The 144,179-nt window shown below is 35.1% G+C and overlaps 4 protein-coding genes across 6 annotated transcripts in view; 2 read left to right on the top strand and 2 right to left on the bottom strand.

Moving 5' to 3' along the window:
- Positions 1-5,187: 5,187 nt before the first annotated feature.
- On the top strand, positions 5,188-6,057 carry MS3_00010757 (uncharacterized protein; the record flags this gene model as incomplete). The annotated part of the gene is made up of 1 exon (XM_051219153.1): positions 5,188-6,057. One exon carries the CDS (start codon positions 5,188-5,190, stop codon positions 5,692-5,694), a length of 507 nt encoding a protein of 168 aa, XP_051067543.1. The 3' UTR covers positions 5,695-6,057.
- Positions 6,058-51,083: 45,026 nt separating this feature from the next.
- Positions 51,084-111,328, bottom strand: SOS2 (Son of sevenless 2). Its single transcript, XM_051214380.1, has 19 exons — positions 111,050-111,328; positions 107,464-107,824; positions 104,857-104,937; positions 103,580-103,642; positions 100,777-100,874; positions 94,387-95,287; positions 91,964-92,371; positions 90,005-90,536; positions 88,085-88,471; positions 81,792-82,266; positions 79,811-79,885; positions 71,287-72,336; positions 70,231-70,558; positions 68,750-68,893; positions 61,462-61,644; positions 60,049-60,576; positions 58,173-58,310; positions 56,133-56,556; positions 51,084-54,108 (listed from the first exon to the last, which is right to left on the bottom strand). The coding sequence occupies exons 2-19, from the start codon at positions 107,503-107,505 to the stop codon at positions 53,441-53,443; spliced, it is 6,525 nt and encodes a 2,174-aa protein (XP_051067544.1). The 5' UTR covers positions 107,506-107,824; positions 111,050-111,328; the 3' UTR covers positions 51,084-53,440.
- Positions 111,329-123,514: 12,186 nt separating this feature from the next.
- MS3_00006256 (uncharacterized protein) lies at positions 123,515-140,380 on the top strand. 2 transcript variants are annotated; one of them, XM_051214381.1, is made up of 6 exons: positions 123,515-123,618; positions 133,628-133,886; positions 135,382-135,602; positions 136,390-136,505; positions 137,777-138,324; positions 139,890-140,380. In XM_051214381.1, the coding sequence occupies exons 2-6, from the start codon at positions 133,632-133,634 to the stop codon at positions 140,322-140,324; spliced, it is 1,575 nt and encodes a 524-aa protein (XP_051067545.1). In that variant the 5' UTR covers positions 123,515-123,618; positions 133,628-133,631; the 3' UTR covers positions 140,325-140,380. The 2 variants fall into 2 exon arrangements, with proteins under 2 accessions (XP_051067545.1, XP_051067546.1); XM_051214382.1 differs by lacking the exons at positions 136,390-136,505; positions 137,777-138,324; positions 139,890-140,380 and adding an exon at positions 135,658-135,859 and having other exon boundaries at positions 123,588-123,618.
- The window catches only part of SGF29_1 (SAGA HAT/Core module component), a 17,372-nt gene continuing 11,772 nt past the window's right edge, over positions 138,580-144,179 (bottom strand). Inside the window, exon 10 of one of the 2 annotated variants that reach the window (XM_051214384.1) lies at positions 138,580-138,833. The gene's annotated coding sequence lies outside the window, so the exon portion shown is untranslated. The remainder of the gene's footprint in view (positions 138,834-144,179) is intronic. The other variant, XM_051214383.1, reaches the window with a different exon arrangement.

Genomic DNA, 144,179 nt, shown 5'->3' on the forward strand with positions numbered 1-144,179 from the left:
TTCTACTGGATGGGGTTTCCGACTTCATGTCCAACCCTCCTCCTTTAAATGTGCTTTTGACATGCCGTAACCCTGGAAGTTCTACTAACGAATTTTCAATAATTATATTCAGACAAAAATAACTTAAAGATACGTAATGAATAGGGTTAGCAATCAACACACATACGATCATATAAAAACAGTCACGCTTAATAGGCAAATAAGTGACAAGGTCAAAATGTGGCTTGAGATGAATGAATAACTTGGTATATCCAGAAGCTAGAATAACGTTTGTAGTCTTGTTATAGTACTAGCCATTCCAGTGCGAGAAAATAAATTAACACTGTGAAAATAAAAATATTTCATCATTAAATACCGATATACAAATATATATACATCTATGTATGTACACCCAACTGACGAGTCCCAAATATGACAAAACGGGTACCATGGATTTCGCAGCTAGCCGCATCCCATCTTTTTATACTATATACATTTACATTTATATATAGTTACTGTATGTAAAGATAAGTCATTTAGCTTCGAAGCTAGCTTTCATTATAAGTTGAAATAAACTGGAAAGTTAGAGAAAATTAACAACCTAAGGACATGTACAAGATCATAATCAAGAGTTTGTATCGATGAATTCACAACAGAATCAGGTTCCTGATTCTCATGTCTCATTAAGAGCATTATAATTCTAAATCACTGACAAGTAATTCAGTGGTACATGTTTATCGTTAGTGTGGAATCATCCGATTTAATGAGTAAAAGATATGAATCCTCTTATTTCTAGGTTCAATAGTATATGGGCTTATCAGTGTACATTGTTAATGAATCAAAAACTTGAATAAAACATTTATCCACAATAATAGTAATAATAATATTCTTTATTCCACACTATAGTTTTGATTATAGTAGAGAATTCTCATTATGAAATAACTGATATTGCCTTATGATTTGTTAAACTTATGAATATTAAAATATTATTTACATCAGTGATTCTAACAATGGATGATTGTTGTCTATCTTTATTCTCAAACATCATCACTCACTTTTGCAGCTATGACAATATTTTTTTATAGTATTATATAGATTTAAAGCCTGAAATTCATTGAAATCTTAAATAATTTCTTCAAGTAGAGGAATATGCCGAATCGATTCCGTTTAAATTTTACAATATCTAACTTTTTCATAATCTGTAATTCATTTATAGGAGGTTGAAGGGTTCATAAACATAAAACAGAAAATCTGTGATAGTGTTTTCACAGTTGGAAAAATAGATGAATCAGAAAGTTGAGCTCATCCCTTATCTGTTTGTATCAATAACACTTTTCGTGTTATTAATTTTCTAGTTTATGTTGGCAGATGAAGAAAACTTTTCTCGCTATAGAAATGCTTCCATAAAATGTCTAATTAAACAATAACCCTACGTTCATTAGTGGCTCGCTGTAATATTAAACTCTTAATGATTTTATAATAAATATATTTTTTGTTGTTCTATCCCAATGATTAGAAAAAGTGCATTTCTGATGTTTTGTGACTTAATATAAGCCACCTCTTCAGAGTATATCTGGGCGAGACTCAAATTTATGGACGACCTTTCAACGAATTTTAAGTGACCTTGAGAATATTAGTCAATCAACGAACAGTAAATATAGAGTAAAAATGTATTATACAAAACCAAGGAAATAAAGTGGATACACTTCTCATACGTGGTTCAAAAACTTGTCAAGGTTAGAAAGAGGTTCAGACGTTCTAAAATCGTGATGCGTGCAGTAGAAGAAATCATCCATATGGCTACAGAATAGTCGACCTCTGGAGCCATGATAAAGTCTCAAAAACCCTTCCAGCCTCGACCACATAGCTCCAATATTGTTTATGTGCACTCCGGTTGTTGAGTACACAAAATGCCACCTATGGATAACGACACGATGCACATAACCAAGCCTATGTAGGAGTCTGTAGGCTCTCCAATCATCCTTATATATTGTAGTACCTGGCTGCAGCCAGTGTTACTGGTGCTTTTATTATCCAGTTCGCGATAATTGTCATAATTTGCCTCAGGAATTATATATGGGGTTTTCATCACTAACTGACATCAGTTATGATGCCAGAAATCTGTTTAACCAAATGGATGAAAGGCTTTCGTGCCCAAATCCGAGATCTGTTTTCTTATACCTGATTGATTCGTCCACAAATTATAGTCTCGCCATTTTATTTGTTATAGCCGCTCAATTATCACGTTTTGTACAAAATTCCTTGTGAATCCATCGTACGTTAGCAGTAAGCACTGAAGTTGGCGCCATAACCTTGAAATCCTTCAAACGCCTCTGATTGGCTCGCCCATAAATTAGAGTCTCGCCGTATATCTATTATTAACGTTCTATTCAATACTCAATTTATTTGAAACTAACAAGTTCAACATTGACATTGATACCTATAAACTTGATGATTCTGTTGAAGCTGTGATTTATTATTCTAAACAAGTTGAGAATAAAATAAAAATGAACCAATGATATTTGGGATAAAAGCCATATTGTATAAAAAATCTATTTTTTTCAACGATATCTTTTCATAGCTACATTATCATATCTATTACTAAAGTGTGCATGCTTAAACACACTTATTCATACAGTTTCAAAAAGAAGCTAATGAATATCAAGTCAGTTGTTATGAGTAAACCAGAAAAATATACAATATGAAATTTAAGAAGATTTAAGAACTATTTCCAGTTGATAATTATATAAACTAAATATCCATTTAATATATACAATGAATGATAAAGAAGTAAACTGAAAACTAGTCATAAAATAACTATGAAGAAATGAGAACCAATCAGGTTATATTATACAGAACCGGATATCAGACAGATAACTTTTACACTGTATTACGAAAGTTTATTATCTTCTTTATTCTATTTAAAGGTGATTTTCACTGGACATCATAAAATGTAAGTAATTATTTGTATTATCAGAAGAGATTTCGTGAAGATTTTAGTAATTTTACAGTTGAATTCATAAGTCAATTTAAGCTAGAAGTATTTCATGGAGTCCTAGTTAGAAGCAGTGATCAGTAGAGTTCGATCGGGTAGATTGAGAGATAGTAACTCACTGAAGACAATAGTGGACGGCGGCTCAATTTTATGGATTGGTTGAAGTTAGACATTAACACCATTGGATACCGGCTCAGTGGTCTAGCGGGTAAGCGTTTGCGCGCGAGACTGGTAGGTTATGAGTTGGAATCTCTCGAGGTGTAATCATGGATACGCACTGCTGAGGAGTCCTGTGATAGGACGAAACGGCCGTTCACTAATTTCAGGTTTTCCATGGTGGTCTAGCTTCAACTGACTCATGAATTCAACTATAAACTTATTTGTATCTAATTCTATAAAGACATTAATCATATAGAGAGAGCTGAATTGTCATGAGTTTTATAAAGTAACATATTAATATAAGAAAAGTAAATAATATCTCTTTAGTAATAACATAGTTTATATTATTATAAAGTCGAAGGAGAAAAACCAACTAAAAAGATAGATGTTGGATTTGAATATCATAGTGGGAACACAGAATAAACAATATACTTTTGAGTTTCATTACAAATGTCTATTCTACTACTCAATCAACAACTAAAAACATAGATGAATTCACATTATAAGTATTACCTTGTGAATAGTTTAGTAAGAAGTATTAAAGGAATTATCGACTAATCAAATTACTACGGCAAGAGCTCTTAATATGAATTTATAGCTGACAAAGTTTAGTCAGTATATGATTAAATGTTACGGTAAAAGATTTCATGCAATTTATACTTCATCAATTAAATTTCATAAACAACACACTCTGAAATAAAAGTACCGAAATATTTGAAAACGAGCTTCGATGAGCAAGATAATGATTGTCATATGAAAGTTTAAATAGTTATTTTACTTGTTTTGTAATTTTCAATTAGTATATAAATGGTTTATCTTATACATATCATTCATTATTTATTTATTCCTTACTGTTACAAAAACACTTGTATTAATCACTGATTTAAATAGGAGTATAAAAGATTTGTAAAGTTCATTCAATTCGAAATCTATTTACTCAGTACATTCATGTTAGATAACTAATAAAATACAAAATGAATAAAACAACTATGTCGTTCATGTATAATTCACATAAGTAATATGAACACATCACTTTGACAAGTAATTAATATAAGACCTTCAAACACTATAGCTAGGGTGTAGCGTTTTAACAAATAAGTAGTTATTCAATAGTTCACATATCCAATTTTTAATATCAAGACAAAAGAGTTATTCAATGTGATTCTTGATGTTCTATGGTTATCTACCTGAAATTTGTGCTGATGATATCGTTCAGAAGAACAATGAAAGCTCCACAACTAAACGATCCAGCTCAGAGAACAGAACTCTTTTAAAATATGGTTATCTACGTTTAGTTAGCCTATAGTTTAAACTGATATAGTTACTTAACTTCATGATATTTCCTTATCTATATTTATTTTAATAATTTTAAGAAACATACAAGTACTTAATATGATTTGTACTTTCTTATTCTTTTTCTAAAAATTAGTCCCAAAAGTGGATGGTGGCTAGCAGTTATCCAAGACCCGCATTTCATCCTGTTTGGGACTCGTCAGCTGAATGTACCTGCATTTCAGAGTTTATATTCACTCCGAGACTCGAAGCAAGTACCGTTCACTTCAAACGCCACTTATCTACTGAGTCCTGGTAGCCACCTGCTTGTGCAATGGGGTGAATTTTAAATTCACTTGATGTTGTTTTACTTGTATCTTCCCATTATTATTTAGGACTGCAATTGATCAGTCTCTTGTTGGCATATGTGCATTCGAGTCTTGGAATGAGCATCAAATCTAGGATACAAGTACATCCAGCTGACGAGTCTAAAATAGGACGAAACGCGCGTGTTGGATTCCACTGCTAGTCACTATCCATCAATGCTTACAAAAAGCTTGTGAGTTAAGACAATATCAAGGCAATACACACAGCATGCACATATGCCAATAAGAGACTGATCAATTGCAGTCCTTAAATAACAATGGGAAAATACAAGTAAAACAATATCAAATGAATTAGTCCGAAAAATTTAAAAATTTTTATTATTGGCTTATTATTAAGTTTTAATGAACCAGTGGAAAAAAACGAATTAAATCAACAACAACAACAATAGCAACAAAATGCGTAGGTGTTATTCATTAATGATAATTAAAAATATAAATATAATGTATATTGTTACATTTGATAAAGAAGATACTTTCAGTATCATTATTTATACTACTAACAATTATATACTACTGACTCATTACATCATTATGTTCACCGATATAAAATTATTATTATTCTATTTAATATTTCTATTATGTAAACCTAATATTAAATGTTATTATACGAATTTCAAAACAATTGATTGGTCTAATCCATTAACTTTATCAGAAGCTATACTAGCTGGACAAGCAGCTATTGAAGAATTGGATTCAAATTCACCATTATCATCATCATCATCATCATCATCATCATTATCAACATTATCAAGAAGAAAATTTATTCCATCAAATATTGACTATTATCCAACATGGTCTGAATCATATTTATATTTAAAACCACAAAGAAATATTGATGAAGAATTAAGACAATTAAAAGCGGAACCTCCAAGAGGATTACCTAATGTTATGAGATATGGTTAATTAGAATAAATAGAAGATTATGTAAACAATGAAATTTTTCGAAAAAAAAACAAAACGAGAAAAATACAACTATAATAATCATATAATTATTAGTAGTATAACAATAGATCAACATGTTTCTGTTGTGTAAACGTTTCAATCATATTATGATCATTATTGTTGCAAGGTAAAGAAGATAGATGAAATTTAATATTTACAAAGATTAGTTACCAAATACCTATATAATGTGTTATATACATATATATATATATTATTGAAAAAAGGTGACTAACTATCATCACTACTACTAATAATATATATTTACTACAAGAATAATTCTTATTAACTATTCGTAAATATTAAAATGTTAGATTATTTTTAAAATTACTCTTATATTTCTTTCTATTATTGGGGAATACATGTATCTATGCATGATAATATCGATAATGTACTGATATGGTTAGTTGAATTACAATGAATGCATTATGATGTAATATAATGAGTAATAAGATAGTAAAATACAACGACCTGATATTTTATGTTTGTTAACGCTAACTACAAGATGTAGGAGCATATATATATATTGACTTGGTGTTGTTTTACTTGTATCTTTCGATTGTTGTTTAGGATTGTAATTGATCCGTCTCTTGTTGGCACATAAGCATCTTGTTCGGATTGCTTCAATACATAGTTTTAAGTCACAACTTAGTAAATGGTTAATATTGTTTTATGGATAATAAGTAGTAAGTATAAAACTGAATTTATACATAAATATGTTCATTAAATTCAAAAGTTTGTTATTAGTATCTGAACTTCTTGTTTGTTTATTTATTTTTCAATGGTACGATATATTTTGTCGTGATATTAACTAAGTATATTCAATAAATAAATAGTATATTTATAATATCCCAATGTCATGTCATAACATTAATCTGTTCAGATCTGTTTTTGATTGTTCCGTTGTACTATTTCAACTTGGATTAATTTTAATTTGGTCATTTATTTTCTGAAGAAGTGACTTACACTAAGTCACGAAACGTCAGAAAATCTAATTTTTCCACTCATTGGGATATCACAAATATATTATTTATAGCAATCTACCCAATGCTCAATTTATTCGAAATTATCAAATCAAACCTTGGTAGTGATACCTACAGGTATATTCATGTCTATTTATTATGTAGATTTTTCAAACTACAAATATTAAAGTATAGTAGTGAATACCAAGTAACCTTTTTTTAATATTCTATTACACTACTAAGCTAAATTGGTTTTACTATGGTTTAAGCAGTTATGCTATTATATTTTATACAAGATATATATATATGTAAGAGGTACATAGACTATTCCATCAATTCTAGTATTTTTTCTCTCAACATGTTAATCAACAATATAGGACTTTTTTAATGAATATACTGGTATACATGTTTAGTTCAAAATAGTTTGAATATCTTGGTACAATTCAATAATGAATAAACTATAATGTTTAATTAATAAAACTATCTAATTAAAATAATATTTGTAGTGTATTATTCGCTATACTCCTATAATATTAAGTAAATACTAATTTCTAAAGTTATCCGCATCATTCCATGAACATTATTGATATTTCACAGATTGAAATCATGAGTCAATTGAAGCTAGGTAACCATGGAAAACCTGGAAGCACTGGAGTTCTAATGAGGATCCATTATCAGTGGAGTTCAACCAGGTCTGTCGTGAGATATCAGCTCACTGAAGACAATGGTATACGGTGGCGCAACTTCGTGGATTGGTTGAAGTTAGACATTAACACCGTTGAATACCGGCTCAGTGGTCTAGTTGGTTAAGCGCCTGGCGTAAGACTGGTAGGTCCTAGGTTCGAATCTCACGGGGTGCGGGATCGTGGATGGCCACAGCTGAGGAGTCCCATACCAGGACGAAACGGCCGTCCAGTGCTTCCAGGTTTTCCATGGTGGTCTAGCTTCAACCGACTCATGATTTCAATCTGTGAAATTTTTAAAATCTCCACAAAGCCCTTCTGATATTATTGATATTGTTAAAATAAAGATTACTTTATTATTATGTGCATTAGGTTTAACTATATTTACGTAATACATGTATTTAGCTACAAATACTTTAATAATATCGTTTATTAGTAAAGATTTGTTAAATATTTCATCATTATATAACAACATAATGATGGATTACAGTAAATAAACTTTTCATGGAATGCTCTTGCAAAGAAATGATTAGTTGATGAGTCTCATTGATATTATTCAGTGATTAGTTACAGAATTCTTATCTCTTTCAAATTATCCTGAAAACAAAAAAAGAACGATTCAATCAATCAATTTTTTACAACTGTTATATGAAATATCATATCTTCTAAAGAAAACAATGATTATGAAGTGGATAATAAGTACTACCATTCTGATGGAGTTTTGTTCCCTGAGCTAGATGGTTTGGTCATGGAGCTCTCATCGTTCTTCTGAACGATGAGTGGTGTACAGAACAAACTATGAAACGCATATGGAGAAATTCAAACACTTCACTTCTATCTGAAGTTTGTGCTGATGATGTCGTTCAGAGGAACAATGAAAGCTCCACGACCAAACCGTACAGCTCAGAGAACAAAACTCCATCAAAATCATCCATCTGAGCTACAAATCTTCTGTACCATCTCAAACATTACCATTCTTTTATGTATTCATCATAAACTAATGCAAAGAAACTTAGTATAACTTTTATAATGATTTAGAAAAAGTCACTTACAAAATTTCGAAGAATAAAACCAAACAAAAAAATAGCAACATTAAAATGAATAAAACTTAAGAGTAAAAAAGTTTCAAATGCAAAATAGTAGTTTTAAAAAATTCGATAATAATCAAATAAAAGTACAGAAAAAAACAGAAACATACCCATTGAGGAAATTAGAGCCAAGGAAGGATGAGAGGTTGGAAAAATCGTTTCTGCACGCAAAGTTCGGGCTTGAGTTCGTGAATTGCCAGTGCCTCAGCAGTGCATAGAATATTGGTTCGACACCCCTTCGATCCAATTCCTTTGACTCTGTAGATCACTTTAAAAGAAGAATATTTGGGAGCAGTGTGTCCGAAATTGACTAAATGCTCCTGTATAGAACTAGTGATTATCTTACTTTCTCCTTTTACAAGCCAAGCCGGATAGTGTTCTGAGATGCGTTTGGAAAGTGATCGCTTTGTTCGGCCTATATAACGAGTCCCACATGAGCACGTCAATTTATAAATACACATTGATGTGTTTCATTCAATCCTGAAGTGTTTGCGACATTCATTAATAAAAAAAGACGAAAATCTTACTAGTAACCTTCTTTACCGTTTTTTGTTGTTGTTGTTGATTTTTTACTAAAATAAACTTAAACAGCAGATAAATTTAATAGAGAAAAAAGAACCCCTCAATTCTTATAGTTACTTATGTCATTCTAATATAACTGAATAGATAAGTTTTACTAAATGAACATTTCATGCAGAGGAAATAAATAAACTGAGTGTTTTATTTATTGATATCCGAAATGTATTGAGTTTTTATACTTGAAACACTTTTTTGTAGTAATTTAATAATTAATTTCATGAATCAATTGAAATTAGAACATCATAGAAAACCTGGAAGCACTAAATGGCCGTTTCTTTGTAGTATGAGACTCTTCAGTAGTGCGCATCCACGATCTCGTCCGTGGGACTCGAATCCAGAACTTAATGGTCTCGCACGTCATAATATTCAGATTATAAATGGTATATAATGAACATTTTACAATAAATATTATCTTAACAAGTTAAAAATCCCCATCGACTATACAAATAATAACGAATATTTGAGCGAACAATAACTTTATCAACAATCTCTACAGTTATAAGTCCATAATTATTATGACAAATTACAAAGGCCAAAATAAGTCATGTATTAATGAATTTGATAATGTTATATGTTAAAAATAGTGAACGTTTTTACATCTTTTACGGCATAAACAACTTTAAAATTGTGTGATTTGTAAATTAGAAAGATCATTTAATAAAGGTCAGAATGATGTGAAGTAAGGTCAATCAAATCTCAATCAGTATAATAGTAATATAGCAAAAATGAAAATGAAAAACATCGTGTAAATAAAATGAATGGTAAAAGAATTTCTTCTTGTTAACTGAGGTAACAATGATAATAGCAATCGTTATAATAATATCGTTGTGTGGATATAATATGTAATAAGAAGGATGTTATCCAGGTAATTAAGATGAGAAGGAATCCATGTGCATTGGGAAAGATGGATGTCAGGATAGATCTAATAAAAAAATGAGAAAAAGGTGGGAGGTTTGTAATATTCAGTTTAGGCATCCGCTGATGCAGCCGTGGGCTAAAGTAAATATAGAGGCTGAATAGACATTTTGTGGACACATAAATTCGGTTCTCTGGAGTTGATCCAGATGGCTTCGGCTATGTAGAGTAGCCATAATCTAGCTCCTTGAGGTAGTGCTATGTTTGAGGACACTACGAGTTTACCTAATCAGTAAATGGGACGAGAACTCAGTGACGTAATGACCAAATCAGATAACTACTCCGATGCGTCCCAGTCTCGCTAACTACAGAGAGAAGTCCAGGTTCAAATAGGGAAATATATTCCACATGCAGCCAGAAGCACCAACAACAACAATAAACGCAACTCAGGCGTATGTATACAGAATATAAATTTCCTTGGGAAACGTTAAAAAATAGCATACTAAAAGAGACAGCGAACAAATAGCATTTAAGATCCTCCCAAGTAGGGAATATGATATGAAAGTGAAAATGAGTGTTTCGGCGTGAAAACAGGAATTCAAATTTTTAAAATAGAATTACAAAAATAAGGCATTTACCGAGTTTTGATGATCTAACATCCCCAACACGTAGATTCTTTGGAACTTGATATAAAACAGTGAAAGTTTTCTCTATTTCGATATGATGTTTACTCTCTAACAATTAAAATGTCATAATTATGAACATACAACTGTGGAACTTGATGATGAAGTTGGTGAAAACAGTTATTCACTCAAATACTTTTCATTTTTAAATATTATTTTGATAGGACATTTATGAAAATTATTTTGTTCAAGGATAGCTTACATATTAGATAACAATGAATGGTTATTGCTCTGTATGTAAATTAGAAATGATATTACGTTTCTAGAATATAGGATTTCGAGTTGTTGATCTAAACATAAAGTACATGTTACAAAACCTGGAGATTCTAGATTCGATCACTTTTAGGATTGTACATGTAAACATCTAATATGTTCCAATAATTATCATGTGAATTTTGATTTTCAATGATTATACGATCAAAGTTTATCCATGACGTAATTAGCCTTCAGGAAAATACTATGCAATCGTTACAAATTTTAATGACCAACTAACGAAAAAACTTTTTGTTACAATGTAATCCATAAGTTTTGTTATTCGAAACATGAAGTATGAAATTTATTAAATTAGCATCAATATTACGGTTAATTAGTAATGTATCACTATATACAGACTAGAGAAAATCTTAATAATGATTACTTATTAAACTTAAGTTTATTTCAATAGTTGAGATGATGAGTCACTTGAAGTTAGACCACTATGAAAAATTTTGAAGCAATAGACAGCTGTTTCGTCCTATTGTGGGACTCTTCAGAAATCTCCATAAAACCCTTCTGATTTACTTTTTAATTAAAAGAAAGAAAACTGTTAAAAGATAATTTAAAAAGTTCATTATATTATATGGAAGTTACATTACAAATGATTAAAAACTCAAGTAAATTGAACGTTCAACAAATTACATAAATGAATTACGAAATATGATTTACTAATTTCCATTTGTACTAGAATCAAAGAGTAAGCTTTTTTTAATAATGGAATTACACAAGTTTAACTTTTCATGGAGTTTGTTTGTGAAGCTTTCATTGTTCTTCTGAATGATATCAAACTTCAGTTAGAAGTCTTCATTAAAATCATCCACTTGAGCTATAAATCTTCCCTACCATCTTGTAAATTTAACTAATTATTATGTAAATGACAAATAAATCTTTATGTAAAGAAACAATTACATTAACATCTAGTCATAATCACTATCTAATAAGTAAAATTTAACTACTAATAAGTAGCCTAAATTCATAATTGTAAATTTTAAGTCGTAATCAGGTTTAAATAGTATCCACTAGTTGTGTAGGTGATGATGTTTATTTGAAGGACTTAATATTCAATTCATCATTTCAGTAAATTTTGCAACTGTAGTCATGTGCATAATTTTGGCTTTCATTATTATCATAATACCCCAATGTAATTTTCATTCTATTTCAAACTTTCCAAACAGATTCATTGTATTTACATTTGTTATGACACAACCGACAGTAATTTGTTGCTTATTGAATAGTCCACCAAAACAGTAGTATATTAACCAGTAATTTATAAAAACACAACTAATTTCAGTTTTACCTATCTCATTAAACGATGTTATTTTGGCATGAAATTTAAATTGAGTTAAAAAATAAATAAACAAATAAATAACACGCATTTCATTATTCATTAACTGGAAAATAACAAACTGTTAAAATATAAAATGTATGCCTTGCAATGTAACCCATCATAGTTTATCTACAATGTTGTTTTAATCAATCAGATGATGTATAAACACTTTGAAATGACTTTCATTTTTAATAGGAGAAAAAAATAAAAGGAACAACAACTGTACGTTTTAATTAAGTGAGCGTGAAATGTATTTGCCATAATAAAAATGTGACGTAATCGGGATAAAATTAGTCAATAGAATGTTGCCAAGATGAGAGACATATTCATTTTCTAGTTGTTCAACAGCCAATGAATCAACGCTTCTATAACTTCAATAGTTGAGATCATGAGTCCATTGAAGCTAGATCTGGAAGCACTGGATGGCCGTCTCGTCCTATTGTGGGACTCCTCAGCAGTGTGCATTTACGACCCTGCCTCGCGAGATTCGAACGCAGGATCTATTAGTCTCGCGTGCGAGCGCTTAACCACTAGACCACTGAGCTAGTCAGCATCCGATGGTGCTAATGTCTAACTTCAGCTAATCCACAAAATCGAGCGACACATCCACCGTTGTCATCAGTGAGTTACTATCTCACAACAGACCCGGTTGAACTCCACTGGTTTCTATAAATTATTGTATGGACTATTGTATAATAGGGCTAGTATGCTCAAATAATATTCTCAACCAAATCAATGTAATTCCTCATTTGGTGATTCTGCCATCAATCAAATTATACTTCCAATTGCAAAACATTTTCCTATTCTATGAATGAACAAATAACAGATCAAAATTTTATAGGATTGAAAAGCATTCATGATTTTCATTTGTAGACGTTGAATGCTGTTAGCTCATTATAAGTTAATGAATAATTAAATATTCATTCTGTTTAGTCTATAAGACAAGATAAACGTAAAAATTATTATTGTAAAGATATTAAAACTTTATTTTATTGTAGCAATAACCACATACTAAATACTTAATCAGTATTCACAAGCAATGCTACAAATGCGAAATATTTAATACAGATGATATTAGCATTATGATACCACTGTATATGATGAAGCCACAGATGCGTCTTTATTATTTAGTATGTAACTCCTCAAAACTGCACATCTTGATTATGGACGACATTGTACCAAGTATGTAATAAGACAATGTACGTCATTGTACAATTCATTTTGTACATTTATCTATCCGGTTATTAGTCTACGACTGTTTAGTGGAGACTGTAGAATGGTTTAAATAGCGAAATGATTTTGGCTAGACTATCACTAAAAACCAGAAAAAGCTGGATAACAGTTTCCTAACAGAATGGGACTCTTCACCAAAACTCATCCACGACCACAGAACAAGGGATTGGACCTATGACCTTGAGCCTCCCGTTTGAATGATTAATCTTTAGACCACGGTAGTGCACATGAGTCACTTCAATCAACTCGAAAACTCGCGCGATAATCTTTCATTGCTTTAGTTCAGTTATTTTACAGCCAGAATCTTTAAATATTCTTTGAAGTAATAAAGAATAAGAAAATTAAAATGATAGAGGACGGAGATGAGATTTTTGACTCAGAATATGGTAGGTCTATACTGATACATGATATTGATTGTTCCTTTCACAAAAATTGAAAATTTCCACTAATTTGCTATTTAGGTTGAATAAAGAACACTAACTAATAATCAGATATTATCACTGATTGGATTACATGCTGCAAGTAATACAATCACATTTCTAAACAAGAATATAAAAGCCCATATCATGTTTAGACTAAAATATTTATAGACGTATGTCATGACGATAATAATAATCAGCTGGTATAATATTAAATCTAATTAGGTAGAAAGAAATTGTTTATGGATGTCCTAATGTTAGGATAGTCGGAAAATATACCAATAATTATTGTGTTAAGTCTATGGTGGCCTTGGACCTTAAATGTACATTTCTTATTGGTCGATGTTTATTTCACTTGTTAAATATTGTACAAATGTTGTTTCCTATCTTATGGTACGATGTGGTTTGTTTGCTTGGTATATAAATAGAGTATGTTTGAAATACAATGATTCATAACTCAGAGGCTGTGACTTGTGTTCTTGACTCAACTGGCTGGGACAGACAGCGAAGCAGGGCCAATCAGGGCACTAGGTCGTCCTTACGTGTTCTCCGTGTCACTGTCACAGAAGCGATCGATAAATACGCTGCGTATCAAACCCTGCAGTCACACCCGTTACAACACCTAATAAATCAATACGATTCTAGTTATCATTTTTACAAATTTTTATGAACAATGACTGTAATTTGAAATGACACAATGAGAACTAATGTAAAAAATGTCAATTTACGTCTGAAACTGGTTTTCATTGAAAAACTGAAAACTCTGATTACTAGTGAAATTTGTCAAAATTTTCACAATTTCATAGCCTTTCACGAAGCAGATTACAGTAATATAAAGAAATCAGTCGAAAAGTTCTGATTGTCAAACTAAAAATATCAACCTCTCTTGATAATACTATGATACAATAACCACTAATTGATAAATGCTGGCTATATGTATGTATTCTGGTGGTTGACTGGACTATAAAGACTTCCCCATCTGAATGGAAGGACGGAATACAATGGATAGCTTGCATGCAACTATGCGACTTGAACTCTGCAGATCACGTATTTTAAAAAATTTAATTAAAACGGATCTAATCTGATAATTTATTAACAGCGGTACGTGTGTTTGTTGATAAGTTTTGGATATGAAATCCATTTTAATTAGATCTTTGACTATAAACAATATTCAGAGTTTGATAACGGTGGTCATACATGCCAGAAAAGACTGATTGAATACGGATCTAAATATGATCAATGACAAAACAATCAATTTTAACAATTTTTGTAAACATATATTGTTTTACGTACAAGCTTCATTCAAAAATGAAAAGTTATCCCGAAAATTTGTTGTCAATTTTTGTTGAAAAGTATTGTCTTGTAAATTTTTCTTAAACAATCTACATCTCTTTGACCATTTTGTGACAACACTGTTGAAATTCATACTATACCTACGTATTTACACCTGTTACCCCTCATGTAGGAGCGCAGGTCGCTCACCAGCATTCTCCATCCAACTTTGTCCTGGAAAATCCTTTCCAGCTGCCTTTCATCCTTTTCATATCTGCTTCCGATTCCCGACACAGTGTATTCTTTGACCTTCCTCTTTTTCGTTTCCCTTTAAGATCCTAAATTAGGACTTGCCTCATGATGCAGTTTGGTGATTTCCTCAATGTACATCCTATACACTTCCATCGTCTTTTCTTAATTTCTTCATCAGATGGAATCTGGTTTGTTCTCTCCCACAGTAGGCTAGTGCTGATAGTATCCAACTAACGGACACTGAGTATCTTAAGTGAACAGTTGTTTAGAAGTGCTTGTACATTTTTGATTATGGTTGTGATAGTTCTCCAAGTTTCAGCTCCATACAGTCGAACTGTGTTGACGTTCGTATTGAAGATTCTGACTTTGATATTGGTTGAAAGTTGTTTTGAGTTCCATATATTCTTAAACTGTAGGAATGCTTTCCTTCCTTTGCCAGTCCTCGCCTTTACGTCTGTATCAGATCCTCATTGTTCATCGATGATGTTGCTGTTCATACACGTGAATGTTTCCACTTCATTCAGAACTTGTCCATCACGTGTGATTGGGTTGGTGTTCTACGTATTGTATTTGAGGATCTTGTTTTTTCGCTTTTGTATTATAGTGCCCCAAGATCTGAGTCCGTATAGATCGTATGTTGATTGTCATTGAAAGATACATTCCTCCAAATTCTCGTATGAAATCATTGGATTAACTCGCGTTAGTGAATAACAGAATCAAGTAAGTCAAATGCGAGAATGGATTTCGAATACGTGTATTTCATACAGTCGTTGATTCCGATAAACGATCGAAGAAACCAAGCAAAGTGAAGAGAGCGAAGCGAAATGACGCACGATGGAGAAGGCGAGTGAGCCAACTCAATTTATAGTCAAACAAAAATAAGTTACAGACATGTGATGAGTAAGATAGTAAATGCACACACATACGCTTACATAAAACAGTCATGGTTGACAAGAAAGTAACTAACACGATCAAAATGTGACTCAAAAGGAATGAATAAATTGGCCTGTCCGGAAGTTAGAATAATTTGTTTGGGCTTAACATAGAAGCCGACACTACAGTATGTTGAGGCCAACTGATGTAGAGGCTGCTGCTACACTGTTTGTCTCAACCTGCATTTGTTGGTTTTAGGGATAGAAGGACTAGGTGATCTGCGGAGTTCAAGTCGCATAGTTGCATGTAAGCTATCCATTTTATTCCGTCCTTCCATTCAGATGGGGAAGTCTTTATAGTCCAGTCAACCACCAGAAGAAAGTTAACACATTTATAATACATTTAAAGAAGATACTTCTAAGTATAAATTCATTTTACAATGTAAAATTCAATGAATTTTGGATATTTTATTGAAGGAGTTGATAATTCTATTTATAAAGAACTCAAATCAAAACGACCACAATTACCTTATTATTATGACTTATTTAAAATACATTGATCAAATATATTGAACACCCAGTATTAATTATAATCAAGTAAGCTTACCACAAACTCACCTATTGATCGAGAGTGTTTCTAAGTAGTCAGTAAGAAACTGGCGTGCTGAATCTGAAGGATAGTTTCGAGTGTGCAAAAAAACCCAATAAATTAAAATTCCCCCATCAGTTTATGGTATTATTCAACGTTTGATCACTGTCCACAAAGTTTCTTTAAGGAGAAACGTATAGAATTATATGTCAGTATCCTGAACACCTTACTTCACCAATCACTGAATTCAAATAGCTCCTGTTAACGTGTACCAAAATGTACTATTTCAGTTCAACAATGCGTTTTCTAGCCAAATTGGTGATGCCACCATGGTTAATCCTTCGGGCTCATTTCTGGCTGATGTGCGTATGGCGAATCTGAAACAAAAAAGCTAGAACGCACGAATGATGAAACTATACTTAACTGCTGACATCCTTAAGGTATATTTCTTGTTTGTAAAAATCTGAAGTATTCTACACAACTACTTGGTCTTTTCAACAAAGCGCATGAATAAAAAGAGTCTACTATGTAGCAAAAAGATAGAAAAGAACTCCATTTCATTGGTCCTGAAACTCATATGGAAGCTAACAGAGATATATCTATCAAGTTTATATGAACTCTAGCATTCTCCGTCCAATAAGCCATAAAAAGACCGTTCTCATAAACTGTATACTATCAAAAGGTTGTAAGATGAACTAACAATCATTAAAAATTGTTCATGATAAAGTGCGTATCTACAGAAATTCATCGAGAATATTCTAAAGCTTAAAAACTTATTGAAAAAGGATACAGCTGAAAATGAAACTTGTTTCTTATGTTGTCCGTTCTCAGGAAATGTCATAAATGAAACTACTAATCACGAATGAAAAGCTGCAATGAAGAGTGCTTATCTAGTAACAAGGGTAATCACTTTATATAAAGAAAATCACTCCATAAAACAAATAGTAAACACCTACTTTTTTCTCAGTATCATCAACTACACTTATCAGTTTACATGTACGCACTAAAACACATATATTGGAGGAATCCAAATAGTATACATTCACATTTCCAAGCATAATTCAAAGGATTTAAGACTAAAAGATATAAGAGCTCTAGACAGTGCAATAACTCGGCACTTAGTTTACAGCAGGCATATTGTTGGAACTTGACAATTCTTCAAAACAATCAGCAGACAAAATAACTCAGCTTCTCTTCATTTGATCAAAGTAATAACAATGAAAAACCTTAAATGATAATTATGTATACAGAAAGAGACAATTATCAATTTATCATTACCTTGGTAAACTCACATTTCTGATCTATTATTTTACTGCTTTCATTTTGTTATGTAATATTCTTCAAGTCATAATTATCACATAGTTAATCTTATCAGTTTGCGAACTCCATGAAATTCGTCAATAGATTCAATTATCAGAAATTTTTTATTGTTTTTAATTTGAAAAGATTCGGTAAGTTTTTTTTTTACTTAGGATTAAATAACTGAGAACCAACAAACGTTTAAATTTCTATATTAGCCTGTAAAGATCTTTGAAATGTTGTTGAACAATGAGTGTGGTCTACTGTAAAATAAAACACGCTTATAAAATCAATAGACTATACTAAATGATGAAATGAGTATTTTTGAGATAGATTTAAATGAGATATTCGCTTTCAGGGAGTTGCTATTTCGATATATGATATTTTTAAGTTCTTTTTACCAATTTCAATTTGTCATGAAGTATTAACATAGCAAACGATAAGAGTCGAGTTTTAAATCTTACTAACTTCTAAACATTGAACAACTTGAATCGACGCACATATAGAGTGCTGGTGGGCGGCCTATGCTTCTCTACGAGGAGTAACAGGCGTAAGTAAGTAAGTAACTTCTAAACACTATTCATAAATTTTAATCAAAGATGGATAATGGCTAGCAGTGGAATCCATGACGCGCGTTTCATCCTATTTGGGACTCGTCAGCTGGATGTACCTGCATCTCACAGTTGATGTTCACCCCGGGACTCGAACCCAGTACCGTTCGCTCCAAACGCCATCGCGTTATCCACTCAACAATCTCTACAAATCCCCTTATTTCTATTATGGTTAATTGTCTAAGTTGATATGTAAAACATTTAGTACAACTTCTAAACAAAACCAAGAGAGGGAAAGTTAATGCTTGAAATGAAACACAATGTTTTTCGTTTAAAAAATCTTACTATCATCTTATGTACTTGTTATGAGAAACGACTACATAATAATTTTGTATTCAAATCTATGTACAATTCTAAATTATTTCAATAAACTTTATGAAATTCTCACTAGAGAAACTATAAAGTGGATGTTGTTGAATGTTATTGAAGCGTACATTACTGGGTTCCAGCCTCTAAATGAATATCGACTCTGGAATGAAGGTATATCCAGCTGACCAGTCCCGAATAGGATAAAACATGAGTTCTGGATTTCACTGCTAGCTAACGTCCATTACCGTTTATAATATTATGAATGTTATTCTAATTATTGATTGACCATCCGATTACAGAAGAAAATCTTATCATTATTGACTGATCTTTAATCATTAGTTTTACTTCGAATTTGTATAAGATTTTATGTTGGTCGGTAAGGCTATGTAGTTATAAAGATCATATTTTTTAAAACTTTAGTGCTGATTAAATCTTAATCTATTAAATTGCAATACGATCAATAATAAAAGTGACTCAAAATCACGCTCAGTAAGTTTGAATGTTGTTTAGTTGAAGTCAAACAATAGAAAACCATGAATCGAGGTTTTATGGTAGTCGATACTCCTTTTAAGGGTACTTATTTTCTTTGTATTGAGAGACCATGATTTTTAACGTTTTTAAATCCATACATGCTTTAGTCAACTAGTCAACTAACTTGAATACTTATTCAATAGAGTTTAAGAGAAGACAAACCGTTAAACATTTTCTAATAAGTCCGATCCTTTTTAATGCTTATTTTTCACTATAGTAAACTACGTTCTCTCAGTATTCATATACATCACATGCTCAGTAAATGTTCCTGAGGTTAACCGAGCATGATTTTATATCTCATCTTACTTTTTATACTCATTCAATAGATAAATGAAGCGTGTCAACTAATATTATTAACAACTTTATCACTCTAAGTAGCTTTCTATAAGATAATTCTGCTTTTCTTCGCACAATCGGACTGCGTTACACTTTTATACTGATTAGACAGTCATATTTCTCATTGGATTGATCGTAAGTTGGAGACGTTGTAGATTGTTGTATTCAAATAAGTTGGACGTATTTTTGTCAGTTTACAAAGTTTTGTGACCACAATTTAGTCTAATTAATTTATTTAAGCAAGATTTATGTCCAAACAAATGATCCATTAAATTAGGTAGTATTTAACAATCTTTAATTAACAATCCTGAATTCACGCGCTATAAATTTAAACGATACATTTTGACCTGAACCTGGTCGTTTTTAGGGTAATTTATTTGAATATATAATTGTATAACCTGAAGAGAATTTATCGAAAGAATATCCTTCGTTCTTATATTAGTCTTATAATATGATGGGGATTTTTAAACAAGACTAAATAATATGGCTACAAGTGTCGGGTAACGACATAAGTGTAGATATGTTGTATAAGTGGTTTAATATCAGTAAAAAGGGATTTATGTTTTTCTTCAACAAAAAGATACAGTTTATGCAACAAGTTTTACGGATGACAATTAAAATCTTTCCAGTATTTAGAAAGTAGTAATGAACAGCAGCTCTGTATACTGTGGATATAATCAATATATATTCGCTATGGTAATGGGTGTAGTCTGGAGATTACCCGTCTTAGTGTAGTGTCATCCACGGATATCGAAAAACGGCTACTAATAAAGATTTCAAGGGTTCGGTAAATATACTGTACATATTATTTTGATATAAATCCTTTCATTTCACTTTATAAAACCATATTCTCAATGTTTTGTCTTTTTCATTACCATCGTTACTGAAGTTATTTCTTATCCAGGTGATTTTATCTGGTCACTTGAGCTAAAGCATGCTTATTCCAAGCATCATTATAGATGTAGTTAACATCTTATATTACTATATGATGTACAGACTAAACAAAAGTTACGCATAAATTTACTAATTAAGATTCATTCCTTGTAACTTAATGAGTTTCATATATCCATATAAAACTAAGTATTTGTACTAATAATCATTCCTAATTAGATATACTTTCTATCCATTAATTAAGCATACTTAATTGTCTCACACAGTTGCTTTTACAATGAAATTCCACAGTCAAGTCTGTAACAAAAATTCATATTATGTAATCTTTTTAAATTTCATAGTATTAAGTACGTGATTGTAGAACATTTCGTACACTTTACATATACCGTATTGAATATTATAGATTTTGTAACATATTTCGTAATTTAACTGATTTCTGACTCTTTAGGTAAATAAACAGGTTCTGGGAATCGATTAAAAAGAAGATAGATATTAATTAACATTACTATCTACCATTAATATTACATAACAACTACCTAATTTTACTTTTATTTTCAGTAGTATGGATTAAGTGTCATGAAAATCGTGAGTCATTTAAAGGTCTACATAAGTACTCGAAAAGTAATATCAATTCATACACATTAGTATACCTCTGATAATAGAAAAACATTTAATTTAGTTATCAGTTATGTCTGTCCGGCCTCAAGTGACCTCCTGTAGAAGTGAGATGTATTTATCACTGGGTGGTGATGAATGTCATGAACTAGTAATGATGAGTAATTATTCACAGACAGATAAATAAATTTTGTTATAAAGGATTTCTTCATATTTAATAAATGAACTATTATAAATACAAAGTATAAGGTTAAATATGATTTCTAAGAATTATCACACAAAATTAATTCTTCCAGTTCAGTTTCCTTTTTTAAATTCGAAAAAATTCTAGTCAGATTAATAAGCTAATGACAAGGTGTGTATTACTGTCTACTTTGTTAGTTATATTATACAACGTGTTTTATTCCTTGTTCTTTTACTCTTGTAATATTACTTACTTACTTACACCTGTTACCCCTCTTGCAGGGACATAGGCCACCCACCAGTACTCTCCATCCAATTCAGCATTGGGCAATCCTTTATAATTGTTCCCAGTTGCTATCCATCTTTTTCATGTCTCCCTCCAATTCCCGATCTAGTGTGTTCTTCGACCTTCCGCTTTTCCGTTTCCTTTCAAAATTTCAAATTAAGGCTTCCCTCGTGATGCAGTTTGGTGATTTCCTCAATGTATGTCATATCCACTTTTCTTCATTTCCACTTCAACTGGAAGCTGGTTTGTCCTCTTTCATAGTAAGTTTCTGCTGATGCTGTTCGGTCAACGGACATTGAGTATATTGTGAAGAAAATTGTTTATAAATACTTGTACCTTATTGATGATAGTTATGATAGTTCCCTACGTTTCAGCCCCGTACAATAGAACTGTGTTGACGTTCATATTGAAGATTCTGAATTCGATATTGGTTGAAAGTTGTTTTGAGTTCCATATATTCTTAAACTGTAGGAATACTCTCCTTCCTTTACCAATCCTCGCCTTTACGTCTGTATCAGATCCTCCTTGTTCATCAATGATGCTCTTGTAATATATGAATGATTAATTAATGATCAATGTTATACGGTCTAATTCTTAACATCGACTAAACTCAATCAATTAACATTTTTTAAAAGTGGTTATTCACTTAAATATTTTGATATTTGTGATTTTCTTTGTTAAACATTGTCAAGATATACTGATACAATTTATCTACAATACTTGAACAACGCATTTATTGTAAGACTTGGAGATTGAAAGTAATTAAGTAGTAAAATCTAGAATCTTGAGGTGACTGGTTATCTCTGGTGGATTCGATCCCATGTCACCCAGCTTCCCAGTCAGAGACGTTACCACTGAGCCATCCGGACCGCACTGGTATGACCGAGAGTGGGGAGAGTCAGCTCTCCTTCTCGAAATGCTCTCACATGGCCACGCGTATATAGCCTCTGCCAGGGAAGTCCTACTCACTGCCTTCTCGTGGCATTACTGTTGTTTATGAAAATGGGAGGACGAAAAGCGGATGTCCGGCGCTTTAACCGGATTCCAAGCCAATGGTGCACATGGGCTCCAGTATCTTGAACGAACAAACGGCTTATGAACCAGTCTTTGGTCACCGGCTTCCATGGGACTGCATCTTCTTACGATGCTCCACTGCCTTGTGGATCAGACCTTCATGTCGAAGGCTCGGTTATGGCCCCCTAAGAAAACCACCTGCTTCGGTTTGGGCACCCGGGTAGTATCACAGCTCTCACACATATCAAATGAGATTTGTGTGGCGCATATGTATTTGGTGCCTCCTTGTACCAATATCTATGTGTTAAAACAAATAATTAAATAAAAATCTAGAATAATAAACGTTCTACTTATTGTTTATTACAGATTAACACAAATAATGTTTTATATACAATGTATTAATTTTAAAATAATCATAACTTTACCTGGATTCAACCTCAAAATGTCAACAACAACAAGAAAATTTTTCCCAGTCAGTATGATAATATTTGCAATAATCTGAATATAGATCCTAGATTTATAGGTTCAACATTGAGTTCATTCTAGTTGAACATTTCTTGTCAATCCATAAATTGGATATTCTAGTAAACAACTACAATATGTCAGATGCATTATTTTCCATTTTGACCCTAGTTTAACCTCTTAAATTCGATCGAACACATCGAGTTGTCAATAATCATTAAAAAAATCTCTACATCTCAACAACATTATTATTAAGCATTTTTTTCTATTAGTTGGAAAGCTAGTCAAGCCAAGTTGAAACTAAGTAGTTCTTTTAAATTCACCTATCCATTGTTATTTGTTTGTATCATAATCTATTTTATATCGCTTAACTTATATTTTATATTTTACATAAGTCTTTAGAATATCATTTTATGAACTATCCCAGTAGTATAAAAAGTTAATCTACTTGAGAATTTTTTTAACGTTTGATCTGAATTTTCAAAGTTCGATCCCGTGTAAAATAACGATTGGATATTCCCAAACCGTGTTCGAATAACAATCCAGTACTTTTTAATTTTTCATATTCTCCAGGTGATATCAGTCTATAATGAAGACTGTGTTAAAGTTGATCTTTATATCACAACACTTACTTACGCCTGTTACTCCTCGTGGAGGAGCATAGGCCGCCTACCAGCACTCTTCGTCCAACTCTGTCCTAAACAATCCTTTCCAATTCTTTCCAACTGTTATTCATCTTTTTCATATTTGCTTCTATTTTTCGACATAATATGTTCTTTGAACTTCGTCTTTTCCATCTCCCTTCGCAATTCCAAATTAGAGCTTGCCTCGTAATGCAATTTGATGATTTTCGTCATTTATATCCTATCCACTTCCATCATCTTTCCGTAATTTTCACAACATCTAAACAATAAATAACTCATATTATAAAACAAAACAAAAAATATTACTACTAGTTCGTATACTAATATCATCGTATATAATTCATTATATAAATCATCATCAATAAAACACACAAGATTGTATTCAACTGTCATTATATTTATTGACAATTGAACTAAAGAAGAGAACCCTAAACAATCTCGTAAACAAAAAAGTTTAAAAGGAAGAGAAAAAAAAGAGAAGAAAACACTTTCACGGATATAAACATTTTCCTTTTTAAAGTTTATAAAAAATCTTTCCGTTTTTTTTTTGTTTTTTAATATTTTTCAAATCTGATTAGTTAAACAGTGAGGTATTCCCTATAAGCATTTACATTTACATATATATAATGCACTAAAATGTAATTGTTAGAAATCAGCATAAATGAATGACATGTTATATGGAATAAAAAACACAACCTGATAGACTTCTTAAAAAGGGTTTTGTATCTCAGTGTGTTTGGAATTCTATATTACTCTCATAAAATTGAATTGAAAATATTTGGATAAACGTAATAAGAAAATGTAAATGGAATGACAAATAAACCTATTTCTTTTCAAGAATCTTTTTGTTTGAATGATCAATGATTCAAAAACAAAATAGTCATTTATGTGAACTGCTAAAGGGTTATTCAAAGTTGAAGAGAGTATACAAATGAAAAAACTGAAGTCAGTGTGACGATTAGACACTAACACCATTGGATACCGGTCCAATCGTCCAGTAGGTTAAGTTTTCGCGCGCGAGACTGAAGGCCCTGCGTTCGAATCCTGCGAGCAGGATCGTGAATGCGCACTGCTAAGGCGTCCCACAATAGAACGAAAAGGCAGTCTAATGATAATAGGTTTCCAACGGTGGTCTAACATCAATCGGTTCATGATCTCAATCAAAAACTTAATAATCTACACAACCTCTATACTGGTAACGATTACCATTTACTATTAATTTTAACTCATACTGATTAAGAACAAACTGACAATGTTCAGAATTGAACTATCGGATCTAGACTTCATGACCTACATAACTGATATAAATTATAAGTAGTGTAAATCTGGGGCTCGAGTCCATGTGTAAATACAAACGGCTGCAGATAAGAGGAACTACACTAGGATAACAAAACTAATGAATACTTCTTGATTTTCAAAGATTATTAATATTATTATTATTAGCTTTATTCAATATTATATTATTGGTACAATATAGAATTCGCAGCACAAAGTATTTCAACAAGTTTCCGTCTCTTTCTTCTTGGTCGGTCCTGGCGATAAATATTGAGTGATCGCCAGTTAGATGTTAGCAGTCCAGTAAATGAACATCTGAATAATATACATTCGTTTCGTTGTATACTGCCAGCAACCACATTCTCTCTTTTTGAGCTTTTTGTAACTTTGACAACGAAAGGTTGTAAACTTTTCAGAAACACAGCAGAATAGGTTATGCGATTAATAGACATAATGATATATATCAAAACAAACAAAAATAGATAACTTGTTGAAATATCTAGATGGCAGGAACAGATAGCCCAGATGCTCAAGCAGGCCGCCTTATCAGGGAATTGATATCGATTGTTCATAAAAATTGACAAGAAATGTTTATTTATATCAGAAGAGTTTTGGTGGATATTATAGTAAATTCAATGGTTGATATCATGAGTCAATTGAAGATAGACCACCATGGAAAACCTGGAGGCACTGAATGGCCGGTTCGTCCTATTGCGGGACTCCTTAGCTGTGCGTATCCACGATCCTGCTCCGCGAGAATCCAACTTAGGACCTATCAGCTAATTGAATATATATTGAATGATTTTAACTGACACTTTTTAAGTCACTTTTCAAAAATTCTTGAATTTACTTTATGTAACAGATACTTATGTGGTTATTAATCAAGTACAATATTAATCAATACAAGTGAGGGTTGGTTAAGTGTCCGTTTAAGAGGACTCAAAGAATTTGTACTTCTGACACGGTGGGAAAAGATGAAACTTTACTCACTGACACATTAATAGTAAATGGTTATCCACTAAAGTTTATTAATAGGTGCAAGAGTCAGTTAATGCCAAGACCTCTTGTTTATTCGATTCCAAAGAAAAAAGTTTATATCAATCTACCATATAGAGGTGAATCCAACAGAGATTGAAAGTAGCCATCGAGAAAACCTATTATGCTGCTCAATGGGTTGTGAATGAAAAGTCTAAGCCCATGATTCCAAATAGACCTAAACGATGCACTAATGATTACGTCAGATCCCATTGTATTTACCAATTTACATGTTTGTGTGGACTCACATACATAGGGAGGAGTAATCGAACAAGGCAATCAAGGGTCATTGAACGTGTGTCTAGATGGCTTCAAAATCAATGTTTCTCAAATGATCCGATCAACGTGGGAGTTAGGAAACCAGGTTCATCGATAGCGAAATATATAATTGAAACGGGGCACAAAATTGACATTAATACAACTTTTAGCATGTTGTATAGAAATTGTCAAAGATGAGTCCTCAAGTTTATTGAAGCCTTCACTATTCGTAAATTTAAACTCCCCTCATCTCTACAAAAATTTTTCGTAGCCTTCAATTTATCCCGGTAATACTTAACTCATTCTATGGCATAGGATAATGCGACAATTTCTTATTCTTTCTACATGATGTAAAATTGTTTCCCTCCCCTTTGTTACCTCTTTTTACCTGAACTTTCATTGAATTGGCCTTTATTAATTTTCATACAAAATGCCGTGACAAGTATATGTGTGAACAGATTGTTTGAAATATATACTGCAAATACATTACATTATTCAGATCAACTCCGTCTTCTCATAGTTCTATCGTAATTTATAAAAGGGACTAATGGCTTTGAAATAATTAGTAGTTGCCTACGTAATTTTAAAGATAAACATATTTGTTTTTAAAATTAACCAAAAGAAAACATTTAAAGATTGGATATATATATTTAGGAACTTTAATTAAACTAGGAGTAATAATATCTTTTTGACAATTAATGATACCTCATAGATTACTGATTTCTATTCTCACTTATGGTACACTAAATAGGTTTAATTTTATACGTCATAATATTAAGTGTACCAATTTAAAGATTAATGTTATCTAATAAGCTATGAAATTATTTACTATAATAACTTATACATGTTTTGCAGGCGTGACTCTAATTTATGGACGCGCCAATCAGAGGCGTTTTAGAGATTTCAAGGTTACGGTGCCGACTTCAGTGCTTACTGCTAACGTATGATCAGTTCACAGGGAATTTTGTACAAAACGTGATAATTGAGCGGTTATAACAAATAAAACGGCGGTACTATAATTTGTGGACGAATCAATCAGGTATAAGATAATAGATGTCGGGTTTTAACGCGAAAGCCTTTCATCCATTTGGTTAAACAGATTTCTGGCATTATAACTGATGTCAGTTAGTGATGAAAACCCCATATATAATTCCTGAGGCAAATTATGACAATTATCGCGAACTGGATAATAAAAGCACCAGTAACACTGGCTGCAGCCAGGTACTACAATATATAAGGATGATTGGAGAGCCTACAGACTCCTACATAGGCTTGGTTATGTGCATCGTGTCGTTATCCATAGGTGGCATTTTGTGTACTCAACAACCGGAGTGCACATAAACAATATTGGAGCTATGTGGTCGAGGCTGGAAGGGTTTTTGAGACTTTATCATGGCTCCAGAGGTCGACTATTCTGTAGCCATATGGATGATTTCTTCTACTGCACGCATCACGATTTTAGAACGTCTGAACCTCTTTCTAACCTTGACAAGTTTTTGAACCACGTATGAGAAGTGTATCCACTTTATTTCCTTGGTTTTGTATAATACATTTTTACTCTATATTTACTGTTCGTTGATTGGCTAACATTCTCAAGGTCACTTAAGATTCGTTGAAAGGTCGTTCATAAATTAGAGTCTCGCCGTTTTGCAAAAGAATAGCTTGAAGACGCAGTAGCATAAAGGATAATACTTTTAAGTTTGGAATAATTTGATGACGAATTATAGTTTTAATGGGGATTTATATAAAGGGAAAAGCACACATATGCTTTCACATGACGAGTTTTAGAATAGATCTGAAGTACTTCTTAAGTATTCAGTCCTCAACTAACTTTAAGATATGGTAAAAAGTGATTTTAACAATCGCTGTGTTATTGTATACGTATCAAATTTCGTATCCCTATAGAATATAAACAATGGAGCTTACTAAATTACCATTTATAAACTATTGAATTTCATAAACGCTTACAATCAAAACTAAATCAGCCTTTAATAAAATAAACATAGAACACAGGTATGATATAATTGCAATTTATTTTTAGAATCGTTCAAATAAATGATGGCATAAGACAACAAAATGATTACATCATATTATTGTAATCGGATTACATAAATTGGTGAATGTTACATTGAGTACAGTGTAACCAGGGTAACAATAAAAATGATATTTCAAGAGAATGGAGGAAAACTAACAGTTAAGTAATAAAAAACAATTAGATATACATAAACATGAAGAATAGTCTATAATCACTATACATAATGACAACAGTAGAACTAATCGGGTTCCAGTCATGCATTATTTAGTTATTTCAAATAAAGTTACCTTTTTCATAATTTTGTATACGGTATATAGGGTATAAATCAGCTGTTCATACTCTTTGAATTGTCATACCATTGGTTACACATTTAATAATAGGAAGTTCAATAAAGTGTTCTCTTTTCAATGAATTTAATATCAGGCTATACAATTGTTCATTTAAGAAATTTCAGGTATTGATTCTATCATTCCATGACAAACAACTTTTATCGAACCACGATAAACTGATTATAAATTTATTCAATTTATTTAACCACAAATAACTTTTTTGCTGATTAATTATTCTACATTCATTCATAACTACATATATGTCTGTTTATTAGTATAGGGTTGTGGATAACTGTCTCCACCCGACAAGGATTGGACTCCACTGATAGTGACTTCCCACTAGAAGTCAGAAACTTACTCCTCGAAGCTAATCACTAGTGAGCACATGATAATTATCACTATACAGTTGTGGGGATTGTTGAGTTTTAATTGAGATCATGAACTGTCTCATGAAGGTGTACCACAAGGAGCTGTTCTTTCACCTCTTCCTTTCTCTTTTTTTCTGCATGATCTGCCATCTTCCACAGAAAACGTTTTTGTGATATATGCGGATGATCTCACTGTATGTATGCCTATCTCTTCCTCTTTACATCCTACAGAAAAGAATGAGTTTTTGTCTCGTATTGATTGTTGGTCTGTTGGTAATGGTCTCATACTTAATCCGTCTAAATGTCAAGCTGTTAACTTTAGCATGAGATATGAACGGAATCTAAACACCATTTTGAGTTCCCATAATGCTTGTACCATTGGAGACTCTTTGATAAACACAGTGTCGAAGGTCAATTATCTTGGTGTTACCTTTTCCTCTGATCTCTCTTGGTCTTCTGATGTTTTATTGTTATCGAAGAAGGTTTTCCGTCTGACCTACTACATAAAGAGATTGCATGCTCTTGGGATTACTCGTCATTTACTCTTACAATTTGTCAATTCTTGCGTATTACCTATTATTCTTTACTGTTCTCCATCATTCTTTGCCGGGCTTTTGAGAAAAGACTTTGCTGTACTTTGGAGAATGCTGAAGGCAGTTAGCAAGGTGTGTGGTGAATCTTTCGAGATCATAATTAATATGGTTGTGGATAGACATATAAAGTCATGCAAACTCCTGGCAGGTGTTATCTTATAAGATATTAACCATCCCCTTCACTCTTATTTTTCTCCTTGTATATCTTCTGGTAGAACGAGACTTAATTACATTAAAATCCATGCACGCAAGCAAAAGTATAAAAGTTCTATAATACCTTACCTAGCAAATATACTCTGTGACGAACAGGTTGTTAGAGTTAACCTAGTCAATAACCTGCATTCTTAACATGTCCCTAATTTGAAAAGTTGTACAGTTTTTCAGATTTATTTAAACCTTTTTCCCTTTTTTGTCTTTGTTTCTGTTCTTTTTTGTGTAAGAAACTTGTTGAAATACCCTGTGATGAGAATTTCTAAATTGTACCAAAATATAATATTGAAAAAAGCCATTAATAATAATAACTGAATAATGCTAGATCATCACCGGCTCAATAGTTTTCGTGTTAAGCGTTCGCGCGCATGACCAAAGATCTTGGGTTCAAATACCGCGTGTGAGATCGTGGATGTGCACTGCTTAAGAGTTTCATACCAGGAAAAAACGGCCGTCCAGTGCTTCTAAGTTCTCAATGGTGGTCTTACGTTTATCGGTTCATGATCTCAATTCATTTATTTGTTTATTCACACTATCTGATCAACTTTGATATACATATAACTGGAAAAAAAGATACAATATAATGAATTTACTGTGCTCCATAGTGTACTTTTCTATTTCAAACGAATTTCTTTTAGAATAGTTGGATAGCTATTAATATTGTAATCCAGAATGTTCACTTCGTCCAACCTAGGATTAATCAGTCGGATGTACTAGCATTCTAGTATTCAATTGCATATTTAGACTCGGACACAGTACTTTCCCCTTTTTGAACTTGATACATTATTCACTGATCTACTAAGTCATCTGAACCATTGACTTATTCGATGAGTAAGAAGTGAAGGCTTAAGTTTCCAAAATATATGTCTTATATACCACTGCTATCTATAATTCAACTTTATGAAACCTTACAAGATTCAGACAATCCGTCCAATTATCACATATCTCAATAGTGACTAGAAATATCAAATAAACATCTTAATATTATAAATGCAAAATCTTAAACTCTTGCATGAATATAGAAAAACCCTTCATAAATGATTTTCTTTCAATATATTTATGTTAATTAGACTAACTCAATTATTAGTCACTTGCATAAAAATTTATTTTTTTCTGGTTAGCGTTTTTTTAGCGATTCTACTCCACCCCCTTTCTCTTTCTTCTGGTGGTCGACTGGATTATGAAGACCTCGACGTCCGAGGGAAAACACGGAATACAATGGACAGCTCAGAACCAATTAGACTATTTAGACATTGCAGATGACCCAGTCCTTCTACCTAATACACATCAACAAATGCAGATGAAGACAACTAGTGTAGCAGCAGCCTCTGAATCAGTAGGCTTCAACATACACAGGGGGAAAGCCAAGATCTTCAAATACAACCCGGATAAAACCAACAAAATCACACTTGATGGAGAAACTCTGAATGATATGGAATCCTTCACGTATCTCTGAAGCGTCATCGAAAAGCAAAGAGGATCGGATGCAGACGTAAAGGCGAGGATTGGTAAAGCAAGGGTCTCATTCCTAGAGTTGAAGAATATATGGAACTCAAAACAACTGTCAACCAATATCAAAGTCAGAATCTTCAATACGAACGTCAACACATTTCTACTGTAAGGAGCTGAAACTTGGAGAACTACTACAATAATCATCAAGAAGGTGCAAGTATTCATAAATAGTTGTCTTCACAGCATCCATTGGCCAGACACCATCAATAACACCCTACTGTGGGAGAGAACACACCAGCTTCCAGTCGAAGAGGAAATTAGGAAAAGACGATGGAAATGGATAGGACATACACTGAGGAAATCACCAAACTGCGTCACGAGGCAAGCCCTGCTTCGGAATCCTGAAAGGAAGCGAAAAAGGTAAAAGCCAAAGAACATATTACGTTGGGAAATCGAAGCAGATATAAAAAATAATGACTAACGACTGGAAAGAACTGGAAAGGATTGTTCAGGACAGAGTTGGATGAAGAGTGCTGATGGGCGGCCTATTCTCCTCTACGAGGAGTAACAGGCATAAGTAATTATATAAGTAAGTAAGTACATGCATAAAGAGGACTACATATTTGCGTTACAAAAAAAGATAACCGTTTATCTAAATATGATACTAATTTCTCCCATTTTTTAATATATATATCATGAGTTGTACAATGTTCAATTATGCTAATCTTTCTTTACTTATTTCAGGATCTGTACAAACACATTTTTAATTCCACATAAGTAAAACAAAGAATTATTTTCAAGTTGTTTAATCCAGAAAATCTTCTTATCATTATGATCATAAGTATTACTATTATTATTATTTTCATTATCATTCTTATCATTAGTAGTAGTAGTAGTAGTAGTAGTAGTAGTAGTAGTAATAGTAGTAGTATCATTATTATCATTCAAAAAAAGGAAATTGTAGACATGATTAAATAAATAAAACTATCTAATTGATAAATCTTTGTAAATGATGAACGAAAAAATTAAGAATTAAATCGAAATGTTTTTTTGTTTGTCTTTTCTTTTTGTTGTTTTTCTTTTGTTTTTTTTTTATCATGTTAACTAAATCATTCAACAACAAAATATGAAAACAAAAGAATTTTGCTTTTTTTTACTGTTTAATTCTATTCTACATTAGAAATGAATCGTTTATTGAATGAAAGAGATTTATAACTTAAGTGGATGATTTTGTATAGTCTTACCTTAGATGATAAAATAGATAAAACCTTAGACTTAGTAACAAGATGAGATTTAATTCTTTTTTTTTTATAAAAGATTTTCATAATTTTTTTTGTTCATTTTACAACTACTTACATTTTGAATTAAATTTTAAACGCGTTTATTTTTGAATTAAATTTTTTTGTATAAAATTGTATTAGATGGTGAATAGAGGTACGTTTCGTGCAACTTAGCACTCCTCATCAAGGTGTACCTGTAACTAGTGCTCCCTTATGGATTCGATCCTATATCACCCAGATTCATAGTCAGAGACGTTACCACTGAGCTATCCAGGACGCGACCGACCTTCAGTTGATTGATCACTGGGTGATGATCAATGTCATGTGTGTCAAGTCCTTATTAGTGCAGATCGAATGCTATCAATCAAAGTGTGTTAATTGTTAGTATAAAACTTTGTTTGTTGAGTTGATCTATTGTCTATTAATAGTAGTTTATTCAGTTTAATATTCATTGTGTTGTGTAGCATAATCTAATGTCTTAATCATCAAGTTCGGTTCATAGAAATACTTTATTTACACTAGACATGATGATAAAATATATTTTGATTCGAGTTTAAAACGTTAGCGTTGTAATACCATAATTTGAAGCAGATTAAAAACTTCAACCATTAATTATTTAGGTCTACGATGTGGAATCTCATAGTATATTGTAGTATATTGATATCTCATGTGAATATCAATTTTGAGTTACCAAACTTAGTCTTATATAGAAATCAGGTTTGTTCACTAGGATTTCAAGATGTTTTTCTAATCTTCAGCTACTTTTAGAATGTTGTGTAGAAATTGTCAAGGATGAATTCTCAAGTTTATTGAAGCCTTCACTATTCGTAAATTTAAACTCCCCTCATCTCTACAAAAACAATTTTTCGTAACCTTCAATTTATCCCAGTAATCCTTAACTCATTCTATGGCATAGGATAACGCGACAATTTCTTATTCTTTCTCTCCCCTTTGTTACCTCTTTTTACTTGAACTTTCATTGAATTGACCTTCATTAATTTTCATATAAAATGCCGTGACAAGTATATGTGTGACCAAATTGTTCGAAATGTATAGCGCTAATACATTACATTTTTCAGATCAACTCCGTCTTTTCATTGTTCTATGGAAATTTATAAAAGGGATTAATTGCCTTAATTATTTTACCAAACTATTTCATTTTTGATTAAAACTATACTCCCACCCACATTATTGTTTAATATTCAAGAAAGAAAATTTATTTTAAGAATAGAAAGATTCGTAAGATAAAAAAAAGAAAAAAGAAAAAGAAAAAAAAGGAAAATAGAATTTTCTTAAAATATAAAAGGGATTATTTACAAATAAATAGCTAAATATAAATATTGTAAATAAAATACAAAAAAAAACAAACAAAAAAGTGTGTTTTTTCCCTCTAATTTTTATATCCAAAACATAAAAGATGGAAGGACACTTAAATTAGTTGTATCTCTATGATAGAATAAGTCTGTAGGCAGGATTGACATAAAACATATACATATATATATATATTAGATGTATCCGTTTTGTATAAAATATCCTTCTACAAATGAAGTTGTAGAAGAGAAGTAAAAAAACAATTATTTTTTACTTATAAAATGTAGATATTTACCTACTATAAATGTGGGTTGATTAGTCAATTGACAATCTTTTAATATTTGTTCGTTTACATTTAGTTGTATTAATTTAGCAACCATGGTGATGAGATTAAACGGTAATCAACATAAGTATAACAATTAAGGTATAGGTTGATAGAAATACTAAAAATATGGTCAGAATTTTTTTTGTTTTGTTTAAAAGACAATATACAAAGTTAATGAAATTTGTTTACATTGATCAAGTTGAAATTATTCAGTATAGAATAAGTTAATTGGATCTGAATGTAGATCGATTGTAAATGTTCAAATGTACAAATTTCAAAGAAATTAACAAAACTGATTAATATATAAACTACTACTTGTTCAAGTGTCTTAATGGTTAAATAATTAAATTTCAATGATTAAATTGCTGGTTTGAATTTTCCTCCTCGGAAGACTTTTCCTGATATTGAGAGAAGAGTGCTACCCCTGTAGTTATCACACTTGCTAAGATCGTCTTTCTTTGATACTTTGATCAGAAGTCCTTCTTTCCAGTCTGTTGGTACTTGTTCCTCATCCCAAATCTTATTGAAGAGAATGTGGAGTATCCTTGCAATTGCCGCTACGTCTGCTTTCAGTGCCTCTGCTGGGATGTTGTCTGGTTTCTCTGCTTTGCCGCTCTTGATTTGTCTGATGGCCATGCTGATCTCTTCAATTGTTGGTGGGCCAACATTGATTGGGAGGTCCGTGGGTGCTACTTCGATGTTGGGTAGGTTCAATGGAGCTGGTCGATTCGAGAGTTCTTTGAAGTGTTCTACCCACCTGTTTCGTTGTTGTTCAATGTTAGTGATTACTTTGCACACCTACTTTTCACTGGTCGTTATGGTTTACGATATTTTCCAGTGAGTTTCTTTGTTGTGTCATACAACTGTCGCAACTTTCCTTCTTTTGCAGCCTTTTCCGCCATCATTGCTAAATCTTCCACATATTTAAGTTTCTCGGTTCTGATCATCCTCTTCACCTGCTTGTTTACTTCTGTGTAGTCAGTTTGTGCCTTGGCACCTAACTGCGTCACAAGGCAAGCCCTTACACAGAGTTCTCAAGGCAAAAGGAAAAGAGGAAGACCAAAGAACACATTACGTCGAGAAATAGAGATAGACATGAGAAAAATGAGCAAAAATTGGATAAAACTGGAAAGGAAGATCCAGGACAGAGTGGGTTGGGGAATACTGGTTGGCGGCCTATGCTCCATTGGGAATAACAGGCGTAAGTAAGTAAGTAAATGAGACAATTCGATACATTTTTATACATACACTTTGGATTACAAACAAGTATGAAAACAAGTTGGATTATTATTATTTATTCGAACAATAACTGATATTATAACAACTTTATAATAGATTAAATTCATATATAGATTTCATAAGTTGATATAATCAGTAACGGGGCACAAAGTTGACAGCTTTTAAAACGCTGTACAGAAACTGTCAGTCTTCAGTCTTCAGTAATAAGGATAGTAGGTTGATGAACCTGTATTAATCCTGACGCACTGCTTTCCAGTGAAGGTCCAGCTTTTCCTTGAAAGTATTCACTGATGAGGCTGATACCACTTGTTCGGGTAAGGCGTTCCAATGATTGACTACTCGATGAGAAAAACGGAACCCCACTTTAAGTTTATTAGATCTTGGTTTATGAACCTTCTTGCTATGACCGCGGAGATTATTAGTCCTGGAGAGAGCAAAAAGATAAGACATATTAACACCCAAATCATAATTAAAGATACGAAATGCCAGTATAAGGTCACCTCGTGTCCTACGATACGACAAGGGGAAAAGATTTAGGCTTTTTAAACGCTCATCGTAAGGGAGTCTAGAAAGACCCTTCACTAATTTCGTTCCCACACGCTGGACACGCTCAAGGGAGTTAGTATCCTTTACCAGACACGGGCTAGCTGCTTGAATACAGTACTCTAAGTGTGGTCTAACATATATGGGATATAAAATTCGAGACGTTTCCTCGTCAAAAGATTTGAACGCTCGGCAAAGTGACCATAACGCACGAAAACCTTTGACAGCGGTTGCTTTGCAATGCGTAGTTGTTTTTAAATCATGACTTAATACTACTCCTAAGTCTTTATGCTCTTGAACGCATGGAAGAGGTTTACCCTCAATAGTGTAACGGTAACTATTACCGTGACCGATGTGCATTAGTACACTCTTCCTAGCATTGATTTCTAAGCCCAACTCTCGAGCCCACCTAACTAAATCGTCTAAGTCAGCTTGAAGATCCACATGATCAGCCGCACTTTTTATTGTTCTCCAGATTTTTACATCATCCGCAAACAATAATGTCGACGACCTAAGTAACAGCGGTAACTCATTAACGTAGAGAAGGAAGAGCAGGGGGCCTAAGATGGTGCCTTGGGGTACACCACTTTTGACCGGCTTCCAATCGGATAGCGTTCCGTTAACCCTCACTCTCTGTCTGCGGTCACATAAGAAATTTCCTATCCACGCATGTACAGTACTTATTATTCCGAGGCTCGAGAGCTTCTGCATAAGACCTACGTGTGAAACCTTGTCAAATGCTTTGCTAAAATCTATGAATATCACATCGACCGACAGACCGTTATCTAGGGCTGCTGTCCAATCCTCCCTTGCAATAAGCAAGTTAGTCAAGCATGAACGCTTGTTACGAAATCCGTGTTGCTCTGGAGCTAACAGATTGTGTAAATCTATGTGGCTTAGCAACCTAACCCGAATTATCTTTTCAAGTAACTTAACGACTATACTAGTTAGACTGACAGGCCGGTAGTTAGATACTATATGTCTCTGACCGTCCTTGAATATAGGACTGACTATAGAGTCCTTCCAATCTCTAGGGAGTTGAGCGAGTGAAAGGGACATGTTGAAGAGTGTCGCGAGCGGTTTTGAAATAATGTCCGCAAGAGATGACAGCAACCGTGGATGTCACCCGTCAGGGCCCGGTGTCTTACCAGGTTTGAGGTTAGTTATCAACGGAAGGACAGTTTCCTCAGTCACCTGTACAGATTCCATGGTTGGTATCTCGGTGTGAGTGGGACAAGTATTTGTTACAATAAACGTGGAGAAGACTTCGCTAAAATAGTTTGAAAAAGTCTCAGCTTTTGCTCGATCTGATTCAGCTAGTAATTCTGAATTTCCGTGTAACAGTAACGGGGGAATACCATCACTACGTTTCGTCCACCGTTTAACATACGAAAACAATCGTTTCGGACAAGTACGGCTGTCATATACTAACTGTCGTTCGTAAGTGGTACGGGATTTGGCTATGGTTTTCTTACAGATATTACGGAATTTTTGGTACTCACGCCTGAATGGTTCATGACCCGTCAACAAGAATAAGTCCCAGAAATGTTTCCTACGCTTTAACAGCTTCCGGGTTTCCTTATTAATCCATGGAGGGCAATTTGATAGCTTACGTGCTGACCATGGGATAAACGGCGACGTTACGGACTCGAATGTAGCCTTAAACTTATTCCATTCATCTTCGATCAATCCATCCGCGTCGACCGACCAATCAGTCGACATAGCACAGTTTCTGATTTCCGGAATATTGGCTCGCCAAATATTGGGACAGGGTGGAGCAGATACGAATTGTATACCATGTGTCCTAAACTTAAAGTGAAGTACAACGTGATCACTGTTCACTAGTGAGGGAAGGTGCTGAATATCAAAACATCCTCAGAGTGGTGGGTGAGGGCGAGGTCCAGCAGTGACGGATCATGATTGAAATCAATATGTGTCGGTTTTGTGATACATTGTACAAGTGCACACTGAATAACGGTAGATAAAAGGTCGCTATCGAAACCACTACCTGGAGCTTTAAGCTCTATCCAGTTGATATGCGGTGCGTTGAAGTCCCCAATGATGAGACAACATTCTGCCATACTCCAAGAACAGATGTGTCTTAGGATAAAGTCGTCAACAAGACAAAACGGACTACGGTCAAGGATGAATTCTCAAGTTTATTGAAGCCTTCGCTATTCATGTGTACAAAAACAATTTTTCGTAACCTTCAATTTACCTTGGTAATCCTTAACTCATTCTATGGCATAGGATAATGCGACAATTTCTTATTCTTTCTATATGATGTAAAATTGTTTCCCTTCCCTTTGTTACCTCTTTTTACCTGAACTTTCATTGAATTGACCTTTATTAATTTTCATATAAAATGCCGTGACAAGTATATGTGTGACCAGATTGTTCGAAATGAATAGCGCAATTACATTACATTATTCAGATCAACTCCGTCTTCTCATTATTCTATCGAAATTTATATAAGGAACTAATTGGTTTATAATGAGTAAAATGAAAGTAGGATAATAATGATGATGATAATGATAATAATTTGTATAGACAAAGTCGACAAAATTATTCCATAATTATTTGATAAGCAAGATGAACCAAGAAATACGTTATAGGTTATCAGTGACTTGTTGGTAATAGATTAACTGGAAGCTAATTTCATAAACATATAACACGACAAATTCGCTGCTTTCTTAAATATCTTAAAATAGGAAGAGTGAAAATTTGTTAAAATATTTGAAGAAAATCTGATGAGACTATAATTTATGGACGACCTTTGAGCGACGCTAAAGTGACCTTGGATATGTCCACCTACTTAGGGCTAAATGAAGAATAAGAATTACGATTTACAGTTGATGGTTAGGGTTAGGAATTAGATTGATGGTTTTCATCACGAACTGACATTAGCTAAAATACCAGGACGCTATTTAAACAATTATGTGAGTGAATTTCGTGCCGAAATCCGAGAGCTGTCATCCTAAATCCGATTGGTTCATTCGAAAATTCCTATTACTCCGTTTATATCACTAAGTATACCAATATTTTTAGAAGGGAAATCCTTGTTTATCGAATGCTTATTAGTGTTTGATTTAAACTAACAATTTAAATTATTTGATTAAAGATACATACATACTACTAATCAATGTGAGTAGTTGTAAGGATTTTGAATCTATAAATAACATTATTTACTCATATTGTTCTGTTTTCATATACCTTTGATGGATTGATTCACAACACAGTTTATTCATTGTTTTTATTTATTTAAGTAATTGATAATTAACACTATTAATTATATGATCATTTGATGTAATCTGTGATGGTCAGTATTCGATGTAATTCTTTAACTTCGTATACTGATCGTCCCGATAACCGTTATTAGATAACGCCCAACGGTGTATAAATCAGAAGAAGAATGTAAAGCGTTGATTAAGTTAATTATTGCACCACACATAAATCACCAAAACCACAGGTACACGAAGAATGATATGTGAATGCCGAAGAGGAAGCGAGCGAGTGAGTGATTGAGCGGGTCAATGAACAAGATTAAAATGTACATATATAAATAGGAAAATGAATGAGTCATCAAATCATTTTAACGACTAACACTGACGTTATCAGGATTAATGTGTTTGTAGGCAGTAAGCAATGTTCAAGCATACATGTCCATTCATAAGGCAACAATAATAAAAGTACAATGGTATAGATAAGTTGTTGTTATACGAATGACTCTCTTGTAAATAAGTTAATAAAAGAGTTTAACCAAATTAAATGTGAACAAACTCAAATATATGTAAGCTGCTATTGGTCTTTTAATTCTATATTAGATCCAATAAATTACACTAAACATTCTTCACGATGGTTTGTAAACCAGGCTGATTATGATAATTAATTTATTAATGAAAATAATCTTAATGATATAAATATATGTTGTTTCAGTGAACATCAAGTGTTTACCTTCGTATTTTTGTAATGGATATCAAACTAAGTGTCTTAGGATAGGAATCAAGTTAGCTTACTTATCACACCATAAATTAATTTAAGTCATGAGTGAAAATCAAATGTTATAAAATTACTACTGATTCATCCTTACCAGAATTAGTTACATGAGGAATAACAGTGGTCTTGAGTGTTGTAAGGGGTATGAGGGTGGTTATCACTTCCCGGTTGCCCACACTGTGGAAGCGTTCTTCTGTAGGTGCCTGAAAATGGAATTGGATTAGAGGTGGTCCTAGTGACCTGGGAGCGTGACCGCAGTGCCCAAGGGACAACTGCGTGAGGTCGGTCACACACGAGCTTTTTATGGGTAATTTTTGTGTTAGCTCCGTACTTGTTGAGACCTTACCGCCGGAGACGGATATCCGTGGGATAAGGCGAGGTGTGGATTTTCAGGGTCGATCTTTTCTAACTCCACCCCTCCTTGTGGGAAGGCAGCATCGCTGTCATGCTAGTTGTCTGAAGGAAACACCTTACTGCTGTCACACCTCTGTACAGTCAGCAGTACGACTTCGCCTTCGGACCTTGGGTTTGTTGCTTTTAGTCTTACCGCTCTTCAACCGACCTGTCTGACATGGTAGGACCTTGAGGAACAGTTGTTCCAGCCAGTATAGCTCGGTTGATCCATCACGATAGACAAGCCCGACCACCACGTCAAGGTAGCAACAACGGTCGGGTGTAAGAATAAAGCAAATAACTTATAATCAATCACAAACTGTCGAATGAACATATTTTTTATTCATTTGATTCTGAAAATCTTTGTATACTTGATTGGTGTTTGAAGTTCTGAAACTAGTTAGGAAGCAAGTATCAAACCATTTCATTAGTTTTTAATTCCAGTTTTATCTAAAACACTGAGGACTTCCATATTACTTGCGAAGTTATATTTTCTGTTCAATGTTAGTATTAGTCTAATAACTTAATACAAGCTAGAGCAATCTGTTCTACTTGTGGTATTGTGTGTTCATTAACTATCTGCCTAGAAAAATTTTTATTGAAATAGTCATGTTTAAAAATACTTAGAATAATTGAATAACCATTTGTTTTGTTGTCGTCACGTCAGGAATATTTTCCATTCAACTTCTCAGTGTACTTATTATCAAATGTTCTAATCAACCTTAGGAATAACGTTTTATGTCGAATCTATTAGACGTGTTCAACTAATGTACTTTTATAGTTAAATGTCAGTCAAGAAAGTGAATAACTTCATTAACTCTTTAATTAATTAAATCTATATCATGTTAAAGATCAAATAAATAATACTGATGAATCTCCAGCCTAAACTAGCTGCGACAACTTTCAAATAAACAAAAATATAGTAGTTACATATAACAAAGAAATCCTTAACATGAATTTGAAATTGATTAAGAGAACTCTTTTACAGTTAAATTATAGATGATGTTACCAAATCTTTGATTGTATTTTTAATTAGTAACAAATCCGCTTTATTACTTATTTGCTTTTGTGTACATCTGTCAATTCATTTACTCTTATAGATCGAACTATACAATTCACAGCTAGTATTTCCTTCTTTAGTATGAACGGGAACAAGTTCCTGTATTGTATGAGAAAGATAGTAGGAAAGATGTTAATAATTTCTTTTCACAACATTTAATCATTCTTTTGTATCAAATAAATCACAAAATAAATTTGGAATTATTCTTAGAATCTGCTCAAATCATTCAACTTTTCTTTATTTTCAACTCTTCAAAACACTGAAGGAATTAGTATCAGAAGGGGTTTTGTGGTGATTGTAACAACTTCATTAGTTGAGATCATGAGTCAATTAAAGCTAGACCACCATGGAATACCTGGAAGCACTGGACGATCATTTTTCCTATTGTGGGACTACGACCCCGCCTCGCAGGGTACGAACCTAGGACCTATCAGTTTCGCGCGTGAGTGCTTAAACACTGGACCACTGAGCCGGTCAATAATTTTCTTTTTTTAAAAACACAATTTCCCTTCCATAAAATAACTTCTCATGGTTCTTTGGTCTTATTTCTGTTCCATTTCATTGAACAGTTGAATTCATGAGTTGATCTAAGCTAGACCATCATTAAAAACCTGGAATCATTGGACGGCCGTCTCATCCTAGTATAGGACTCCTCAGCAGTGCATATACACAATCCTGCAAGCAGGAATTGAACCTAACGTCCCTGTTCTCACACGCGAACGTATAGTCTCTAAACGACTGAGCCGTTCGGCATCCAACGGTAGTGATGTCTAACTCATGAATTACTACAATCTCCACAAACCCCATTCTGATCATTTTATTTAATCACAACTTATAAATTACAAAGAAAACTTCATTGCTTTTAACTACAATCTAATCCAGTGCATGGTTTATAGTCTAACATTATCTTGTCTTTGTTTTTCTAAATAAACATTATTCTGTAAACTATTTTAAATCACATGTAAAGGTAATTATTACCTTAGTATTTCAATGATTGTAATCATAATTATTTGTTATTTACATTATGCTTTAATATAGTTAAGCTTTCACAATTGATTGATCACTGGGTGGCGATCAATGTCATGCGTGTCTAGTCCTTATTAGTGCAGATCGAATGCTATCGATCATGTTGCAGTGTGGCCACCAGTCTGGGTGACTCGACACTGCGGGCACTATATATTGAGATTAGATGGTTGGTTGGTTGACTACCTCCAACCACCATCTAATCTCAAGAGTTAAGCTTTAGATTATTTTCAATATCATTGACGTAAGTGATTTCAATGAAAAGTAATACGTTTCTTTAAATATGTCATGTTATTCAATTAATACCTGTTTTATACAATACTTTAAATCATGTTATGTAGGTTATCTTAATATAAGAAGTTCTTAGCTGATTTAATAAATAGACAATATTGTACACTAGAAAATGGAATTTAGCATCAAATGAACTTACTATAGTTAGTAAATACTCTCAAAACTAAGCCATTAGATAAACTAACAATGGTGTTTAGTTGAGCGCTGTATGACAGCGTTAGAAATTTATATATGTGTCGATACCAGAATATATAAAAAACTTGTATCAATCCAGCTAGTACTTCCAAATGATCATTACAAGTATAGATTAATTATTTAGTGTAAGGTCTATAATCCATATAATCTTCACAACTGTGAAACTAACAATAATGTATGGGAAATTATGTTGGCGAATTCTGATTATATATATATATATGTCAATGAAACCAAGAGTTTCAGAAGAAATGAATGTGTTTAGTATACTTTACCTCCAAAGATATTACATGAATGTAATTATGATTGTGAGATAACAGTAAGGATGTACCGTAAATTGACTACTACGGTCGATTATAATTAGATTTAGCTGCCTAATGGTATTGAGCTTAGTTAGTGATATCTATAGGATACGGATTGAGCCTGTGGAGAGATCGTGGTTGTAAACTTTAAAAAAGTACCAGACTAAGATAAATCATATTCCCGATGTTCTTTGCTTTACAGCACTGCACCGATTCATAAAACCCAGTGGTGGAAATTAGAATGAAATCGCACAGTGAATAACTTGATCAGTGAAAATAATTTTCAAACCATGATATGGCCTGTTCAAGGGCAGTATTAACACGGAGTCAATAAGGTTTGTGATGTAAATTTGAAATGTCAGCAGGATTCGTATACACCTCCTGAGTTTATATACCATTGACATTATTAATCTATTACTCACCAGTGTTTTGCTGAAACTGTGGAGATTCAATCATCTATCCCTCTGGTACAGAGACCAATATGCGGGAAGATATGTTTCAGATCAATTTTTCCAGGAAAACTGAGTGCAAATGTTATGTTCAATGTGTAATATACTTCGTCGTTCACCTACAGATCATGATATTTATTTTGTATGATTTAGGCTACTTATAAGTAGTCAAAGAAATATGATAGAATAATACCAATAATCGGGAAGCTTGCAGATTTCTCAAGCTGTAAACTAGGCTCTCCATTTCACATCATTTCTTTCATATCCACAAACTATTCTATCACACATTGAACCACATTTAGTAGCATTTTCGGCGTTAACAGAGATCCCGTAGGCTCTGTTGTAGATAGATATCTTGCATTGCTTCCTTATAAGTTATTTCACCATATACAGAAAAATTAGAAGTGGAATATAATTGGTGAGATCACGAAGACACTCTTAGCCCCAGGTTTAAATTTCAATTTGTTCATCAATGTCGAAAACAGGTACATCTAGCTGACGAGTGCCAAATACTAAGGAAGGCACAAGATGGATTATACTGTTAGTGATAATGAGAATGTACTGCGGATTGTGAAGAAGATTACATCAAGGAAATGTTGCAATAATACACACAAATAACAACAGAGACTAATCAATTGTAGGTCTGAATCTCAGCAACGGGAAATTACAGATCATTACACACTATTGAATGCCGTCTCTGTTTCTTTTTCCATTACATAATTGCATTCTTTTCTAATTCATACCATTACGTTTCATAAATGACTAATTAAGGTCGTAATCTTAGTACCACACTCATAATTTATTCCAGAAAACATTGATGGTGAAATCTCAGCAAAGGACTAAACTTTCATCAATATAAATATAACTATATTAAACTATCCATAAATTAAAATGATCTAATCTGTACACAAGCATTGTTTGCTGAAAAACTTAATGATCTTTAGGAGATTACTCGCTTGATAATTAAGTATACTCTAATTTTAAATGTCTATTACTTGATTTTATGTTTATCAGGTAACTTAATTTGAAGAACAGTAGTTTGATAAAAATATTTATATTCAAAATTAATTTGCAGTGTAACAATTTGAACAACTGATAGAGGCACAAATGAACAAAACACCGTTAGCTGTTACATCTCCAAGTGGTGAACTTTGTGCTGTTTTCTTTTAAAATTCTACGTTAAGAAGAACACTCAACAGATGCTACATTAATGATACTAATTTCTTTTGAGAAAAAATTGACATCTCAATCTGAAGAGAGCACAAGGGTTTATGTAAACCTTAGGAAATATCATTTACTTCGGCCAAGTAAGTTACCACTTCATCACCTCTTCTTTTGGTTAAGCTACTTTATTAGTGATATATCGTACGAATGGAATAACGGAAATAATATCATGTACACTATTTATTCTTCAATAATATCAGTTTTACGTCCTCAGAAAACTATCTTGACATTTTCCCATTGATAAATTTGAATAAACTGCTATACTCGTTGTTCTGGCTTTATTGAAAGAAACACATCAGTATAATAAATTCCATTCTTCAATCTAAGATTTTACAACGTTAAAGGTTGAGAACAAACCTTTCTAACTATCTGAAACAAGCATATAACTGAAATTATGAAAAAATATTGTTACCAGTCTTCTTCAGATATTTTTTTATTGGGTACATTTTATTCAATGATAATGAGTCAATTAACAAGGAAGTTATGTTTAAAATAATGCTAATAGAATCAAACCAGTGCCAACGACTAGAATCTACTATAATACTCAATAAACTATTCGTGATGAATATGTTTAGTTATAATGCTGATAGAATTTAATTGAGTGGAATGTCAAAGACATAGAAAATGGACTCCATTTTCCAACCATTTATGATAATGAGTAACATATTAAGAAGGTATAGTCGTACTATATGTATCTATCGATCATAGACAGTAAGTTTTATGATGCCGTGTATTTGTGTTCAATAAGTAAATAAGTGATGAATTAATGTTAAGTAATAAGTATTTCAATGCATAAAAATCTGACCATTAATCTATGTAAATCATTGAAAATTTAATATATACAGTTATTCATTTCGGTCAATTTCAAATGTCAAATAAGTCCTTAAGCACACACTTTATGTTCTTATTAGTGTTGTACGATTAACAGAGTAAGTATCAGTTATCTGACATTATAACAACTGTCGATAGTCTTTGTAGAATAAAACCAATTGCATTTTTAAAAAAAATCTGTTTTAATCTTCTTATCTACACTATGAAATTTATTACAGTTTCCACTATTGATTACAACAGCAATGCTGTTAACATAAACCTTCTTCACAGTGTAGTTGGTTTGTGTTAAAAGCTATGTTAAGTCAGATAGTGTAATTTATTATCAGAAAAGGGATTTTATGGATGTTATAGTAATTTTAATTGTTGAATTCATGTGTCAATTAAAGCTAGGCCACTATGAAAAACTTGAAAGTATTGAATGGCCATTTCGTCCTGGTATAAGACTCCTCAGCAATGAGCATATACAATGTCACGGATGGGATGATGTATATGCTTAAGGATACATAGTGTTGAGGAGTCCCATACTAAGATGAAACAGTCGTTCAATGCTTCCATGTTTTCCATGGTGGTCTAGTTTTAATGGATTTATTCATCTAACTATTTGTTTATTAATAGTTCTGCGTGTCAAAACTTTCTAAAAACGATGTATACAGAATTCACATAGTCTAGGTGAAGCCAATATAGTTCCAGTTAAATTTTGACTAATTAACTAATATATAGGTCAAACTAAAAAAAAATCATAATTCAATTACGTTTATTCCATAAAAAAAGTCAAAAAAAAAATTAATATTTTGGTGTACATCACGTGTTATTTACCACCACCGATTTCAGTCAACCATTCTATACATTTATGGTGTAATCACGTAGTTTGTTTATGCAATTTTGATGGTATTTATTATTTCTGAAATAGTATCTACACTATCTAGGTTACATGGGTACGATCTATTTTTGCAGTCATTTTTCTCTATATAGAGTCTTAATATACCATCAGTATGTGTATAAATATGGCTAGGTGTATATATACCTATGGATCAAATAGCCATATAGGGACATACATTACATATATATATATACACACACACAAATATATATAGATATACATAAGTCCCCAGTTGGCCACATTTTACATATTACTAGTTTTTTACTTACTATTCATTATTGATTAAATTTCAATCGTCATATATTCATTGATAATCTAGGTCAGTTAATCAATAAGATTTTAGGTGGTAATAGCCTGGATTTACATTTCAAACCAAATTATGTCATATTCATGTATTTGTAAGCAAAGTAATTTCGATTAAAAATGGAAAGTTATAAAAAAACAAAAGAAGAGAAAAAAAAATACAGATCAGAAACGAATAGATCTATTATTAATTTCTATAATCGTTTGATTATATTATTCTACTGTATTAAATATGTAAGATGATTTTATATGATCATAACCTTGTTGAAATAGTTAATTTTAGTAATTAAATTTGAAAAAAAATGGGACTCCTCAGCAGTGCGCATCTACGATCCTGCAACCCGCGAGATTCGAATCTACAGCCTATCGGTCTCGTGCCAGGCGCTTAACCAACTAGGTCAGTGAGTCGGCATCTATACTAGGACGAAACGGCCGTCCAGTGCTTCCAGATTTTCCATAGTGGTCTAGCTTCAATTGAATAATGATTTCAATCTGTGAAATTTCTAAAATCTCCACAAACTCCTTCTAAAAAAAATGATTGAACAATACAAAGAAAATTTCTTTAAAGATCAACTTTGAATAGTCGATCGAATATTAAATATTATTATCCAATAACTAGTAAACTTTATAATATATATTTATTGCTGATACACCTTTCAAATTGTCTTCTATATTGGAATAAGTTAACAGAAATACTTATTAAGTAAGATAATAATAATAAGTAATGATAAGTAACTTGATAAAATGCATATAATACTCTCAAAAGAATCTGAAATAAAAAATAAGTTAGACATTAACACCGTTGGATGCCGGCTCAGTGGTCTAGTTGGTTAAGCGCCTGGCGCGAGACTCATAGGTCCTGTGTTCGAGTCCCGTGAGGTGGGGTCGTGGATGCGCACTGCTGAGGAGTCCCACAATAGGACGAAAAGGCTGTCCAGTGCTTACAAGTTTTCCATGGTGGTCTAGCTTTAATTGACTCATGATCTCAACTATTGAAATTACTACAATCTCCACAAAACCCCTTCTGATACTAAAAAATAAATGTTGAGTTTTGTTAATAGACAGATTTATATTGATAGTTGAATCCGTAAATCGATGTAAGCTAGACCATCATTGAAAAACTTGGAAACACTGAATGACCGTTTCATTCTAGTATGGAACTTTTCATCAATGCGCATACACGGTCTCATGCGGGACTTGAACCCAAGACATCTAATCTCACATGTGAACGGTTCACCTCTAAACCATTGAGCCGGTCGACATCTAATGGTGTTAATGTCTAACTTTAATAGATTCATGATCTTGCACAACTCTTCGTCCATTGTCTGAGGTGGGTAACCGTCTACACCCGACGAGAATTGGGCTACACTGATTATGGCTTCTCACTAGAACTCCAGAAAATCCATCCTGAAGCCAATTTATATTGATTCTATATTTTGTAGATCTAACTGAAGTGACCTTATTGAGAACTTGAATCAGTTGCATAATTCTGTAGTCAAAAAAACCCTGCAACTTTGAAACTTCATCCCTCTTCCAATGATTCATTTTTGCTTAGTTCTGTTTCGTTTTATTTAAAATTGTTCGGTTTATCCGGTTGTTGATATTCTTGATTGAGATTTGATCAGTTTTAGTTAGTATATGATCATCCGGTGTGAGTTGTCTCTATAGACTTTATGACACAAGTTGATATAAAATCGATGGGTCCGAGTTCCGGAGTGAGTATCAACTCTGGGATGCACGTACATCCAGATGGCGATATCCTGGATTCTACTGCTAGCTACTAACCATCCTTACCTAAAAATATCCCTTCAGTTAATTCGTAATCAATGAAAACAATTTGATAAAAATTAAATTCTAAAACTAAATGTTTATTTATTTAAAACATAGTTTTCGCGATGATTATTTGGTTTAATCATGACATAGAAAACTTATAAATAAAAGTTGGGTCGTGTCTAGTGATGGGATATAAGAATGGCATTTCTTTTTATTTAGGACCCGTCAGCTGAACGTTTTTGTTCACAATCAGAATCGAATCCAGTATCTGACTGCTTTAAATGTCAACGCATTATTCCGTAAAAGTACCAACGAAATGAAACTATGGACCCTAACAAATATTTCCCAGACTTTTCTTATTAAGTGAAAGCTGTTGGGATATTCAGAAAAATATCCCAAAAATTATCCTGCTAAGTCTAGTGCTATCCTTGGACTTGGAATGATGCCATCAATTTTTATTTCACGCGTCGTTTCCCTGCTGGTCAATATTTATTTAACGTGTCATTTTCCTGTTGGCCAAATATTGTACAAATGTTATTTTCTATTTTATGGTACGTTGTGGTCTGTCTGGTTGATATATAAACCGAGTATGTTTGAAATAAATGATTCATATCACAGAGGCTGAGACTTGTGTTCTGGACTTATTTGGCTGGGCTAGGCGGAAAGCAGGGCTAATCAGAACTCTAGACTGCTCGCACGTGTTTACGCGTCTTTGATCCAAACGATAAGTCACTGCTCTTTAATCGGTGGTCACAAGTTATAACAAAAGTTTACTTTCTTTATGATATAACCGGAAACAAAACATATTAAGCGACAGTAGAATTAGTTTATATCATGACTTACTGAAGAAAGTTAACAGTGAACTCTTGACTTTATTGGTGAAGTTTATCTCAGAGAACAAAAACCTGTTGGGATAAAGTTCTTTGTGACTGATTACAATCACATACCAGTAACGAATACAATCTATCTATGATATCGAATCATCTGCATGGTAGACAGCTAACAAGGGGTAAGAAAAAAACTTAAAATTCCGTTTGATTGCTCATTGTCTGATGAATCCGTTGGTGTATTTTACTTAACCATTAATCAAGCATATTTCACAGAAATTTTAGTTTTATATGGAATCTCTCTCCCAATTCATAAACTATTGTGATGTATGTTACAATTTAACTAAGAGTATGTTACTCAGGTTTTCGTCTAATTTACGTATACATTGTGATGGCTTCTGTACTGGTTTTCTACACGATTTATTAGTCTAAATAATAAAAGTACTCATTCCCACTCATTCAGTCTATTATGTTTAAATGAATCTGATGAGGGATTTATTGTTAGTTCGACAGAATCTCATCAACATTGAGATTTTACAATATAGCACTTAATTACTACCAACAAATTAACTCTTCAAGTATTCAATACAAAGCTACTAGGTCTTCCTAAGGTATCATAAATCATTCATGACATTGAACAATATTATTAATCCTGCCTTTACAATAAAAACTGGGATAAATGGCTAGAAAATATTGAGGTAAGAATACATGTTTTACAATTGATGGTTAGTTATAAACGATGAGATTGCATGATATTAATTTAATTCACTTTGGAGTAATACAACACATTAAAAATAAAGACATATTGCTGGTATATCCATACATCACGCGATAAACCAGATGTCATGAATCTGCTATCATGGCTGATTGTAAAGTACCGAATTATTGCAGTAATTATGATTAGAACAAGCAAACAAATAGCTTATGTACCAATCTATCTATGATGAGTAATCGAAAATCCACATTGAACATCATATTTTTGGTAGAGTTTAAAAAACCGAATCACTATAAGAATGTGGAAAATAAGAAAGTCACGCTATCAGTGAAGACTTATTAGTTGTATGCAATAATATAATAATGGTCTGAAGAGGTTACGAACTTCATCGATGCGACCGATTATCTTTAACAATATGTATGGAATTAATCAACTATGGATCGTTACAGAAAGGTACGTGTAGGATGATTGGAAATACATATTGCATGGAAAAATGAGAGATGACGTTAGTTGTTAACTATGTGACTGCCAACCTTTGGTTGCTATTAGGATTCATATAGTAACATGGGCAGATGTTTATTTGTTGATTCATGTTGTCATGAGGTTTGAATAATCCTACTGGGTTATTAATTCCGTTTATTGGACAAACTAACGTAGTAAAATTCTACAAGGTTAACTCAACAACCGAGCAAAGAATTATGTCCTAGCTATTAAATTACACTTTTCGTATGAGGGCTAGTGATACTAACCCGATTCTGAAATTGAAGAAAGGTTCAAACCGGAGGATCAACAATTGAAAGTCGACCGCTTTAACCATTAAGTAACTGTTCCATAAAGAAATACAATATTTAATTTTACCTAGAAGACATTGTTCATGAAATACAAAGCTCATACAGTAAAAAGACTGAAATAACGAATTCGTAAACACGTGCGTTGTATCCGTTGTTTAGTATTCATCAAAGAAAAAGATAACTGTCGCCAAGACAATCAGCGTGCCTACGTTATGTCTTTAGTATCTAAACGTTCAGTTTCCTGATGAAATTTCTCCATATTTGGTTTTTTCAAAAACAGTAATCGGTATATTTAATATATATAAGCATAGATTATACTAGTCAAATTACAGGTTTCTAGAAGTTATTACAAATTCAAATAACTTATACACCATAATAGTGAGATGTTTAAGTTAAGAGAAAAATTAAAATATTGGTTCTTTTCAAGAAACCAAAACAGGTCAGAATTAACTCTAAATCAGTAGACTGAATTGTCCATTTTAAACTTCTAGTTAGAGGAGAAATGAAGAGTGGTGAGAAAATCGGTATCTGTGTATTATGTATATGTAAAGCTTTTATATTATAGTTCACTTAGTAAATTGCAAATCAGAACAGATATAAAATATGAATATTACAGTTAGATTGTAAGCTGAACTTAGCTAAATATATATATGGGGACTTTGTTTTATTGGCAAACTGCAAAAAATTGTTCACAACCTCTATAAATCGGGATAAAAATTGCAAATGAAAAGTAAATAGACTACTAATAACTGACAAACACACATTCGTTTGACCGATAAACGTACAAAACGAAGATGAAAAAAGAATAATAAAAAGAAACAGATCGAAAAGGGAGAAAACAAAAAGCAAATCAAAGATTATTAGGAAATATAATTGAATAATAAGTAAAGAAAACAATAAGACAAGTATTTCAATTGTTCAGACAATAAAAGCATCATCATCATCAACATCATATACACATGTGTCTATTAGTTTTACAAATAAATAAACTTAAAAGTACGTATAACTCAATGACTTGATTTTTTTTGGACAACTCGAGTTGGTGCACATACAACATGCAATTCATAGAATAAAATGAAAATGCATTTATGTTAGAAATGAATCATCCACATTACAACACCGGTAGAAAAATGAAAATCGAAGTGAGTTACAAAATTGAAAAGCAGAGAAAACAATCATAAAGACAGCCAAAAATAAATCATAGAAATCTGAGATAACTGATCATATGTTTTTATGGTTTCAATGTTCTTTTTCCGATTTTTGTTTTGTTTTGTTTATCTTAACATGAAATTAACGATAATCAGGGTGTAGAAGAAAGAAAACATAACTGTACACTTGTTTCGACTGAGCATCGCGCCGTAGATTTACCAGTTACTGTATCAGTAAATCATAAGGAAAGTAAGATTTAACAAATATACTCATATTTGGTCACGTTCTAATTCTAGATCATCATGGTAAAATGAAACTATGGAGAGAAATATGAAGAGTACAACAAAGTAGTAGGAGTATTCACAGAATCGATAGCAACAAAAAATATATAAAGCAAGAAGAAAATGAGTCCAAGAGATAGAATAGATATGTGGAATAAAGTTTGGAATAATTTCGCAGTTGTTTTTTTTTTTTTAAAAAAAACAAGAATGTGTCTATGAGTGATTGATTCTGAACCATTTGTAACCTTATACGGGAAAAAGGAAGACGAGGGGGGGGGGAAGAAAAGTTTACACTAAATGCATATTAATGGTATACGAGTGAAGAGAAGAACCGAGAATGGAAAAACACAATATCTTAGTTGAAATTCCTTGTTAATGAAAAGAAGACAATGAATAATGCTTTAGAATGATAATGACAGTAAACAAAGAATTTAATTCACACGAACAGACATAAACTACATAGCTGAGATGAGATTACACTCTTAGTATGCATTAAATGTATAAAGTCAGTAAACAATAAGTAATATTGGATTCTGTACAAAGGTACATCAACCAAAGTTTCCAAATAGTACACAGTAAAAGAGGGAATCGATAAGAAGAACAGAAAAGTTATAATGGTAGCATCAGTGACAGTAAGGAATAGATTATAACTAGAGTGCATGATTCGAGAAGGAATGAATTTGTAGCATAAAAATAAGAAGCAATAATCAAACTATACAGCATATTGTCATGTATCAGGTGATCTGTTAATGTGATCGGATAATGTATTGCATAATGTAGTAGTAGTAGTAATAGTACTGGTATTATTGAAAGCATTTCTTCTTGGCGGTAATGGTGGTGCTGTTTCAACAATACTACACTCGGTGGTGGTGGTGGTAGTAGTAGTAGTATCTGGAGTGAATGTGACTGATTGAAAAAAATTCGAATGATTAGGAGAAGGCTCATCGGGAGATCGACTGTAGGTGACAGGAGCAGTTGTTGTTGTTGCTGCAGTCGAACGAATAGAGCAGTTTAATTTTGGAGGTAGAGGAGGTGGCGGTGGTGGTAAACACTTACAAGTTTCCATAGTTGAAAAGAAAGCACAGGAAGTATTCGATGAATGAAGAGAAGATGGTGGAGTAGGTATTCTGTGCAGAGTTGTACCAGTGGAATTTGGGGCTTTCGAATGTTTCCAACAATTACAACTTTGACGGCTTTGCCTAGGCGGTAATGGTGGAGGTGGTGGTTGATGCGAACAACCAACACATGAAGAAGGATAAGGAGTTGATGGCGGTGACAACCCAGCAGTAGCAGAGTAAGTGGTTACTCCAATCACTGAATTTGCTGCTTGATGACAGGGAGAAATTATCGGAGAAATGACATGACTGTCAGACATACTGTGTTGATGTTTAGCACCTGAGAAAAAGAAGTAAAAAGCAACAATATAACTTTTTGAACAATAGGATATCGTAAAGTCTAGGGCAAACGCAAGCTAGTCAAAGTTGCCACAACACAGTAACATGACGAGACGAAATCAATAAGATGAACAACAAACTAAGAAAAAAAGAAATAATGTAGTATAGAAACATGACTTCAATACGAACGTCAAGACAGTTCTATTGTTTGGAGCTGAAACAAGAACTACAACCATCATCAAAATGTACAAGTATTTATGAACAATTGTCTACTCAAGATACTCAGTGTTCATTGACCGGATATCATCAGCAACAACCTACTGTGGGAGAGAACAAACCAGATTCCAGTTGAAGAGGAAATCAGGAAATGTTGGAGGTGGATAGGACATACATTTCGAAAATTATCTATGTGCATTAAAAGGCAAACCCTAACTTATAATCCTGAAAAGAAATTGAAAACAGGAGGACCAAGAAACACACTGAGTCGGGAATTTGAAGCAGACACCAAAAGGATGAGTAGCGACCGGAAAGGACTGTCCATGACAGAGTTCGATGGAGAATACTGGTGATTGGTCTATGCTCCTTCACAAGGGGCAACAGGCATAAGTAAGCAATATGATGAAAAAAACTAAGCACTAAAAATATAATATAAAAAAGACAATCAAGACGTATGTGTATAACGGGATACTGAGAGTTAGATCTACAGGAAGATAAACAATAGAGGCATCTGCTCCACTATGACTGATTATGAAATGTATCATTCAAGGTTTTCAACTATTATTACTATTGAAAACCAAATAAAATATTCTGTCCAGTAAAGTAAACACAAAATGTGTTTTACATATATATTTAAACAAATAACATTTTATCAATACTAAACAATAATATTCGCTATCAAAATTTCTAAGACAAAACTCATGATCTTTTACCCTTTTATATACAGATCGACTTCATCAATTGAGAATTGAAATGTGACATATATGACAATGTTTTCTTAATGAAACTGCTTAACTCAAATGTGTATTAGTTATAATCATAAATAAACAATTGAGATAATGATTCATGGAAAAATTCATAGATTAGCATATTATGTAACACATAATATTTATTTTTAATCGGTAGCATGTTATATACTCAAGAATGATTAGAGACTAGTTCTTTTATAAGAGTATAAGACCGGGAAGTTTAGATTTCAAAGAAAAACGAACACACGAGTTTCTCAACTGAACCTTAGTTAAATACTTATCTACTATAATATATTAAATGCATTCAATATTAATCTATTTAAGTGTTATTAGATAGTAAATGTCAAGTCGTAAGTGAAAATAGTAAACCTGTCGATGGGTTTGTGAATGCATCATTGATTGAGAATCCTAAGGGTTATGCAATATCTGTTTAACCTCTGTTTATATTGACGTGCTACAGTGACACTTGTAGATAGGTTGAGAAAATACAGTATTACACAGATCCCCTTTGCTTATTAGTGACTATTAGGGGGGGGAACGCATGCAAATAATCACGGCGTAGTTAATCAATAATAAATCATGTTTACTGAAAACTTGAATCAATCTTTTGATGTACGCATCAAATTGTATACCAGTACACGTATAAAGAGTAAAAAGCTTGAAAAATATTCATACACTACTACCATTTACAGATTATGAAGCGTGTGAGAAAAACAAAATCTGAACTAATTCATTAAACGTTTGTTCTGGTTTTTTGAATAAATTTAGAAATATAGCTCGTGACAGTCATTCGAGAAAGATTTATACATGCACGGTATCTCTCTCTCTACTAAGAAATTATTTTGTTGTTAAGATAAAGTTCGCTTTATCTTTATTTCATTGGTTAACTTTTACAACTAATCATAATAAAACACTACAACATGCCAACACAACTGTTCATCATCATCTAGGTAGGTTTGATTATTGTCAGCAATTTTAACACATAACAATTTAGTAATTATAATACATAATTATAGACATACAAATATAAGTTAATGGATATTATAAATAATACACATACCTGATACAGTTGTATTGGATGTATGTGAAGATACAGAAAATGCATTGGGAATACGTAAATATTTACGTTCTTGTATTTCACTATGAGAATGTTTAGTACTGTTACTACCATTATTAACAATAGTTACACTGATTTGTGATGATGGTGACGATGACGAAGGATGATGACTAGATTTCTTTGATGAATTTTTATGTTCATTTGTACTATCGGTAGCAACACTGGTAGTGAATGGTGTAGATGACGATGATGATAACAATAACAGAGGTGATTTATTAGCAGTACTATTATTGGCATTAGCAGTAATATTAGGTGAATTTAGCAAATTATTAAACTGAAGTACAGACGGTACTGATATACGTTCTTTTAATGGAGCATTACTGAGTAATTGTGCAGCTTGTATTTCTTCTTTAGTCATATGACGTTCCTATGAAACACGACATAATAATAGTAATGATAACAATAATAATAAATAAGTTAATTATAAGTATGAACTTAGAAACATCCAGCTAAAAAGATTGTGGAAAAGTAAAACAAACAATATTCGGGAAGAAAGGTACTGTATCACGGAGGAACATCCTTGCTAATAATGTTTATAAAAGATTAACAATGCAACTTCATAAAAGCTTGAATAAGCTGCAACTCACTTATTTACTGATTTTACAACATTGGTATTTTATTGTCAACATCCCGACGAGAAGAATGGATGGTAACTGTTGGGATCCATTTATGGACTAATGTTATACATATATTCTTGTTGTATAACTATTCAGTATATATATATATATATATATATATATATTCGTCTTATAAGTTTTATTTTGACCTATAGACTATTATGATACGATTTACTATTCTTAAATTATACTCAGTTCATTAATTACAGTCTCTCACGTTTACAGTCAGCGTTTGACTTGAAATTGTACAAAAGTTATCTCCTATTTTATAGCGTGATGTGGTTCGTTTGGCTTGAATATAAACCAGGTATGTTTGAGATAAATTATTCACGCAGTGGAAGCTGGTATTGGTGTTCTGGACTCAGCTGAAAGGGCTAAGAGGACAAAGCACCAATAAGGACGCTAGACTCCTCATACCAATCCATACGTCATTGATTTGGCTCAGTGCTAAGATTGTATAAGTCGTATCCCGATTGGCGAATAAGTCACGTGATAATTAGCCGGGTTAAAGACATAACATCTACAACTGAAAAATTGGAAATGAAATTACGATCGTTTTCGGAATGAAATCCAGCATGTATATATATATATATATACCAACTCTGGGATGAAGGTTCATACAGTCGACGAGTTCCAAATAGGACGAAACATGCGTACTGTATTCCAATGCTAATCACGTTTTATCTGTTCTGTATTATTCATTTCGTTAGAGAAAGAAATCTAAAAACACCAATCGAAAAAATTTAAGCTGCAATGACGGCTAAGTGATTGGAAAAGTCGGTTATAAAATTAATGGGTCAAAAACATTGAACTTAGACTCCACCGAATTGTACTATTTGAGTTGATTATCTAAAGTGTGGAAAATTCAATGTGTAGCACAGAAATCTGTACATGGTAAAAATGCTTCACATTTACAAGATTTGTCATCAAATTAGAAGATGGGAATTCTGAAGGAAAAATCTTAGGAAACATGATGAATATTTTGCTAAAAGTGTAAAACATTTTGTGAATACAGAAAACTTGTTGATTTGTGTCGGGATTCGGTATGATATAAAGAGACTAGAGACCCATCACAAAGGATTTTCATTAAATTGGGCTCTAATATACAAAATATAAATAGATAGATATCAATGGAGACTATCCAGTGTCTGAATAAACTTGATTAGATTGATACATAGACCCACTGACCTACGGATCTCATATATAAGAAGTCTTCGACTTTTTTACATGAGATGATGGATAAGAAAATTTGATGAATCTGTCAAAACAATGCTCTAAGATGGAAAGAAAAAAAACAGTATTTCAACGCATGGCAATTAAATATTATAAGGGCAGTAGGAAAAGTCATACATTTCAAGAAATTTACCTCCGGTATAATTGGTTCATTCACCGTCTCAGTATCCCTTGGTTCATAAGACTCAGACAACTGATACATTTTACTTTCAAACTCTGCCTCAGATGAAACGCCAGCTAGTTCAAATGGATCAACATGTTCTAAAAATTCCTAGTAAAATAAAATTGAGAAAATAATTATGAAATGTTTTTTAGATATTTGCATACTAAAACATACATATATATGTTGCCTTTAACAAAGAAATACTCACTTATTTCGTACAAAAAAAATGTAACAATTGGTGACCAACTACATTCACCATTAAGATTGACTTCAATTGGAAACCAATGTCCTAGATGTTTTGAAATACTGAACACTTAAGTAATACTAAATATAGAACCACGAGCCAAATCGATGCAATATACAATCAAAATAAAGTAAACAATGACAGGCTGAATGTCAACAATAACCAATCAAGATCGAGGTATACAGGGAAAGCTGTGAGCCATATGTGGCGAAATTCGAACACTTCACTTTTACCGGAAGTTTGTGCTGATGATGTCGTTCAGAATGACGATGAAAGCTCCACGACAAAACCGTACAGCTCAGAGAACGAAATTTCATCGAAATCATCCACTTGAGCTACAAATCTCGTCAACCATCTCAATATCAATCCCAAGAATATTTTACAGTTCGTACACGTCTGTTCAAAATAGTATCATTTATCAACCTTATTATTCAATAACAAGCACAATGTCAGTTAACGTATATATTAGTGTGAACCATGGTATATATTTGGATTTAAAGCAAGGAAAATCAGATAAAAACATGCTCTTACGAACATTAAATTCAAGGCAAATAAATCTAGGCAAGAATTTTTTCACCCTATGAGTATTTTTCATGAAGGTTCCATTTAAATTTGAATAAAACTACAATTAAATATAACCCATTTCGATTACGTAACAAATTTATTTCAGTTTAAAGCACTACCCAGAGGTTGCTTAGAGAAAACACAATCAAACATTGATTTTTATTTATGTAAAATACGGTGAAATTCGAGGCAACGAAAGGGAATAACAGACGACTACACAACCGATTGCGTCTGCCTACTTTCATTGGATTGTTTGTTTACTTTTCAAGTAAAAACGTGAACGATTGAAAACATTGTTGTTTAAATCTAATTTTTTGAGGATTGCATAAGTGAATTACTATTCAACAAGAACTAAACGAAAATTGTAATCAAATTAATGAAATAACATAGTATATTAGTATAGTTTTAAAAAAAGGTCAACATAAACCACCAGTTACAAAGATAGGATTAATTTATCGTCAGGATGTGTTACGTCATATCTTAGTGTTTCGATTATAATTAAATCTTAAACAATGTAAAGTTGATTTGCGAAGTTTCCGTTTGATTTAAATGAAATATGATATATATATATATATATATATATATATATATATATATATATATATTCGTTTTAGCAGAACAAATCGGCGAGACTATAATCTATGGAGGAACCAATCAGATATAAGTTAACAGGTCTTGAATTTTGGCGCGAAATTTATTCACAACTAGCTAAATAGAGTTTTGGCACGTTCACGGTCAAAACCCTGAATCTAATTCCTAACCCCAACCATCAACTGTAAACCACAATTCCAATCCCTTACACTGGTTTATAACCATCATCTAGTCCTAATTAGTATGTAAACATTTTGAAGGTCACTCTAGCGTTGCTCAAAGGTCGTTCATAAATTATAATCTCACCAATAAATCTATTCAGAAGATATGTAACGAAATACTACTGGAAATGAATAGTAACAAGACAGAGATGAATGGAAACACAGTCTTTTTTTCTTTCGGAATAATATTCATTTAAAAAAGTAAAAATAACAAATCTTGACTTACTCGTATATTATCATCTACATTAAATGTATATGGAATACGTTGAAATGCTAAATAACGTTCAACAATATCAGCTAATTGACGATGTTTCCAACAATTAATCATTACATTACCAACATCATTTATAATTGTATCTGGATGACGTAAATCTAAGTGTATTAGACGTGTCATTACTCCAGCAGCTATATATGGAACACATGGATGACATGATTCACCAGAGGCATGTTGTTTTTCTAGTACGCGTATACGACGTTCATGTGATTTACTTGTTCCAGTTGAAAATGGCAAACCGAAACTAGCAAAATGACTATTGATTGAATTATTATTACTAGTAGTATTGTTAGTACTGTTGTTATGAATAGGATGATTTGCTGATAGATTTGAATCGATCATTGGATTGTTTTGATGTGATATTAATGATGATGATGATGATGAGCACGAAGAGGATGTTCGCTGACATTTCGGATTGTGAACACCTTCACGTCTTAGACGATCAACTATTTCACGATAATGTCGCATTCGACGAATAGCCTAAATTATTATTATTTGAACAAAAAAGGGTGAATTGAAGATAAAAACATATTAATGTTATAAGATAGTTAACTGATTTAATAAATTAGCATATGATTAAAGGCAGAATGTAAACGTAAGATTTTTTCTATATCGTCAACTTACGGTTTTGTAATCATACTAAATCTGAAATAGTTATACCGAAAATTTTCGAGCACAACAACAGACAACGAATCGCTTTAGTATACCATCAAGATCTCATGAATCCCAAGTTAAACAACATAATCAGGAAGCAAATAAAATTGTCAGTATGAGGTTGTAGAGATTGAATTCCGTTGAAATCGTAAACCGATCCTAAAAAGAACCGCTATTGGAAACCTAGAAGCACTAAATGACCGTCTCATTCAAGTATGGGACTCCTCAGTAGTGAGCACTCACGAACCGACCCATGGAAATTGAACCAAAGACCCTCAATTTCGCACGCTAACATCTAGATCAACAAACCGACATCCAACGGTGTCTTTGAAAAGTATTGCTATTCAAAAGAGACCAAATGAGCCATATATTCGGGATCTAACCGTTGATTCCACTCAATCTGCGCACACGATGAGACCATCAAGTGAGAAACTACGATGTATGAAGTCAACTAACGGAAAGATGATTCATTGATACCTACATTGTACGACAATCAGACTTCACTAAAATCCGAAAAATATTGATGACTAAACTACCTTACTTCTCAGCTTACATCATAAACGTCGTGTCACGCATTTATTTACAACAGAAGAGGAAGATAAAATTAAATGGTCTAATTATTCTTTTCGGTAGCAAACATGCAACAGGTTAAATAAAAAATCTGTCTATCGTTGTTGGGTAATACAAAACGAACTATATATATTTGATTACCTGAAATGACTTCCTCAAGCGATACACGGCTGCACTAATCAATGCTGATTTGGCTTCCTGACTTCCTTGTAAATTATTCATATGCTCCATAATTAACATCAAGTCGATAACACGTTGGATGCCAACTATTCGATCATCTGGGTGTGCTTCACTAAGTATCGAATAGATTAACCAACTGCGAAACTATATACAATTGTTTTCAAGAAACGGGAACGATACAGAAATATAATAATAGTATTTGTCATTATCATCATTATTATAATAATGGAGTAAAATGAATTAACTAGTATTTCATTTGTATAGAATGAGACTCCAAATGCTCTAGTAAGGCCGAGAGTAGGGAGAGTCCTCACTTCCCTCGAGACGCTATCAACCAGTGTATAACCACTACCAAGTAAGTACCATTCATTGCTTTATCGCAGAAGGGGTTTGTTTACAAAATTAAGTGGATGAAATGCAAATGACCTACGCTTAACTGGGTTGGTGTGTATAGAGGATCCACCTTGGGATGGAAAGTTGGAAAAACCCAATGGAAAACCAATGCTGCACATTGGCTATAGAATCCTGAAGGAACAAATGACGTATGAACCTATTGTTGGTCACCGGCTACAATGGGACTGCATCTCTTTACATTGCTCCACTGTCTTGTGGATTAGACTTGTAGATAGAAGGGTCAAGATGTGGTCTCCTAAGAAAACCACCTACTTCGATTTGGGCATCCGAGCAGTACTCCAGCCCTCACACAAAACAATTGGTTTGTGCGGTGCACATATATTTGTTTCCTTCTTGTATCAATGTTTATGTGTTTAAACTAATATAAGTAGATAAAACAAAGCATTCTAAAATTGGATGAATTAAAAACATTAAAACAAATTTATTCGTGACTTCGCGGCATAATTATTTCATTGACTATTTCACCTGACCTACCAATTGAGAAAATGCAAACTGACTGATTGAAGACAGTGCAATGACTGCTATCTGTGATTGGAAAAAGCCCTTAAATCAGTAGCAATTGCGCAAAACCCACTGTTTTCTTGTGAATCTTGAATCCAAAGATTAGAACTACATATTTCACAAGTTTATTCGGTGATTGAGTAGCTCAAAGTTCTTAAACCCATCACATCCCTGAGTCATATAGATTTAAAGACATTGAGGAATCTGTCGACTTAAGAAGTCTATAAAAAATAAATTATTGGAAACAAATTAATCCCTTACAATAGTTTAATATACTTGTTGTAGACGGTTGATAACAGTTAACACCAAGTATCGATTTGGAGTTTGCCAATTATTAAGTCATCCAAATGGTGAGCATACAAATCTGAGTGGAGATCTTTCAATATCTTGGTACCATAGGTTTAACAGTGAAGTTAGACGCACTATACCAAATAAACACGATATTTCAAGTAGTGAAGTAGCTAATCTTTGCTGACTAAAGTAGTTGAGACATATATTACCTACGCAAGACCATAACCTAACCTGACGCGATATGTTAGTTGGTGTAGTAGTCCAGAAGAAAGTTAAGGGTGGTCAAACCATGAATTCACTCTGTTCGGTTAGGTGTAGACTACATAGTTGGGGTCAGTGTGATTATTGTAACCAATGGATAACATAGATCAGAATCGGTCATAGTAGCGCAGCATACACTCCGTGAATTGCTTTATATCTTGAGTTTTAAAATTATCCCGTTGTAACAAATGTTTTCCAACAACACCAATAAATAGTAATATCGCTACTAGTATTAATACTCAGTCACTTGGCTTAATAATTTCAGTTCTCTTTGCTAATGTCAACTTGAACCCACATATGTTTCACATACATACGCTGCTTTATGATGAACTGACTGACTTAAGTAAACTTTTATATGAAATCAGTGGTATTTAATTGTCCCAAGTTTACAATATGGGTAAATGGGTTGAGAATAATTAGCCTAGAGTCGATCGAATAAGTCAAAGCTGAAAAAGCTAAATTACGATTCATCCAAATCGAACATCAGATAGTATAACAGTAACAGCTTGAAAGACGATCCATATACTTTACTATCGACTATCTGTAAATGAACTAACATCAATTTTACATCGTATAAGTATTAAAGGCTTCAGTGTACATGAAACACGTTACGTCCATTATTTACTGTAAATCATTGAGGGCTAAGTGGTAGTCAGTCAGCCATGACTTAAGTTTATATATGTTATTTGAAGGTTGTAGGCCATGTTGGATAAAAGAAAACAAGCAACGTGTATTATATACATTACCTTTTTAATAAACAGCATGATATTAAGATATCTTCTATACTTTCCAAAAATTAGTCAATATTAAAATGTGTATAAACTTGATGTCAATTATTCAGAATAACAAAGTAATTGATAACTAGTAGTATTGTAACAAATTTGGATTTTTTTTCCCTAACGTCTATCCCTCCCAGTTTACTTTATTCCTGATGATAAATACAGTACATATTATTTCTTAATTTATTTTCCAACTTTATTTACTATTCCAATTGTAAATATTAACCAGTGAGTATGTAAATTGAATTCGCATTTTTTTAAAAAACCATGTTTACAACCTATAGAATAATAGTTGTTATCTTCTCAAAAATGCTACTCATAGTTTGATTTGGCACAAATAAACAATAAAAAAATAATAATAAAATGACCAATCAATGGAGAATAACAACACTTATCCACACACACACACACAATCATATTTTCAGAGGATATGAAAGCAGTTGTTTTAATTAATTAATTAATTAATTAAAAGAAACATAATATACAATCATTTTCAAATTTCACTAATAGTTTATATTTTGGTGAATGTTACCATTAAACTAAGCCATTGTTAGAAAAATAAATTTGTCAACATATAATGTTAGGCCGTCCAATGCTTCCAGGTTTTCCATGGTACGGCCGAGAGTGGGGAGAGTCAGCTCTCCCTCTCGAAATGCTCTCACATGGCCACGCGTATATAAACTCTGCCAGGGAAGTCCTACTCACTGCTTTCTCATGGCGGGAGTGTTGTTTACGGATTGAGAGGACGAAAAGCAAACGTCCGGCGCTTTAGCCGGATTCCAAACCAATGGTGCACATGGGCTCCAGTATCCCGAAGGAACAAATGGCGTATGAACCAATTGTTGGTCACCGGCTATCATGGGACTGCATCTCCTCACGATGCTCCACTGCCTTGTGAATTAGACCTTCAGGTCGAAGGCTCCGGGTGTGGCCTCCTAAGAAAACCACCTACTTCGGTTTGGGCACCCGGGCAGTATCACAGCCCTCACACACATCGAATGAGATTTGTGTGGCGCATATGTATTTGGTGCCTCCTTGTACCAATATCTATGTGTTAAAATAAATAAATAAATAAAAGGTTTTCCATGGTGGTCTAGGTTTAATTGACTCATGATCTTAACCATTGAAATTAACTAATATTATTGTTATCATGCTTACGGAGAGACCCGAAAGTATTTCGCCCAAGCCTGTGTACGGGAGATAAAGTGGTTGTATGTATAACACTCTAAATTACGGAGAAACACCTCTTCCACACTCCTATATTTCAAATATATTTTTTAAATATGATATCAGTTCATGGTAAGAACAATCTAATTAGAAGTAAATCGAATGTGTTAGTTCATGCAAATTATCTTTGTATCATAGTACAAAGATGATTTGCATAAATAAGAAAGATATAAATAAATTAAAAAAAAGAATTTACAAATTATGATGATGTGGTACGATTTTTTAAATTTATGATCAATTAGCGTTAAAAATAAATATTCCCATAGATCAATGGAAACAAAGATGTGTGTGCGCTACAGTAGTATATCATCACAAACGATGTATAATTAATGAGATGATTTAAAGTATTCAAATATATCCGAAACAATAGTAGGTTTAACACCACCACCACCAGCACCACTAACAACAACAACTACTACTACTATCAATGAATACACACTGAGGTCACATGACAGGAAATCACTGTTCATATTATTATTATTATTATTATTATTATTATTATTATTATTATTATGTGGACTTGGAATAAGTATCGTATGATAAAGACGAAGGTTGTATAGTTAAACTATGTAGGATTAATAAACTTCTAAGTAGTAATAAAGAATTTAATGTGAAATATTTTTTTGAATATTGATTTATTTGTGTTATTGTTTCGTTAAAACGAAAAACTCACATATTTTTGAACATGAAAAAGTGGTCAAAGTAAAGACGAGCTACAATGATTCTTAAAACGACTGATTTAATTTGAAGTTACTTTTCAATAAACAGTCAGTATAAATCAAAAGTATTTCATAATAGAAACACTAAAACTTGTAAGAAATTAGAGTCTTTTTTTTAGGATATTGACTCATTTCTCAAGGTTTATTATCAGTTTTCTTGTCCCAAGATTGTAGATATAGTTTTACAGAAAATTCATCATCACTTATTAAAAGACTAGTATTAGTAAATTTGTGGGACGGTTACGAAGAACTATCGCAGTCAACGACATCACGGTGATATGAAAATGTCAAGAGCATTCCTACCTCACCCATTTGCTTATAACCACTGGTGAAATGATTTCTTTGGAAGTTTACTATAAAAAGAGTGAACTGAAACAAAATTTGATCGACTCACGTAGTAAGTAGTAAGATCTATTCATACGAAAGTGAACACTTTTTACATTTAGTAATTTCATTTTAGCACATTACGACGAAGATTTCTTTCCAAAAAATTTAAACATTATGAGCATTATACATAGTTGCTCTTAACGCACATTTTGTGATGAAGATAAAAGTTGTCTAATTTAGAATTTCGCGTAGAATCTTGAAAAACGTTTTCATGATTCTGATTGACATTTCCTTATGATGTTCCTCTACTGAACAAAGTTATCAACGTGGAGACATATATGTGTGTATGATACACTTACTCAGTACAGACTTATACGGTATGCTGAAAACTAACAACTCTGATGAATGAAACAATGAGCTACAGTTTATTATGGTAGTGAATTGTCATATTAGTTATAGCAATCCAGCTAATATATGGTAAATTTACTTTCTTCAGTATCGGGAATAGGGAAGTAACAATTAAAGTTACACAGTGTGGTCTTAAGTCGAGTACTTACTTTTGCGCTTAGTAAATGAGCTAGACAAAAATTGAAGTAATGGATTTAAAGGAGAGATTTCCATGAATTTAAAATTGCGAACCCGTGTATACAAAATGTTGGCCTTGGAAGCCCAATCAAAAGGAAACATCAGAATTTGCAATTTTATTCTTTAACACTGCAAGTGAAATTTACGATTCATCGTAACTCGGAGGTCAGAAATACAATTGAAGCTATTACGCGAATGTCCAACACTTAACTGCGTTGGTGTGTATAGAGGATCCACCTTGGGATGGAAAGTTGGAAAAACCCAATGGAAAACCAATGCTGCACATTGGCTATAGAATCCTGAAGGAACAAATGACGTACAAACCTATTGTTGGTCACCGGCTACAATGGGACTGCATCTCTTTACATTGCTCCACTGTCTTGTGGATTAGACCTGTAGGTAGGAGGCTTGAGGTGTGGTCTCCTAAGAAAACCACCTACTTCGATTTGGACACCCGGGCAGTACCCTAGCCCATATATAAACGATAACTGCTTGTGTTACACGTATATATTTTAGTACCTCTTTGAATCAATGTTTATGTGTTTAAATAAATAGATGAGTAAGAATATGTTCAAGCATCAATTGAGCCAACAAAATATTAATAATTGCTAGCAAACACCAAACGTAGGTCAAAATCAATTTTCTGGATTACCACGTAAACGATATCGACTTATCGAGTGTAGTAATCATGTTGAAACTAATGGCACTATAGATTATGATAAACATTAAGATTCATCAACCAATTAGTTCACAGATAAGTAACTAAAACTGGATTAACAAACAAATATATCGTGTAACACAGTACAATACAACCTTATGAAATAAGATATATTAATTAAACAAATTAAATAATTACTCTTAAATTATTGACAATCTTAAAAGAATACTTATTTTAGTAATTTTAAAAGAAAGAAAAAATGACTATTGTAAATTAAGAAATCGGCATTGAATTCAGTTAGTCAAACGAATAAAAAACAACTAACGTCTATGAAACAAAGATGCAACATTTTAACTACAATTTATTTAATAATAAAAAGTAGAATAAACAATGATGTTAATCAATTTATCTTCTTTCATAATAAAATTCATTATTCAATAATTGTTTTTATTGAAAGCAATCGAAGAAGGAAAATGGAAGTTAATTGTAAATCATACAAAATGAATAAATGCTAACATTAAATAGAAATAATTTCGCGAAACTGATGAGGGAAAATAGAAAATCCTTATTGTGATGAGAAAAAATAAACTGAAAACTGAACTGAAACTTTTTACATTAAAATTTGTGTTCATAGAAGATACTTCAATCTGTTGATGCCTTTATCAAGACTTTATTTTTATTCATTTATTTAAACATATAAGCATTGATACAAGAAGGAAACAAATATATGTGCACCGCACAAACCAATTGTTTTGTGTGAGGGCTGGAGTACTGCTCGGGTGTCCAAATCGAAGTAGGTGGTTTTCTTAGGAGACCACATCTTGACCCTTCTATCTACAAGCCTAATCCACAAGACAGTGGAGCAATGTAAAGAGATGCAGCCCCATTGTAGCCGGTGACCAACAATAGGTTTGTACGTCATTTGTTCCTTCAGGATTCTATAGCCAATGTGCACCATTAGTTTTCCATTGGGTTTTTTCAACTTTCCATCCCAAGGTGAATCCTCTCTATATACCAACCCAGTTAAGCGTAGGTCATTTGCATTTCATCCACTTAATTTTGTAAACAAACTCCTTCTGCGACAAAACAATGAATGGTACTTATTTGGCAGTGGTTATACACTAGTTGATAGCGTCTCGAGGGAAGTGAGGACTCTCCCTACTCTCGGTCGCACCAGGGCATAATGTTATCTGTGCAGTTCTACTCCACATACATACAAACATGTCCAACAAGAAAACAATCGAATAGGTAATTAGTTCGTGGAATGTCAAACCAAAAACTAGTTACTTCTAGAAGACATGAATGAAACACGAATATTCATAACACGCTAAATTATATTAGTTGATATTTCACCTCAAACTGTGACTTGATCAAGACTTTTTCAATAGGTTAATGGTATTGTTCTGGTATGTCTATCAAGAACATAGTAGAAACATATTAAGGGAAAAAATAGTTATAATTAACGATAAATATATTTAAACACTTACACGATTTGAAAATGACTTTGATTTATTCAGATTAGGTACAGCATTACCAGTGCGATCGCGACTTTCAACTTCCCAAAATGGTATACGTCGATATAATTCCCATTCATATAATGTAACCTGTTCAGCCAATTTGAAAGGATGAATCTATTAAAAACAAAGATTAATAGAAAGTAATTAATGAGAAACACACAAACAGATTTAAAGAAAATATATAATTCAGACAAAATACATGAATTTACTATTGGCCTAAATAATGAGTTATCTTATTCAGAGTTTTCAAGCACTGGCTTTCGTATAAATCCTACCAACTATGATTACCTGTACTAGTAGTTGAGCTAACTGCGGGTGTAGATAAGTTCAAATGACCCAATACCTCGAATTATCACATTACAAAAACATTATCTACATACCGTACTTTGCAACTCAATAGTAGTGTTTTAATGCTCAAAATGAGCAAGATATAATAGAATCTGAACTCATATAAGCATTACCAATCTTAAAATGTATTAGGTAATCGGTTAATGTATATCTACTTGAAAATATAATTAATGAATCAGTTTGGGAAGAAGTAACTGACAGAAGACAATCTTTCATAATGCTCATCTCCGACAATACTGTTTAATAAGTCTGTGCATAGAAATGGCACAAAACTCATAATCATTAAGCTTGACATAGTCACATGTCATAACAGTTCATACGTTGAAGCATTTCATAAACTCTAGAATCTGGACAAACGGCGAACGTTGAAAGATAATAAATTACATCATAATTTTCATTTTATTTATATTCGCCATAGATCTATTTAATAAATAATTAACATAGAAAATATGTCACTACATACTATCTAATTGGCACTTTCAGTAGATTTTAAAGTCTCTGACATTAATGAATTATCTATGGCCTTTCCTAATAAAAATGAATGAGTATACACAGAAAAGTAAGTAGAGTAGTAAAAATAGTTACAGTATTAGTATAGTAGTAGGAGAAAAAACCAGAACTACGCTATGATTCCAAAACTCAAGATCTCAAGGAAGTCAAAAAGTGAATTAGTGCTGCCTCATTGTGATGAATTCTGACATATGTCACTCAACGTTTTCAACCATTAATTATAATAAGAAAAATTATTAGTAATTTGTAAATCGCTAGATGCTTAAAATAGAGATTAGCAAAAAGTGAATTCTGAATTAAAAATGTCATTAATGTTAAGTAAAAATTGTATGGTTAAATTACAACTCCACCTGGAGCCCCTCTGGGTTTACTGTCGGCCCCAAGCCCGGATAAAGGAGGGTTGGGCATGGGGTTAACGACCCCATCCCGTAGAAAACTGACTCGTTAAAAAAAACACTAAGAAGAATGGTTAAATTCCACAATTTGATTAAAGTTTTTGAACTACTATACATTAATTTTAGGGTAGTAATAATAATGATAATAATAATTCACGAAGAAAATAACACACTAACTAGAAACAGTAATCAACTCACATTATTTAAGGTTATACGATTTGCGAAATTTCTTAATTGATTTGATTCGATTGGTGATACAGATGTTGGGTCAGATGATGATGATATTGGCAATAAATCCGCATTATCTTTACTTGTTTCCATTGTTCTTATCATTGTTTCAGGATATTGTGTAGAAATTGGAGGATTTTGCAAATAATGTTTAATACGTTCAACAGACGAAATTAAATATCTAGCTTGTATACTCGATAAAAAATCTAACAGTTTCTGACGTAGTCGAGGATTAGGAGCAAAATCATTTTGATAATAACGTACATTACGAACCCAACGGGATAGGAACATTATCACTCTGGAAACAATATAAGAATTGATTAAAAAATTTAAAATTATTACGATCGATAAACTGTAAACCTTGTCATTGATCGATTTCTAAAATGATAGATTATTCTACAAGTCACTTATTGCCTGAATGAGTATAAGCCCATAGTACGCTACTCAAGTTGAACTAAGTGAAGTCGTAAAATAAGTGGTTTTTATAGCGAAACAAATAAACACAGACGACCCCATAGCATGTAGAGTTAGCAGTAAGACTTTATTCTCGGACATAAAATTTGCTGTTGTTGGAAAATCATTCTGATAAAGGCCTGGTTGGAATGTTTGAATGGGTAATCCCGACCACTAATTAAAGGTAGGGGACTCATACAGTATAACTACTAAGTTTTCATTACTGTATGGGCAAATTAAATTTACCTGCCTGGTATTACTACTAACTCATATACACAATAAATATAACACAGAACTATTACGAAAAGAATCGGTTGGATCAATACGTAGAACACCAGGGCTAGTTGTAGTAAAAATAATGTCCTAGGTAAAGAAAATAATATGAAGCAGTAAAGGACTAACAAACAACATGCATTAAAGAGCAATACACAGCTGTCGTCGCCTAAATCCGACAATAGGGGCTACATAATTAAATTTCTTACCAAAATAATTTAGTAATGGCTTCATATATAACAATGGGACAGAAATTATCTCATTTAAATATGTAAGAAAATATTACTTTTAAAATTTTACCTAGACTGAATACGCTTTTTATATCCTGAACGAAATCTTTTGAGCATATGCTGTGCTGGAGATTCCAATTGACCCTGCTCTACTTCAATATTCCATTCTTCAGGTAGAAATTCCGGATCAGGTATACGAAACCTTTCAATGAGTAAATCTAACAATTCATCTGATGTAGTAACACGTCTATAAACCAATAAGAAACAATTTACTAAACGTGTATCAAAATAAGTCGGATAGGTGAGCCGTTCAATTAGTTTATCTAATGTAGCCATACGTATTTGTGGTGGGAAACTGGATGAATTAGAAAAGCGTTGATTGACAATTTCAGTAGACCGAATAGGGGATTGCGATGATTGCCGTTGAAAAGCATAATCACGCAAAGATTTTATTGTACTGGTACGACCATTCGTAAGAGTTTGGTTTGGATTATTGTTATTATTATGACAATCATTAGATGATCCATGACTAGTCAGGGTTAATGTACTCGATGAACCACTGTTACTCAACACTGATATCATAACATTAGTACTGTCTTGCTTTTCATGACTTCCAGATAATATTATCTCTCCATTGCGATCATCACTACGTTCAGTGCCGATAAAATTACTATTATGATTAATAGTCGTAGTAGAATTTTCAATATTTGATGATAATGATGTATTTGTTATCGGTGAAGATTGTGATGATAGACCAATTACTAATGAAAGAGGTGAAGAATTAACAACAATATTAGAAGACGCTAAAGAATGCGATCCTATCAATACTCCATTATTATCGTCATCATCACCTTCATCATCTTCATCTTTTCCTTCTAATTCTTCCTCTTCCCTTTCACCATCTGGACTAGTATCACCTGTTGTACATAAATAACTAGATGATTCATTGAAACGTATTTTACCAGAATCAAAATGATTTGTTACATCAGTTGATTGAATTATAGGCTGTTGTTCATGTTGATTTGTATTTGTAATCGCATTATTCTTATAAGGATATAACATAGATATTGGCACATTTGTTTCAAATATAATATTGTTCATACTATCAGGTTGACTAAATCTAGTCGTAAAATACAATTGCAAAAAAAATATGTATATGAGAAAAACCGAATAGTTTTTTAATGTTTGTTTTGGAAAATTCGATCGATCCGAAATTATCTTTATTTAATTGAGAGAGAGTTCGAACCATACAGTGAGTAAATATAACTAGTGCAATTATAAGAGACTTAATAAAATCCCATCAGTAATTCATCTAAAAGGTACATGTTTATGTAGTTTACTTGAATTACATAAATTATGTCAAGGCTATTGATATTACCGGGCAATAAAAACTGAAAAGATAGTATAGGATTGAAACTAGTAACCCATTGGTTGAAATTCGGGAGCCAATGAAAGTTTTGTCATAACATTTCCAGAAATATTCAACACAGCATCCAACAATACCATACTGTTGTAAAAGAGCTACCAACTACATCATGTAAAGAGAATCCTATATTACATTTATATATGTCTTAGCAGAACAGAGTACATTGGAGATTCCTGATAGGCGAACTATGCTTCACGAAGAAATGAAAGGCGTAGGTAAGTAAATATTCTAGGCAAAAGATAATATACCATAAAAGAGAATGAAGAGTGACGGGTAATACGGATTTACAAAGTTGTGGTTGGATCTTCTCCAGAAAACAGTAAGAATGCAAATTGCAAGACCGTTTTATTTTCATGCCGAACCGACGTGTTAGGTAAAAACTAGATGCCATCAGAGAGCGAAATGAAAGGTTAATTTTATCTGAAATTACAAAAATCTACATATAGAAAGTGTTGATCGATACAATGACCAAAGGATATACATATATTTAGAAGCGACTTGCTATAAATATGGGAAAGGCCCAACATTACAAAGTCAAAACAAAATATTTTCTCTTATTATCGAGTTCAGAACCGAGATTATTAATGCTGGTATCAATAAGTATTTAGCCTTGACCGGAATGAACGCTTACTTAATTACAGTTTGAATTATCAGCTTCCTTAAAGTGAACATAGTATTTTGGAAATCAGTTGTGTAATTTAAAAGCGCATTTTATGAGCAGCTTTGTACCATGAATTGAGAAGTTAGCCAACTGACATTCAAGCTTAATCAAATTGTAAATTAAATTAGACAAAAATTAAAAGGCAGCTTTAAAAATACAATTCTTTCTGATAAACGTGTTTTCATCGCACATAACACAATATTCAATAAAACAAACGAAGATAGACAAAAATATCCGCTACATGTCACTTCTCCAACTCCTCAAAACAACTTACATGTTCTTGTAAAAGCACGTGCATTGAAGGAACATGAAGACTGGTATGTACGCGTTTTGTTGAACATATTCCAAAGAACATATGGTTTCAAAGACAAAAGATTTTTCAGTTTTATAAGCATGACATATAACTAAGATGAGACATAAGGCAGATGGGATGAAAGCATTCAAAATAATAGAAAGACAATATGAGTCAGCAGTTAACCTTTATCTGCGTTGGTAACAAAAGACTTTCGACATTTTTACTCACGCAAGTTCAGTTCATACGTCTTTTCGTTCCAAACTTTTTAGATTTTTGCTGCATTACATAATGGAAATTATTTTAAAATATTATACCGCCGTCACATCTAAAATTTATAACAGCCTGTTTAAAAATTAATTCTGAATTACACTTATATTCTGTACACATTATTTATTATCAGTATAGGGTTGTGGAGATTTATGAGTCTTTAATTAAGGTCATGATCCGATCAATATCAGACAAACATTGAAAACCTGGAAGCAGGACCAGAGGTCTTGTGTTCGGATTCCGCGTGCGGAATCATGTACATGTACTGCTGAGGAGTACCACAATAAGATTAAACGGCCGTTCAGTGCATCCAGGTTCTTAGTGATGGTCTGACATTGGTCGGTTCATGATCTCAATTAACATCGTTTAACGATGGATAAAATTTCTCATAATTTTAAATTATGTTATTAATTGAAACATACCCAAGCTTATTAGTTTGTATGTAGCGAAAGAGAAAGTAACCAATTATAGTGAATAGATTTTATTCTACAATCAATTACATTTCGACTTTACGTAAATTTATAAAGCCAATTCAGCTAGGCTATTTGTAAAATTTAAGAATCTCGACTTTAGAGAAGTGAATTTTTATCATGGAGTATTTATGAAATATTAGAAAAGAGAACGAAGTAAACGTTAAACACTGACTGAATTACAACTTCTCAGTTAAGTGATATACGCTGAATAATGAAAAACATCTTCTACTTTTCATAATACATTCAATCTACTAATATGTAAGTATAGGATTGTAAAGATTGTTGAGTTTCATTGAAATCATTAACTGGTCAATTCTTCCAGATTTTTAATGGTGGTCTAACAGTGAACGACTCATGATTTCAATGAAATCTACCAGTGTGTTTGTAGAGGCTGATTTCCCCTATATCTGACTCCAATAAATAGTATCCCATTAACTGAGTATTTAATGCAGACTAAATCTCCCAGTAGAATTATAGATTTACTCGAAATTATTCAAAAAACTGAACATGAATTCTGTCAATACATTTAAGTTAAAAAATGATATTGTGCACTTAGCTATGTGCAATAAAAGCATGAAACATAAAAACGATAAACTATTACGTATAAGGATTAAATCATAAGTACTTCAAACGCAGTGGACGTTCTACGCGTGTTTATCGATGTGAATAAGCATTTTAGTTAAGTAACTGCTTCTCTTAAATGAGTAGGCCATATACCAAAGGACACACAGATATCTACCTTATAAAATATATCTAATTTAGAAGGAAAACCTAGAATTTTAAAAATAAACACTTTAGGATAACCTAACACATATACAGAGAGAGTGTGTGTGAGTATCAACCCTAAATATTACAACAGCAGATTCACATTTGTATAAAATACACTGTAACCTCTAACAGCACTCAAGACCACTGTATTCATAATCAACCTCCGTCTTCACTTCCTATTACTCCTCCTACATCGACTTTCACCTCCAAACTTCCTCTTTCGGCTTCCTCCTCATGTGTCACCATTTCCAACGATTCTAGTGCTCAAAACACTGTTCCAGGTCTACTGAAACCTCGCTACAAACTACACATTGGAGCCTTCAACGTACGCATCCTATGTCAAATCGGTCAGCAGGCCTCTTTGGCTAAAACACTAGAATCTCGTACAATTGATGTATGCTGTGTCTCTGAAACAGGCATACAGGATCCCAGTGTGGTCATTCACTTGGCCTCACCTCGGCAAAACGGAGAGCCAACGAGATACACAGGTCTACTCCAGGTCTAATCCACAAGACAGTGGTGCAGTGTTAGGAAATACAGTCTCACTGTAGCCAGTGACCAAAAAATTATTTATTTATTTATTTGGACACATAATATTGGTATGAGAATGCGCCATACAAAACAATGAGAATTTAAAAGGAAGGAAAAAAAGAGAGAATAATAACGAAGAGATTGATGTAAGGTAGTGTAATAATAATAGTAATAGTAGGGGAACAGAAGGGTACAATCAGAAGAAATCTTTCAGTTAAGGAAGATACAACCACGTTTTATGAAGAAAGTAAAAGAAAGTTACAGCATGATCGCCACTGGCTTCTATTCTGAGCCATATCTGATAACGTCTCTAGCCACTGTGTTGTACCATCTCTCAGACCCCAACCAGGGAGTCGTGAAGGACCGACACAAGCCAGCCCTTTGCAGCTTTCTTCCATACCACGACACCATGTCATATACTGACCACCTCTCCGCTTTTGCCAACCAGTCCCAGAGTCGGCAAATAATGCACGACGTGAGATTCTCTGGGACGACACCCGTAGAACATGTCCAAGCCATCGAAGTCAGTGCTTCAAGATGGTGACACCAATTGCATTATCATCTCTGTGCCCGAACACACGATGCCGAACCTCTGCATTACTGACATGGTGTTGCCACTGGATGTCAGCAATCCTTCGGAGAAAACGATGATCAAACACAGATATTCGTCTAACGTCTTCAACTCGGAGAGGCCAGGTTTCACAAGCATAGAGCAAAACTGCTCTCACCGACGCGTTGTAGATCCGACCTTTTACAGCCAGACTAACATCACGAAGGCGCCCAAAATGGCCCAGATTGGCATAATCCGCTCTGGCTTTCACTATTCGTCCATTGATCCCATCACTCACACCCCCACCAGCACTTATGCAGCTACCTAGATACACCAACTTCTCGACTACTTCTATCTGTTCACCATCCAGGGTGAGTACAGGATTAGAGTCCTGCCAGTCTTGTAGAAGTACTTTGCACTTCGAAGGTGCAAAGCACATACCATACTTACGGACACTGATTGCCAACTGATTATGTGCGGATTGCATGCCTTGGGCATTATCGCACATTAAGACAATATCGTCCGCATACTCAAGGTCGAGAAGTCTTTCTCCAGGCAACAGATCCACACCACCATTACTTACATTCATCAGAGCAGTTTCCAGAATGTCATCGATGGCAAAGTTGAAGAGGAATGGTGAGATTGGGCAACCCTGCCTAGCCCCACTGCTCGAATGGAACAATGGAGAGAGGTGGTTGTATGCCCTCACTCTGCCTGAGGTGTTTTTATATAGGGCTTTTAGGATGTTAATAAACTTCTCAGGCACACCCTTCTTCAATAGACAATCCCAGAGAACAGTCCTGTCCAACGAATCGAAGGCAGCCCTGATGTCAAGAAACACTACGATCGTTGGCCTTTGATGAGAATGGCGATGTTCTAACATTTGGCGGAGGGTGAAGATATGATCAATACATCCTCGACCAGAACGAAACCCAGCCTGCTCCTCGCGAGTCAATCTTTCTCGGGGTTTGAACAACCTACGAAGTATGACTGAAGCCAATAGCTTTGACGCAATCGGAAGTAGACTTATCCCCCGATAGTTGTTACAAAAACGTGAATCCTTTTTAAAGATAGGGACGACTATCGACTCATTTCATGACGTTGGTACACCCTCTAGATCCCAGACTTTTGAAAACAACGTCGTCAGTTCCTTAGTCAGAAAGTCACCACCATCTTTAAAAAGAGCCAGAGGTAAGTCATCTGGGCCAGGTGACTTGTAGCGCTTCACGAGTTGGAGTTCCTTGCGGACTTCCGCCTCATGTGGTGGATCAGTCATCACCGGCCATGGAGGGTAGGACAGTCTGACCAATGTTGCCGGAGCAGCAGGCCAGACCGACGGGCTTCGAAGAGTTGTGAGAAGCCTGAAGAAACGCAGTGCTTATAGGCGGGACGTTTCGCGAAGCCGCAAGCGGCTTTACTCGCCATTTTCATGGCGCCATGCAGCTCCAATCAATGCTCATCTATAATTTTCGGTGGGATGGTAGCTAGCCTAGAAGCCAGCTCAATTCGATACTTACTCGCAACAGAAGTTGCAACCAACTTGCTGACATCAATCCTTTGGTGGCGGTCACTTCGTTGTCCACTGAAAAGTAAGGTAAGATTGGCGCAGACCAGGGCATGATCAGAGTTCAGATAGGTACTTCAAAAGGAGCGGCAGTCTTGTACACAACTACACCAGCGATAGCTGATCACGATGTGATCAATCTGAGTCCACGCTTGAGATGCAGAGGGAGGACGCCAGGTGGCACATCGGCGACGACTGTGCCGAAAGTTAGTGCTAGTCAGAAACAGGTTGTGGTCTGTGCACAGTTGCAGTAGACGGTCCCCGTTATCTGTCCTGTGACCAACAAGTCCCCATCGGCCACCTAAACGACTCTCTTCTGTGCCTAGACCCCCGACCTGAGCATTCAAGTCTCCGGCTAGTACTACAATATCTGTCGAACGCACTTTCTGGAGAAAAACAGATTACTGGTGGTAAAACTCATCCTTGAATGCATCGGGGCTACAATCTGTCGGAGCATAGGCGGAGATGACGAAAAGACATCGCTTCTCACGCCGATTTCTTCTCACTTTGATGGAACTCTCTAATCTAACAGCACATAACCGACTGTTAATGGGGATCCAATCAATTAGTGCTACCTCAGCTCTAGCGCTTAGTGCGACACCAACGCTAGCAAGACCAGACGAAGATGCCACAGGGTCCCCGGATAAACGCACGTAAAACAAGCTTTTCGAAGCGACAGACAGAGATCGAATTTGTAGTACTTCGCCAGAGTCTTGAATACGGGTCTCGGATAGACAACAAACATCAATATTAAGACTTTCTAAAGACATAGCCAGCCCTATCTGTTGTTCAACCTGCATAAGTGTGCGAACGTTGAAGGCAGCCAGTTTGAATGGCGCACGTGGTTTGAGAAAAACTGCTTCAGTACTCATATTCAGTGGAAACATGCAATTTTCAACCGGCCAGTGACTCGAGAACGTTTAGATACAGTCGAATTTCCACCAAAGACGAGCTGCTGTATAAGTCGAAAAAATAAGTATAGACGGAGTAGGAATAAAAGAGGGTGAATAATGATGTAGTAAATGCTCTCACATGGCGACGCGTATACAGCCACTCCCACGGAAGTCCTACTCACTGAACCCTCGCGGCAGTGGTGTTGTTTACGAAATTTAGAAGATGAAAAGCGAATGTCCGACGCTTTAACTGGGTCGGTGGATACGGAGGATCTCTGGTTACAAACCAATGGTGTGCATGGGCTCCAGGATCCTGAGTCAACAAGTGGCGTATGAACCTATTGTGGGTCACTGGCTACCACAGGACTTCATCTCCCTACATTGCTCCACTGCTTTGTGGATCAGACCTTTAGGTCGAAGGCTCCGGGGGTAGCTCATTAAGAAAACGCCCTGCTTCGGTGCGGGCACCCGGGCAGTATCACAGACCACACATGAATCAATTGGTTTTTGCGGTGCATATGGATTCGGTGTCCCTTCGTATCAATGTTTATGTGTCCAAATAAATAAACTTCTGCAGAAACGCTTGCTGCTTTTCGGTAAGCTGTTGTCAGCACTAGTGCGCTAATTTTTTTGTCACAAAATCATTACATATTATATTTTAATATTGAGTTCTTAAGTATCATACTTTTGCTACGGTCCCTATTCTTTCCTGAATTCCATCGTTTATAGAGAACTGTTGTTGAAGCGTTGTAAGTCAGTGATAGTATTATCGAGTTCATATAAATTCCGGTCGTATTAGATAAATCTCAATCATTCGTAATTAGGAAATAATTGTGTGCCCAATTCATAAGCGTTTCCAGAAATCTAACAGATCCCATATTGATTTCATTAATGATCAATTGTTGATGAAAGAATAACACAAATTAAAGATACTCCCGGTGAAATTTTATACTGTTTATTCCAAGTTGAAAGTTAAAGTGTCTAGACGTAGCTTGCACATATTGGCAAATGAAACACAGATTGATGCTTGGTTATCATATTTTATCTTCAGATAAAGGTAATCATATGAAAATTTCTAACAAAAATAACAATTTTAATTGATGAAATATAATTCAACAGTTAAGTAATTATAATAAAATAATAACAGAAATAATAATAATAACTACTTGTAAATGTGCGATGATGGCAAACGAAGTGAAACTTCCAGTCTGGGTAAAGTTCGTATATACCGTATAAATAGCCTAATACACAAAAGTAAATATTGTGTTAAAATTGAAAATGAGTAAAATGAAAAAAATAACAAGTAACAAATTATGATAAAAAAGATGAGTTTGTAGCCAGCAGTGGAAACCAAAAAGCGCGTTTCGGACTAACTGGGACTAATCAACTAGATATATGTGCATACCAACGCTGGATCATACTCCTTGAATAACACCTTCAAATTCTAATCTTTCCTATTACTGTTTATACTCTTACTAATTCTACCACTACGGGATTTGAATCGATAACTGCATCTCTGTGCTAATATGGTATGGCAACTCAAAGTGATGTACGTACGTACGAAGTTCTACGTTGTTACTGACTGACTGATACTAGCGCTAATGTTCACACCGCGACTCGAATTCAGTGCTTGTGTCTTCAAATGCTCAAGGCGTTATCTACCTAGCTTTTGAGTCCATATGGTCACTCACTTGTCCCGGTGAGAATATCAATACTGAAATGTAGGCATATTCAGGTGACCAATCTCAATTAGAACGAAGGGTACATTCAGGATTCCATCGCTAGCCACAATCCAACATTTCTTTGAAATCTTCGTAATCTGATCGCAATATCAAGGAGATCCACCCAGGATGCACACACCCGAAGAGATTAATCAACTGAAGTTCTTAACATCAAAAATGGAAAAATCCACACCATTACAACTGAATTGGAAGAAAGTGTGGTTTCTGGGTTTTTTTTTCCTAATAATTTTATGAAAATGGGGGGGATGGTATAATATCTTATTTAGGAGTTTTGAGAATGTTTAGGTGGAAAAAATTAAAAATAATACTCAACTTTACGTACATTTACGAAACTGTATATGTGATCGAATTTTTTTATTTTAATTTTTGTGGGGAATCGTTTAGGGCTTGAAAAAGAGAAATAATTACATAGAAGAATATTTATCAGTATAGGGTTGTGAAGATTGTCCCGGGCTTTCAATGGTGGTCTAACACTGATTCATTCACGATATCAACTAAAAAAATATTTTATTACAAATAATTCATGTTTTGGAGCAATACTATTTCATAGTGTTACGTTAGAACAAAACCAAAAATCTACAGACAGTCAATCAATCATTATATACTCAACTATACGATATTCTATACAAATTCACGTGGCAATAGATTTTACTGAGGGTTTTTGATTGAAATTCTTAAGTGTCAAATATTGCCTTGAGGTGTACTCTACTTATTTGGCAGTTTACTATGATTACCTAGATCATTTCAACAGCAAGAAACTTACAACATCTCTGAATAGAAAGTTTCTTGTGAAAAGACATGATATACATTTTTTACAAAGGTATAATCATTATTATGTATAAATTATCTAGTAAAGCCTTAGTGCGAGTTAGCTGAAAGCTACTGGAGGTCAAGCGGAAAATTGGTGTCAGACTGTTGGACTAACTAATATCGATAGACACACACTACGGAGTTGGGGTCTACATCATAACCATGATCAATGGCTGGAGACGTCTAATGAAATGGTTCAGTCACAGTGGTGCAGATGTATTCGTATACTCCGGATCCTGAGTTTCAGTACACATTTTCACTGTCCTTTCGAAACACATTCCCAATCAAAAGTCTGCCTCATTATCATAGCCACAATATTATTCCGACCTATTTGGCCTTTCATTTGGTTAACTTCATCTCATGGGGCTATAAATGTATGAAAATTTGATCCGATCCACATTAGTCTCAGGCTCTACGTTAGTTACGACCAACAGACTACTAAAGTGTCTGTTAACTTCTTCCTATTTCAGATGAATATCGCACAATAAAACAAATCTATATCTCAGTAACGGAGGATAATAATATTATTGCAGTCAAATTAACAGTTGAATCAATATGTCAAAACAACGAAACAATAAATTTTACAAAAATTTACCGATAACTTTGAATACTTAGCAAACTAGCTATCCAATCCGCTTTTTCTTCGGGTGTTCGTAAAAATATTCGAATATGATTAACATTGATACTAGATGATAAATTAGTGAAGGTGAATTTTTCAGAAGCACTATTTGATGAAGAAAGACTATTCAGAGTTGAATTTCCTTCGTTACAACCATTGATAGAAGTGGTAGTGGTAGTAATAGTAGTAGTAGTGGCAGTAGTTACTTCTTCATTGTAGTTTATTCTTCCAATGGATGATTTTTGTGAACCAGGATGACACATATAGTGATGATGATGACGATTATAGGAATGATTTAACGATTTCTGCAGTGTTGTGGGACTACATGAACTCGAATCAACATATTCTAATTCGAAAAGAAATGGAAATGCACTGATTCCTCCTGAGCCACTAGAGCTAACTAAACTTGGATGACTTGAAATAGATCCATTGAAATTTGACGAGAAAAAACCTTTAGGAAGAATCCAAAAGTTTTTAAAAAAAAATAATAAGCAGACTTAGTGCTAAATTACAAAGTGTCTTCACAAAATGTGAAAGCCATAAATTAAATACATTATTTGTAAATCTTCCTTCAGTTGTCCTTTACACGCTTCCTGATTCTTCAAATTATGTTGTTACTATGATTTCTCTGTTTCCCTTCCTGCTCTTTTAAAATTCAGTCGTCTGATGACAGGTATGCCACATCCTATTGTCGTTACATACTACTTATATCATTCAGCATAAATAGCATGCACCACAGTAACATCTCAGACCATGGAGCTCGATCGCTTAAGCTACACGAAGAATAAATTCGTTGAAGACATCCTTTACTGACGAGGGTTTCCTGTCGACTACTTCTAACCACCAAACACCTCAATTCATACAATTTCAAATCAATCAGACTAGAAGTCACGTTGCAAATTGGTTGACAGAACACCGTCAACACTAAGAGATTAGACATGAGGTCAACAACCACAGGGTAATCAATCTGCTGTGGATAGTTACAATGAAAGCTGATACATCTGCTATTCTGACGCTAGATATGGACTTCATAGCCGCTCTCTTCATCCCCAGACTTCGTTTGTAATTGAGCTCCCAACAGTAGAGAAAAGAGCAGAAGTAACAAAGCTTTATTTTAAAGTTCATTAATGTACAGAAAACAACAGTAGTTATAAGTTTATTGGTAACCTCTGATATATGGCAACTTCTAGAAGCATACCAAATTTAGCCATAGAATTAGTATTTAACCAATCAGTCAAACTCGTCAAATTTCTAAACACATTTTTCGCGTATTCTGACTAGACGAAACGTTTACAATTCTTAACTGCATTTTGAAGACCTTAACGAGGAATTCCAGTGGATTCCTAACAGAAGCTTGAATATATTTTAGAGATGATTTTCACCATAGATTGGAATCGACTAACCGAGCATACTTTCAGCATGAAGAGAACAGTGAGAAACATTTTATACTACATTGAGACTGTGTTCGATCATCGTTTTCTCCGAAGGATTGCTGACATCCAGTGGCAACACCATGTCAGTAATGCAGAGGTTCGGCATCGTGTGTTCGGGCACAGAGATGATAATGCAATTGGTGTCACCATCTTGAAGCACTGACTTCGATGGCTTGGACATGTTCTACGGGTGTCGTCCCAGAGAATCTCACGTCGTGCATTATTTGCCGACTCTGGGACTGGTTGGCAAAAGCGGAGAGGTGGTCAGTATATGACATGGTGTCGTGGTATGGAAGAAAGCTGCAAAGGGCTGGCTTGTGTCGGTCCTTCACGACTCCCTGGTTGGGGTCTGAGAGATGGTACAACACAGTGGCTAGAGACGTTATCAGATATGGCTCAGAATAGAAGCCAGTGGCGATCATGCTGTAACTTTCTTTTACTTTCTTCATAAAACGTGGTTGTATCTTCCTTAACTGAAAGATTTCTTCTGATTGTACCCTTCTGTTCCCCTACTATTACTATTATTATTACACTACCTTACACCAATCTCTTCGTTATTGTTTTTTTTAATATTTTTTTACGTTCCCCACTTTTTTCTTTTTCTTCTTAAATTCTCATTGTTTTGTGTGGCGCATATATATTTGGCGCACTCCTTTACCAATACATATGTGTTCAAATAAATAAATAAACATTGAGACAAAGAATGTAATTTTTTACAAGAATTTACAAAGAAAAAGCAGGTAAAGATGTTAGGACTACCAAAAAAACAAGATAAATGATTTTATTCTAGTAACCGACAATTCAAAAATCTCCATGTGATAAGAGCTGGAAAAGTTCATTTTTCTTTACAACAAAAAATCATAGTAATAGTGCGACTATTATACGATTAACATTAAACTCTTTGTCAACTTCCACATTTTAGTACAATATTCATCATTTAGTATAATTACACCAACCCTTGACCTTTAGAACATTTCATTGTGCCGGTTTTGGTTCAGGTAGTAAAGTTTACACACTCAGTTTTAAAACATTACACCAAGTTATGTCTTATCATTCAATAGAAAACAATAAAAGAACACAATCAAACTTTTGACGACTAATATCAATTTAACCTCATTTCTCCTTAATTTCCATAATTTACCGCTTTTTATGTTTATTTATTCATTGGATGATGATTTTTTTACCTTGTACTGTCATCATAGTTTGACTATTTATTTCACTTTATTATTGATTAACTCAGCTAGGCTCAGATATTTCTGATTATTATCACAATCAAATGAGTTTTCTTTAAGATAGTTAATTTAGCAAAAACAAAACTATTAAGGTTAATGAATGCAAAAATATACTATCACTCTGCATCAAACAACTGAGTTGGGAACTTATGCTTTATGAAGAGTACAGTAACAAGGCAGTAACTAAGGTAGGCTTCCCTGTTTTTGTCAGTTGTATACACCAAGACAATGGATATTTTATTATAACCTAGGAATCCAGTATGGTAGAAAATTATAGATTTCGATATTAGAATGATAAATGTAACTCATTGATTTTACAGTTATTTAACATGGAAGACAGGATGGTACTCAGATGGTTCGTGGAGTTCCGCAGCTGCGTTAAAACTAACATATCTTTCATTTAGCTCTAAAATCTACAAATGATATTAAATGTAATAAGTATAACCACATTAGAAACACAGAATCTATGTAAGCGTTAGCATTACGAGCACAAAAATCCCAAACACAAGTCTGTCAAATTAGCAAAAACAGAAATATCCACTAACGAAGAATAAAATTTGCGGCGACAACACCAATCGAACAATGAATGGTTATAGTAATCTGGTTACAAAATGAGGCATTTTGATAGGTTGAGTGATCTATATTTTTATTACCATGACAAAGGTGAATACAGCCAAAATACATCGGAAGTAATTTCTATATGAAGATGGGATCTATTGAAGTGTCTAGTACTATACCAAGCTCACATGAGTTATTCCGGCTTCCGGACAAATCAATTTAATTTTATTGAGTTAAATCTTGGCCTTAACAGTCACTTGCTTATCAACCTTGATGTTTTTATACGAGCGTGTGTCCATCGCTTACCTTATTCATCAAGTCTTCAGCTTTTTTCATCTGGCAACAAATATTAAGCCACGCTTTGTCAAACTGAGTTGGCACGGTTAACACCTCCGGTTAGCTTTCCTGCTTATTATTTTTTGTCTGTCTGAATAAAAGAGTGTTTGAAATAAATTCATTCAACTTAGACCGTATATGGCTTCTTATTACCATCTTTGCACAAATGGGGTTAGCCTGGGTGTAATATATGAAGTTAAATGAAAGATTTATAGTCATGGCACTGTTGGGATATTCAGAAAAATATCCCAAAAATTATTCTGTTAAGCCTAACGCTATCCTTGGACTTGAGATGGTGCCATTTCCTCATTGGTCAGTGTTTATTTCACGTGTCATTTTCCTACTGGTCAATATTGTACAATGTTATTTTCTATTTTATGGTACGATGTGGTATGCTTGATTGGTATATAAGCAGTGTGTTTGAAATATAACGATTCATATATCCGAGGCTGAGACTTGCGTTCTGCACTCAACTGGCTGGGCTAGACAGGGAAGCAGGACCAATCAGAACCCTAGGTCGTTCTAGGCGTTTGCGCGTGTTTGGTCCGATCAATAATTCGCTGTCCCCTAATCTGCCGTCGCAGTTATAGCAGGCACATACATTCATTCTTTCAAATTGGAGTCGGATTAACGGGCCACAAAACTGTCAAACCGATTCAGTAATCTTGTGTAAATTTAATTTTACTATAATGCCAGCTTAAAGTTAACTACATCCATTTTCTCTGATATAAATAACACTAATGTTGTAGTGAAGCAGAGTTGAAAAGATAAGGATCAGCATGTACTAAGACTAAGCGAAATTGGTGAAGATTTGTGGCTCAAGTGGATGAGTTTGATGGAGTTTTGTTCTCTGAGCTGGATGGTTTGGTCGTATAGTTCTACCCGAAGTTTGTGATGTCATTAAGAATAACGACGAAAGCTTAATGTTCACCATTAAAAGATAACCAATTGGATAAATGTAGTCTTGATCGACAAAAGAATAAAAATTAGAACATTAAAATGAAATGTGAACAACCTCAGAGATGACTAGGTTTTGCAATTATTCAATAATCTGTTTGTAGTGGCTGGCCCTACGTTAAGCCCACATAGTTTATCCTAGCTTACACACAGGCCAATTTATTTATTCTTCTTGAGTCACATTTTGACCTTTTTAATTATTCGCTTGTCAACCTGGACTTTTTTTACGTAAGAGTATGTGTGTACACTTCTTATCCTATTCACTTATTTTTATCGGACTATATATATCGATTAACGCTTGACTAAATCGAGTTGGCTTACACACCTCCGCTGCGCGTCATTTCGCTTACTTCTCTTTCTCTTTACTTCCTTTGCTTCGTCCCTCTCATTGCCCGTCCAGACCAATGAGTGTACAAAATATACGTATTCTCGTATTTGACTTATTTTTAATTCCGTCATTCACTAACGCGACTCGAGTCGATGATAATATAGGAGGATTGGCGACTTATATATTTCGAGTGCTGTTAGAGGTATGAGGGCGGTTATCACTTCCCGGAAGCCCACACTGTGGAAGGGTTCTTCTGGAGGTACCTGAAAAGGAAATCGGATTAGAGGTGGTCCTAGTGACCTGAGAGCGTGACCGCAGTGCCCAAGAGACAACTGCTTGAGGTCGGTCACACACGACCTTTTTATCGGTAATTTTTGTGTTAGCTCCGTACTTGTTGAGACCTTACCGCCGGAGACGGATATCCGTGGGATAAGGTGAGGTGTGCATTTTTAGGGTCGACCTTTTCCAACCCCACTCCTCTTTGTGGAAATGCAGCATCGCTGTCATGTTGGATGTCTGAAGGAAACACCTTACTGCTGTCACATCTCTGTACAGTCAGCAGTACGACTTCGCCTTTGGACCTTGTGTTTGTTGCTTTTAGTCTTACCGCTCTTCAACCGACCTGTCTGACATGGTAGGACTTTGAGGAACAGTTGTTCCAGCCAGTATAGCTCGGTAGCTTCATCACGATAGGCAAGCCCGATCGCCACGTCAAGATAGCAGCAACGGTCGGGATGGTTGGAAGGTTAGGGGCGGCCAAACCAAAACGTGTCATCAGTGCTTGAAGTCACTAACTTCTAGTCTGAGCCATGTTGGTAGATGCAGACTACTTGGTTGGGGTCCGCGTGACTATCGTAACCAATGGTTGGAGACTCTTGGTGGCATTGCTCAGAATCGATCACAATGGCGTCGGTGTATACACTCTCTATCTTCCCTTAAACTAAGAGATTAAAATCACTTGATATCATTCTTTCTACGAACTAATTCTTTCTTCCTGTACTATATCCTTATTGCAATCTTTCTTTTATATATTACCACCTCTGAATTAACTACTTTTATGAATCCGGTGTCCATCTTGTTGTGTTAATGAGGTATGGCAACTTAGACCGGTGTATATATGTGCCTGGTCCTACGATGTAGCTGACTGACTTATATTTCGACAGCAATCATTTAATAACAATCATTCATACGATCCAACTGTAGTCAGATTCAGGGCCATAAAATGTTACAATAAACAGTTTCATCAAGCTTTTGAATAAATGAGAAATATCTATACAAAACTACTTTTTTCATGAGACAATAAAAAACCTGATTGAAATCATACACAAACCTTTCATTCACTAAAAATTTGAAAGTAGAAAATCAAAATGACGTCTTCATTATCAGATAACAAGAAACAACTAAATGAACATGGCAAAATCTTACCTGATGCTGATAGCCCAGTAGCTGACGTTTCTTCATGTGGGTTCATATTAGATGCAGTATTATTATTAATATTATGCGAATAACTATTATTTGAAGATGTCGCAGCTAGAACAGCAGCGCCAACTAAAGACGGTGTCATTGGACCACTATGACCAACATAACCAATTAAATTTGGTTGAACTATTGGAGGCAAATCAGTAACATGAATTAAATCAAGTGGTATACGGTGTTTAATACGTAAAATAGACTGCTGCATAGAATTCGGATTTAATGGAGTTGAACGACGTTCTTGCCATTTACAAATTAATAAGAGACCAGTAAATAAATAGGCGATATATTCACTGGATGATTTTTTCGAATCAGTAGTACGTAAATGTACACGACTTTCTGAAATGAAAAAAATGGAGATTATAATAAAAAGGTTGTCACCTCACTAGAATTCCTACTACTTAAAATATTTCACTTTAGAAATAAAAAAGAAAAGATTTATACTGTGCACAAAAATAGAAGACAGTGGTAGTATACTTTGTTTAGTTAAACTGAAATTTAATATATCAGTGTTTCCTATGATTAAGGGTTAACCTTAACTATAACCAGATTAAGGGTAAAAAAGTAACCCATTTACTAATGTTTGTACTCGGATTTATGCTGTTTTCAGTCTGAGGGCTACTGATTAAAGTACCCAAACACCAAATAAGGGGAAATTCAAACTTGACACTTAGTAGTTGGAAGATTATATATTTAAACCACAAACCAGCTTCCATCTGATGAAGAAATTAAGAAAAGACGATGGAAGTGTATAGGACATACATTGAGGAAATCACCAAACTGCATCATGAGGCAAGTCCTAGTTTAGGATCCTGAAGAGAAACGAAAAAGAGGAAGGCCAAAAAATACACTGCATCGGGAATTGGAAGCAGACATGAGAAGGATGAACGGCAATTGGAAAGGACTTTCCAGGACAGAGTTGGATGGAGAATGCTGGTGAGCGACCTGTGCTCCTACATGAGGGGTAACAGGTGTAAGTAAGCAATAGTGTAAATCATGTTATGTATTTGACTATATATGAGAAACATATTACAATTAGACTGACGCAGCTGTTAGCAATAGGTACAACTCAAACAAGTAATCAATCTCATGCTAAGAATAATCATCCGCTTATTACCAATGAAGGAAAAATCCCAGAATCCTATTAAGAAGCTGTGACCAGTGGAGTCCAACTATGCTAAATGATAAATAGGTGTCACCGATGGTGAAGGATCGTATAGTTCCAGCATTGAAAACTAAATTCTGAACCATTAGGCGTTGAATAAGTGGTATTTATAAGAAAATAATATATCCTTATATATCAGTGAATAAAAAATTGAAATTAAAAAGTAACCGAATAAAATTTAATATCAGATTAAATGGCACAGAGGAACAGATCAAAATACATTTAATATAACAAAACAAGGGTTTCTCTGTAATGTTTAAACTTGTGATAATTTTAATCCGTTTACCTATTTATTTACTCTGAAAAGGTAACGTACAAGAGGTCGCAAAACGTCGCAGATTCAATTTCCAACTTATTAGGATATTACGGAAATACATTTCACCATTACAAGCAATTCACCTCAAGTTCATTTCACTTGAAATTATCAAATCAAACTTCGATCATAATGCAAAATTAATGGTCCGAAAGTCAAGCTTTCCACGAGCCCTGAAAGTCCTAAGTCTCATCCCTAGTGGAGTCGTGCATAAGCGCTGCTGAAAAGTCACTTATGATGACGAAACAGATGTCTGGTGCATTTTAGTTTTCAATGGATATCTCACCTAGGTAAACTTGTAATGTTAAGAGTATGATTTTGTAGAATGAATGTGAATTGAGTCATACTGGAAGAAATATAACAGAATATTACCATTTTAAATTAAACTACTTACCCATTACAAAATCACCAAGTGTGTTAATATAATTACTTGACATAATTAACTTATCTTTACTACTTAAGAGTTTTTCAATTTCCTCGGCTTTATTTTGAACAGTATTGCTATATGTGAATGATAGATCAGCAGGATTAATCGATACTGGTGTTGTCGTTATCGCTGTTGTTGGCACAGAATGATGAGTATTATGATAATTGAATATATTACTAGACGAAGCATTACAATTTGTGTTGAACATAGAAGCACATGAGACATGACTCCCAATTTGATTTGAAAGACTAACAGGTGATGGTGGAGCCGTATAGTTCACAGGACTTGGTGGACAAGAAGCACCAGAAACAGCATTCAAATATAATGAACGATAACGGTCAGTCAACTGACCAGTTGATATCAATCGTACTAAATGCAAAGCAACCCATGGATGTTTAGCTAAATCTCGTTCTAGTGTTGCCCGTGTCTTCCTCAGCATACTAAGCACATCTTCTAAACGTGCCCGATCAACTTCATCATAAGCACACCGATGTAACGTCTGAGAAAAGATAACGCAGAAAATTGGTTGAAAGTCATTTCAGTTTTAAGAATAAAATTTGATGACAATCAGTTAGAATGGGAGTTGTGGAGATTGTTGAATGTTGTTGAGATCAAGAACCGAAAACAATGGAAGATGGTCGTGCGATGTTGTGTGTAAATTCAAGCTAAAATTGTAAACTACTGGATCGCAGTTTGTCAACCTAGAGGAAAGCGTGCTGGGACACGACGCTGAGGCTCCTGATTTCGACCCCCTATAGAAAAGTTGTGAGTGCTCACTACTGAGGAGCCATATACTAAAACAAGACAGTCTTCCAGTGCTTTCAGTTTCTCAATCGTTATCAGATACTGATCTCAATAAAACTAAACAATGAATTATTGATAACAAATTTGCGAAAAAGCAGTTCGAACGAGGAACACCTTTCATTGGATTGATCTACTTGAGCAAAAGTATTTCTAATCACATGTTATTGTTAGATTAAAAACACATTTCAAGTATCGGACAGAAATGTTACAGTCATTTTAATATTAAAACTATGTATTCATTGATTATTTCAAATTCGAGCTCATGAAATTTACAGTGTTTAACATGTTGATATTGTAGACACTATAGCAACTATCCTACAATCAATTTCGATTATGGTTAATTTTGGTTAAGCCCTTTTATTAACATACTTAACAGACAATGTTATTAGAATAATAACAATTCATGTATTTCTTTGTACCGTAATGATCACTAGATCACTTAAGACTCTAGCTAAAATGTTGATCGCTTCAATACTACTCGATGGTTCATCCTCCTCCGCAAGTGTATATGTACTCATATCTTATTATTATCTTTTGCTTTGCCTTGCTGTGCCCTTATGCCATTTGACTAGAAATTTGCCTATGTATTTGCTCACACACATATATTCGCCTATCCGCTTCAAATTCGCTTGGTGTGCTCATAGCTTTGTGGCCTGCGCTATCCGCCAATAAACTGTAGTGGCTGCTTCTTGTTGCCTTCTGATATCAAACACTATTGTGATTTATATTATAGCGGTTACCAAGGCGACTGCTTAACGAAGTAAAACCACTACAACACATCTTGTAATTTGACAGATTTACAAATCTAGAGCACTCGACTAAATAATAAAAGGAGTGGATATACAACGAAAGCTATGCTTTCAAGGTTACTTTCTTCAATGTAATTGAGGGTTATCGATAAGATTATGAGAGAACTTGGAGTCCTAAAATTTTGCAGAGAAACAGATAAAATTAGACAAGCTAGATGATGAAAGAATTCAAATACATAATTTCGTAGAAATTCCATACAATTGGTTCCCATCAATTATGCGATATATATATATATATATATATATATATATATATATATATATATATATATCATCTCAAAGTTATTCATAAGTTTTATTCACTTTATCTTACCTCGATTAATTCATGAAAATAAAAAAAATGAAATATTGGCAGTAGAATTATTCGTGGAAGTAAGTATCTTGTAGCATTTACTAAATAGTTACAATTAATTGCATAAGATGTAGTATTCATTCCTAATAAATGAGGTGAACGATGGTGATGACGATTTAATGACATTTTCGATGTCAAATCAAATTTATCTGCTGAATCTACAGAAGTGGACATGGTATTTTTATTATGTACATTGAATGAATTATTGTCATTGTTTAAAGGGGTAACAGTTGTTGAAGTGGATCTTCTGCGCGGTTTAGTAACAACTGTATCCCAGTGCTGACAGTTCAAACATATAAATGAATGAAAGTCAGTCACTGGTGTTGTTGTTGCTGTTGTTGAAGATGAAAAGAAATTATATCCAGGGTACTAAAAAAGAAACGAATGAAAACAATCTTTATTATAGATATAAATATGAGAAATCATATTATACGTCATTAACTATTTAATTTAGAGTGAAACTATTAAGTTCCCTAAACTGTTAAAAATAAACCTAAATAATTGAGATGGTTCTCATCCATCCAGCTCAGAGAACAAAACTCCACCAAAATCATACACCTGAGCTACAAATCTTTTCCACCATCTCATCTCTGTGTTTATTTGCATTTGGCAAACATATTACTCAATGTAATTTTGAATAGTACTTGAATTATTTATTTTAAAATGGATGTATTTAAGGATATTTCTTACAAATCTATGTATCGGTGTATATGATAGATATGTCGGAATTCTATATATTAATGTTTATCAAACAAAACAGAATTTATTCTCAATGAAACAATTGGTTAAGTCTGAACTTTTATTAATTAGAAAATGTTTTATGGATACGCTACAAGTAATATAGTTAATCCAAATATACGGAAAAAATCCTGATGTTCAATGAAACACCTCAGCCAGTTCATACTAGTTGGAAATGTGTACCTATAGATGAAACTTCAAAGTCCAAATGGTAAGGTAAACAGGACAGAATACTGAACATTTAACCTTAAGGATCTGAACTGATGTTAAAAATCTTGACAATTCATTTATCAAATGCAGATTCACGTGCTTAGCTTTGAGCCAAACTTTAAATGTGAGGGCTAGTGATACTAACCAGTTGCTTAAATCAGATTAGATAGAGAAGGCCTAGAACCTAGAACCTAATAACTGAAAGTAGAATGTATTAACCAATGAGCCGGCGCCTCCACATCATTAACATTAATAAATACACTCTACAACAGGGTTAGTTAACATTGATTATCATGAGGACCAGACATTATCCACGTTCATTACAACCTGGATAGCATAGCTCAATCCTGTGGCGCATCCAAGAGCCTTGTAGGCAATAGATAAAAATCCAACAAACTAAAAATGCTGTTGATGTGAACAAAGAAAAAAAACCTTGACAAACTACGGAAGCTATTTTTGGGGACGTTATTTCATTTAATTCAAAGCTCGCAAAACAGTAACATTTATTTTTGTCCCTAGTTTATTCTATAGAGCATAAGCGTCACTGCCATAGCCTTTTCTGTTCAAAGCTATTGTAAATTAAATGTCATCTATTGTAATCTATTTTCTACCCTAATCCCCAGTTTTGGACGTAATTGTTTTCCTAATTGTTGAACGTTTTGGTCTGGTTAGTCATCTATTTATTATTTATACATTAATCTGAACCAGGAAACAGATTGGAGTTGACCATAAATCGAGTAATGTTTCGGCTGACTTCCTTCTCTCTCTCTCTCGCGTGCTTGTCGGACAATCAGGTGACAGTTTTCGTCTCTCTACCCCAAGCAGTTAGTCTCACTTCGAACTCACGCATACTAGCCTCAAGGTTAAGCCAGTCAACCTATCGCGTCAAGGTCTTAGTGTAGATTTAGACAAGTTATCGTCTGCATAATAGTCGATGAACAGATCAAGGACGTAACAAGTTTGTTTCAATTTTGTAAACTGCGTCTACAGTGCAAGCCAAACATTTACTTGTCAAGCAAAGAAAGAGTATACTGCACAACACTACGCTTTTTATTTCGTACGGCTGTGAAACAGTCTCCGAAATTCAGAGTATGTGCAAGTTGTTAATATTTCACCATGTCTTCAAATTATTTCTCCTACAAGATGAAAACACCGAGTGAATAAAACTTATAAACTAAGGTTGATATGAAATGTGTTATCCACTCTCTGCCATCATCTACGCAGATGCGGTATCCTTACTTATTCTTCCTGAGCTTTATGATCTAACTTTCCACCGTAATTTATATAATCATTTCAATATCATTGATTTCAGTTTTGTCACGTTTCGCACTTTTGTGCCAGGTTCAATGTTGACTGACTGATTTTACTCACACACACCAGCATACACATCGTACATAAATCAACACTTTCTTCAAAAAGACGTAAAACAAACTTACTTTGTTATTCAACGAAGCTGTGTGCACAATAGTTCGACTTAATTGACATAATTCCTGTGCATAACCTTCATGTTCAATTAAATTCCAAACACGATCTCTTGAGTTAGAATCTAGTACAATATTAGCATATCGACTGAATGCATGCAATGAATCATCTTCAGCCAATTCAATTAAACATATACCAACTAGACGTCTAGGATAAGTTTTATTCTTATTATTATTACTACTACCACTACCACTATTATCATGACTGTTGATCGATGAATCTGGTTTATTATGGTGAAGATAACGATCGTCATGGTCATCATTTGAGAATGTATGATCAGTTGAAGTGGGTGAATGAAATGTTGATCCTGATGAATTATTACTGATATTTCCATTAGTGCACTCGTTATTGTGTTTAATATTGTTCTTCATTTCATTTCTATTATCATCACTACATAATTGTTTTTCTGGTATTGATTCAAGTGTAGTAAGTGTTTCAGACAATGAATCCATTAACGTCGTTTTATCATTTCCGTTAGTAATAAGAATACTATTATTAGAAGTATTCAGTGGTTTAACAATATCCAACATTTCCGATGACGGCGTTGTTGATGATGTTAACAATGTACAACTATTCTTAGATTTTACAATATTTGGTGAATAATTATCTTCATCTTCTGCTTCAATAGTATCCAATAAAATACGCATATTATTATACACATCTAATATGTTACCAAATAATACTTGTGTATTATCTTCATTGGTATGTGTACACATTGTTGTTTGTTGTTCATAAGATGTTCCTGTTGTTGATGATGATGGATTCACTGATAATATCGGTTCACGAAATACACGTATCAATAAATTCATTTGTTCTAAGCACGTATGCAGAAAACTACATAATTCATCAACACACCTGAAAAAAAGGAAATTTAAAAATCACTAAACAAATAATAAAAGATATTCATATATTTATGGATATATTATTTATAATTTTATTTGAACACATAGATATTGGTACAAGGAGGCACCAAATACATATGCGCCACACAAATCTCATTTAATTTGTGTGAGGGTTGTGATACTGCCCGGGTGCCCAAACCGGAGCAGGTGGTTTTCTTAGGGGACCACACCCGGAGCCTTCGACCTGAAGGTCTGATCCATAAGGCAGTGGAGCAACGTGAGGAGATGCAGTCCCATAATAGCCGGTGACCAACGATTAGTTCATACGCCATTTGTTCACTCAGGATACTGGAGCTCATATGCACCATTGGTTTGAAATCAGGGTTTTCCAACTCACCTAGGTGGACTCACCATGTCCACCAACCCGGTTAAAGCGCCGGACGTTCGCTTTTCGTCCTCTCAATTTTATAAACAACACCCCCACCATGAGAAGGCAGTGAGTAGAACTTCCCTGGCAGAGGCTATATACGCGTGGCCATGTGAGAGCATTTCGAGGGTGAGAGGACTCTCCCCACTCTCAGCTGCACCAGGGCATTTGGGGGCATTTATGGATATAACGAATTATGTAACTAAGTAACGATGCGCATACACGGTTTCAAGTCATATTTCTGTATAAAATCCAGCAGTGTCTGTTATAAACCACGGAAACAGAAAGCGATGTATCAAAATAATCTAAAAATATGTGTGCTATAACCTCGAAAAAATAAACCGATTTTGTATCATTTAATCTTGTCTCTGAGTGTGATTACGTTACTTATTGTAGCAAGAGATAATTATCAGGTTCATTTATTCCGCCTGTAAGAGAAATAACCTAATTTACTAATAACGCATTAACCAAATAAATAACGACTGAAATTTTGATGCCTACTGGTCCTCAAGCTTGTTCCAACACAAAGTATAATCAGAAGAATAGGTTAGAAAGCTTTATTGTTAGGCAGTTGATTATATAACTCAAAGAATGTAGCGTAATTTCCTGACCATAACACATCAACATAAATAGGAAACTACAATGTGTGTAACAGATTAGCTGTAAATGTAACTGAACTAAATAATGGGTTTATAATTAACTAACAATAACTTGAGAAAGGTAAAACTGACAACAGTAATTTATGCGCTAAACTAAAGTTTACAATTAAGGGAATATAATGATACAATAATACAAATATTTAGTAACTGCATAATAAATATATAAACAATAATTTTTCATCAGATAGGTTCAAAAGTTACAGCTTTATCAATATTGGCTCCGTTAGAATAGTGTGTTGTAAAAACAACCCTCAGTAACCACTAAACTTTATCATCAAATAGCTTTTAAATTAAATCTTTTCGTGAGAACGAACTGTATTTTACACAGTCGTTACAATCAAAGCTGAATTTGAAAAAGCAACTTTAAAATTGAAAAATGTAATACCTCAAAACTGATTTAGTCATTATATCATAAAAAGTTTGTTTTATAAAATAATTAATCGAAACAGAACAGAACCTTATAATAAGTCAACTAAAACATTCAATGTTTTATACCTATTTCTGAAAATGAACGAATAATGATGTAATCACGAAAAAAAATACTCTTAAACAATTAATTACCAACTGAATTGATTTTATAAAAACATATGGCTAAAGAGATATTTTAACAACTACAATTCTAAGTTAAATTTAGCAATTAATTAGCAAGTGAGAATAAACTGAAACCCTTCTATTGTCATATATGAAGATTTATGATGTATACACATGAAACTGTTAGATTATTCAAATGAAGAGTAAGACAAAATATGCATAACAATTGATCAAAGCAATATCTGGGAACATTTTGTTTACAAATTTTCATTGAATCCAATATATCAATAATTAATTATCCACTTCAGGAGTTACACTTTTTGAGTTAATAACATTATCCAAATGTGCAAACTGAAGTAGATTGAGTAGTTTATTATAGTTAAAAGTTGATTGTTTTAATATTTAAGCCATCGACTTCTATTTGAGAACAGGAAATATATGATTTATATGCACAGTTTAGAAGAAAATGTACAGACTAATTAACTTAATTAGATTCTTTGATAGTAAGCTGTTACTTGATTCTGAAGCATGGAAATTCCAAGTTTAATTTAAACAACAGGTACTTAACTTATTATTTTAAACAGCTGACTTCTGACAAAAAAGAACAGCGAAACTATTTGCAACAATTGTTGCATAATTTAAACGCTAGTGCATTATTCATATTTAAAATATTTAGTTTTTGCAATCCATACAACCTTTCTCATTATTTAAAAGGCAAGGTTTATAAAGCTCGTACGAATACATAACTGTTCAAATGATGTAACTCATATCTTGATGTAGATAATGGACACCATTTGCAATGACATGTCCATCTTGACTATAATAACCTTTAACCGAAACATTTAAATACTTGATTAGCAAACATCGTTTCACAAGTCTGACTACAAATCAACTGAATCTGTTTGGACAATCAGATAATGTTGATCTGTATCAAATAAATTAAACACATCGTTTTTTTTAAAAAAAACTGAGCTGTATGTAATCGATAAAGTATACAACATTAGTCCGGACACTTGTAGAAATTGTTGAATCCTATGGCTTACATTACGAATTGACTATTGACAATCAGGAAGGACTGAACAGTTACTTCGCTCTAGTACGGAAATCCTTAACAGTGTATATCCATGACCCCACCGTGGATAGAACTCAGGGTCCTTAGATCTAGCAATGAGCAATTACCGTAAAGACCGCTAAGCTAACATCCATTGGTTTACATTTTTAACCCCAATCAATTCATAACATTAAGCAAATATCTTCTGATGTCATTGGTTGATAAATGGCTCTTATTAGATACGGTTGGTCCGGATAAGCAAGGCCAGTACCAAGACTTGAAGGTTCTATGTTCAATCACCGGAGGGATTGTGGATTGGCATTGTTGAAGAATCTCTCAAAGAAGAAAAACAACTGTCAAATGCTTTCTGGTTATCGACTGGAGCGAACTTCAAAACAGAAATGACTTTATAAGATAGAACGAATGACCAATTCATCGAATACTAAATAAAAGGAGTGGATATACAACGAAAGCTATGCTTTCAAGGTTACTTTCTTCAATGTAATTGAGGGTTATCGATAAGATTATGAGAGAACTTGGAGTCCTAAAATTTTGCAGAGAAACAGATAAAATTAGACAAGCTAGATGATGAAAGAATTCAAATATATAATTTCGTAGAAATTCCATACAATTGGTTCCCATTACTTATGTGAACAAAGCCAAAACATTGGTCTGAATCCATCACATACATATATTCGCCTATCCGCTTCAAATTCGCTTGATGTGCTCATAGCTTTGTGGCCTGCGCTATCCGCCAATAAACTGTAGTGGCCGCTTCTTGTTGCCTTCTGATATCAAACACCATTGAGATTTATATTATAGCGGTTACCAAGGTGACTGATTAACAAAGCAAAGCCACTATGAACCAACAAAGACACATATATACACTAAAATTTACCTCTGATGTTAATATTAACTGACAAGTTATCATTATCATCATCATCGTCAATACTAGTGGTAGCAGTGAATCTACTACTACAATAGGTTAAATATGTTGAACTGATTAATATGATATTAAACTTAATACGTTTTTACTAGTATTTAATGAATAACTTGTGTTATCAATGCGTTGATAACGACAATAATGACACTAAAATATTATGGTACAATTCGTTCAAAAGTGTGTGCAGATAATAAACAATAATAATGGTCAATGAAAACATTTTATACTTAATGATTATTATTTTAAATTAAATAAACATTCAGTTTTATTAAAGTTTTCAGTTCATAACTGACAAAAACCAGAAAGATGTAACTAACTTAAGAAGTAAATCAATAATACAAGTTGTAATCTTCAAAAAATTTAAATGGTTTTCAATCAACTAATTAGTGGGATAGAAAAGAACTTGAACCGATATTTCATCAAATCAAACTATTTCAAATTATCATCATAAATAAACAGACAAACACTTAGTTGTACAAAACACAGAAGTTAGTGCATATATGAATCAGTTCAAGTTGCCATACAACATAAGCACAACAAGATGAGACTATGAAGACAAATGACGTAGTAATGGTAGATAGAAACAGTGAGTATCAATGTCCGTGGAAGTCGAAAACACTTAACAAAAAAAATGTGATTCAAGCAGAAAGAGCGAATCCGTAAACTAAAAGACATGAAGTATTTCAAGACAAATAGTGAGTGCATCTGTGGCATTGCAACCGATTCTAAACGATATTACCTAACATCTTGAAACACTGGTGATGAAAATTGCACGAAATTCCAATCAGGTAGTCTGGATCTACTTACAAAACTCAGTCCAAAAATCAATGAATTCATGGACTAATGTTAGATCTTATTTTGACAGTAAAAAATGCAAACAGAAAATAAGCGAAACTAGGACAATCAGATGAACTGATAGAAAGAAATGATAGTAAGGCTGTTACTAGTTTACCAAGTACAGATTTATGTACACGAGGGTAATGGCACTACCTGAGTGTTCAAACTGTAATAATTAGAGTGAGAGTTCGAACTTAGGACCTGCAGCCTGAAAGTAGAGTGCCAAAACCGCTAATATGAAAGAAAAATAAATGAGAAATAGGTTCATTCGGGTTTTTGATTGAGCATCAAAAAGAATTTTCGCAGTTTATCAAACATTTTATGTTTGGGTATTTAATAACTCCTAATGGGAACAACATATGTTTAATTTATGAACAATTACAATGGACAAACAGTCAGTTAGGTTTTCAGACACTAAGTCCTAAGTTCAAACCCCTCTCCACCTACTTTGGTTTGGAAAGTGGATAATATCACTAGCTCTTATATTTGTAGCCTAAACCCAAGTACTCGGTGAGTTAATTTATTTTTTATTGTTTATTGCACATACAGTGAGTAAAACTAAGTAATTATTTTCCGTCAAATCCAAACTAATCCTAACATACTTGATATTGAGAGAGATCTCAAAATTTATTTTGGCTCTATAAACTGCATTATAATGGGTTCTTTTTAACTAAGGCCAAATTGTGTCGAAAATCACTGTCAATATCAATCTAACTCCTAAATGAGGCTAAAATATAAGTGTATCAATAGCCTACTCATAGAATAGAATAAAATAAGGAATATCAAGTCAGTGCCATCGGTTATGTAGTATTCTTTAAGCTTAGTGGTTTAATCAAGAAATTTTCATTGTCATTGATGTGGAAAACATTATCAACGCTTACATATCAAGCAGAAGTGGTAGTCAATCATTAATACAACCAAAAGGATAAACTGAATAAAATGGAGACATTAAAGTCTACTTCTGTTACACTGTTATTACAATTTGAGTCGTAAAATAATTTCAGAAAGGAAATAAGAAAATATAATAAATAAGAATGATTCAAATTCAACTTACTTATCGTAGTCTTGAGGAAAAAGATTAGCTGTTGCTAAACGATGTTCAAACATTTTACGACGCGGTTTAACACGATCTCGATACAAGATAAACAATTTCTAAATTACAGATGAGAAATAGTAATAAATTAATGTTTTAATTTACTGGAAATTATTGTTGTTTTTTTTAAATCTCATCAACTTATGCTAGAAATAGTCTTGTAATGAGCCATTCTCAGTAACATTTCAAAGTACAAAGTGATAATAACTCAAATTTCGCTTCTGAAGTATCTTATACTCAAATCTATATATATATATATATATATATATATATATATATATATATATCTTTTCAACTATTCAGACACGGATTAAGAGAATTTTAAACGCTATACAGTCGAAATACAGAGGAGTTACATACAATATATCACTAAATTCATGTTTGCAGAAAATTGATTTTAAAATAACAAAGTTATTTATTTAGGCATCATTCCCTCATTGGACCACCGTCATTCTGTAAAATAATCAAATCTTCATGTTGTCTTTATCGCGTAATGAGTAAATATAGTTGACAAACCTAAAACACACACACAAATCACCTTAAATTTGTACATAATTTAGTTATTTACCAACTCTTGAATAAAATTGCTCAGGTATCTAAAGAGTGAATGATGCATCACTGTATCACGTTCCGTACTGAACTACCAAATAAAGTATGAACCAGTGAACGAATAGACTCGTAAAATTGTGCTAACTTGAGTAAACAAAACGCTTGTGCCCAAGACATTTTAACTGGTTAAGTTTCGGTAAAAAAAAAACCTTGGACTTCTAACAAAATCAGGAAGTTGAAATGCAAAACAAGTTTTACTTTAAAATCTAGGACACTTACACAAATAAAATGTTATGCTTTACGATTACCAATGTCTTTGATACACAGTTTCGTTAAAAAAGGTTAACATAAGTGATAATTTAGATTTGTATTGATTAGGTTATGAAAGAACATAAATACAACAGCTTTTAAAATTTACTAAAAATTTATTCAGGGCACTAATTAGGTGAAAGTTCTTTGATGCACTTTTCTAGCTTTATTGGACATCTGAAGTATTTCTGGTTAATGTGAAGTGTTTTAATTATAAAGAGTGTAATGAAGTTAGTAATTTTATCAAATGTAATTAAAAACTAGTATTATGCTTTCAAAGAAAAAAATTTAACTATGAATAGTGTTGAAATACGCACTACGTAGTTTATAAAAATAATTCGTTTATAGTAAGTAGGTAGATAGGTTGTATGATATTCATAGTTGCGTGGTTTATTTACAAAAATAGATTTTAATGCAAGGGATTCAAAGGAACATTCATATGCCCGAAATAAACACTACTTAACTGAATAGAGGTGAATCAACAGGAAATTGGGCTATTACTCAGATAAATTTAAATTAAACAAAAGTACATCCCTGGATGACCTGAAAACCACATACGACTAAATAAATTGGACCAAAGTCTGAAATTTCAAAACAACAATGAGCGTAGGTATGGAAAAAACTAAATCATCCTACAAGTATACCAAAGAGTAGCTAATATTAATGAATTACGAGTTCAGTTATTTGTTGAGAAAAAATAACCTTGTTTACATTTTAAGATACACATATAACGTTGGTAGATGATCATGATTTGTTGTATTAGATCGAAATTTAAAGTTTCCCACAATAATTTCAGTTACTGTGACCAAATGATATTGTTAGTTTTTATGACATCCCCATAGCTTATAACAATAGGATACCACGTTAAATTAGTAAACTGAATTTTTTAAAAAAAACTATTTTAATTCAGCTAAACTCGATCAGATTATGATTGAAGTGAAAGCCATATATGTGAAAATCAAAATAGCAGCATACTTCTATTTGTATCAATACTACACCTTATTAAGGAGTAGCAAATCATATGCCTGACTAGACTGTATAATATTAGTACAGAATAAGTAACACGTTAATTTGACTAAACAGCTCGCTAGACACTGGAAATTAGATTTGATCGATTTAGAATTACTTTTGATCCCAGTCACCGACATTTAGGCAGTAAGCTGAGATGAATACATATTGAACGAGTTTATTGCCAATTGATACCAATTATGATTGTATAATAAAAATCCAAATTGTTCAAAGAACTATACGATAGTTTTGAAGGTTAACCACTAAAAAAGTGGTATTTATGGAATCAAACGTCTTTTCTGCGTATAGTTTAAAAGTTTGAAAATTGATTTCGGATATATACCAGTTGATTTTTCCCAAAACACAAAGTATTTTCCTAAAAAATGAATAACCTAGCTACCTAATGAGAGGATAAACATATAGAAAACCAAATAGATAGGTAAAATGAAGTAGCGAAGGAGAGAATAAGTGGGACAAATATAAGTATGATACAAAAATTGTTAAACGGTGAATAAAAATAAGAAAACAGCATCTGAAGCTAAAATCTTTGATGAATTTAACTGGTGACTCTATAATACTGTAGAAATTAACCAAGAAGACTATAATTCTGCAGTTAAAGCATAAGTAATTAAATTCATCAATTGAACACTATAATTTTGGAACAAACATCCTTAGGTTTATCACATTTCTCTCCTCTTGACCAGTTCATAATCTTAAAAGTGGACGATGATTTTGACTAAGGCATACCGGTTAAACGAGATTACGGACATAAATAAATAAAATTCGATTAGCATTAACGTACTGGAGAAATGCGGAAAAAGATACTTCAAAAGTTACCCATGTATAAAAATCCAATTATAATGATGATAATGTTAAATAATAACAATACACAAATCACCTCGACAGTTGATGCACGAATAACATTTTCAGTCAGAGCTTTATCTTCGTAGCAAATAGCCGCCTAAAACGGAAATAAGCAAATACAGAAAGCATTTATACGGACTAAAAGATACCTGATTTCAGCAAACCTACTAATGATATTCAATGTATCTCAGGTTCAATAGAAATATTTGTCTGCCAAAGTGAATAAACAGAGCAATCGTACTCTCTTAAACATAACAGTAGTTTGTTTATGTCTTATCAAAGGTATCCAAACACTTCATGTGTATGACAGAGCTACTGATATTAAACTTAGGGTTTTAGGTAAATCCGTAAACAAGGTAGTGAACCTATAATTATCGAGGTAAATGAGACACGTTTAATGGTGCTCAGCCATAGCGTACGCCGATACTCTATACTGGGCTAGTATAAAAGTTGGAAGGAGGCTAGAAGTGATAAAACTAGGATTGTGAATTAAAAGTTTGTTAGCCTGATTCACGTGCGAAAATGTAGATTCCTAGTTTATATCCACGCGGTAACCGTAATCAATTCTTGAAGACCTTGGGTGACGGCTCAAAACCACATGTAGTGATATAAGTATTCGTTCCTGATTTTTCGTGCTTGGCGTTATTTAATACTTATCATTTTTCAATATTATCAGTTCGTTTTAAACTACAACTCGCATACTTACTCTTCCCCTTACCATCGATACGACTATCGCTATGACTGTGTTTTCCATTTTGTTGATTCTATGTTGTGCAGATGTGAAGTGTGGTCATTGAACTGACAGATATTTATAACAGACCCTGGGTTATATATAACTAACTAGCAGAAAATCTTTAGGGACCATATGTATTTAGAAAAAAGATGTGGCAGAAACATGAATCTACTGAAAAATTTGGATCTTTACCAATCGCCATGGGGCTGGAATCATATATTCAACAAACATGTGTAGATAACTAACGGCAACCACGTGTACACTTATGTATACAATGCTACAAGCTGAGTTAAATTCGTGGGGGTAACGATGCATACTGTCAGGTTATCCAAGTCCAGACAAGAGAAATGTAGAACCACAACCCATCGGTTAGAAACCAAATCCTTGTGAGAGTGAACCATAGTTCCATACAGTTGGAAAATCCTATTATGCGACTAAAGTGTTGGCTTGGTTATTAATAAATGTCTAGCTGTTATTAGCACAAAATGAACAATTTTAAGCAATTATGGAGTCTGTATTGAGAAGTAGTATCAACAAATTATAAATATTATAATGAATTAATCTAATGAATCATCTACCTGCAAAAAATTTCCGATCACATGTTCAGCTATAGCAACGATATAAATGCATACATTAAAGTTAAAACGTCCACTGAATTCCTGTAGATAGATGAAATTGGAATAATCAGAATTATTGATTAAATAACTTTTATCACTATAATAATCAATAGCAGCAACTTCGATATTCAATATAAACCACTAAGACAAACACTATCATTACTCTGTCTATAACACCAGTTTTTGAGTTCAACTTTTATCCGGATAAACACGGGCGAAGGAACCTCGTTTTACAGATCGACAACTGGGAGATAAAACATATTAAAAGATTCCACCACATAGTGCGTTAACTCTGAATTATGCCAGTAACATTTTATATTACTAAAATGTTATGAATATAATTTTAAATAGCTATGACAAAATTTGGGGGGCCTCAAATGCCCTGGTGCGACCGAGGGTGAGGAGAGTCCGCTCTCCCTCTCGAAATGCTCTCACATGGCCACGCGTATATAGCCTCTGCCAGGGAAGTTCTACTCACTGCCTTCTCATGGCGGGGGTGTTGTTTATAAAATTGAGAGAACGAAAAGCGAACGTCCGGCGCTTTGACAGGGTTGGTGGACATGGTGAGTTCACCTAGGTGAGTTGGAAAACCCTGATTTCAAACCAATCGTGCACATGGGCTCCAGTATCCTGAGTGAACAAATGGCGTATGAACCAATCGTTGGTCACCGGCTATTATGGGACTGCATCTCCTCACGTTGTTCCACTGCCTTGTGGATCAGACCTTCAGGTCGAAGGCTCCGGGTGTGGTCCCCTAAGAAAACCACCTGCTCCGGTTTGGGCACCCGGGCAGTATCACAACCCTCACACAAATTAAATGAGATTTGTGTGGCGCATATGTATCTGGTGCCCCCTTGTACCAGTATTTGTGTTCAAACAATAATAATAATAATATGACAAAATAATTTATCACTTAGTGTTATTACGATTTGATATGTTAAAACAAAAACTTAGGGTTTTTAGATTTGGTGTTTTGGGTCATTTACTACAGAAATAATAGTGACCATTAAGAGCAAGAAATAAACCAAATTCAGGATTTGGTAAATTTGGTTTTGTTTACTCGTCTGTAAATCATATTGTTTGAGTTAGGACTAGAGGCATGATGAGGTTTCCGGAGCCAAACAAGGTAAGGAGGGGTCCCAGTCTGAGGCTCCCTGGTTTTAAGTCGACTGCTTTTTAACTACTATGCCAACGCTTCAAAATAGGGAACCATTCGTCCCTTAGTATCATCTCTGGGTTGGCCTACAGCTAAAAAGTTCCGAGGTTACCACTTTCCTCTCCAAAGTCATACACAACTGTCGGACCATAACGATAGTTATCAATTAAGTAACTCAATTATCAGGTTAATTCTATATGACTAAATATAAACAGGAAACGAAAACATGGAATACTTAAAAGGAAAAGTTATTTACAGCACACTTTAGATAATAGTTGGGACCGTTACTATTATTTTTATTGTCGCAATTATTATTACTACCAATGCTATTATTACTATTATTATTATTGTTCGTAATGATGGCAATGACAAATAAAATAGCGAGTAACAGATAAATATCCGAATGCCAAAGTTTGGTAGTTATTTAATTAGATTAAAATAGTTTGATATCATCCCTCCTCTTGATTTCACTTCTCTAGGGTCTAAACAATCACGTGATTCCAGCAATAAGACGTTTGAATATGAAATGTATGTACATATAAAAATACAAATCACGTGAATTATTAACATATGTCAATACATGCGCATAAACAATAGGAAACAAAACAAGTAACCAAACAGATAAGCTACTTATAGATAGCTGTAAGATCAATTAGAAAATATCTATGGTAAATCCTTATAGAATCTCTTTGCCCAGTTAATCAATCATAACGAAAACCACAAGAACTAGTTGGTATGCTTTTAAAACTTAGTAAGTTGTATCAAAGACACGATAGATGAATCGTTAATGAGAGCCAAGTATACTCTGAATCCACAAGCCTTATGCTGCTAAACTATGATAGAAAAACAGGCATCAGAAGCTGGAGGTGCAATTTACAGGTATACGAAAGTAAATGTGTGCAGGTATATAAACATGCATATGTTGTAGAGTCACTACGTGAGCATTACTGAAACTAGGTAGTTAGTCGGGTATTGAGATTGTGAACCTAAGTTGAAACAAATACTAAGTCACACCTATACTGTTACTTGGTGTATGAGTGGACAATACAAAAGGTTAGTTGTTGATAATTGGCCAATCCTTTCAATAGTGTAACTTCGTAAACGGTGGTGACTCAAACCTGTATACTCTTGTCTTACACTACATATGCTTTTCATCTGTTCGAGAAATGCATGAAAAAATTAAACCAAACAAATTACAACCCAAAAGTTAATAAACAGAGTTGTTGTTTAGTTTATCCTTGATTCATATTTTCTTTTATATTGTACTACTTAAGATGAATACAATCAAATCAGTTACAGCTGGAATCCAAGAGTATATATATATATATATATATATATATATATATATATATATATATAACTGTAGAATGAAATTAATAGGACTAAATAAAAAGAAATATATGCACACATACTTTTAGGGCAGTAAATATTTTATCAAATGGTAAGTTCAACATTTTTTGCGTCCTTTTTCAGCTAAATTGCGGTAACTTTCCATATTACTATCGGATGGCATTAACTTATCCGGAATGCCTGGCAAACCATCCACTAAACGAGTATCTACTTCGCTTATAGATTGAGGAGGATCGGGTAAGACAATAGTGGCCAACAACTGAATTAAGTGCTGACCTAAACTCTCGCGTGCTCCAGCATCCAGTCTTCGAACAACTGAATATGTGATATTTTCAAAACCGGTACCGCCTGAAATGCTTGACGATGCTGTATCAACGGTGTCATCGCCGAATGATGGATTTGGATTGTTCAAAACATTTGAACCTGGAGGAAAAAACCACAAAACATATATATATATATATATATATATATATATATATATATATATATATATATATAGAGTGTAAGCAGTAATCGGAAACATTAGGGCTTGAAGATGTTATTCAAGGAGTATAATCCAGTGAAATAAATTTGGAAAGAGAAAAAAAGAATACAAAGAATTCAGAAGATTAGAATTTGGGAGAACATAAAGGGTGGATGCACTTGCGCCATTACAAACGATTTTGAGCCATGTCATTCAGGGTCTCTAACCATCGGTTCCTATCACCTCGCGGTCCCCAACCAGATAGTCTACACCTACCAACATGACTCAGTCCACTTGTCAGTGACTTCATGGATTTGTGCCATGATTTGGTTTGGCCGCCCCTAGCTTTCTTCCAATCTACTCCTATACCACTGAACATCGCACGTCGGGGCAGTCGGTGGTTGTGCATACGTAACATGTGTCCCAGCCATCTCAAATGGTAAAGTTTCACTACTTCATCAATCGATTTGCCATCCTTACCTAGTACCCGTTTCCTAACAACTGCATTACTTACTCGATGGTCCCAGGATATACGAGCAATATTTCGAAGACACATATGATCAAATACTAGTAACCTACGAATATCCTCTACTCTTACCGGTCATGTTTCACTGCCATAAAGTAGGACGGAACGAACTGTTGCGCAGTAAACACGTCCTCAGATTGGTAGACGAATATCTCGCCTACGACATAAACGACGCAAGTTGGTAAAAGCTAGTCGAGCCTTCTGTATCCGTGCTGAGATTTCGTCACACACCAGACCACAAGGGCTGATGAAACTTCCAAGATAAGTGAAGCGGTCGACACGCTCAATTACTTCACTTCCTATCATTAGTTCAGGTGCCGATGCAACCCAACCCTGAAGCAACATTTTGCATTTCGAGGGAGAGAATCGCATCCCGAACATGCTTGCATTGTTGCTTAGAGTGGTCAGAAGATTCTGCATTTTGTCAACGTCTTCACAAAATAAAACTATGTCATCAACATATTCTAAGTCAGCAAGTGAACCTCCCGGTAGAAGTTGGACTGAAAATTTAGATAAGGAGTGTTACTTCTGATAGCACATCAACGACGAAGTTAAACAAGAATGGAGAATAGAGGTTAGCGTACCAGGTTAGCAGGAATACGTTTTACGTGAAACTCAGTGATGCTATCCAGCTGTGTTAGGTTTAAATCTGTGCCTCAACTGCTACAGGTCGAGTGGCTAAACCACTGAAAAGTAAACCAAAAACAGAAACCCAGTTTTTTACACTTGTCATCACGTTATCTACTAGAACAAGACACCTACTTGTAAAAAGAAGCCAATGTAAGGTACAGTGTTGCGATAACTGGACGTACTATTGAGACGTTTACTGAAGTACAATACAAGTCAAATTATTTGAATACAGAGGTCCTTAAATAACATTTTGTGTGGAAAAACGTTCTGTTCAATACGGTCAGGATCAGATGATAAGAACAATAAGTAAACTGACAAGGTTTTTAACTTAAACCAGCTGAAATAACTAGGGAATGTAATCTATAATTATTAGGCAGTAGTAATTGTTCACATAAGAAAACTTACGATTAGCGACTTTAAGAATTAATGCCCCAGATTCATCACAGTAGTTAAAATCTGCCACTCCTTATAATCCTCCCGATCTTAACCTGTTTTATCTTCTATTTTAGGCTGTTGTTTTCACTTATTTACCATATAAATTTATATCTCAATCTTTTGGCATGTTGGTTGCGTGGTATAAAAACATTTTGGACGCAAAAAGCCTGCAAGAGTTTGCGTTTCAATTTAAGTGACTGCAAGAGCTAATGAATTTCGTGTATGGTCCTATCCACGCAAAATAGGTATTAATTTAACTGCTTTACAAAATACAAGTTAATATTTTCGATTCTGAGATACATCTAGTGAGGATTATTGATACCAGTGGTGCCACGTGGACTATGACTAGAATATGGTATAATGATTGTAAACTGAGCGCTTTACTCGTTAAACCACCGCTCAAAATTTAGAGAAACGGTCTAACGATACAATAGCAAACTAAAAATATCTGTTTACGACTATTAGATCGAAAAACATCTCGGTGTTAGAGCAGACATGACAGCTTTATGGTGGATTTCCATAATATGTTCAGATGTACATCGCAAACAAGTGAATAGTAACTTGAACATTCAGATGCTGATAATTCGTTATCTAGGACTAATGAAGACTTTACTAGTTCTGTATGAACATATCTGAAGGTCTGAACTCAAACAAATATTTTTAAAGGTATTTTTGTAGCGAGTAAACTATTAACACAGTAATAAAAAAGTAGTTATTAGTACAGACTACTTATAACACATTCTTGGCTTTTCACAAGTAGATCAGTCGAAACAACATAAAAAACTATTGTTTATATGACCCGATTGTTTTCTCATTTTAAAATTAACAAGAATGGCTAGTAATTAAGGCATTTTAATCTTGACAGTTACGAAAAAGTAAGATCGACAATACAACCTCTTGGTGATTATGTGGAAACATTGAGCAGGAATTTAAAAGAACGTCACCTAAGAGTAAAACATGCTAAGAAATGCCGTAATAAACCACCAAATAACTCGGAAGAATAATTTATTCCAAGTTGGTTCTGCTATGTCATATACAACAGCTTAAGCACCCGCTGCTTTTACTTTGTCTCAGAAGTTGAGTTTGCCTGTTGCAACATTGACTAATTTACATCAGTTGAAACAATTGTTCACTGTGACCTAACATATGTTTCAAATCTTTTAGATCGTACCCACTTTGAAAATGTTAAGTACCACAAGAATTGACATGGTTAAAAACTTAACACAGATAGACCGTCGTAATCCAGTTGCTTTATCCACTATATATATGTACATTATGTAGTCGGTCGACCAATAATGCAATCAATTTCAAGATAAATTGTAGATAACTATGATAAAATTAGGACTAGCAAATAGACGAGAAACTTAATACAGGCATCATGAAAGTTAATTAGATTGTTCCAATGCCGTATTTGGCAAGACTCACTTTCAGAGCCACAGACATGCGAATTCTAAAGTCCTTATGCAGCTGAACCTGATTTGAAAACTAACATCTAATGCTAGCACACAGTAGTGATTTTAGTTAATGTGACTTCAACGATTTCGAAAGGTGACAATGGTTACGAATTTATATTATGGGCGCCAAAAGTACATACCTATTCCCTTTTTCGAAAATTTGGAGTTCAAAACCTTCTCACAACCGCACTCAAGATATTCCTTGTAGCGATTAAGGCACTGAACTAATAACCCAGCCTCCAGTTGTACCGAATTCTGCGAAACTAGAGAAATGGTGGACGTGTGTCTAGAAATGACAGTCGTCATCTGAATCTTCAGGCTGATCTAGTTTGATTTCTGTATTCTAACAGAAGTAAACCACAAAGCACCATAAGATGCATAGAACATGAAAACCAAACCATCCGCACTAAACATCAAGGTCAAACCCTCGGACGTCAGCCAAAATCAATATCATGTTGATGATATATAGCAAGCTACCATCACGTTTGCCTTCAAAAATGCGCTTAAACTGTAAAACTATCTAGTGTGGTAATTCGGTTACCTAGCTACGTTTATTTAATTAGGCTTGGTGTATAATCGTGATTGATCAGTATAATGATGGATGAGTGATTTTCAGTTTCGGTTTGGAAGGGGCACGTGGCTAGGTGGTCTGTGTCCTCATGAATTCTCTGTCTTGGAAGACAAGAAAAATGAGGGCATGTCAAGTGCAAATTTATCACTAAGTAATATGAAATGTGTAATCAAGTCACATCTAGTTCTCCGACATGACAATGGGAATAAGTTTAGTTCAGCCAGTCGAGCATCATACCGGAGCTTCGCTATTCCGAGAAGCAGCTTAGTTGTTGTTCTCTGAACCTATTTCAAAAGTTCACTGTCCTTTTTAAGTAGGTGGTAGACGCTTGTATGCAGTACTCAAGTTTAGGACGTTCGAACACTGTATACAAAGTCAAAAACGTTTTAGCGTCGACATGACTAAAAGCCGTACGTATTGACTATAAGGTTCTAAAACCTTTGGCGGCTATTGCACGGCAGTTTGCAGTAGTCTTTAGGTCTTGGTTAACGATGACTTTCAAGTCATTATGTGTCTGGACGACAGGTAGCTCAGTGTTATTCATCGTGTATGCATCTGTACCTTGATGACCGATGATGATGACCGATGCATCACAACACACTTGGAAGTATTTATCGGCAACTGCCTAGTTTGAGACCATTCAGATAATTTCGTCAGGTCATTTTGAAGTTCCATCACCCTTACTTCGTATCGCTCTCCATATCTTGACATCGTCAGCATATAGCAAGACCGATGGTGATAGGAGACTAGAAAGGTCATTTATATACAAGAGGAACAACACTGGCCCCAAAACTGTACACTGGGGCACTCCACTAAGCACAGTTCCCCAGCTAGACAACTTTGAGTTCACCCGAACTCTTTGTTGACGCCCAACTAAGAAGTATTTTATCCACATCAATAGATTGCCTTCAATTCTGACATTTCTTAACTTATATAACAGTCAGTTGTGAGGAACTTTGTTAAATGCTTTGCTAAAGTCGATGTAGGCTACGTCTACAGGTAACTTTTGTTCCTTAAGAGGGCACCACCCCTCACGAGCCACTAATAAGTTAGTGAGACAGGAATAACCTACTCTAAAGTCATGCTGCTCTAGTGAGGTGTCGAGTCGCGGTTGACTGTGATCACCACTACAAGAAGACTACGTGCCAGTTTACCGATAAGATCCGTCGTAAGCCAAATATCGGAAGGTATATGATGGCTGTGGTCAAGATGTATTTGTTGGCGATCTCGTGGTATCTCAAGGATACCGGGATCGTTCCAGGTTACAAGTGTGGTTACTGAGCGTAACCGAATTCGTGCAAGGTCACAAACAACGAAAGAATGTATGTATTTTGGTACAGTTGGACAAACAAGTACGGTAAAACAATCACTGGTACAATTGGTTATAATAATAATTGTTTCCACTACATCAATCGCGTTCTCTTGATAAAAGTAGATCACTACAGGCGCCGCTCGCTAGAAAGGGTTTACACTTTAGATCCGTGGCGGTTTCATTCGTAGGACTGATCGGCAAACGTGCGATTGCAGGACAAGAGGGTTGGTGGAACAGGAAGCGATCGTTGATCCTCAAGTTGCCAACAAAAGTCTTTTACGCAGAACGGTACCAGGAGAAATTTGCTGAATGTGTTGCTCGAGTTAGCGTACCACACCAGAGTGGTTTGTATGCAGGATCCGAAGACTGCGTCCGTAGGGGTCTGGACCAGAAAACGCTGCAGACGTAAGACGAAACCACGTTGGGCCGAGGATTCAGAAACGACCATAACAACCAATCGCAAGACCAAACATATGCCAGACATATTCCAAACCAGAATATCGACTGAGTGCGTTGACAAGAGCGTGGGTGATCGGGTCAGATTTCTCCAGGATTGACTGAAGTCGACGGTACCAGACGAGCGATGGTCAGAGGCGTGGGCTCAAGATAAAAAAATCAAAAAAAGAGAAAAGGTGTAGCATGTATGTAGTATAAGGGTAGAGTTCTATAACTTATTCGTTGTTGATAGTGCGGTTAGTCGCGAGAGCGTACTGATAGGAGTACTTGGCGACCGGAACGTGAGGCAGTAGTCTCGTTCGTACTTCGTTAGCCAGCAATCTCGTTCGAATTCAAGGGCGGCGTGGTCTGCTGATCTGGACGTGAGGCTGAAATCCCATCCGTAGATGGTGCAGATGACGCGTGCTGTTAGCGGGGACGTGAGAATGAGGTCCCTGACGTATCTAGCGTGGGATATGAAGTAGATGCAGGGATCCTGCCAGTAGGTTTGATGGGTATAACATTGGGTCTCAAGTTATCAAGTAGGGCACTGTCATCGACGTGTGCTGGTTTGAGACGATCAGTGCTAACGATCTCGACGCGGCCGTGTCGGTCAACCTTGAGGGTCTTTTCGTGACGAGAAATCACGTGAAAAGGTCTTTCGTAAGGCTGTTGCAGAGGTTTGCGTACCGAATCTACTGGTATGAGACACATATGAACAGGTAGGTAACTTTCGAGGGAGAGCGACCTGTCGATGTTGTATTCGAGTTGACACCGGAGGCAGTGTTCGCATAAATCCAGACAGTCGATGGGCGTAGTCTGATTTACCGAAATCGTTACTGCTCTGTGGTGTGATAAATTCCCCAGGCAGACGCAATGTCGTGCCGTATACAAGTTCAGCTACGAAACATTGAATACCTACCTTCAATCTCGTTCTGATGCCTAAGAGGACGAGCGGTCAGGTTTCGCACCAGTTGTTGTTTTCATGTGCTCGAGGAGCACTATTAAGTTGAATGTGAAACCTTCAATTAAACCATTTGATGTCGGGTGGTAGGCGGTAGTGCACATGCATTCCGTACCAAGCAGCCGGGTCAGTAAGGAGAATAACGCGTACTCGAATTGTTTCCCTCGGTCAGTCGTGACATTCGAAGGACAACCGTACAGCGCTATCCATCGTTCTACGAAGTGGTGAGCAACTGTCTCCGCCGTAATAGACGTGATGGGAATGGCTTCGGGCCATCTTGTAAAACTATCGATGCACGTAAGTATGTGATCATACCCATGCGATAGTGGCAATGGTCCCACAATGTCTATATGAACGTGATCGAAGCAAGCATCAGGCGTAGCGAACGTGCCCATGGGGGTAGCTACGTGCCTGTGCACTTTTGATCGTTGACATTGTAAACACTGCTCTACTCACATACGGGCATCTTTATTCATGGGCGGCCAGACGTATCGTGCAGCGATGGGGTGTAATGAAGCTGTGATACCTGGATGAGACAGTCCATGCAGGGCATCGAAGACGAGACGACGGTAAGCAGAGGGTACGGTGGGTCAGGGAAGACCGGTAGAAGTATCACATAGGATAGTACCTGAGCTAGTAGCTAGGGCTACTTCCTGGCACTGAAGGGATGCAGATTGTGGTGCTTCTGTACGAAAAGGATCGTTTGCTTGGGTGGCAGCCATAGCAGGAAGATCAAGTACCGTTGAAGTAACTGCATTTACTTGAATACGTGGCAGAGCATCGGCAACATAGTTTGACTCGCCTTTAATGTGACGAAGGTCTGTCGTGATCTGAGAGATATAGTCCAAACGTCTACGTTCTTGTGATGAGTAGCGGTCAGACTTGGTATGCAAAGCATACGTTAAAGACTTGTGGTCGGTGAATAAGATGAAATGGCGACCTTCTGCTGCGTGTCGGAAATGTTTAATGCCACAGTAGGCTGCTAGAAGTTCTCGACTAAAAGCGCTATATCTCGTCTCCGTGAGAGTAAGGCGTCGTGAGAAACATTCAAGAGGTTGCCAACTTCCGTAAATGTTCTGTTGCATAACGGCTCCTATGGCAAAATCCGATACATCAACAGCTATACTAAGTGTGACTGGGATCTGATGATATGCTCGTACCAGATCGATCTTAGAAAAGATAGTCGTGCCCCTGAGCTATAACGTGATGTCGTGTATGTGGAGGATGAGATACCTATCAAAGCGTATGACTACGTTTAGTGCTCGGTAGTCGCCGCATGGTCTCCAACTAACCCCATCCGTTTTGTGCACTATGTGAAGAGGTGAGGCCCAGGGACTGTGAGAAAGACGAATAATACCAGTAGCTAGTAAACTGTTAAACTCACGTTTGGCGAAAGCTAACTTGTCCGGTGCCAGGCGGCGTGGCCTTGCCCGGACTGGGGGTCCGCGGGTGGCTGTGTGGTGTACCACACGGTTGGTCACCGATGGAATCTCCTCGAGTGGTTTAGTTAATTTGGGGAATTTCTCGAACAAAGCGTTGAATATGTCGTCCCGCGAATAAAATACGCCTAGGATTTGGTACGCTTTTTTTAGGCTTTGAGGCCCATGAATTTGCTGATTGACGAAGTATCGATTAGCTGCAGCCTACGTGAATCGACTAGCAATTCGAAGTGCCGTAGGAAATCGATACCGAGTATGGCTGTGGGAACTTCGGCAATGATGAACGTCCATAGATACTGTCGTCGGTTGCCCAGGTTGACCTTGATTTGTCGTGTACCATAGATAGGAATGGCTGAGCCATTCGCAGCACGTAGTCGAAGCGTCGTAGCTTATTACTTACTGTTACCAATAGGTACGACAGAAACTTGGGCACCAGTGTCTATAAGATACCTAACGTTCGTGCGATAGTCGTGCACATAAAATAAACGACCAACCTGAGGTGAAGGGCCGGCGAGCACGGCCGCGTTTACTAGCCGGCTTGGGAGTTTCCCGCCTTGTATGAGCACGGGGCTAGGCAACGGCGGGCACCGTACCCTAAGGAGCAGTGAAACCATCACCACCTCCTATTCGATTCCGAAGCCGCCTTTTGGCGTGGCTTGGAGGTTGCCCTCGTTGAGCGAGCGTTTACGGCTTTCCGAGAGCGTGATCTGGCTTGAGGGGCGTAGGATTCGGGTGTGTCGCAACGGTCTCTGAAGTTAAGACGTGTATGAATACGACCGCCTCTATCACTTTGAGCCGGGAAGTGACTAGCGTTGATATCCACGTTCGAACGTGACGTTGAGGCAACTATGTAGTTGTCTCGGTCGCCAGTCCTTGCCAATATTTTGTCCGCTATGAGGGTCACCTGGTTGAGTGGCGCGTCCTCGAGCATGGTCGTGATGGTTGGTTGGATGTGTGCTGGTACGATTCGAGCCACAATTCCTTGACAATTTCGTAAACAGCTGCCGTAGAGTCTGCAAGAGATTGCAGGAGCGTGAGGTGGTGGCTCGGCTCAGCATCACCCAGAGGGTGGCGTGCTTATACTGTCCTCGACCGTTCCTACCTCGATGGGAGGAAATGTCTGAGGATCACCTCCTTGGAACGATCATAAATGTCAGGCACATTGGGTTTGAGGACGACCTCATGGACAGCGACTATGTGATCTCCTGGTAAAGATTCCAGAGCGTAGGCATGTTTTTGCCGTTGGCTCGTAATGCGATGGGTCTCGAACTGAGACTCCAATGCAGCAAACCAAACTTCCGGGTCATGGGGGATAAAAGCTACAGGTCGAGAATGGATAACCTGTACGCCAGAGTCTATTGTATTAACACCATTCTTATCGTTATCCGTCATTTCAGTTTGTTGCCAGAATATTAGACATTGAAAAATATCAATATGAAAATGTGCAACAGACGTGGATAGATAACTAATAGACTCACCGCGATTGGCTTCTTTGGAAGATTCGGCCTCGATTGAAAAGTGTTCGTATTTTTGGGTTCAGCAATTGTAGTGTGGCGTCGAGTCAGGGTTGACTATGATCACCATTACAAGAATGTTGCGTACTAAATATCAGAAGGCGATTAGAGGTTTTAGCGAGATACATTTGTTGGCGATCTCTTGGTATCAAGAGAACAACGAGATCGTGCCAAAGGAGTACAAGCGGAACTACTGAGCAAACGTGTGTGCAAGGTCACAATCAACGGAAGAATGAGTGTGTTTTGGTACGGTTAAACAAACAAATACGGTAAAACAATCCCTAGTACAAATGGTTATTATAGTAATTGTTTCTATTACACCAATCGCGTTCTCTTAATAAAAGTAAGTCGCTACACTGCCTCGTCGGAAGGATCCGGTTTTCGTCGAGAAACTTAAACAGCTCCTTCCGAATAATCTTTCCTAAGACTTTAGCAAACACACTAGTTGGCTAACAGGCCGGTAGTTCTCAGGTTTATGTTTCGTACCTGTTTTGTAATCGAGTCTGGGTTACGGATAGACTAAAACACATATTTAAGGGGTTCACAAGGAAATTAGCTAATCCCTTTAGTAGTTAGGATGCAATTCATTGTGTCCCGTGGATTCGCTCTTGTAAATCTTATTTGGTAGACCAAAAGTATCGAGTTCTTTGATGGTCACATTGTCCAGTGTGTGGGGGCATTTGTGTGGACTGACGGGAAGCGTGTCTATATGGTATGTACTTTGCTTAAGTAGTTTGAGAATACTTGAGCTTTAAAATAGTCTTCCTACACTATTAGTGAAGCATTACTGTTTCCCATATTGCTGGAATATTTCCTCTTCTTTTAGTCCATAGGTTTATATACTAATACAAGCCTTTAGAGCACACTATAGATTCCTTAGCAAATTTTTTTCGTACAACCATTTATACTTACGAAGGGTCTGTAGTGTTATGGTATAGTTAGTTATTAGTAATATTATAATAAAAGACCTAAACCTAAAAATAAAGATATGTCATGATGTGATTGTCTAATCTATAAGATCTGACGTGGAAGTCACAACATTGTCTACACTGACTCATCGTATCGTAACAACCAACGATATGAAACTTCTGAAGAACACATGTAAACTGAAGACAGGATAGTATATTTAATGCAAATATAGACAAGTTATGCATAATGACCACGTCTGCGAGTCTGAGTTGTGTCTTCCGATTAAATACATCAATATAACCACGTTCACTATCGTTGAATTTCACTCCCTGTTAAATGTTCAGTAACTGCTTTCATAGTTATCTCATGTTCAGCTTTGATGATTGTGTGGTTGGGGCCAATAGCAATAAAAACTCCTGAATAAGTCAGCTAGACTGGATCCACCGGACATCGAGGCAGCAAACACAGACCTTGTTACATATGCCACGTCACCAACGATCAAAGAAATCAGCTTGACCGGTCATCAAACAAATCAAGAATTGAAAAGAGGTAGGACCTGACAATATGCCAGCTGAAAATCTGAAATCAAGCATAGAAGTGACTGCAAGTAGGCTTCATGTTCTATTCGGGAAGATTTGGGAGGAAAAACAAGTGCCGATAAACTGGAAATAAGGATACCTCATCAAGATTCCAATGAAAGGAGATGTAAGCAAATGTGAGAAACACAGAGGAAACACATTACTGTTAGTACCAGAAATAGTTTTCAACAGGGTATCTTTGAACATGATAAAAGATCCAGTAGACGCCCAACTTCGAGATCAACTGGATGGATTCTGTAAGGATCGGTCGTACGCAGACCAAATCTCGATGCTACAGATCATCGTTGAACGATCAATTGAACTGAATACGTAACCATACATAAACTTCACTGACTGTGAAGAACCATTTGTCTGTGTGAATAGGAAGATTTTATGGAATCTTCTTCGATACTATGGTGTACTTGAGAAAATCGTTAGCATCATACGGAATTCATACGATGGACTACAGTGCAAAAAGTGCATGGAGAACAGCTAACGGATGCATTCCAAGTGAGGACCGGGGTCAGACAAGACTACCCACTCTTCTCCTTTCTCTTTTCTCCAATGATTGACTGGATTGTGAAGACCTCGACATTTGAAGGGATGAATGGAATACGATGGACAGCTTACATGCAGTTAGACGACCTGGACATGAGGGATAATCTAGCTCTTCTATTCCATACACATGAACAAATACAGGTAAAGACAACCAGAGTAACAGAAGACTCTGGATCAACCTCAACCTGTCAACCTGGAGGAAAAAGATGAGGAAGATCAAGGAACACATTGCTATGGGAACGAAAAAAAGACATAAAATAAAGGAATAGCAACCGCAAAGGGCCGAAAATGTTTGCCCATGTCAGAGTTCGATGAAGAATTCTGGTGGTATAGCCCTTGCTTTTCCACGAGAGGTAACAGGCGTATATATATGTAATTATGCAAATACAAAAATAGGGTGATGAGTGAGCGTCAAAATGGTAACCAGTTTCTTTTTGTTGTTGACGAGGTCATGGAGACAGGCACTTCTCCCTGTAAATATATTTTGAATGTTTTGTGTGTGAAAATCCCTCCATGTATATTTCTGCAGTTTGTTCCTATCGGTTCCTTTGGTTGTACATTTTGTTAGTATTTTTGACTCCATTTGAGTTGGTAATATTTGTATTTTATTATAGTTTTTTCTTCGTACACCTTCACTAAGTTTCCAAGTTTCTTCCTGAACTGCAGTTATTTTGTTTTACTTGATACTTAGACTTCGCAGCAGCCATGTTGATTTGTTCCTCCTTTTGATCGTGTTGCTTGTATAGACTGGAATCGTGCATTTTTCGATTGTGAATTGAAGCAATCTTCCAGAAATGGAAACACTTTGTGTTATAAAGCAATTAAATATTATCTTTTGAACGAATTTGTACGAGGTCTATCCAGAAAGGATAGAATAACACTTATTTATTATGATTGGTAATTTTCTCGCATTCTTTTTCAACTTCCTTATTTATTATAATTTAGATTTGATTAATTGAAAAATTATTGGTTGAATAGCTGGGTGATCATATTTGTTTAGGTAAAAATGCACATTTAAATTAATAATAAATTTCAGAACCGTCATTTTACTCAATTACTTTATTTTGGTTTCAACCGGGCAGGGGTGCGTATCTAACCCATCTAGACATCTATTCTTCTGTTCAAACCTATGTTTGGATCTAACACTCCCAGTGAATACTCTTTTCGAGTCGCAACATGGTTTCCCACTTGATAATTTGCCTCTATTGACTGGCCTAAATATCTGAATCATCTGAACGAAACACGTCCATCCTTTACATATTAGGTCATCGAGCCACTCGACAGAATTTTTGTCGTATCATATTTGAGAATTTGAATTTTATGGGTGCAAGTAGCTATTTAATGTTGTAGCTAGAAAACCACTCAAACAAGAGATCTCGAATCTAGACAAATCAAGTGCCAGAAGGCCTAATCATCTAAGCACTCATCTCACTGATGAACAATGGCCTAACAGTATCGTCAAACTCTCAAACTCTTTTTGCGTAGATGACCGTAATATCTGATAGCAGACACTTCTCTTAGATTGCATCTGCTCTTCAGGGAGAATTATATAGAGTACTCTACTGTACAAACAGAAAACTTCTCTTGGCGCCCATCATCTGACGTCAGTGTAAACAAATAATATTTACACTAATGAAGTACATATCTCATTAAGCATCATGCATGTTCTGCAGACTAGATACGTCTATAATAACGGTACAAATAAGAGTTCAATAAGAAATGAATTGAGAATTTAAATATTTCAGAAATTCTATTGCTGAACGGCAAATAAGCGACCAAGAATTAAGTGATTGCTTAAGACGATGGATTTCATGAATATGCTGACCCGGAGAACAATAAGGCGACTCAGGTTCTATAAGTTAGGTGAGAAGTACAGGAAGTGGATTAACACATGCATACTATCATGAACACTGATATAGAACACGTAACTGACAAGTGTATTGCATGTGTAACGGAATAAATGAAAAGATCTGAGTAATTCATCTACACAGCTTTAAATAAAGTAAGTGGTTATGTGACTATTAATTTGTGAAAAACCCCAATTCCAATGAATGCAAAATACTGAGCAGAAGTAATAGTTCACCATTCACGTCCTTGCCGAAAGATTCTACACTTTCCGCCACTCAAAAGGACCTGAACATCATTACTTGTGATGCTCTATACATCCCTTCCAATTTAAAGTTTGTTGCCAATAAAGCACACCCACCCTTCGAGGTTCCTCGTAGCACCGTTGGTAGTCTGACACCAGAATTGTCAAAACTGTTTTCGGCGTTTGCCGAAAACCACATCTGAAAGAAATCCTTGCGCTCTGAAGGATACCGCCTTCCTCGTAAACGTCCATCAAAGAGCACCTAAAGAAGTACTGGGATTCAAGTGAAGAAAATTAGGGTTGTCATCATGATGTATCATATTGCTTATGGTTCCCTCTACCAGAAAAGACCACTTATGCGTTTCAGTTATAAATCGAATTTAGTTCAACAACCGCTTTACGAATGAGTACTGCAGTTCAGACGTGATTTGCTTTTTTCAAAATTTTGCTGTGTTCAAAGGCAACTAAAGTACTAGTTTTCATCATAAAAATCTGTTCTGAGTTTAACGTTTGGTAGACCACTTTTCTTTTGTATGTTTCATCCGAGTTAATAAATAATTGTAGCTTTACTTCAGCTAACCAGTCGAATTTTACGATTTTTTACGCCAAGGCTGGTTGTAGTATATCTGTAGTGATATTAGATCCTAAATACACGATTCTCGAGTTTGAACATATAGTTACTGAGAAAATGGACATTCAACATGTTACACTTGAAGGAGGTCGGTTTTACTGAATACAGAAAGAATAATTAAAGACGGCACGGCTCATCCATACAAGGATGGCCATGTAGGGCCAGCGAAATGTCACTAAGCCCTAGCCAAGTCATCCGGCAGTCGGATCATTGAATATCGAGCAAACCAACGATACTCGTCAAGGTCAGGGACAACCAACGCCTATCAGTTAACCGTATACCATAGACTGGCCCATGCGGCAGTGGTCTTACTTTCGTTTGTATCTACTTTAACTAATATATTTCTGTAACAACGTCCTCTATGTTGTACGGTCTTCAAAGCATCTATGGTACCTTGGTACGTCAATGGGGTAGTCCATGTAAGGTGCTGACCATGAGGTGTGACCTCAACGTTAGCTAGTTTGTCACACCATTCACGTCTTACTCGACTAGGCCTCCAATCATTTCGACATAGATCATCTACGTTGGTGATCTACAGCCAATTTGTGTAACTTGTCCTTATCCGCGTTAAATATATAATTCTATCTGAAACCCAAATGTGTTCTATAGAAACGGTAAATATTATGTTGCTGATTGTCGCCATACCACGTAACTACGAAGACAATGATGTGACTTTCACGTGAGTTCTTATGGACTAGATAGTCACATCAAGACAAATCTATGTTTTCGGGATTAGGTCCATGATCATAGTAGCAAAGATAAATGATTTAATGCCGAATTAGACCATATTTTTGCAAGGTATGGTGTACCAAACATTTGATTATATAATATTTGCTTATCTTCTTATCAAACTGAAGCAGAATGAAAGCATTTTCAAGAGTATCGCAACTTCATCCATCCTGAGGTAGAGACGAGAAATGTGTTTGCTCCTCTACTTCGAAAAACAATCATTCATTCGTTGATGTTAGAATATTATCTTTGTAATCAAACCTTCATATATCTTTTAAATAATTAACTACATTCATTCGAGCAGATGTGCAACAGTGTGACTGTAGAACTCACATAATCCAATGTCAAGGTTAAAACTCGCGAGTATAACTTATCCTTCATCGTCTCAATGTCGTTGCAATGCTATTATGCTTTCTTACTGTTAGTGGAAAACACATGAAGTCATAAGTGAATGATTGTGTGTTTCAGATAAAAATGAGATAAAGAATGTTAATGACGTCGCGATGAGACTTTCGGACGAATACATAGATAATTGAGCTTATGGCCATCAGAATTTAGGAACCATAGCTGTAGTATGACATTGAGTAGATACATTTCAGATGTACATGAGGAGTACCGATAACATTTATTTCTTTTCAGTCACAAAATTAAGCGTGTATGGTTCACCTGCAAGCCGAAAGCTTCCAATAGCAGACTGTTACAAGGACACACGTGCCATCTTTTCTAGTGGCAATACCCTGTACTTTGTTGGCCATATAAACTTTAAAGCACTTTACGCCAAGCAAATTTAGGTGATGACGTGATTACTTTTAACTAAGAGTAAACTGGTAAATGTCAGCAAGATGTGCCTAGCTGACACCGAAATCTTTTTGTTGAAATGTCTTTCTAGATCACAACCAGTTAAAGGCTTTTGTTTAGATGCACTGAGTTAGGTTTTAGCAGCTGTTGTGCAAAAGTTGAACTGCGTAGGTCATTTCAAGGTTAGGGAGTTGTTCAAGTTTTAAGTTTGCTGGCACGTTTAATGTTTTTCATAATGTTTTTGAGTAATTATTGTCAAAAGTTAAATTTACGGGATGGGATAAACTGATTTAATTTCGTACGGTTTCATTGTGTTAGAAATGGTGCGACAAGGGTTTATAATGAACCCAATTAGGTACGTATATCTCCTTTGTATTCACTTGCCTGTACGGACGTGCAAAATCACTCTCAAGGTCACTTTGGCGTCGCTCAAAGGACCTCCATAATTTATAGTCTCACACAAGGAACTAATATATGGGAAACGCGCCAGAATTTTTGATTTTCCGCCTGTCATGGGAGAGAAATGCGGAATTTTCCATTTTTGTCATTGTGCTTCAAACGTGTCTGAATTGCCTACCTTCCACCTGAACACGCGCAGAATTGTCTACTTTTCAAATACTCGCCTACATTTTTAATGCACGCTTGATTATACCCTTTATTTTTCTCCTTTTGCTTAACCCTAAAGGCCTCTTATGTTCGCCTCTACTTCCATAACAAACCACACGACGACTGCAGTCGATTACGTTAAAAAAGGTACATTTTAAAGATATTTGCTGACAAGCAAAGGTACTACTGTCCAAGAACATTAGTAACAAACAGATCCTCGGACAACGATCGCTTTGTATTTTCATCGTAAGTGCTAATCCCTAATATCATTTACTAAGAATTGCGAAAGAAATTATAGGCAATGGGTAACTTATAAAGAATGTCTTGTTATTTATAAGCGCATATTAAGTTAGAAAGGCTTACACAACGTGCACTTCATTAGTCCAGCAGTTCTGCATGCAAGTCAGATGTTTGTAAAAAAAGCTTCATTAATAGTAAAGTTAAACTTAAAGAACATTTCAGTGATAAAGTCTTTCCTTAACTTCAATTTTACGACCCAAAATAATCTTCCCATAAATTCTGAAACTTGATAAACGTGGAAATTTACAACAATGTCAAACTGCTTTAATTTGTTAAACGACTGTCGACCTGTAGTATAACTTACAGTTATGTATGCTAATACTGAACACTCCACCTATAGCATAGTAGTGAATAGTTATAACGTCAAACAAGTACATACATGTTCTTGCTTTCTTCGGTGACGCCTTTGTATCTTGTCTCTCATGTCGTGAAAATACCCTTGCTTTGAGATATCAAGTAGTTTAGCAAGTTATTTATCGTTGACGGATAAAGACATAAACTGAAATGTCAGTACGCTCAATGATTAGAAAAAATTCTTACTTTGTTTGCAGTCGTAAAACCTGCACTTCTGAAGTGCTATTTTTAATGAAGTGCCAAGCAGTGTGAGATGGTTAGCAACTTCAAGTGTCATGACGTATGACAAAATAAAGCGCATAGGCTTTTTCTGATTATCATCCATTAATTGCGTCAACGTGGCTATCTGGAATGGGAATAAATGATAAATTCTCTTCGTTTAGTGGCAATGTGCTTTTGTCTGTAAAACTACTGACGCGGTAACCAATCAAGTTGTTAAACGAAACCAACAAATTCTTTGTAGTCTGGAAACTATCTATAGGAAATGGTCATTTCTATATTTGTAACCCACCCTCGTAGTAAATGACGTTGAACGTCAGGATTGAACAATCGTCATCTGGTTGGGTACTATTCCCAGGTGCATATCCACAACGTCCATAGGATACAGACGAAGTTCTTTACCTACCTGTTTCCTGCTTGGTGCGTCGATACCCGACCGTTGTTGCTACCTTCACGTCGTAGTCGGGCTTGCCTATCGTGATGAAACAACCGAGCTATACTGGCTGGAACAACCGTCCCTCAAGGTCCTACCATGTCAGACAGGTCGGTTGAAGAGCGGTAAGACTAAAAGCAACAAACCCAAGGTCCGAAGGCGAAGTCGTACTGCTGACTGTACAGAGGTGTGACAGCAGTAAGGTGTTTCCTTCAGACATCCAGCATGACAGCGATGCTGCATTTCCACAAAGAGGGATGGAGTTAGAAAAGACCGACCCTGAAAATCCACACCTCGCCTTATCCCACGGATATCCGTCTCCGGCGGTTAGGTCTCAACAAGTACGGAGCTAACACAAAAATCACTCATAAATCGGTCGTGTGTGACGGACCTCACGCAGTTGTCCTTTGGGCACTGCGGTCACGCTCCCAGGTCACCAAGACCACCTCTAATCCAATTTCCTTTTCAGGCACCTACAGAAGAACCCTTCCACAGTGTGGGCAACCGGGAAGTGATAACCGCCCTCATACCTCTAACAACACTCAAGACCACTGTATTCCTAATCAACCTCCGTCTTCACTTCCTATTACTCCTCCTACATCGACTTTCACCTCCAAACTTCCTCTTTCGGCTCCCTCCTCAAGCGTCACCATTTCCAACGATTCTAGTACTCAAAACACTGTCCCAGGTCTACTGAAACCTCGCTTTAAACTATACATTGGAGCCTTCAACGTACTCAGTCTATGTCAAATTGGTCAACAGGTTTCCTTGGCTAGAACCCTAGAATCTCGTACCATTGATGTATGCTGTGTCTCTGAAACACGCATACAGGATCCCAGTGTGGTCATTCACTTGACCTCACCTCGGCAACACGGAGAGCCAACGAGATACACCCTCCGTGTATCTGGTGACGCGATGGCCAGCTCTCGTGGACTGGCAGGAGTAGGCATAGCACTAAGCATGAGGGCGGAACAAGCACTGTTAGAGTGGATCCCCGTTAACAATCGTTTATATGCTGTTCAGTTAAACGGCTCCGTAAGAACTCGGAAGGATAGGGACACACGTCGTTGCCTTTTTGTCGTTTCTGCCTACGCTCCCACCGACTGCAGCTCGGATGAGGCGAAAAATGAATTTTACAGAAAGCTATCTGAACTTCTTCAGAAAGCTAAACGTTCAGACATAGTACTCGTAGGGGTGAGTTTAATGCCCACATAGGTAGTTTAAACCAAACAGAAAGGCATTTAGGTGGGTATTTTAGTATTCCGGCATAACGAACAGATAATGGTGATCGTCTGCTGCAACTGTGCTCAGACAATCGTTTATTTTTGGCAATCACAAATTTTAAACATAAAGAGAGACATTGTCTAACATGGCGACCCCTACACCAAACCAACGATGGACTCAAATAGACCATATTGCCATCAGTAATCGTTGGAGATGGTCGGTAGAAGATTGTCGCTCATTCCGGTGTACCTGCTTGGACTCCGACCACGCCCTAATACGGGTACGCATCTGCTTGCGCCTCACTGGACGCTATGAAGACCTATCGGAACTGAATTGATTAGCGAGAAAACCAAAAGTAGGTTCCAGGAACAACTGAGGCCACACTTAGGTAGTTCTGAAAACGAGGCTGACCCCGATGTTGTTTGGAAACAACAGTGACATCTATCAGTGATTTAAACCACAGGTTTACAAGTAACCAATGGATGAAGAGCGACAACAAATCAGATCTAAGTTAAGCAAAAGTCTAAGAAACGACCGTGAGCAGCGGTGGGCAACGAAAGCAAAAGACATAGAAAAGGAGGCGGCTATAGGGAACACAAGACAGCTCTACAGACTAATAAAAGAAACGAATTAACAAGTCAAGTGTAAGTGAGACTATTTCGGAAAAAGACGACACCCTCATCTGCTCTCAGTCCAGACGTTTAGAACGATGGGCGGAACATTTTAGAGAACAGTTCAGCTGGTCTTCAGCTACTCTACAACTACCCTCCATTCCCAGACAGTGTGAATGGATTATTGAAGTAGGTTCCCCAACTCTAGCTGAAGTTCAAAAGGCTATAGTTAATCTGAAACGAGGAATGGCAGCTGGTCCAGATGGATTGGCTCCAGAGGTCTTTAAGGATGGTGGTCCAATTTTAGCGATTAGGTTGACTAATATTCTAGCTAAGATCTGGGAGTTAGACGTTATCCCGTCTGACTGGTCACAATCACTTATCGTCCCAATATATAAGAGAGGGTCAAAATCATCCTGTGACAACCATAGAGGGATTAGTTTAGCTAATATAGTATCTAAAATACTAGCCTCGATAATTATCAGACGCCTAACTAAGACTCGTGAACTGCAAACGCGAGAGAATCAAGCTGGCTTCAGACCTGATCGTGGCTGCATCGACCACATATTATTCACCATTCGTCAGGTTCTAGAACATAGGTGTACTTATCGACGTCCGACAATGGTGGTCTTTCTTGACTAAGAAGCAGTATTTGACTCGGTAGACCGCGAGATTCTGCGGCAGTGTCTGTCATTGAAAGGCGTACCTCAGAAGTACATAAACCTTGTAAAGGCTCTTTACTCGAACACTACTAATCGAGTCAGAGCCTATGGCGAACTGTCATCTGCTTTTGCAACCTCAAGTGGTGTCAGTCAGGGCTATCCACTATCTCGATTTTCGTTTAACTTCATCACAGACCTACTGATGGAAGTAACGCTGTCGTCGACTTAATTCTCGGGTATTGATATCCTTCCAGGAGGTCCACTTATCGACTTAGGATAAGCAGATGACATAGTCCTGTTTGGTGAAGACACTGATAAAATGCAGTCTTTTGGTAGTATTAAGCAACAATGCCAGGATGTTTGGAATGCGCTTCTCTCCCTCGAAATGCACGTTGTTGCTTCAGGACTGGTCTGCGTCAACACCTGAACTAAGGATAGGGAGTGAAGTAGTCGAACGCGTTGACAACTTCACTTATCTTGGAAGTCTGATCAGCCCTAATGGGTTGGTGTCTGACGAAATCTCAGCACGGATTCGAAAAGCTCGTTTGGCTTTTGCCAACTCACGTCACCTATGGCGGGCGAAATATCCATCTATCAATTAAAGGACGAGTATACTGCGCGGCAGTCCGTTCTGTTTTAATTTACGGCAGCGAAACATGGCCATTAAGAGTAGAAGACACTCGTAAGCTACTAGTATTTGACCACAGATGCCTCATAAATATTGCTGGCGTCTGCTGGGATCACCGGGTAAGTAATCGTGAGGTTAGACGCAGGGTATTAGGGAAGGATGGTAAATCAGTCGATGAGGTTGTGAATCTTCATCGACTGAGATGGTTGTGCCACGTGTTACGTATGCCCGAACACGGATTACCACGACGTGCAATGCTAACCGGTGTTGGGGATGGTTGGAAGAAAATTAGGGGCGGCCAAACCAAAACGTGTCATCAGTGCTTGAAGTCACTAACTTCTAGTCTGAGCCATGTTGGTAGATGCAGACTACTTGGTTGGGGTCCGCGTGACTGTCGTAACCAATGGTTGGAGATTCTTGGTGACATGGCTGAGAATCGATCATAATGGCGTCGGTGTATACACTTTCTGTCTTCCCTTAAACTAAGAGATTAAAATCACTTGATATTATTCTTTCTACGAACTAATTCTTTCTTCCTGTACTATATCCTTATTGCAATCTTTCTTTTATATATTACCACCTCTGAATTAACTACCTTTATGAATCCGGTGTCCATGTTGTTGTGTTAATGAGGTATGGCAACTTGGACCGATGCATAAATGTGCCTGGTCTTAAGTTGTAGCTGATTGACTGACTGGTGCGTCGATAAGTAGGGACTGATTATTAGTAGGCTAAACAGTATATAAAAGGTAAGAAAACACTGTAAAGTAATACCATCAGCAATATTTTAGAAAACACTCATATGAACGTATTTAGCAATGGAACAATTATTACATTATTAACACAGTTAACGGTAATACGTGCACAGTCAACATCCTTAATGGAAAGTGATTTGTACTCATGACTAACTACCGAAAACATAAGTATTCTTAGAAGGGAATGGTTCGGCGAAATAATCACGTGGGCTTGTGAATGGTCTAAGTTTCACTAATCCGCTTTCAGTGACTAGCCCAGGCTTAAGCATAATTAATTGTTTCCCAGGGTCAAACTTAACGAATGCTTGTAAAGTAGTGGCCGACATGCTAGCTCGCAACCTACCACAGAAAGATATCTTCTCTGCATAGCTCTGAGCTTCTTGTTTTGCTACAGCGTAACTGTTATGTACTTGTTTCTTAATCTGCCTCATATAAGACTCGAAAGGAAAGGCGAAAAAAGAATCTAAAGCTTTATGTGCACGAACGTCATCAGGAAGGTACTTCAACAAATGCACATTGTAAACTAAGTTTTCAAGTCCATAGCACCATTCATATTCTTTAAGAAAATTACGTAAATCATTTCTGGCCGAATCTTTTGCGTCGCTATGTAATCTGGGATGCTCTAACAAATACGCCGCTAATGCTAAAGGCTTGGAATTCAGGTGCAGCGGTTTTGGTAAACAATGTTTAAGGATTACGGGGCCTAAATACAGAAGGAACAATCGACACTATCACTTTCTATACTGAGACGAAGTCTGATGTCCGACACGCTGAAAGTTTGAAGGAGTACTTGCGGCACAATGTGGTATGACTTTACTCTTATCCTTAATTACAAATTTGTTCATGTTTCTAAGTCTTCTGTGAGATAAATCTATCCATAGATTGATTAGTTTCTTCGTCACGCTTAAGTGTGTCGTGTGCATAGGATCTAAAGGGGATATTGAAATCATATTAATGGAAAGTGTTACGAACTTGGAATGGCCTTGATGGTGAATAGATTGAATCTGCTGACGCAAATTATCGCTAGTTCACAATGTATATTCACTATTTGGAAATATGATCCTTTCTTCAAAGCGCCGACCCTCTACAACACACCTATCGCAACCTTCTTTCCCAGTGTGAATAACTGTGTATGTAACATCCGAACGAGCTGGTGCGTCACCTATTACAGCGACCAGTTTAATAACTATGTATTTGTTGGACTCAACACTATGCAGCCCCACGTCGCTTATTTCTTTTAACTCAGAAATGTTGACTTTCAATTTCAAAGAGCTCTAGTCAACAATTATGGCATATATTAGGACCCATCGTTGCCCAAAGTTTAGTGACATGTTAGGTATCTATGGTGGGAATACTAAACCGGTTGAATTTAACGGGATATCTTTGTCAGCATTCCTAAATTAAAAGAAGTAAACGATGTAGGGCTACATATTGTTAAGCAATGGATCACTGATACATCCAGGTTGGGGCCTAGATATATAAAAGAAACAAATAAAAATACTATTAGCAGTACAAATAAAGTAGTATTTTAAGTCCTCAATGATATATCACATTTACTCTTAAAGAACTCCCTCTGTTGTTTGTCCCAGAACTGAACACTTATTAGTGTTCGAGAAGACATTTTGAGGTGTTCAGAGTGTTGTAAGTCATTGTAAGGCTTCCTTTGAATCTCTTGTATTTAAATGAGTAAAGATATGGTGTTTCAACGCGTCCCTAACACTTTGAATTTAAGACGAGTTCTTACAAAAATTATGCTTCTTATATCATTAAATGATTTCCTATGTCAGGTTGTTGGTTCCAACTTCTCATACAAGAAACATTCCTGGCTTTTCGGCAAAAAAGGTTAAGAACTCCACTATTTTTAAACCAATGGATCCCCGTCATTCCGTGTCAATCACAAAGTCCTTCGTCGTACTATTGGAATTTTTATGTTTTCTCATAAAGTTATCCTGCTCGCTAATCTTTCATCCATCCAACGTAATTATCTCACTCTTTTAAATAAAAGGAAAATCGGATCAGTTTATGACCGGGTGTTATATTATTTCACTTTGCCGTGCTTCAAATAAGCACATCAGAAGAAATCAAACAGTATGCCACTGAAGCATAAATTTCGCTAAGAAACTAGTAACACTAAAATATATGAAAAGTGATTGCAGTTTGTGAATTAAGAGTACTAAGTCATATTTTGTTCATGGTCTAGGTAATTTTAGAAGACTAATACATACAGGCTACTTTGGTGAGTATTTTCAAGTTCCTATAACTCATTTATTGCATGTCTGCTGTCTGTTTATGAAGCAAAAAAAATATGTACTCATAATTCAGGTCTGCTATCGACTAAGTTGATTGAACTGTGTTTTGAAATCGTCTTTCTGACAGTGTTGTGTTAAAACACTTCTCTTAGTGGTTTGTGTGTGTTTTATAAAAGCCCTCACTATGGATTTCATAGTGTTTACTCAATTCTTCAGTTGTCAATCTTTAACCTCTTGTGAAACCTGATCAAGCTTATTTGGTCATCAAAACTTAAACCAACAGTTTTCAACATCCCATATAATATGTAGATACATATATAAATCCGGTCAACATAGGAGTTTTCCTCGCCTCTTTGTCATCCAATTATCGTTAATGGTAATTTGAAATATATGCTACTTACCGCAGTTACTTCAGTTAGCATATTTGGCAAAGGAGTACTGATCCGTGTGCTAGTTATCAGGTCGTCGTTTTTGACTTGTGAGACTAGTGATACTACTAATTACACAGATGAAAGTAGATAGAATGAAGTGTGAACTGCCCAAAATTTGATACTAGACTAAAAAAAGCCGCTAAGTTACAGCACGGACCGAATCGCAACACTAAGGATCATTGTTAAGCAATCGATTCAATAGAACTCGTCACTACACATAAACTTCATTGACTTTGTGAAAACATTCGACAGTGTGGATAGGAGAATTTTATGAAATCTTCTTCGATACTATGGTGTACTTGAGAAAATCGTTAGCATCATACGGAATTCATACGATGGACTACAGTGCAAAAAGTGCATGGAGAACAGCTAACGGATGCATTCCAAGTGAGGATCGGGGTCAGACAAGACTACCTACTCTTCTCCTTTCTCTTTTCTCCAATGATTGACTGGATTGTGAAGACCTCGACATTTGAAGGGATGAATGGAATACGATGGACAGCTTACATGCAGTTAGACGACCTGGACATGAGGGATAATCTAGCTCTTCTATTCCATACACACGAACAGATACAAATGAAGTAAACTAGTATAGTAGGAGCTTTTACACCAACAGGCCCCAACATACACAAGGAAGAAAAGCAAGATTCTCAAGTACAACACGAAGAACAACAACCCAATCACACTTGATGGAGAAGCTGTGGAATCTTTCACTTACCTGAGTAGCATCATCGATGAACGAGGAGGATCAGATGCGGATGTAACGGTGAGGATTGGCAAAGCAAGAGCAGCATTCCTACAGTTAAACAACACATGGAAGTCAAAACAACTGTCTGCATGTCAACATCAAAGTCACGATCTTCAATGCGAACGTCAAGGCATGAAAAGGATCAATAGCAACTGGAAAGGATTGCCCAGTACAGAGTTGGATGGAGAATGCTGGTGAGCGGCCTGTACTCCTTCAAAAGCGTTAACAGGCGTAAGTAAGTAATCTTGAGTCAATGTATTTTATAACCAGGTTCCGAAGCGAAAGCGAAACAATTAAATTGGACCCAAGCAGAATAGTCTTTCAGTGTTTAAGCCACTTCAGTTTGGTCAGTAGTCTTTGTTGAATGATGTGACTAGCCATTGAATACTCACCTCACCTAACAGATTGTAGAGTACTTACAACCGTGTAATCATTCTCTTCGACCTCCATAATTAGTAACCGCGTATATAGACCCATTTACAGCTTCTTTGTTTTGTCAATTTTGAAGTCAGTATCGAATATTTCATTCTCTTAAGGTATGCTTACCACTAACCTTCGTTTTTAATCAGTTACGAAAGATGAAGAAATGTATTATTCGAAAATGTTTAGTTATTATTTCGTTTATGATCTGTATTCAATCCAGCAGTTCCGGTAAATAAATTTCTCTCTCAAACATAAACATCTTTGGTTTCTGTGTATATTAAAATCTACTTATTACAGAAATGTAAGCGGCCTTGTATTTCTAAGGTATCCTATATTACACCAAAACAATCTACGAGTATACTTTACTTAAAATCTCTATCCATAATTAATTAACTTTCTAGATGTTTTATTGGCCTTACTATTCTAAACGTTTTTGTATGACTTGATCACTTTCAAGCCTATCGTCACAGTAATTCTTATTTTAGCGACAACGTCCCACTTTATATTATTTCATCTAGTATTTAATCCATTTAACTTTAAAATTTTAGAGTAATGCTACTTGCTCAGTGTCCAGTTTGTCAGGAATGCTTTACAAATGCACTTGAATGTAATATATCAGCATTACCATGTGGTCATGTGTTCCATCAAATATGCATTGATACCTGGTTCAAAACATCTTCAACATGTCCACAATGCAGGATAGGCATCAAAAAAACATTTGTCATTTCTAAATTATACTTTGATATGATTAGTTACAGTTCAGAAGAACAACCTGTCAATTCTTCGACATTTGAACAAGAAAGTTCAGTAAGTTTATTTAACCGTAAAATTTATACGTCTACTTAGCTGTACTATATACTATCATATAAACAATCTGCAGTATAGTATAATTTGGATCAGTAGCTCTGTAGAACTTCATCTCGAGTTTTCAGTAGTTTGTGTTATTTACTCTCCAAAAAAGCAATGGCATATTCAGTAGATTTCATAGTGAGTAATAAAATACGGCGATGAGACATTTAGGATTTCGGTAATCCATATTGATTCGCGGTAGATAGAAAAAGGGGAGATAATTTGGTCTTTTTGAGATATCCCACGATTGTATTCATTCACTTTTAGCTTTTATATCAGTCTAACGCTCAAAAAAGAATTATTTAAACTCTGGATCTTCACAAAAAAATAACAAGGGCAGTGATTGCATTATTTCATAAAACGAATGCATCTCCGCCATGTGGTTTGATTTCTAAGCCAACCATTTATTAAATCTAATAGTTTTTACTAGCATGTAATTTGAAAAATTCCCATATTGTAATTTAGAACAACATATATAGGCGAACAATGTTGTTTTCGATTAGATCCTCATCAGGCTTTACTATAATATACAGTAATATTTATATGCATATACGAAATTATTAAACCAATCAAGGTAGTTTATGAGTCAGTAATAACAGTGGAATAGATTACATAAATAAATATAATAAGTGAAAAGTACAACTCATAATTGACCTGGAATATATTTTGCTGTGTTTAAAATCAGTACTCAGTTCACAAGTTTGTGTTTCATCTCTTTCTCATCACTTAGAGACTTAATTCGCTATGCATAGGAACTCAGACTCACAATTTATTAACCATATACGAGTTTATGTAATAGGCTTTGGGCCAAACGTATTGTATAAAGTCTATAAATGCTATCCATCCAAGTTTAATTGACGGCTCAATACGTACAACATGTGTCTCAGTCAATTGACATCTATAACTTCATCGTCTAGGTTTTTGTGCACTGACAATTATACCTAAGGTCAGCAAATCTACCAAAATTTAATGGAAGAAATTTGAATCTTGCCCGTCTATCAGTGCTTAGGCGACAAGCCCTTGTACTATGGGTTTTGCTATTAACTTATGTGATCTCTGTGAAGTTAACGACTAAGTCAGTTAAGATGGCACTGAAATGTTATTGATTTAAACTGAAATCTCCTAGTTAATTTAACTTCCATTAACATATAAAACTAAATCATCACAATGTCATTTGATACCCAGTTCCTATTTGTTATCTAGTTTTACAAGTGATCACTTACTGTTAAACGGAAGTGAGTTTGGTTCTCTTTTGAAACATCGATTCCCTGAATGTTTTAGGACCTTGGCGACTGTTAACAAGTATAGGATCTAAGTCTATAGTTTCATGTTTCTTACTCTAATATAAGGCGAATCGCATGAATGTTTGCCTCTGCATAGATTAGTGTTTGACTGCTCATATTTACCTAAGTATTTCTACGCAAATAATTTTGTTTATCATGTTATTTTTCAGCAGTTGGATTCCAAATCGATGAAATCCTTAAGCGTTCAACTACATCGATTACGTTCAGAAAATATGAGATTGGACTTATTATGTAAAAACTTGTCTCAAAAATCGGAAGAAAATTCCAAACTATTAAGCGCACGCGATAAAGAGATATCAGCACTGTCCACTTTGTACAGTGAAACAGATAAATTATATGAAAAAGAAAGACAACGTTGTCGAGATTTAAGGTACTTCTTAGAATTTTATCCTGTTTAATCTGACATAACGTTAATATATTTTAAGAAGTTGATCAGTTTGATTACAAATAACTTTCATCACAAATTAAGATCAGTTAGGAATCAACTAGACTTTGAACAACTGTTTCTGTTCTGGCTTCCTCTACCATATTTCATACCGTCAATTTACACCACGTTCTCCGATCCGAAAATTTCATGCTTTGTAGTGACAAATTTTATTTGATGAAAATATATTCTAACTGATTCGATCCATAATTTGTTGTTTGAATCTATATTGAGATTTCGATAGGGACTTATTTCAAAGTTATCTGTAGAACTAGTGGGCAATTACTAACAAACGCTAGACTATCATAAATCATAGTTTTCAACAGATAAGCTCCAACCTATAGACTGCACGGGGAATATTCACTACAAAACCAGGTAATAATGATTTAACGCTCTCATTGTGGGAGAATGCACACTACTATGTTGCATTGTAGGACAAAACAACTATACGCTGTCCTCCTATTTGCAATTTTTATTCATCTAACAACCGTTTCTGATAAACATCATCTTGCTAGGTGTTCAAATTATAATTGTCAATTCATCCTGGAAGTTTGTTTAAATACTAACCGTCTATCGTCCAAATGATTGCTTATTTTTCCCTAGTCTAATCCGGTATGCATAGATGACGGTGTCCTTTAGTTGCTGTAGTGACCTACTATAAAATTTTTGTTAGTTATTCATTTGTTAAATAAGCTATTCGCTTGATAAAAGATGTATTTTTTATATCAATCAGAACAGAAATATCAAGTTTGAAACAGTTCCTTCGAGAAGCCGAAGCTATGAAAGCTGAGGCTATTCAGCTTCGAAAAGAAACAGAAGATATGCAAAACGTGAAAAAGTTAATATCTTGTAAGTGTTGATTCTTCTTTAGTATTTCATCCATAGATTATCTGATGGGGGGGGGAGGGTAGCCACAGATATTATTGTAGCTCGTCTAACTTAACAATTCTCTCAGTTAATGAGTTTTTGGAAAAAACCAGACGGAGTAAATTATCGACGTGGGCTTAATTCATGAGGTTGTACGTAAACATCAACTTTTGTTTAGATCTCTTCTAGCTTTGATTCACTGATAATTAGAAACCTTTATTGCGTTTCCGTATTCGTTTAGGAAAACGATGCCAAAAATGGCTGTCCATTACCGGCTGAAGACAGTTTAATAGGTTTGTTGCACATTTACTAGGGTTATGTTAACCTAAGTAGGATAGGAAGTCGTTAGTTGTTGGTCTTACCGGATCATGTATGGAGATTGAGATCCTTGAGTCCAAAAGTTGCGTAACTGAGACTTGTTATTTCTCTTGTGTTTTTTCTGTTGTTGACAAAGGTGGGACATCCCATTTTTGGTTACATTCAAAACTAATTGATATGATTGTAGCGATCGATCTGATATAGAACTATAGCAGGGTATAAATTCCCTGATTTTCCAACACTACATACTTGTATGTATAGTGTATTCAACACTAGGATTGGATGTAGGAAACGAAGGGGCGATCAGTTCGTATCATGAAGTGAAGTACTATACTGGACTAGCCCAAACTCGTCTTCGTCTCAATTTTGGAGTTTTAATAATTATACAACTCAGTGGCTTTAGACGTCAGACATGATTTTAAGTGAAAACAAGTAGCAATCTTACAGTTCTCCCCAACTCTATCAGACCTAAACACTGAGACTCACCTCCTTACTCAACGAATTTCCTGGTCATATTTCTACTTTGACTTTGTTGCTTCTCTTATGATACCGAATTTCTCGCCAGTTTTAATTCGTTTTAATATTGTGGGGTGTTTCATGGTGCTCTGTTTGTACCAAGTATTCGTTTGTTTCATGAATTAATGAGGAAACAACACACTTCAGTGTATCTTAGTTAGTATTTGTAATCAAAAGTGTGACTTTCAAACTACTCGATAAAATTCTAACGTACATCAGGCTGTACCAGTAAACTGTAAAAAGTAACTGGTTTTACAAGACGATTATCGACAAAAACTAGTTAAAAAGGTTTCACGGTATATAAAGTATTTTCATTTTCATCCTTAGATTCATCATTGTTTTCGAATTTCAACCGTTCTTAAAAGACGAAAATTAATCAAATACTCTTATTTTTATGAAATCGGTTTTTGACACTACAGCTTCAGAAGATGCTGCACGTGAGCTATTTTCTCGATATACATCAAAATTCGAAAATGTAAACGAAACACAAATTAAGCATCAAAAAGATAGTGAACTATTATCTCTTTGTAAATGGGCTTCTGTTTTGCGATCAGAATTAACTGCTACCCGTGAAAAAGTGAGGAGTTATCGTACAGAATTGTCTCGAGTACGTAAACTACAGACTTCTGCTTCTCAAAAAATCACACGTGCCGAAACTAATGCTGCTGAATATAAGGAACGTGTCAAACAACTGGAAAGTGAATTGTCGAATTTAATTGAACAACTTCACCCAGATGTTAATAAGACAAAAGGAAATACTTCTCAAGATCATTTAACCTGTGGAACTACTACATCAAGGATTATTTCGCAACCATCTACTTCTACCACTCCTGCGCGTTCAATATCCATGAGTGATAGTTCGCTTGTTACTCCACCATCGACAAAATTAATTTCTAAGGAATTATCTACACCTGATTTACTCTTAATCACTAGTCCATTTGAACAATCAGCTAATGTCACTCCAAGGGTTAGTCTCTATATCGCATTTCTAATCAGTATTTAATTGATATCCCTTAATGATAATTTAAATCGTGATTAATAATTTCCCAGAAAAAAGACATCTCGGAATAAAAGCATACACTAGGTTCATAGTTGAGTAAGTTGAACTAATTGTCATGTGATACATGTCGTGAAATTCTGACTCTCATAAGCACAATAACACTATCACTAACGAACATCAATACTTAAAACAAAAATCACTCACCGATATCAGAACGTACGCTTACTGGATATGTTTATTGATACAATGACAAATATAACAATAACAGTCCAATTAATACCACAGGCGCACTAATAAACAGAAAAAAGATAGGGTTTTGAAAAATCCTTACATGGTTTCATGAAAAGAAAGATAATTCCACAAAAATCGTATTAAAAAATAAAAAAGGTAGATATAATTGTCAAATACAAACCAACAGAAATAGATTCACAAATAACTTTGAATAGCTCGTGAAGGAAAGTATTGAATACATTTATCTATGGTGAAAAAACACGGACAATAAAGAGTGTTTCAGTGAATATAATATCAACTGGTGAGTCAAAATAAAATACAGTTGGTCTTCAGAGTCGTATGAAGATTGAATACACCACCATTCAAATCCATTCTATAGGATCATCACTGTTACTATTGTAAAGGGATCTCAATAAATCAATAGGCCAGTCTTGATTTTTTTGTCGCTAAGCATCTATGCGAAAATGTTAACTATGTTTTTAAAGGAAAACATAGTTCATATTATTTGGTCATGTCTGAGAAATCAAACTTTCATTTCAGTATTACTCTTATAGCATATTATCTGCGATTAGATCTGTTTGGTTTATATTGGTATAGAAGTACCACTGCTTTTCCCGATTGCTTGTTTCATACTTTAAAATATCTTTAAAAGTGTAGGTAATAGGAAAACCCCTGTGTAGATATAACCAAACTTTTATAACATTCAAATTGTTATGACTTTTGCCCTGTTAATTATCACGTGATCAAACCACCAATTAAAACATCCACTTATACGACCTTGGCACTGTGCCAAACCAATGACGCGTTAACCAGAAGGAGCAGCTCTGAGTCCTTATTGGTTCTCCTCGCCTAGCGCTGTCCTTTTGTGTCCAAAACACAATCTCAGCTCCCACTGCATGAATCATGTATTTCAGATATACGCAGCTTATATACAAGCAAACCACACCGTAAAATAAAAGTAACAATTATACAAGATCAAGCCAAAAAGTGGCTGTGCTTGTGCGAGACGGTAATTAATAAATTGGGAATAACTTAAAAATGGTAGATCGTATGACAGTAGCCAATAGGTCAAATGGAAGCTCATGATAAGAGAAATATAGATATATGTAAACTAGTTACATAAGTTATACAATAAGAATATACATGTAACAACAGTCTATAAACAGTTCTCGCGAGCTATCCATAATTTAATCTTCGTCGGATACAACACAGATAAATCATTCGATTCCTTCCAAGATTTTTTAAACAAACCCACTAAACTATTTAACTGATGTATCATGTTTGAACTAATTTTTTCTTAGACGAACTTTTTAACACCTGCAAATCCATTTCGTATGAAACAGAATCAACCAAGTACTAGTAATTCACCTAAACAAACTGTATCTACTTCACAAGCATACAATCGTACTTTATTATTCTCTCCTGAGACAGATATGATTAATAATAAAATCCCATTAAATAATATTATGGCCAATCAACGACGACCATCAAGCTTTTACCAAATGTCAATTATGCGTCAACATGCCAAGATTGCTGACAGCTATAGAATACCAAATTATTCGAATACTCTTCAATTTCAACAATCATTCGACAATACTCTATCAAAACTATCGAAACCTTGTGTGTTAAGAACGGAAACTAGCCGTTGCCAAAAACGCTCTGTTGGAAATTTAAAACGATCTATTTCAGAAATTTCTAACACTTTAAAACTTGATAATTTCATAGTAAAATTATGATTAATTTTCTCCACTCATGTAACCTCATATTATCTCCCAATAAACTAATAGTTAATAGTATAGTTTTGTGGGGGATATTGGGGGAACGAGAATGTGATTATGAAGAAGTATGGTAATTATAAGCTTTGCATGAGAGTGGTTGTTATGACCTTGATGTCTGGCTTTTCTATCGCGCGACTTATCGACCAGTCAGAATACGATTTATACAATTTCACACTATGCCAAACCAATGACGTTCAACCGGTATGAGCAGTTTAGCGTCCTGATTGGTCCTATGTCCTCCTAGCCCTTCCACTTGAGTCCAGAACACAATACCAGCTTCTGTAATATGAATTGAATCGAGTATTTTCAGACATACTCGGTTTATATACTAATCAAACAAACCACATCGTACCATAAAATAGAAAACAACATTTGTACAATATTTGACGAGTGAAATAAATATTGGCCAATAGGAAATGTTCATTTAAAGTCCAAGGACACCATTAGACTTAACATGATAATTATTAAATAATTATACAATAAGAATATTAGTCTATTAACAGTCCTCGGAAGTCACCTGTAACTTAATCTTCACTGGGTTATAGCAGTGGTATGCTCAAACTTTGATACTTATAGTTGTGGTCCTGTGACACTAGACGTCTCATTGTCTTACTATCATTAAAGTCACCCCTAATCTGCTTTATTTAACTGCCTACACTTCTCATCTCAATAGTTGAAGACTTCGTAATCATTTCTTGCTTTAGCATTATTCTATGAATAAGTAGGGCAATTTATCAATACCTTAGCACTAATCACTCATAGGTTTCACCAGAACCTTGAAAACAAATGTTTGAATGCCGAAGATTGTTTCATGAATAAGAGTACATTTGGGCTATACGTCGAACTGTAAACTTTTAATTTTATCCTTGATCTCTAATGTGACATGCGTCAATGTGTATTTTCGAAATCTCTGAACTTATACGAACGTTTCCACGACCGTTGTTGCTACCTTCACGTCGTAGTCGGGCTTGCCTATCGTGATGAAACAACCGAGCTATACTGGCTGGAACAACCGTCCCTCAAGGTCCTACCATGTCAGACAGGTCGGTTGAAGAGCGGTAAGACTAAAAGCAACAAACCCAAGGTCCGAAGGCGAAGTCGTACTGCTGACTGTACAGAGGTGTGACAGCAGTAAGGTGTTTCCTTCAGACATCCAGCATGACAGCGATGCTGCATTTCCACAAAGAGGGATGGAGTTAGAAAAGACCGACCCTGAAAATCCACACCTCGCCTTATCCCACGGATATCCGTCTCCGGCGGTTAGGTCTCAACAAGTACGGAGCTAACACAAAAATCACTCATAAATAGGTCGTGTGTGACGGACCTCACGCAGTTGTCCTTTGGGCACTGCGGTCACGCTCCCAGGTCACCAAGACCACCTCTAATCCAATTTCCTTTTCAGGCACCTACAGAAGAACCCTTCCACAGTGTGGGCAACCGGGAAGTGATAACCGCCCTCATACCTCTAACAACACTCAAGACCACTGTATTCCTAATCAACCTCCGTCTTCACTTCCTATTACTCCTCCTACATCGACTTTCACCTCCAAACTTCCTCTTTCGGCTCCCTCCTCAAGCGTCACCATTTCCAACGATTCTAGTACTCAAAACACTGTCCCAGGTCTACTGAAACCTCGCTTTAAACTATACATTGGAGCCTTCAACGTACTCAGTCTATGTCAAATTGGTCAACAGGTTTCCTTGGCTAGAACCCTAGAATCTCGTACCATTGATGTATGCTGTGTCTCTGAAACACGCATACAGGATCCCAGTGTGGTCATTCACTTGACCTCACCTCGGCAACACGGAGAGCCAACGAGATACACCCTCCGTGTATCTGGTGACGCGATGGCCAGCTCTCGTGGACTGGCAGGAGTAGGCATAGCACTAAGCATGAGGGCGGAACAAGCACTGTTAGAGTGGATCCCCGTTAACAATCGTTTATATGCTGTTCAGTTAAACGGCTCCGTAAGAACTCGGAAGGATAGGGACACACGTCGTTGCCTTTTTGTCGTTTCTGCCTACGCTCCCACCGACTGCAGCTCGGATGAGGCGAAAAATGAATTTTACAGAAAGCTATCTGAACTTCTTCAGAAAGCTAAACGTTCAGACATAGTACTCGTAGGGGTGAGTTTAATGCCCACATAGGTAGTTTAAACCAAACAGAAAGGCATTTAGGTGGGTATTTTAGTATTCCGGCATAACGAACAGATAATGGTGATCGTCTGCTGCAACTGTGCTCAGACAATCGTTTATTTTTGGCAATCACAAATTTTAAACATAAAGAGAGACATTGTCTAACATGGCGACCCCTACACCAAACCAACGATGGACTCAAATAGACCATATTGCCATCAGTAATCGTTGGAGATGGTCGGTAGAAGATTGTCGCTCATTCCGGTGTACCTGCTTGGACTCCGACCACGCCCTAATACGGGTACGCATCTGCTTGCGCCTCACTGGACGCTATGAAGACCTATCGGAACTGAATTGATTAGCGAGAAAACCAAAAGTAGGTTCCAGGAACAACTGAGGCCACACTTAGGTAGTTCTGAAAACGAGGCTGACCCCGATGTTGTTTGGAAACAACAGTGACATCTATCAGTGATTTAAACCACAGGTTTACAAGGAACCAATGGATGAAGAGCGACAACAAATCAGATCTAAGTTAAGCAAAAGTCTAAGAAACGACCGTGAGCAGCGGTGGGCAACGAAAGCAAAAGACATAGAAAAGGAGGCGGCTATAGGGAACACAAGACAGCTCTACAGACTAATAAAAGAAACGAATTAACAAGTCAAGTGTAAGTGAGACTATTTCGGAAAAAGACGACACCCTCATCTGCTCTCAGTCCAGACGTTTAGAACGATGGGCGGAACATTTTAGAGAACAGTTCAGCTGGTCTTCAGCTACTCTACAACTACCCTCCATTCCCAGACAGTGTGAATGGATTATTGAAGTAGGTTCCCCAACTCTAGCTGAAGTTCAAAAGGCTATAGTTAATCTGAAACGAGGAATGGCAGCTGGTCCAGATGGATTGGCTCCAGAGGTCTTTAAGGATGGTGGTCCAATTTTAGCGATTAGGTTGACTAATATTCTAGCTAAGATCTGGGAGTTAGACGTTATCCCGTCTGACTGGTCACAATCACTTATCGTCCCAATATATAAGAGAGGGTCAAAATCATCCTGTGACAACCATAGAGGGATTAGTTTAGCTAATATAGTATCTAAAATACTAGCCTCGATAATTATCAGACGCCTAACTAAGACTCGTGAACTGCAAACGCGAGAGAATCAAGCTGGCTTCAGACCTGATCGTGGCTGCATCGACCACATATTATTCACCATTCGTCAGGTTCTAGAACATAGGCGTACTTATCGACGTCCGACAATGGTGGTCTTTCTTGACTAAGAAGCAGTATTTGACTCGGTAGACCGCGAGATTCTGCGGCAGTGTCTGTCATTGAAAGGCGTACCTCAGAAGTACATAAACCTTGTAAAGGCTCTTTACTCGAACACTACTAATCGAGTCAGAGCTTATGGCGAACTGTCATCTGCTTTTGCAACCTCAAGTGGTGTCAGTCAGGGCTATCCACTATCTCGATTTTCGTTTGACTTCATCACAGACCTACTGATGGAAGTAACGCTGTCGTCGACTTAATTCTCGGGTATTGATATCCTTCCAGGAGGTCCACTTATCGACTTAGGATAAGCAGATGACATAGTCCTGTTTGGTGAAGACACTGATAAAATGCAGTCTTTTGGTAGTATTAAGCAACAATGCCAGGATGTTTGGAATGCGCTTCTCTCCCTCG

The sequence above is a fragment of the Schistosoma haematobium genome, chromosome 2 (genome assembly GCF_000699445.3).
Source record: "Schistosoma haematobium chromosome 2, whole genome shotgun sequence".
Taxonomy (NCBI): domain Eukaryota; kingdom Metazoa; phylum Platyhelminthes; class Trematoda; order Strigeidida; family Schistosomatidae; genus Schistosoma; species Schistosoma haematobium.

Coding starts and splice junctions, on each gene's coding strand:
- SOS2 (XM_051214380.1), bottom strand. CDS start 107,505: ATGTTGAACTTACCATTTGATAAAATATTTACTGCCCTAAAA. Junction 72,337..79,810: donor CCATCATCGCACATTTACAA/GTAGTTATTATT, acceptor TTTTACGACTAG/ATTTAGTCAACCTGATAGTA. Junction 54,109..56,132: donor ATCCAATACAACTGTATCAG/GTATGTGTATTA, acceptor TCTTTTTCTCAG/GTGCTAAACATCAACACAGT.
- MS3_00006256 (XM_051214381.1), top strand. CDS start 133,632: ATGCTACTTGCTCAGTGTCCAGTTTGTCAGGAATGCTTTACAAATGCA. Junction 135,603..136,389: donor CAACGTTGTCGAGATTTAAG/GTACTTCTTAGA, acceptor TATATCAATCAG/AACAGAAATATCAAGTTTGA. Junction 138,325..139,889: donor CAGCTAATGTCACTCCAAGG/GTTAGTCTCTAT, acceptor ATTTTTTCTTAG/ACGAACTTTTTAACACCTGC.